Here is a 144,179-nt window from a genome sequence, read left to right on the forward strand (position 1 = left end):
GACTCCCATTTTGATGCCCTCCCCCCAAAATACAAAAGTTTAATGCTCCTAACATAATTAACATAATTACAGATGTAGTAAGTCAACTTGGCAGATGTTACACTACTTTGTAAACATAGCCAAGTAGTGTGCTTTGTGACAAATTAAAGATTACTACATTTGTACAGGATCAGAACCACCATCATGTACATGAATACAACACCAGAACCAGCAATGGAAAATTAATACAGGACCAGAACCATGTTCAGTGCACGAATACTACATCAAAACCAATATTAATATGTGTATATAGAACCAGAATAATCATCAGTACATGAATAGAAAACCAGAAGAAAAATGAATACAAGGATACATCACCAGAACCTCATCCAGCACATGAATGAAACATGCCTATCCATAATCACTATCTCTAGAGACAGTGAAGTCATCAGGTCTGGGACAATAAAACTTTCACACCATTTACCTCAGCTAATGAAGGATTCATTCTCTGTGCTCAGTGTTTGTTTTTTTAAATGTCCATTTTTTATGTCATGTCTCTCTTTTTGTACAAGTATTGGTGCTTCTTCAGATAGGTTTCTTCATCAGGCATGATATAACATAGTAAGTAGTCTTGAAAGCTTGATTTGTAACATCACTTATTTTATTTTCATTACACGTTAAAAGATGTCATAACTACAAGGTTATTATTATTATTATTTTGCTTCTCCCGCTGAGAACAATCTCTCTACACCACAAATCTTACTCCAGCATGGACTGTAGTAAGGTTTGTGGCAAGGTTAGGCACATGCCACTCATAAGACGCTCATAATGAATCTGGAGCCTCATATATTACAGTACACGTAGAATGGATGAAATTTTACCAAATCTTATCCACACAACATGTAATTGAAAGGTGTTGTGGTTTTTTTAATTTGCTGTAAATTGTCAATACAGATTTCACTTCTTGCAATGTATTAGGCAAGATTGTAAAATACCAAGGTTACTTACCGGTAGCCAGTTTTTCCAGAACCCATGACAGCACACCTGAGAGAAATCCACCCTGTTCTTGAGATCAAACATCGCATAGCACTCGGACCACTGCTAAATGTATGGGGCAGCTCCCATCACCCTTTTTTTTGTCACCCGTATTTTATGTGCGAGAAATCGCAGCATACTGCGATTGGCACCGAGACTCGGCCGAGTCTCGGCTCACTCGCACCCATATAAGTCTATGGGTGCGAGTGACACAGCGCACATCACTCTGATATCATCCGAGTGCTGTGCGATATAGGCTGATCCTGGCAATGGAGGAGATGGAGAAATTAGTTTCTCTGCCTCCTCCGCAGCTGTGCTCCGATCCGCTCTGTGCGAGAGGCTCGGAGCACAGATGCATGACACTCGGCTACAGCTTGCAGCAGAGCAGGAGCTGAGGTTCATTAGCATATCGCATCCGATGCCATACGCTAGTGTAACCCCGGCCTTACTCTGACTTTGCAGCAGATTATTACCCCTCAATTTACATCCCATGTCAACTTTGAACTAAATTTACCGATATCATGATTTGGTATAAGTGGGACAGTTACTGTAGCATGTGCTTTTATTGCAAAGATGTGGAAACAAGTAAATGCTTTTGATCCGTATTTGATGTTCAAGGATTTATGGATATAGTTTTGGAATTTATATTCAGAAACAGAAGGAAAAAAAAGACATTCAGAACAGTATTCCATTCCTTGTTTTCATAAGCAAAAAGCACTGGGTATAGAGCAGTAATGTTAAAGCTTTTTCTCTTATGCATATGTATGTATTTGAAATCCATGTTGTACACCATAGATTTATCACTGTCCATTTTTTAAATTCCACTTCTTATGGTGGACATAATGCACACACAAAGCCCAGTCTGTCCATTTGTGAATGAGGTTTGATCCCCACCCCCCACACCATAAAATGGCAATTTGCTTTTTTATTTTTTTACCATAAGCATTCACGGTTTTAGTTTTTTTTTTTACAGCTTAAAAACATATTTAAAGTGTGTCTTGTATTTTTTGCTGGTGTTTTTGGTTGTGTCTTTCAAATTACAAATTGTGTGATCCCAATTGTATCACAATCTATAAACTATATTTTTGGGGATGTAAAAAACACAATGAAAAACAAACATTGAATAAAATACAAGTACTGATACACAAAAATAAAGGAGTTAAAAAAACGCATTGATATTACCTTAGAAGAGAAACCTGCAAAAAAATTTTTGGATGGTTCATGTACAATTGAGCCTAATTTCGCCGACATATCTTCCAAGTATGTTATTGTATACCTTCCATAGACTCCTATTAAAAATAAAATACAGCGTTCTATACACTTTTTTTTACTGGATGCAAAAGGCAAGGTTATAGATGACTATGTATTTGTTTGACATATACCTTGGGAACTTTCCTGATGCAATACTGTGGCCAGATGTTTGCTGGATGTCAATAGGGAAATGTCAGACGCAATGCTTAAGCCCCCGTTACACACTGCGATATCGCTAGCAATATTGCTGTAAAGTCACCGATTTTGTGACGTTGCAGCGATATTGCTAGCGATATCACTGCATGTGATACTTACCTCCGACCGGCTCCCCTGCTGGTTATTGTTGATCGCGCAAGAAGCTGCTGGATCATTTCTCGTCGGTAACTACCTGCGGCGCTTCCTGCTGTGACAACGAGCGACGCGTGGACGCGGGCGGGAGGACGCAGGATCGCCTCGTCTGACAGGTAAGTAGCGACCCCTGTCCCCAGCGATGTCGCTGGTGAGATCTGCCTGAGTGGCAGCTCACTAGCGACCACCCAGCGATGCACCAGCGATCCTGACTGCGTCATATCGCTAGTCGGGATCGCTGGTGCATCGCTAGGTGTAACGGTACCCTTACACTGAGTTTGTGGGCCTATGTGGCTTATTTTTCAGAATCACAACATGCTCTAGGACAGGCAGTATGTGGTGTTTTCTCACAAACACGTCCAATATATTTTTTTTAATTTTTATGTTAAACAGGTTAAGGTTTATTGCAATTTTTTTGTTATTACAAATCACATGATTCTAAGTGGATTCTGGGAATCACATGATCTATAAATCACGACTTGTAATGTTAAAAATGCAACCAAAATATGCAGATACTACAAATAGAAAATAAAAGTTGCTGAAATAAAACTGCAAGAAAAAAAGGCTCAAGTTCTATTGGCCAAAAAATGAAGGTACCATTATGATAACAGTTCTTATATTTTCAGATTATAAGACGCACTTTTTTCCACCAAAATTTGGGGGGGAAATGAGGGTGCGCCTTATAATGCGCATATACCTTATCGGTGCGCCGTTGCCCTGTGTTCAGCAGTGCTGCGGGGGGCTCTGCAGACATTTTATGAAAGGCCAGAGCCACCGGCAGTTCCATGGCATGCTCCTGTGCGGTGGACTCTGGGAAAATGGCCGCCGTCGGGCAGCGCAAGTGCAGATAGAGATCTCGGCACCAAGATCTCGGGAAATTATATTTCAGCGAGATCTCATCTCCCGAGATATTAGTGCCAAGATCTCCATCTGTGCATGCGCCGCTCCCCCATGCACCGGACACAGGGCAGCGGCACGCCGCACATCGGAACACCCCCTCATCCCAGCCTGCGGCCTGCAGAAACGCTCCACTCTTGCCTCCTCCAGCAGCAGCCCTGGGCTTCCACTTCACTGCAGCCACCACCCCTGGTAAGCAATAAGATGCATGGATTATAAGAAGCACCACCATTAAAAAAAAAGTTTTCTTATTTTTCTGCTCAAAATTTGGGGTGCGTCTTATAATCCAAAAAATACATTTCTTATTTTCACGTGGACTTTTTTGTCCAAAAAATGTGCAGTGGAAACTTGGAAGTGTCGTCTGCTTTTTTTAAGCTGTATTTGTGCAATTTTGGGAGATTTTAATATAGAGACACTGATCTATTTGCTATTTTTTCCCACTGTAAAAAAACAGAAAAAGTTTGTGCAATATGGGAGCATTTTCTCAAGAATTCAACAGCAAGCTTAGTAGAAGAGTATTTAAGGGTATGTTCAGACTGCGTCTTTTTTGGACAGATTTCGCCTGGAAGAGCATGTTGAAAATAATGACACATGCATTGTCACAAAGACTGACTGTCCATGATGTTTTTCAACTTCATTTAACGGCTTCAGGATTTGAAAACTTTGATGCACTTGAAGAGGTAGTCCCATCTCCAGGATTGTATGCCAACATGTAGAAGGTGTAATAATAATATTAGCAAATACCTCCTATTAGAAATGCAGAATAATTCTTCTGATTCGCTATGCCTTTCCTCATGTGCAGGCATTGCAAGACCTTAGGCATCCACGGTTACGACCACTAGCAACTAGCTGTCTCTATATCAGTGGTCACAACCATGGATACTTAAAAGGTCCTGCAATGCCTGTACATGAGGAAAGAGACGTGGTGAATCAGAAGAACTATACTACATTTCTAAATGGAAGCATTTACTAATATTATTATACCTACTACATATTGGGATAAGGGTCTTTGTGATGGTAATACCCCGTTAAAAGGAAGTGACTCAACATTATAAAGTTGGCTCTTAAGCCAGTATGTGATGTAAAAAAAAAAAATTCTATATATGTTGCCACAAAAAGAACTGGAAAGATGCGAAGAAGATGCTTCAGGAAAAATACAACCGGCGTTTGTGAAATGTCTTCGGCTTGAAAAATTATGCAGACCCGCCAGCGTCTACAAGACATCATGTGCACATACCCCAAGTGTTGATGTAGAATTTGGAGCAGATCCTCATCAAAAAAACTATGTGAACATTCCTTAAAAGTATATTTAAAATAAAAATTTATTGTTTAACACTGGCCATATTGATTGGCACTTTTATCCCCATTGTCATCATCCACGGCAAATATTCTGCTTAGAAACTTCCCGGAGAAAAACTAGCCAACGGTGAGCTTGTGTTCATTATAAAATGTAAAACTCAATTTAACTATAGCATTTTAATCTTTTATTACTTAAATACACCATACTAGAGCAAGTCTCTGAAAATATCACAAATAAAAGTTTTTCTTCAATCAGCAAGTAGGTGAAAATTTCTACACAATAGCAGATTCTTTCCCCGCCCCTTCCCTTTTGCAATGGGAAGTAGCAACAATAGGACAAACAAAAATTTAAAAAATAAAAAAAAAATAAAATAAAATATCACATACATGCATACATACATTTTATTTTACAGAGAGATACAATAAAAGTGTTTGTGATAAAGTACCACAAAAGCTACAACTCCCCTTTATCATATGTTCACTTGATTGGAACATTCTTCCTCACATCACGTAAAATAGACAAAAGAGTAGAGTTGTCAAGGGAAAGGGTGCAAACTCTGGCCAGTGCCCTGCTAATCGGTAATGAGGGTGGTAAGCAGTTTCTGAATACATCATTTGTTTCATAAGTCATTTTCACCCTCGTCAAGAAGTCCTCTGGTGAATAGATCAAATTATTTTTTTTTTCAAAAAGTCTCCCAATTATCCCAGGTTCGTGGAGTTTATAATATGTGTCTTCAGTCCTTTTCATACACCAATAAATGTGGGGAGGGCAACCAAGAAGAGAAAAAAGGTGCAATGGCATGAAGCTGGCACTTATGCTAGCTACAAAGGTGACTTGTCTACTTGAGACATATGGGATCCATCTGCGATGAACAGAACTTGAGATGAAGGCACGCATTCTGTTTTATTCTGACCTTTTAACAAACCTAAAATGAGAAACAGAGAAACATTAGTCTGGTTTGCAGACAGTAAAAAAAAGAAATGATGACAACGTAACTGACAAACACTACCTTTCACATCCCATACACTAAAGGTCAATGCACATGGTAAAGCCAACAGTTCTGACCTTATTTGGTGGCATATGGAGACCTTCAGGTCTATATAATAGAGCACAAACTACTACAAGTACAGCAGTACAGTGTTGCACATGAGAATATCTGTAGAAAAGAGCATGCTTTTTCCCCATGCATGAGAAAAAAACACTTTGGATACCTTCTCAAAAAATGGTCATTCAAGGCTCATAAAGAAGTCGAAACTGGCAGAACTTTGATCAGTAATACAGTTGTGACCAATGGTTTAATGATCGGCAATCGCAGAGGGTGTGACCATAACAGGGCCTGCCAAAGCCCAGTTCAGTTGGATGTGTCTATCCGAGGGCATACGTTCAGCGGAAGTGTATTGAAGTGTAGGACAGAGCCCCTATGGCCTCCCTGCGCTGCAATACAATCTGCCAGCCAGTGACCAGCAGCTAAAGTCGGCGTGCCGGTCATGAGTGGTGCATGTCAGTGTCGTCAAGTGCTACCCATGACAGAACACTGTAGTGAGCTACATGCTACAGAACAATACACCACCGTATATCATGCGAGTGGAGAAAGGCAAGAAGAATAGTTTATTTTTTATGCTTGCAAAAGAGAATGGACATTATACCAAAAAGAAGCCCAGGATGGGGGTCATTATACAAGGAAGAGGCCTAGGATGTGGGGTCATTATATCAGGTTGGGGGGTCATTACACCAGAATGGGGGTGATTAAAAACAAATAAAGGGACCCATGAGATTTGTTATTACCAGGAAGAGGCAGGGGACAGGGGATGTTATAACAGGAAAGGGTTTATCATCAGAGATTATTACAGCAAGGAGACATTATACCAAGAAGGGGACCAGGATGGGAGACATTATATCAGCAAGGGGCCCAGGAGAGGGGATATTATAACAGGAAGGGGCTTAGAATGAAAGATTATTACAGGATGGGGCTAGGACAGGGGCCATTATTACAGTAGGGTACCATGAAGGGAACACTATTACACGCATGTCTTTATAGGGTCTAGAATGCTACAAAAGCCCTTACATCCAACCAACATGGAGATGGGGGCCCAAGTTCAAATTTTGTGCCATGATCCACGGGACTCCAGTTATGGCACCAGCTGTGACTAAAAGTAGCAAATTATCTTGAGCCTATACATATACATTAAATGTCAGTATTATACTCCTTCAAATATCTAAAAACAAAAATCTGCTTTATAGCAGTGGGCCTGAAAAAAGAAAATGGTTGCAAATTGATTCAAATGGAAATTTGCAGATTTAAATGGTTGAATGCACCTTAGCTATTTGCATGATTGATGCCAATAACTTCTGATCATGTGAGGTCAGCAGTAATGCAGGTTTTATTAGAAGCAGGATATCAAAATGTAAAAGAAGACCTGGCAACCTATTCATGCATTTCTAAAAGAGATATTAAATTTGGCACAATGAAAGAAAAGAATTTTCCTAAATTCTAATTTTAATGGAAAATACAAGTATTTACTTAAAGACTTGAGGTCCTCCTTAAGGTAATGTGCGCACACCATCTTTTTCAGGCCGACTCCCACTAAACCTCACCATTAGAAGAGATAAAAAATGCCAAAAATAATGTGTTTTTGTGGTTCTGCTGAATGAGTGAGTTGAAGCACAGTGAGAATAAACAGCAAACCTTTCCTGCAAACTACAGTTTTTTTGGACATTTTTATTCACGGATATGGACCAGCATTTTTATGCGCACATATCCTTAGTCTAAAGTTTACATTTCTCTACATGCCGCTATAATAGTGGAATAATTTCTCAAGTTTCATTAAAGAAGCACTCACATCATATTATGATGGCACTGTGTACTTAAAATTGCTCATTTTGCCTTTCTACCCAGCTAATGCTTTTCTTTTAACTGCTCTATGTAGAAACAGGAAGTCTCTTTTCCCTGCATGTATCATTTCCCTCCAACTCCTGAGTCCTGACCCAGCTGCTCCACTCTTCCCCATCAGGGACTTTTGCAGTGACTTATGACTCATACAGGGAAACTGACCTTCTGTTTCTACATAGACCTTAGGAAGATTCCACTAGTCCGTTTTTAATCACGTGATGTGATAGACCTAATGGAAAAGAGAAGAATTAGCTGGGTAGAAGTACAAAATGAGCAATTGTTAGTACACATTTCCATATAGTAGGATTACAATATATTAAGAAGAAAAAAATGTTGATGGGAGGAGTGCTTCTTTAATAAAAGGGCATAGAAATCAGAGGCAATGAAATAGGTACGGTAATTAGAATTTAGTCAACTATCAGTGAAAGGGAAAAAAATCCTTAAATAAAAATACTTTTAAGAGTGTGAAAAAGATCAATACTAATGAGTTTTCCTAAGTCTTTTAGTCCTACAAAATGTTCTAAAACTCACAAAAGAAATATATAAAATTCTAAGCAACACAATGTCAGATTTGTCTTAAAATACTCTTCTGAACCTAGGAGTGCACAGAGTTAGTGAGAACTTGAGGTCTCGGAGTAAGTTCAAGGTCCCCACCTCCTCCTTCAGGAGCACCATACTTTCAAGCTAATTAAAGTGGTGCGAGAGTGGAGGTTCAATTCCCATGAGTTGAAGCTCAGTGTGAGAAAGGTAATTTGGCTGTCCAGAACAAAGAGATTAGAGAGCAGCCTGTGAGCATATTTAATAAATGAGCATCAAATGTCCTCTACTACGGACACAGACAACTCCAATTATATAACAACGAGGGAATTGTTGAGTGATATGTAAACTAGAAGATTTTTTTTTTAATAACCAATAAAGTGAATGGTGCAGACCTTAGTTTAACGCAACCTAGAATAGATAACATAATACTCTACACGCTGATTGATTGTACAGGTGAGTTTGCTTGCCTTGCCATGCTCTCCCACCCCCTTGCCAAACATAACGTAACAAAGAACTTAATTAACAAGTAAGTAAATACTGAGGGGCACATCTACGTTCAACCACAGCTAGACCTGTAATTACAAAATGAAAACCAAATTAGAAACTCAGAGTCCTGTATAGAAGCTTCAAAGTAATCCAAACCGCTTCTCTCAATTACTTTTTCTTTTGCATGTAGACTGGCAGCCCTAAAAGTCTTCTGCCATTTTTTTCTTTTTTACATTTTCAATTATATTAAATTACAAGTAGTATTAGAAAGTTTTGACATTAAGCTGTATATTAATAAAACCGTTAGCTGGTATTTGTATGACCTTTTACATAGGTGATTGGGTTTTTAATTTTAATTTATATAATAAAGTTGGTTCTTCAGATAGAAATGAGTGTTGGGAATTTGACATTCAGTAGAAGTTTTAGAAAAACAGAGGACACATTTTAAGAACTGACAATCCTCAGAAATTAAAACTTGGATGGATAGCTTAATTGGTTGTCCGATTTATATCCAGGTAATCAAGAACATTGACCTCGGTAGTCTAGAAGATCAAACCTGAGGGTTTTAACCAAAGCTATTGTTTATAACGTAAAATACTACAAATGACCATTTTAGTCAACCGGCGACATTATCTGGAAAGAAATCACCTAAATTTTTGTCCGATAGCCATTAGTCTACATAAAATCTTTTTTGAGCGGGAACAGTGGCAGGAAGAATGGTGAAGCACTGAAGTCCTGAGTTCAAATCCCACCAAAGTCAACATCTACAAGGAGATTAAAGCCATGCACCTAAAGGCCCCGTTACAAACATCAATGTCCCAGCGGTCCCACCAATGGGATGGATGGGATCGCTGGGACATAGTTAGCTGATCGCTGGTGAGCTGTCACACAGACAGACCCACCAGTGATCAGGACCAGCGAGCAAGCTGGTATCCAATGTAAACAGAGGGTATCTAAGAGCTGCGCGGCTTAGATACACACAGCAAGATCGCTAGCAAGATCTCTGATGCGTCACAAAAGCAGTGATCTCGCTGTGTGTGACGGGGCCTTTAGACATACTGAAAGGGACTCGATTGTGAGCCCCAATGGGGAAAATGATTAAGTCTGTAAATTGTTGATGACTTATGTTACATAAGCCAGGAGGGTTGGCGAACATGTTGGAGATGTTGAACATAAAAGAGATACTGCCATCTCCCGCCACATAAACAATCAACACAATGGCCAAATTAGCCATCTTAAATTCATGGCTATAGAGTGTCCAGCCCAGTGAGAGGTGGTGACTCTGATGAGCTATTGTTGCAAAAGGAAGCCAGATGGATTTTTTATCTTAATACTACAATACCTAGTGGTCTTAATGAGCAAATTAATTATGGTTGTTTCATGTAACCCTCTTTTATGACCAATTCTTTACATCTTAACGGACGTGATTAATTTGATATATATATTTGCATAAATCCTCTTTTGTGCCATCTATAGACAGGATTAGCATGTATTTATGTTTATCTATGACCTTTTTGTCATCTCTAGGTCATTTTTGAGGGGTTACCTTTTTGCCCTGTAATGGAAATAATTTTTCATCCATTGGATTACTATTTATATGTTAGGCTTATATTTAAATCAAGGAGTTTTTTTTTGTATTATTAGCATATGACCTTACATGGTTATTTTTCGCTATTGATATTGTATCTTATCTGTGTTTTGGTCACGTGTGCGCATCTAATGCATTGATTTGGATATCAATTCTTGTGCCTGCCTGATATGCGCTGCCCTCTTTCTTTAACACAGTTATTCATTTATTTCTGGAGCCTGTGCACTAACTATCATAGTTGGGATTTCATGGTCATGCGCTCTTGATGCGTGCTGTTCCCCGCAGGTTCTGCCGGCAACTCATTGACTTCCGGTGTTTGCGTTCCAACTACCGGAAGTTGAGTAATCCCTGGTCACGTGTTCCAGATTGGTGCTTTGTCTGTCGACCAGCAGTAAGATGTTATAGCTTACTGGTCTGACATGCGCTGTCAGAGCCGGAAATACCATAGTGAATTGAGCGCCGCTTCTAGTATAACTGATTTCAGTAGCGCGTTCCAGCGACCCGGAAATCACCGTAACGTGCGTTCCTTTGACCGGAAATGCCATTAAACTAGCGTGTAAGCTCATCTAATCACATGGAGGACTGACATCTTTATTACCTTTCCAGATGACATTGCAGGATGTGGTAAGCGTTCTCTCTAATCCACCTCCTATATAAAGATAGCCATTAAAATCTTCATTCTCTGCAGGACAGCATAGATAGCAGAGGGCCTATATATGTCTATATTGTAGCACTTTATCAGTTCAAGCTAGTCCGCTGATGATTCAGCTTGGAAGAAACGCGTTGGAACAACATTCTAGGAAAAGCACAGGGCATGACTAGCACAGGGATAGCTGTGGACTGCCCTTGTTAGGGCGGGAGTTTTTGGGTATAGACTACTGTTAGCTCCATAAGGACTGACAGGGTAATGCCGGTCACATCCTCCACCTGATGTATTGTCTGCAATTCAGGATCATCTCCCCCCTTCTACATGGCTTATGGAATTAGTGAGATTGTTCCATATTTTTATATTCTCACAATTATATGCTGATACTCTCTGCCATAGATATCATTTATATGTGCAATCAGGGTTACAATGTTGCTCTATTCATGGCTGGTTTTCCGTTTCTGTGTAGCAGTTAACTATATGAAACAGAGCATAATATTGCAATTATAGATTTTCTAGCCACCGCAGTATAAATCTACTTTTATCTTAAGGTGTTTGTTGTTTCTAGTCTGACACAATATTTGACTTTTTTCAGACATAAACACAATCGCCTTTATTGTGTCTCACTAGGGTGGCACTGTTCTGTGTTATTTTAATGGCTACATTAAAAGTTAAATTTTAATTCTCACTTATGCTTTATATTATTACTGTTACCTAAGCCAGCAAAATAAATTATACATTTGTAAGAAAGATCGTTCATTGAACAGGTAAGGAACTAAAATTTGTGTAGAAGCATCAATAGAACCAATTAAACACTAACCTACTTTATTTTATGTGCCTATGGCCACTAGAGATATGACAAATCTCCGCAACATTTCAGGTCCCGGAAGTTTAAATTTACAAGAATCCAACAAAAAAAAAAAAGAGGAGACCAGCCGGCCATCAATCTGGAGAATTTGTTGAGAGACAGGAAGAAAATTAAATAAAAAAACACCACTATCTATTAGTCCTTGCCTGATTCCTTCTGCCACAGCTATCCTAGTGCTGATTCCTTCTGCCACAGCTATCCTAGTGCTAAGGCCCACACAGTTTTTCCGAGATCCAAAAGAGTTGGTTGAAAATGTGAGGATGAATCACTGCTGCAACAGGTAGGGACGCTGCTACCGAAGGAAGTCAGTTGACGTCTAGAAGGCGAGTATAATGCTTTTTTTTCCCCTTCATTATTTTGAACCCCTTTCAAGCCCTTTGTGGTATACAGAGCCCTCAGAGCATAATAAATGGCAATAAAGGAACTTTCAATTTGGAACAAATTGAATCTGCTGACCAATTTGAGCAAATCTGCCTTAAACGAAATTTGTGAGATTTGGAAATCTTAAATGCCAACCTAAAGTCATCTGTTGATCAGTGAAAATTGGCTTGATGCATAAACATTTGATGACTCAAGTTGGCAAAACATCTACGTGTTCCCAGTGCTTGGCAACGTGGTGGTCTTATCCTTTCCTATGAGGAAGGGCAAGGATCACACAATTGTAACTGTAGAGGCGTACATCAAAAAAATGCTCAATAATTCACACTTTTAGCTTAGTCACATTAAAATATCAGAACACACATGTCCAGCTCCAACCCCAATGCCTAAATCAGAGTGAAATCTGAACTATTTAGATAAGGCTTTAGTTAAATAAAGACCGATGAAAGGCTGCGAGCGGAGTACCTTGTGGTGCGTGTCTCTAGGATAGCAGTATTAATAGGGTAATTTCTAGACAAGAAAGTGGAAAGAGGTTGATGGGTGAAAAGACATCATATATCCAAAGATAGGCAAAAACCTTTATATCAGTGACTGTCTGTCCATTGGGACCCCCAAAGATTAGCAGAAAAGAGAACTTTTACTCACAGTTAAAATGGAACGCCAGAGTGCATGCTTGACTGCTGCTCGATTTATTCTTTATAGAGGCCACCGGACAACCAGAAAAAGTAGAAGGCATCACTCAGCAGTCCCACAGGAAATTAATGGAGCAGTGATGAAGCACAAGTACTGCCGATCCACTTTAATGGGGATAAAAGTATGTTGTGCCAATTTGTGGGAGTCCCACCAGCAGGGCTATAGTCAGGAGTCTGTTTATTTTAGTGCAATCTGTATAAAATGGACTGACTCAGACTCCTAAAGTATATAATAAATTGAGTACAGTAGTTCAGTGCAGGATGTGCTGTAAGTGTTTTCATAAGAATTTGGGAAAGTTATGAAATGTCCTAAAAATGTCTGTTCTGCTCCTGATCTCAGGATCTGGACTTTGAGATGAATCTGTGCTGCACTTTATGTACTTGCTCAGTAGTTGGGCAGCGCTGTGCAGTCAGGAGTCAGGGAAATTGAGGAGTCGGAGGTTTGGCTTACTGTCTCCACAGCCCTGCCCATCAGTCAGACAACCTTTCCATCTATAAAATATCCATCCCCTTTAGACCATTATGTTGTAAGACACAAAAAAGCCTGTGCAGACCACCTAGAAGTGATATATACTTTTTTTTTGTTACTATGGCGTCAAGTAACAAAGAAAGGTATAAGGTAATAGGACCAAAGTTGGTTTGGTTACATGTTACTGTTCAGTCTAAAATCTAATTGGTAGCATGTTTTAAGGGGCTTTAAAGGAAGAGTCAGGTGGCCGCATAGCTCGGGACAAGGATCGCATCGCAATGCTCAAAGTGGCCGTCGGCTCTCCCAACCAGAGCATAACAGCATGCATTTCTATGCAGCCGTCACACTTGGGTCTGGAGAGGTGCCAGTCAGTCCGAGCATTGCGATGCGATCCTTGTCCAGAGTTATATCGCCAACTCATTCTTCCTTTACACTCCGAGATAAGCAAGAATTGCTAAAAATGCTTGTTTCAAGATTAATCTTACCATGTCAACAGATTGCCAATCAACCTATGACAAAACAATTTCACCCGATAAACAAGCTTTTTATCTTTTGTACAGAATTAAAGTTTTTCGTTCCCAGTGGTGCATCGTCCTGTGTAAACAGGACTCCCACCCCACCCCCCCCCCCCCGAGAATAGCAGAAGCCCATGTGAACTGTGAAATCCACTACAGATCGCTTAAGGCCCCGTCTCACATAGCGAGATCGTTAGCGAGATCGCTGAAACGTCACAGATTTTGTGACGCAACAGCGACCTTGCCAGCGATCTCGCTACATGTGACACAATAGTGGGAATCGGGCCCCCACTGCGATCTCGCTGATCGTGCTCGAATGTCCTGGGCCATTTTTTGATAGCTGGTGTCCCGCTGGCCAGCATGCATTTTTGTGTTTGACGCCAAGGAGCGACCTCATTGGCGACTCAGAACTCAGGGACGCAGGCGGGAGTAGTCAGAATAGCTGCTCTGTGATAATGTCCCAACGACCGCCAAGGTCGTTACATGGATCGCCGGATCGTTGCTGCGTCGTTGAGTAGATCTGCCTGTTTGACAGCTTACTAGCAACCATTTAGCAACGTACCAGTGATCCTTACCAGTTCGTATCGTTGTCGGGATCGCTGGTGCGTCGCTTAGTGTAACGGTACCCTAAGTGTGCATTGTTTACTTTGGTCTGCCTTTGCAAACAAGCAGTTTGGTAAAAGTTTACCAATGGGCGGTTGTAGCAACAGGCTGTCAGTCTGTGTAAAAGGACCATTAGTCTGGCTTTTAAGTATTTAATGGTGCAGTTGGCAAATAAAAAAAACAAGGCCCATAGAGTTTTTGTAGTTTTACAAAATACCTCATCCACTTATAATTTCATATCAGCTGCAGCATGTTAATAAAAAAAAAGAAATATATTTCCAAACTTCCATCGCATAAGAAATAGCTTTGATCTCCTTTATAGGCTATTAAACTCATAATTGCAATATGCAATCAAAGCATTTGTGCCTATCAGCATGTACACACTCTTTCTACTTCATATGGTTAAATAGTAATTATGTGAAGTTTAACAGTCCAATCACATTATGAAGAATGTAATCGTTATCTGGACACTTTAGGCCAGAGTCACATACTGTGCAAAAGCAAGACTAGAAGTTCGTAGAAATAAATCTAAACTTTCAAAGGTAGGAAGCTGTAATGGGCCTCGCAAAACACCAATACAAGCAACATTCAGGAGCTATTCCCATCTTCTTAGATGGGTACTGTGGAATAGAGAGTGTGAAAACTAGCAATTTTTCATTTTAATGCTTATTAAATTTCTTAGCCGTTCTTGAGATATTAAAGGGAACCTGTCACCAGGTTTGGCCGGTACGAGTTTCGGCCACCACCTTTCAGAGCTAATATACGCATTCTATACTGCTGTAGATAAGTCTAATCCAACCCGCAAGAGAAGAAAATTAACTTTTATTATAATCGCCTGCAGGGCGGGGCAGTCCGGGGCGGTCTGTTCCAGGGGTTGTTGCTCTTTTGGCTCCTGCCTGCTTCATGTTGATGACGCGTCCCTGCGTTATCCACACAGGCTCCCCGGCATTATGCTCCTGCACAGGCGTACTTCTCTGCCCTGTTGAGAGCAGAGCAAAGTACTGCAGTGCACAGGCGCTGGGCCTCTCTGACCTTTTCCGGTGCCTGCGCACTGCAGTCTTTTTCTCTGCCCTCAACAGGGCAGATAAGTACGCATGTGCAGTAGCATAATGCCGGGGAGCCTGTGTGGATAACGCAGGGACGCGTGATCCATGTGAACCAAGCAGGAGGGCGGCATCGTGAGTAGATGGGAGGTGCTGGACCAAAACCTGCGACACCATCGGACCGGACAGCCCCGCAGGTGAGAATAATAAAAATTAATTTTCTTCTCTTGCAGGTCGGTTTGGGCTTATCTATAGCATTCTATAATGCTGTAGATAGGCCCTGAAAGGGGGTGGCCGCAACTCGTACCGGGCATCACCTGGTGACAGGTTCCCTTTAACACTTTTTTCCATTACCTAGGTGACTGACCACCACTGTTGCCCGAACAAGCAGTGCTTATAAGTGTTTACAAGTACTGCTTAGAAGCTGGCTGGGATCACTGAAGCACACTGTCATCTCCTAATCCTAGCCAGCTTCAGTGCAGCGCTTACAAGCTAGACAACAGTGGTGGTCGGTCTCCTAGGCAACAAACCGGCTGCAAATTTAAATAAACCGCAAATTGCAAAAAATAATATCCAACACCACTCATCTAGGAGGATGGGAATAACCTTTTAAACTAAATATTTTATTGATTTCAGATAACTAAAAATACATAAAGGATGAGATACAGTGACAGCTATTTTTTGCGAGTATTTTATAACATCTTTCAAAGGAGGGGAAAAAAAAAAAACTGAACCAAAACACTAATTCATAGCATAAGTGCCTAGAAAGTAATAGCATGCAAATATTACCTCTTACTTTTGTCATTATATACATTAATGAAAATACTGTGCCGCTAAGATATTGGGTCAATAGTTCTATAAATGATACATAGCGCATGTATTAAAATACTGGTCCCTCTAAACCAAATAATTTACAAAATCCGAAGTTATTATTTTATTTGCCTATGCCGAGGAGAGAATAAAAGCTTTTTTTCCCCCTTTAATTTTCACCGCATTAATGAAGTTTCTATTGCAAATCCATATAGTAGCAGCAACTGAAGTATGCATTTTTTGTTTCACTGCAATAACTCAGTGCAGCGTGATTGCCTGGGTTAATGATGAAAAAGTCAAATACGCTATCAGAGCTGATGGAAAAATCTATCACCAATTTGAAATTAAAATTCATATGTGGTCAATAAGATTTACTACCCGTGCAAGTGAAGCTGTAAAGAGTAAATGAATCAATGTCATCAATACATAATCAGTATGAAATATGATGTGAATACAATTATGTGCAGGAGTCGGGCATTCCTTCTTTTTTCCCTGAACCAGCGCGGAATGAACAGACTTAGTGAGGACTGACAGTAATTGGTACAAATTAGACACACACAGTTATCAAAATGCACTCACTAGAATAGCAAGGAGACTTATTAGGAAAATGAAGCTAGATCTTTAACAGTCTCCTTCTCGGAGATCTTGTACAACTGTTGATCTGAACTGCCGCACTCATACATTCATTTCAATCTGTCGGGAGGAACACATGTCGTTGTGGAAAATTGTATTTTTTTCTCATTATGTTGTGTTTTTGTAATAAAAAAAAACCCCAGACATAAAATGTTCATGAGAATAGGGCTTCATACATATAGCGGCGTTGTGTTGACAGGCGCATGGGGCCACTCTACAGTAAGAAGCTTGAGCCACTCTGTTGCCATTGGGTCCTCGATAAAGAGCCACATTACAAAAATAGGATTTCTGTAACTCCGCTCCAGATGCTTATGTACTCCACGTGAATACAGTAGATTATTGCGCTAGGTGTGCAAGTGTGGTTGCAAGTTTTCCCCTTTGACTTTATATAGGAAAAATTGCATTGTACATTCCTGTAGATCTAGTTTCTACAGAATACGTGGGCCTACCTGGGTAGCGTGGGTGGGACACAGGGTACAGTTGCCCTGGGTGCATAATGTTTAGGGCTACGCAAAATTTATTTATCTTTGCTGGGGGTGTCAAAGAAGTTCCATGTCACACAATTTTTTTAAGGGACTCCAGGGCCTTTTTTTTAAAGGGGGGGGGGGGGGCTCTAGGGCATTATTAAGGGGTTAGACAATGTAATTCTTGCCCTACTCAAGACACTGACAACCTACATTATGCCACTGCGTGAGGAAGCCAACTGCAGAGATTTAGCGATAATGAAAAAACTTTAACTCCCAGAATATTAGAGTCTTGGAGGTGGCAGATCCCTGAACAAAGATTATTATATTTACATACACACATTATAACTACATATACATACACACACATACACACAAACACATTATAACACACACATTATAACTAAATATATACACACACATTATGACTACATATACATACATACACACATACTATAACTACATATACAGTACATACACACACCATTATAACTACATATACACACACTATAACTACATATACATACACACACATTATAACTACATAAACATACACACACACACACTATAACTACATACTGTATACACACACACTAACTACATATAAATACACACATTATAACTACATATACATACATAGACACACTACAACCACACACACATACATATAAACACATAGATACATTATATAAGGTGTGTGCACATAAAACCAGAATTAAAGATGGAAAACACTAGAATTAGACATAGGAAGTTAACGGTGATATTACATGATCTGAGAAGGGCTCAGTGTGAGCCGAAACACTACCCAGACATGTGAGTCTGAATAACCTTACCACGTTTTCACTTTGAAGATTATGGAGTGCTGCCTTCATTCTCGCATCTTTATTTAATTTTGGGCAAGTATTGGACTTTTTTTTTGCCTGGGAGGCCTGGCACCCACTAGTGATCATTGTGCTGTTCCTATTTTTTGTATAATACATTATATGTGCAGACACTAATATATATATATATATATATATATATACACACACACATACACACACACAATAGAAAAATGGAACAGCACAATACCATATGGCGGGTGCCCAGGCCTCCTCAGCAATATCCAATACTTGCCCAATCCAGGCAAAAACAAAAAAGAAGGCAGCATTCCAGTGTTCAAAGGTGAAAGAGAGTGGAATTTATTCAGACCCATATAACATGGCGACGTTTCAGCTCATACTGAGCATATATATTATATATAATCTTTATTACACACATTACCTACAAACTTTCTAAGATCACGTAATATCACCATTGACTTCCTATGTCTAATTCTAGTGTTTTCCTTGTGTAATTTAACTTCCAATATGTAATAACATGGACCTGGATACCAGGTCACAGATTTCATGAGAGGAGCAGTATTCGATAATACAAGCTGCATCGGGTGGCGTGTATAACGTAACCACATGTGGCGGGCCAGTAGACATATAGTCTGGATCTATAAAGTACTCCAACTTGCAATTATGTGTTTGTTGTTTTAAGCAGATAAATAAAATTGCTCTGGATAATTATGTCGGATCAAATAGAGACACAAAAGGAAGTGAAATGACAAGTTAAATGTTGACAAAACAGTTATTCTGCTAGACAGGAAGGCTGGAAATGACATTTACTGAGCTCAGCCCGATGCAAAGACGTGAGATCACGTCCTATCAGGAACCACATGCAGGAAATAAACAGAGGCTACACATAGGATTAATAAATAATGGACAGCACTTGATTTGGTTTCCTTAAATATGGAGATCTGGTTCCTAGATATCATAGGGAAGGCGTTATTACTAAGATTATCCAGGGTGATGATGGGACTGTCAGCAAAGTGATCTCTTTACATTAAGCCATCTATAGGATAAGGTGAGGGGGGAGAAATTACAATGACAACATATCATGGTCCTTTATACAGTGGGGAAAAAAAGTATTTAGTCAGTCAGCAATAGTGCAAGTTCCACCACTTAAAAAGATGAGAGGCGTCTGTAATTTACATCATAGGTAGACCTCAACTATGGGAGACAAACTGAGAAAAAAAATCCAGAAAATCACATTGTCTGTTTTTTTTTCATTTTATTTGCATATTATGGTGGAAAATAAGTATTTGGTCAGAAACAAGCAATCAAGATTTCTGGCTCTCACAGACCTGTAACTTCTTCTTTAAGAGTCTCCTCTTTCCTCCACTCATTACCTGTAGTAATGGCACCTGTTTAAACTTGTTATCAGTATAAAAAGACACCTGTGCACACCCTCAAACAGTCTGACTCCAAACTCCACTATGGTGAAGACCAAAGTGCTGTCAAAGGACACCAGAAACAAAATTGTAGCCCTGCACCAGGCTGGGAAGACTGAATCTGCAATAGCCAACCAGCTTGGAGTGAAGAAATCAACTGTGGGAGCAATAATTAGAAAATGGAAGACATACAAGACCACTGATAATCTCCCTCGATCTGGTGCTCCACGCAAAATCCCACCCCGTGGGGTCAGAATGATCACAAGAACGGTGAGCAAAAATCCGAGAACCACGCGGGGGGACCTAGTGAATGAACTGCAGAGAGCTGGGACCAATGTAACAAGGCCTACCATAAGTAACAAAACTACGCCGCCATGGACTCAGATCCTGCAGTGCCAGACGTGTCCCACTGCTTAAGCCTGTACATGTCCGGGCCCGTCTGAAGTTTGCTAGAGAGCATTTGGATGATCCAGAGGAGTTTTGGGAGAATGTCCTATGGTCTGATGAAACCAAACTGGAACTGTTTGGTAGAAACACAACTTGTCGTGTTTGGAGGAAAAAGAATACTGAGTTGCATCCATCAAACACCATACCTACTGTAAAGCATGGTGGTGGAAACATCATGCTTTGGGGCTGTTTCTCTGCAAAGGGGCCAGGACGACTGATCCGGGTACATGAAAGAATGAATGGGGCCATGTATCGTGAGATTTTGAGTGCAAACCTCCTTCCATCAGCAAGGGCATTGAAGATGAAACGTGGCTGGGTCTTTCAACATGACAATGATCCAAAGCACACCGCCAGGGCAATGAAGGAGTGGCTTCGTAAGAAGCATTTCAAGGTCCTGGAGTGGCCTAGCCAGTCTCCAGATCTCAACCCTATAGAAAACCTTTGGAGGGAGTTGAAAGTCCGTGTTGCCAAGCGAAAAGCCAAAAACATCACTGCTCTAGAGGAGATCTGCATGGAGGACTGGGCCAACATACCAACAACAGTGTGTGGCAACCTTGTGAAGACTTACAGAAAACGTTTGACCTCTGTCATTGCCAACAAAGGATATATCACAAAGTATTGAGATGAAATTTTGTTTCTGACCTAAAACTTGTTTTCCACCATAATATGCAAATAAAAGGAAAAAAAAACAGACAATGTGATTTTCTGGATTTTTTTTTCTCAGTTTGTCTCCCATAGTTGAGGTCTACCTATGATGTAAATTACAGACGCCTCTCATCTTTTTAAGTGGTGGAACTTGCACTATTGCTGACTGACTAAATACTTTTTTTCCCCACTGTATGTGTAGAGGGTTCATATACTTATATAATACGTTAGTAAAACACCGTAAAAAAGCCAACAGTGACAGACCGGTAAGCGAGGAGAGGACCCTGCCCTTATAGACGGTTACATAAAGGCGCCTGTCTGGCGACGGTCTCGGAGGTCACAGCTTATTTTTCCTGGACTTTAATTACCAGTAAACAGACATAAAAAGGCGCATTAATTATTTCATCTGGAATTATAATTAAAAGTCTCTTGTGGCTAAAAGTCCTTGTGATGTTCTCTCGTGTAAATGCTTCATATTCTACTCAGCAGTTTCTTAGTTACATCTGTTTCTAAAAAACCCAAACAAATGAAAAACCTGATGACAAATATGGCCACCATTACAAATCTGAAGGGTCATCGCCTCTGCGTAGGCATGTGCAAATACATCTTCTGCTGTCCACAAGGATCGCGACAAAGATTATCCATTCAGGCGTCTAAAGGAGCCGAGTGACTACCAGTCTAAGAGCTATAATGGTGGCCATATTATCAGTCGATACATTGTGGCATGTAAACTCCGGTACAAACCTACAGATCACCTCCAACTTGTCCAACTTAATGGATTAATCAGAGGCCGATATTCCTCCTCACCTGGGGTCCGTCACCTCAGCATGCACATTCTGATTGACGTTAATGTATTAAATGCCACAATTATCTGTGAGGGTCTGAGCAGCAGACCTGTACCCTCACCAGTAAGGATGGGTGTAGGACATCCTACGCTCCACTACATCTACTGTCCTGCAATCACATACTCGTAAACCTAAACTTTGCAAATAGTACAAAATTATGTAGTCCTTGTAGTTACCTCTCAATCCAGCAATGAAGAACAATGGCCCTGAATTTCTGTAGCATTAGGTCCTAAGCAGTAATGTAGACTACTGGAGGTGCACAATGTGCTGTTCATGGGTAAAAATAAAATAAATAAGGAATATATGTATAACTCAAATACCCTTCGTTCCCCGGTCTGAAACCGGCAAATCCACACTGGGGGGTTTCATACATCTGCAATCACACAGTGACTGCAGACTTATCGGTTTCGGCAGGACAACCCCTTTAAGTAGGTTAAAAATATTCTGCTTTCAGTTTGCCACTACTTTTAGGGCGCAAGGTCAAGCTGCTCTACACCCTTTAAATTTTATAATCTTCTTCATAACTGACATGGCTGAACACAATTCATATCTGGCACTAACAAGGTCATTAAAAAAAATGAAGTGAAATAAAGTGAACCTGTCAGCAGGATTTTGCTCAGCAAACTACAGACACTGTCAGGTTGGTACCATTACACTCATTAAGATACCCTGGTTGATGACATCCGTCTTGTGGTTGTTGTTTAATCTGTATTTGTATTTTTCAATTAATAAGGTTCTCGTGCTTCGGGGCGGGGCTGTGTGTGAGAGGGTGGGGTTGGCAGGGCTTTATTTCATGCTCTGTTCTCATAGTCATCCTTATGGTCTTAACGGACAGGTCACTGATCCTTTAGTTACGGTACCTGCCCCCTATCTTACATACTACATAAAAAAAATTTGGCTGCAGCAAAATAGTGCTGGCAGCGGCACCTGCGCAGTAGCATCTATCCCTTACAGCTGCCGCCATACTGCTGGAGTCAAATTTTTTTTTTCTCCAACAAAATGGTGGCAGTGCATGAGCAGTATCATCTGTTGCTTGCAGATAGATGCTACGGCGCAAGCATTGACGCCATTTTGCTGCAGCTAATTTTTTTTTCCCTACAACAAAATGTCAATGGCAGCGCATTCGCAGTAGCATTTATCATCAAGCAATGCTCTTAATCTGTGCAAGCCCCATCCACTGGTGGGCAGTGCTTGCGCAGATTGAGAGCATCACTTGCCAATGGATGCTACTGCACATGCGCCATTTTGTTGGGATGAACAAATATTTCCACGCCAGCAACATGGCGGCAGCGCAAGCACAATAACATCTACTGTTAAGAGATAGATGCTACTGCGTAGGTGCCGCTACCGGCGCCATTTTTACGGAGGTTTTTTTTTCAAAGCTAAGACTTCTAATAATACAGTAAGTGTTTTGAGGCAACCACCCAAAATTGAAAATGGTATTTTAAAGTGTTGGGTCTTCTCAAAGAACATGTCTTGTGCATAGATCAGTTGGAAATAAAATCTGTATTTAAAAAAAAAAATGTGGGCTAGATAAAGTGGTGGTCTTGGGGTAAGATGAAATGGTGATTTTTTTTGCAGCTTTTTTCTGCACTAGTATGCAGAGTATAGGTAGGTGGTTTTAATGCATTCATTAGAATAGGTAAAAAGTGCAGTGATAAAAAAAGGCATTGCAGCTCAAAAAAAAAAGCTGTAAAAATGCCACGTGTGAACAAGCCAAATGTAGTTCCTTATTATTTACTTTACCATAATCATAAAATAAATCAGATCTGTTCTGCATCTGATGGCTGTAATCATGTAAGAAATGCAAATAAGGACAGGAAAAATAATTGTGACAATTAGCCTCCTGGAGAAAAAAAAAAAAGCTTGTTAATAAAGAGTCAAGTATTCACCTTCTGGTCTGGCAGTAGTGGATTGCTCTGAAGTGAATTCAAATGACCATTGATAAGAGCTGTAGGTCTATCATGTTCGCAGAATAAACTGCCATTGATGTAGTGAAACCGGTCCCCTGGGACGAGGCGATTCCGACAGGTTGAGCACGTAAAACACTGCACGGCAGAAGAAGAGGGAAGGTAACAGAAACAAATTAATCAACGAGGGAAGAAAAAAAATAATAAAAAAAAGGTTGATAAAATAATACTACAGATCATAGCTTCAATCAAGTGATTAAGCAAACTCTAATGGGGATTTGGTTTAACTCCTTTGATGCCAGACACAGTTAAATACCCCATGTTCATGATAATAAAAAAAAACAAAAAAAACCCACAATACTTAAAACTAATCAGATAGCATCGATAAGTACCTTGAGATGATAGACGTTTCCTTGTGCCCTCATGACCAGTTCGCTGGCTGGAATTGACTGCCCACAAGCACTGCAAGCGCCACTATTTCCAAATAACCTATGACAAGAAAATGAGGATTGATCATTGTTAACGATACATTGTAGCTCCAAAATGGTTATGGATTATAGGTACAGTGCCGGACAGAGGACATGGGAGGAGGAAATAATAAAATAAAAACTTTTGATATATCTTATATTAATAAAATGATATATATATTTTATTTTCTTATTTTTTTTTTTTTAATATCTAAAAAATAATTGATTTCTTATTTATTTTACAACCCTTCTTTGATTTGCAAGGAGTCACGGGATTTAATAAAAAAAAAAAACGAAGTCTTACACCTCAAGGAAATGCAGACCCACATTTTTATCAGATTTCCAGGCTGATCATAAAACAAAAATCTAAACTAGATACAATTCATGACTGGAGTTTAAATGCATTGTGTCCTTGAAATTATTTGAAGAACTCTCTTTTTTTTGTGGTTTAATCATATCAAGAGATATGAGTCATCAAAGGGGTTAAGGGGATTTGATTGTATATCTAAGAAGACATCATGCTCGGTGTATTGAAACTCTAGCAAACCGCCATCAGAGCAGAGTTTCCATTAGGAAGTCACTGCTATCCAGGTTGATATATAATGTGGATGGGTTAACCTTTTCAATCATAGTGTCAACACTTTAGATTTGCCTCCGCTCATCTCTTTCATTCTAACCTTCTCTCTCTCTCTCTTGATAATGAAATGCTTGCTCCGACTTCCCTCTATCTGCTCCTGAGTCCACAATTTAGATTACTTCATCTCTGCTAGCAACAAACTGAATGAAATTTCGATTTGAGCAGAAAGTAATTTACCGGGATCTGGACCCATTTGTCATCATATCTCTCTGGGTGTTTGTTGTATCACTGCAGTTTTCCTATGCAATCAAATGAGACCACAACATCTGCCATAAGGATAGGGGGGGGAGTAGTGTTGAAAGGGGGAGGAAATGGGAAATTAAAAAAAAAAAAAATTATGTACATAATTTCTTAATACATTTAAGCACTCGCCAAAACAGTGCACACGCTAGTTAATGAAGATTGCATTTTACCTCTCCGTCAAGCGAGCGAAAAGTTAATTTCATTTGACATTTTGCCTTTCAGGAGGCACTAGTGGCTGGCTCATAATATCTACAACCCAAGGATAAGTCTTTACTAAATGGACAGATGTTAATTACTGAACTTTTTTCCCCCTTAATTTAAAGGGAAAGCTTATGTGGCTCCCAAATTGAATCTTAAGATTGGCTTGCCTATTATTTCTAGTGGATTAGAGCGCTGACTGCTTGACAATGTAAAGGACAATGGTCTTACATTTCCTTCTCTAATAGAACTTTTAATAGACATTGGGGTCCAAAAAATAAAAAATGAACACCTGTGCATAAAAGCGGAGAAGTTGACCCTGGCAGCCAGTCTAATTATATACAACTAAAGTAGAATTCCTATGACTTGGCATCAAATGTTTCCGTTTTATTTCAGTACTAGGCCTAATGTTTAGCGATTTCTCAGAGAGTATGAGGCCATAAAACTATTTCAAGGGCCTTGCTACCCATAGCAACACTTCAGCTGTGTGAACTGGTTTGGACTGGTTGCTATGGGCAACAAGGATATGAAGAAAAGTCATCTGTCACTGCCCAGAGCAACCAATCACAATGCAACTCGTGTTTTCTTTATTGAAACTTAAGATGCACTGCAATTGGTCAATTTAAGAAATAAATATAAAAAATGTGGTCCCGTTGTATCCAACTGCTGGAGTCTATTGGTGGCTCAGTAAATAGTATAGTTGCCTTAAAGGGGGTATTCTCCAGATAATAAGCTTTATTATGCTTTAAATTACTCAGATAGCAAGACAATAAGTTTACAGTTGAAATGCTTTTATCCCCCATCTGCTTTTATTCTCCTGCAATGAGAGCTTTTATCTCACATAGTGTATAGTTGGTTTCCATGGAGCTAATGCTTGCCCAGACCCTAGTTGAGCGCAAGCAGCAGCTAAATCCCAAAATAGTGGTTAACTCCCAATATCCCAGCCACCTTTGTCCAGCCCATTGATTTATATACACCAGTTAGCTGCTCACCATGCTCCTCCTACCTCTCAGCTCCTGATAAGCTGTTAAACTCTAACAGTGTAGACTTGTAAAAAAACAATGATAGCTGAATGTGTTACAGCAGAATGTGTGCTGAGCTTTACAGTTCCACTAATACTACAGCTGTGTTCCTCTCCGTTACAGAGGAACTGTAACTCAATGAGGAGAGCCCGCTCTGCCGGAAACCAGGAAGTGAAGAGACTGGAAATCTATGGGCAGCTCAAGAGACACCTTGAGAAAGCCCTCCTTTAAAAAGGTATGTACACATGACATCTTTTTTCAGGTGGATTCTGTCTGGACCCGCTTGAAAAAACAGAAAGAAAAAAAAAAACCACCATGCACACACAAATTCGTAAAGAAGCACCATTAGCATTTTCCAAAAACATGTTCTGCATCAAAAAGTGATGCTGGTACGCTGGCGTTTAAAATATGCAGTGTGAACATACTATTAAAGCACTGGGATCCTGGGTTTAAGTCAGAGAACCATCTGCATGAACTAGTTCTCCGCTTGTTTATATGGTTTGCGGGTCCTCTCGTTTCCTCTCAATACATTCTTACATTCTCATCGGTTAATGAATCTCCGCACAGTGCCGAGTATTAGGTTTAGGTTAGTGCTATATAAAGTAAATACAGGTAAGTTCTTTCCTTGTAGACTGGAGTTGTATTCTTGATCAGCCTTTGAAATATATTATATTGATTTTATACAAAACTGGGATTTGGCCAGTCTTTGAAACCATACAAATTAGGACCACTTTATTCAATAATTTTTGAAGATAACTTTTTCTGTTGTCAAAGTAGAATAAATTTGTCTTACAGCAGTTCTACTAAAAGTAGATCTCAACCCTCTAGCAGGTCTTGCATAATACAATACTAAGGATCAGTGGGAATCGTCTTCAGAAATGGCCATGCTGGTGGCATTGCAGAAAACTGAAGACAACCACTCTGTTGCCTACTAGTGTTTTCTACTGCTCTAGTTGCCATCTAAACCCTATTTGTTGCCTAGCTAACACATTGACTGCAGAGATTTCTCACCTTATCTGAATGAACTCCCAAAAAGGGAAATGACACTAAAAAAACACTCCACTTTACAGAGTTTAAAAAAAAAAAAAAGTGGACAATGTCTCGGTAATGTCATACCCTATGATCATCAACATGTACATGGGCACAGCAATTGGTGAAATCGTCTAAATAGGGAATAACACATTTCAAGTAGTGATGAGAGAATGTACTGGGATAAGGTGCTATCCGAGCATGCTCAGGTGCTAACCGAGTGACTTCGGTGTGCTCGAATAATATGTTTGAGTCTCACGGCTGTTCAACAGCTGCAACACTTCAGAGATTGCATGTCACTCGGTTAGCACCTGAGCTTGGTCGGATAACACCTTAACAGAGCACAATCGCTCATCACTAATTTCAAAGTTATCACTCGGACATAACCAAATCATCCACACCACTCCGGTTAACTATTTATACAGATGATCTTAAAGGGATTGTCCTCTTACCTTTTATTACTCCATAGCCCAAGATGTGTAAAATAAGTTTTTACTTTCCTTGGAATAGCACCAACTCTCTGCAGCTGCTCTGGTCTTTGTTGATCAGCTGTAGCAATGATATGTTTACAAAGCTCATAACCACTGCAGCTAATCACTGGGTTCAACTGATGTAGACAGCAAAAGCCACTAAGCCCACTTATTAGCTGCAGTATTGTAGACTTGATGTCACCACTGAAGCCAATCAAAATAGACCCGGAGAGTAATGTAAAGGTAGTGATTAGTGAAAAGCGAGTACACTCATTACTCGGGTTTCCCCAAGCATGCTCGGGTGGTCTCCAAGTATCTTGGCATGCTCGGAGATTTTGTTTGTGTCTCCCCAGCTGCATGATTTATGGCTGCTAGCCAGCCTGAATACATGTGAGGAATGCCTGTTTGTTAGGGAACCCCCACATATATTCAGACTGTCCAGCAGCCGTAAATCATGCAGCTGCGGTGATGACACAAACAAAATCTCAGAGCATGCCAAGATTCTCAGAGACCACCTGAGTATACTCGGAAATCTCGAGTAACGAGTATACTCGCTCATCACTAGTAGTGATGGATCCATGGAGGCTGAGTAAAAGCTTAGCTTGTTACTTTTTTTGTCTCTGACAAGAGAATTTTATTTATGAAGTCATGTCACCATACACAGGCAGCAAGCACGGTGGCTCAGTGGTTAGCACTGCAGCCTTGCAGTGCTGGAGTCCTGGATTCAAATCCCACCAAGGACAACATCTTAAAGAAGTATGCATGTTCTCCTTGTGTTTCTGTGGGTTTCCTCCGGGTTCTCCGGTTTCCTCCAACACTCCAAAGACATACTGATAGGGAATTTAGATTGTTAGGCACATCGGGAACAGCGATGATAATGTGTGCAAACTGTAAAGCGCTGCGGAATATGTTAGCGCTATATAAAAATTATTATTACTCTGTCATTGATTGTCAATCTCTATAGTGCATGGAACAATATAGGCTGTGTAAGTAGCAGCCTGTATTCTGCTAACTTTTGTCCACTTCAAGGGAGTTACACAAGAGCGGATGTACTCTCTTTCTGCAAGAAAAGGATGACTCTTTTCCAGGTTGTGTTTGGTATTACACACTTAAATTCACTTTTTAGGTGTGGAGATGCAACACCAGACACAGTTAATAGTTATAAGTGGTGCTGACTGTAAAGCTGCCCATACACATAGGGCTAGGTTCATATTTTTACAGAGCATCATGTTGGTGTATGTTGTAATCCTCAAAATAAATATTCTGATGGGAACCCCGAATGAGGCCGACAGTCAATGTGGGCATGGTCTGGCCTCCACCCTAGCAGTATTTTTTCTAGACATGGAAAATAAAATATAGACTTTTTTCACTCAAAATTTTTGTGCATATCTGAAACAGGAGACTATATTGCCAGGGTAGAGGCCAGACTGTGCCCACAGAAAAGTTTGGGGATTCGAACAAAACTTCAGAACGCCTAGCCTATGACAAGTATTGCTTTAAAACTATTCTCTCTCCCATACATGTAGAATTTGGCTATTTTAGCCAAAGTGTATGGGTGCCTAAACATCCGTGCCAGCTTTGTTTGTGTCATGCCGATAGCCAGATAGTTCAACTACCTTTCCTACTTACAACTGACCAGCCAGAATTCCTTCTGATACTTGTGTATGGTCAGCATAAATCTTGTATAATTGCATGCTTTCTCACTTCTTTATGCTGCTACCCATTATCTCCATTAGGTATTCCAACTGACCACTAAATGAGGTCATGGACAGGATTAAGATCTGTAATAATTCCCATCCTTATGATACGTTTTACAATATCAATTAGGATGTAATGTGAAAATGATATTTCATCATCTCTTGTACCCTCAGGAATTAAGTTTAGCAAATATGTTGATCTAAAGTAGAGTACATTTTTCTAACAGTTATAAAACAGTCTGTGCTCTAATTTGGATTCAACCACTTTGTATCACAGAATTGACCAGTTTTAAAAAAAAAAAGTTTTTAAAGTTTCATGATACTTTTTATATGGTCCACCAATATCTAACATATTGCACACTTCAAAATCTATCCAAGAAACCCTCAAACTGAAGGTTGATAAAACAGGTATAAATAGGTCTACATGGAGTTGGTTATCCCTGTGTGCCACCGTACAGAGGACCATATGGAGACACGAAGCAGTAAGAGGTCACTGGAACCCTGTCCGTGAGTTGCAAGGTGCACAATGCCTTCAGCTGCCCCATTGATTAAAGAACCTCCCTTGAATTTCAAACACGTTAAACCAAGCTTATATAAAATATTTTTTCTAAGAGCCAAGACAAAAAAAAACAAAAAAACAACCATTCCTAGAAAATAAATTGAAGGCCGAGCTACAAAGGCTGCCCACCTACAACTTTCCAAACTATGTCCTTCTTTCAATAATCGCTTGGAAAGCCTTGTTCAAGTATGATTACCCCTAGGATATCTCTGAAATAAACTGAGGAATGCCCAGTGTGCTTTTAAAGAGGTTCTGCAATTGAATTGTCCCGCAGTTGAAGAGACAGCCTTCAAGATAATTAATGGCGGTCTTCAAAACACAATAGCAAGACTGCAACTGTCCCTCTGCCACCCAGTTGGAATGTACCGCTTTGCCTGGCAGCACAGCAGGGGTTAATAAAGAGTCTTCGCCACTACCAGTGCTTCTCATTACAGCAACATGCTTCCTCCTTAGGAAAGGAAAAAAAAAAACTAATTGCCCAGAGTTTTCTGAATCTGATCTTGCAGGAGGCTTGTCATGTTCAAACTACTAATTTGCTGTCGCCACTTTATTGAAAATAGCCTGTAAGTTGTTATTAAATGTATCGACTGAACGACAGGGAGAGTAGTAAAAACTGCCCCTTAAGATGGCTTTTAATAGGAAGCCCGAGAAACAAATTTTGCAGCAGCATCGATTTGGAGAGTTCAATCAAAACTCCATTTCAAAACTAATTAGTCTGAGGCCCGGGATCGCACGCTGACACGTTCCTGCAGAATGCTCAGGGTGGTGGGAGAGGGGGGGGAAGGGGGCCCAGAACACGAGGTACTTCCGGACACAGGAGCCTTTGGCTGGCAGGCCCCTTATACAGGCACTACACAGAGGAGAGCTGAGGCAGGGCGGATTTAGGAAGTTAATGCATCCGAAATACCTAAAACAAACCTTGCTTTCACTGCTTGAGGGCCCTTGCAACATTCAGCTGCTAGTTACATTCTTTTTTTTTTAACTCTTTGTTAAGATTGCACTACCAGCAGTCTCAGTTGTGGAAATACCATTGGTGCAACCTGTGCAGCTGCACAGGACCCAAGAGGTAAGGGAACAACGACTACAACCTTCAAAGAAGCCAGTAGTGTTTACCACAGCCGTATGATCGAGGACCACTACTACAGCTTTCAAAGAAGCAAGCAGCGTCTAGCTTAGAGGTAGGATAGGGGACCACTACTACAACCTTCAAAGATGCCAGCAGTATGTACCACAGCCATATGATCGAGGACCACTACTACAACCTTCAAAGAAGCAAGCAGCATCTAGAGGTAGGATAGGGGACCACTACTACAACCTTCAAAGATGCCAGCAGCATCTAGCATAGAGGTAGGATAGGGGACCACTACTACAACCTTCAAAGATGCCAGCAGTATGTACCACAGCCGTATGATCGAGGACCACTACTACAACCTTCAAAGAAGCAAGCAGCATCTAGAGGTAGGATAGGGGACCACTACTACAACCTTCAAAGATGCCAGCAGCATCTAGCATAGAGGTAGGATAGGGGACCACTACTACAACCTTCAAAGATGCCAGCAGTATCTACCACAGCCTTATGATCGAGGACCACTACTACAACCTTCAAAGAAGCAAGCAGCATCTAGCATAGAGGTAGGATAGGGGACCACTACTACAACCTTCAAAGAAGCAAGCAGCATCTAGCATAGAGGTAGGATAGGGGACCACTACTACAACCTTCAAAGAAGCAAGCAGCATCTAGCATAGAGGTAGGATAGGGGACCACTACTACAACCTTCAAAGAAGCAAGCAGCATCTAGCATAGAGGTAGGATAGGGGACCACTACTACAACCTTCAAAGATGCCAGCAGTGTCTACCACAGCCGTAGATTGAGGACCACTACAACAACCTTCAAAGAAGCAAGCAGCATCTAGCATAGAGGTAGTATAGGGGACCACTACTACAACCTTCAAAGAAGCACGCAGCGTCTAGCATAGAGGTAGGATAGGGGACCACAACTACAAGCTTCAAAGAAGCCAGCAGAGTCTAGCATAGAAGTAGGATAGGGGACCACTACCACAACCTTCAAAGAAGCCAGCAGAGTCTAGCATAGAAGTAGGATAGGGGACCACTACTACAACCTTCAAAGAAGCCAGCAGAGTATAGCATAAAAGTAGGATAGGGGACCACTACTACTAGCTTCAAAGAAGCAAGCAGCGTCTATCAGATGTATAAAAAGTGCATTATGATGAGCTATTGGACGATAAAGCTCAATACTTTTGTTGTGCAGTGTCCCTTTTCTGTTTGTGTCCATCCTTAAGCAGACAGACCTGTTTAAGTATCAGCTGCTACTATGAGCCTAAATCAGGGTTCTCAAACACACGGTCCATGGGCCACATGTGGCCAGAGTCTGCATCATGTAGCCTCAGAGCACCTGAGATGATCTCGTCCCGGTCGAGGGGGCACATGCCCACTGATTCCAGTGTTTCTCTTCAGTTGAATGTGCATCCTCTGATGCACATTCAATTGAAATTTATTGCAGAGCCCGACTCTCTGCACCACGATATTAGCCACCAGCAATCAGAGGCCGGCAGCTGACGTCAGTGTGCCAGTTTCGGGCAGTGTAGGGAGTCACTGCCAAGCATAACCACAGATGTAGAGAAGAGGACGCTGTTTGCCGAGTATGTGGGGACAGGAGTAGGATTTTTCTTGTTTTTTATTAAAGTGTATGTAAAAAAAGGACAGAATTGGGGACATTACTAGAAGATGGGGACCAGAACGGGGGACAGTACTGCAGGAAGAGAACATTAGGACATTACTAATATAGGCAAAAAAGTAAGTTTCTTATTGTCGCATCCGTAAATATACAAACTATAGAATCATACCATAACCCACATGATGAATGCCATTAAAAAATTAATGCCATGCGAAAATGTTGAAAAAAAAAAAAAAGGCACAACTGAAAAGGTCATCTCATCCTGCAAAGGAATGCAGCCCGTGAAATTCAAATATTTTCTATGTCCGGCCCATATACCCAGCCACGTTTGAGACCCCTGACCTAAACGATCTTGTGTTAGATATTACCTCATTATGTAACCTGTGTTTCCGAGTTGTACTGAAACTAAAAGTCCCAGCAGAAACTTTAAAGTGAGGATGCAGAGCATTCTGGGTCTCATGGTTCAGATAGACCACACAGATATAACTATTTTACTTGTGCATAGACATCAGGTGACCATCTGTCAAACTCTATCAAGTCTGGAAAGATGACCTTATGAAATGTAAAGGGCTCTCCCGACCAGCATGTACAAGTTACCTTTTAATTGCATTTATTTTTTTGCCTCTTTGTTAAACACACATACACACTCATCTGAGCAGAGTATGCATGTGTAAGGGAAGCTGTAACCAAAGGAATAGCTGGTAACATATGGTAATCCCAACTGTGTCTAATTAGTCAGCTGAACCCACTGATATCGATGTCGGCCAGATTTTCTCCCGCCAGCTGATGTTGGGGATGAAAGGATCCAGTCTGTTGAATTTGAAAGTTGATTCTTTTGTTCTACCTTGATATAAGCCACTGTTCATGGAGTCTGGAAGAGTCTCTCTCAGAGTACACCGAAGTGGTCAGCCAAGTCAAGGGTTTCCATGTATGGGGGAGTCGGGAGAGATAGCCATCAGCCAAATGATCGTTTGGGCAACATCTATTTAGTGCATATAAGGAGCTGTAAAGGAATTTTCCCACAAATAAAGTACATTTTAATCAATAGATCCTGGGATAATAATAGTTTCCACAATTGGATGCGAAAAAATAAATGTTTCTGTACTGAGATAATCTTATAAATGTGCCCCTGCTGTGTACTGTGTAATGCCTGTGTCTGACCGTACAGGAACATGGTCTGATCGCATCTCCTGGACAGGAGAAGATGGAAAAGAGTTTACAGACAGGACATCACGGGATCACAGATGTCGGTTTCTATGAGGCAAGACCGTTAAAAAAAAAAAACAACTTACCTCGCAGAAACAGAGGCTGTCTTGTCTGTATTGTCTCCTTTGCTTCCTCCCCTGCCCAGGAGCTGTGGTATGATCAGACTATGTCTCTGCATGGTCAGACACAGACATTAAACAGTACACAGCAGGGGCACATTTATACGATACATATATTTTTTTTTAACTCATCCAGTGGTGGAACTTATTACTATTCCAAGACTTAAAGTGTACTCTGTTCGTTCGACAACCCCTTTAGGCCCTCTTCACAAGTCTGTGGTTGCAGTACATGTGGCATCTGTTTTTCATGGATACCACACCTTATGATCTATGGTGCTGTATACATGTCCACTTTTAACCAGCAGCAGAGATGACAAGGGCCAATACAAGTCTATGGGTTCGTGGAAAACATACAGATGGATGTACATGTTTAACATTGCAAAGCATAAGAAGTTTTGGAATTGATTTTTCTTAATCCATACGGGGTGAGGAAAAAAAAAAAAAACACAGATAGCAAACTGACCAAAAAAAAACATTTTTTTCCAGTACCGGTATTATGGTATTACCTATGTGTGAGGCGGGCCTAAATGTGAATGTCCAGCTTTAAGTCAGCCCTTATCTTTAGACCTGAATATGAAATGCTCATGTATGGGATTTCATTTCATAAAACGTTTTCTGTTTTACTGCAGTCGGGCTGTATAACTTTTTTTTAACCAAAAAAAAATTATATCTATCGAATAGCAACAAATTATTTTTAAATATTGAAATCTATAGGAAACAGATCATAATGGATGGCATGAGAGGTACTCAAAAAAGGAAAAACAAATGCAAAAAAAATGGAAACTAGAGTCCATTTATAATCAGATGTGTGTTTTGGTTTCTTTAAACATGGATCGATTAAAAAGAAAAACTTTGCTTTCCATATAGTATTGGTTTATTGTGCTTTTTTTTTTTTTAATCAAAAAAGACTGGATCTCTTAGGCTATGTGCACACGTGTGGAATTCCATTTCGCGGGAAATATGCGAGAAAACTGCATTTTAAATTCCTGCCTTTTTCCCGCGGAAAAACTAGCAATTTGCAAGCGAAATTAGCTTGCAAAATACTAGCGTTTTCCAAGCGATCTGTAGCATCGCTTGAAAAACTGACTGACAGGTTGGTCACACTCGTCAAACATAGTGTTTGACGAGTGTGACCAACTTTTTACTATTGAGGCCGCCTAAGCAGCCGCAATGGTAAAAAGATATAAAGTTTAAAATAATAAAAAAAATAAAAAATCGTGATATTCTCACCTTCCGATGTCCCGCGCAGCGTCCCCGATCATCGCGATGCTGCCGGCAGGTCCCTTTCCCAGGGATGCCTTGCGACAATGACCTTTGATGACGTCGCGGTCTCGAAGGTCATTATCGCAAGGCATCCCTGGGAACGGGAGTTGGCGGGAGCATCGCCGAGGCCTGGTGACACTGCAGGGGCCGTCGGAAGGTGAGAAGAACACGATTTTTTATTTTAATTCTATTTTTAACAGGGATATGGTACCCAGGGCCTGGAGGAGAATCTCCTCCCCTCCAGACCGTGGGTACCATACGCAAATGTTCTGCTTACTTTTCGCATGGTGGGCTCAGCAGAACAATGCATTACTATGTGTGCGGATTTTCCCGCGATTTCGCACGAAGAATGAACATGCTGCGTATTTCTCCGAGATGCAATTCCGCCGCGGAAAAATACGCAGCATTAGCACAGCTTGTGCGGAATGCCATAGGAATGCAAGGGATTTTTTTTCTTGCGTTTTCGCGGCAAAATCGCGCGTTTAAAAACGCAGCGAATTTGCAAAAAAAAGCTACGTGTGAACACAGCCTTACAAATGGATGACAACTTGACATGTGAATGGAGACTTAAGCCAAGGTCAGTATTTTACCTCAGTATTTGTAAGCCAAAACCAGGAGTGGGCGATAAATACAGAAGTGGTGACGTGTTTCTATTATACTTCTCTTGATTGTTCCTCTCTTGATTCTGGCTTACAAATACTGAACATGGACATATCCAAGGGTGTCCAAATAGAAAATGGCTGGCACTTCAAATCAATACAACAACACAAATTCGAACTGAGTAATAATAATAAGTGGCTGGAATGAAGCGAACCAGAGTATAAACTAAAATGAATAATTTCTATTAAGTCATCTATTTATATAATTGCCTTGTAATGTTTTCATTTCCTGTCCTGTCCAGATGTCACCGTATCCCAGAATTCCAAGCGGAGGAAGTTCACCAACCGCCATATTGGGACACCCAAGTGATGGGTGCCTCAATATGGAAACTGCTGATGGTACCAACCTATTGCGCGGTACCACCAGCGGATCACCGTCGCGAATTCCGCGCAGGCACAGTAAATAATTCGGCTGATCCTGGCGGCAGATGCGTGACGTGTCTACAGGCAGAGGAAGCCGGTCACATTAAAGGGGTTTTCCCATGAACGAACGTTCATTGTCTGTCTGACCGTGTTCGGAGCATACCACATCTCCTGGGAAGGGGGAGGAAGCAAAAGACAATACTGACATTACAGCAGGGGATCACAGAGGATTCATTTTGTGAGGTAAAATATTTCACTGACAGTTTTTAAACAATATTTTACCTCACAAAATGTATCCTCTGCGATCTCCTGCTCTGATGTCAGTATTGTCTTTTGCTTCCTCCCCTGCCCAGGAGCTGTAGTATGTTCTGTACACGGTCAGACACAGGGGTGAGAGAGACAGAGCACAGAGGGGAGACAGCTCAAACAGGACAGCACATGAGTGGAGAACACAGCACAAGAAGGAGAGAGACAGCAGACAAGGGGGATAGCATATGGGGTAGACAGGTCAAAGAAGAGCGAACAGATGGGAGAAGAAAGCACATGGGGAGAGAGAGAGTGGATTGGTTGGTGAGCGCATGGTGGGGGGAGAGATTCTCAATGCTGCAAAGCCTGCCCCCATCGTGACATTACCGCCCTCCCGATGAGATAGCATCGGGCCTCCATCTAATTTGTTAAAAACATAGAATACAATACGAAAATAGTATAACAAAAAACAGAGTGCCCCCGGACGAAGTTGGACGCGAAACGTACGTTGGGGTGAGGAGGGCCACTGAGTTCTATCTACACAGCTGTGCTCCATCTGGCTACCCTGGTAACATTTTAGTTACCATACTTATGCTATTTCAGATAATGTTCTGCAGAGTAGTCTTCATACAGCTTGTATTATTTTCACAGACCTTGATGTATACATTGTGTTTATCCTACTACTATGGTTTTAAGTGCAGCTCTTTTCTCCACATGTGACTTATAAGATAGCAGCACAGCACAGTCCCCCCTTTTTTGGGTGCTCTGTTTTTGTTTTATTATTTTTGCATTTTATTCTATGTTTTTAAACAAACGACTTAATAAAAATTATTTCGTTTATACTCTGGCTCGCTTCATTCGGCTACTTATTACGTCAGTCCGAATTTGTGTTGAAATACTGAACATGGCCTAAAAGTTCGTTCTGTGCGAATAGACTGTCATAGTCCTGAACAGCACATTCTGTTTACACAGAACAATGATTTTTAAGCAAGCTTTTTGCTTGATTCTTGGTATTGGGATCCTGTTTACTTTGGAAGATTATAGAGAAAGGAGCTTCCTTGAAAATATTCGGTCACGATACGTGCCCTGCATAAATTAACCTTTAGGGTGCATTTAGGCATCAGTTTTTCCCATACCTATTGTAGTCTATGTGGCTGTTTACACGTCAGATTTTGATCACGGCTCAAACTCGTAAGTAAGGGTATGTGCACAAAATGTCTGTTATCCAGTTCAATATGTACTATAACCCATAAGAGACGCTTCAGGAAAAAACACCACCATTTTTTCCTGAAGTCTATTCTGCTTGAAAACGTATGTGGGTTTACCGGTATCTAGACGTATGTGCACAATGAGACTTCAAGTGGATTCTGCCTGACAAAGTGCTGCAAAATCATCCCATAAAATGAACATATTGCTGTGCACTTGATCCTTCGATCACTTCTTTTAACCGCTTCAGGTTTCTGGAAACCCTCAAGTGATTAAAGGGGTATTCCCATCTCCAAGATCCCATCCCAATAAGTAGTAGGTGTAAGAAGCAATATTAGCAAATACCTCCAATTACAAATGCAGTATAGTTCTTCTGATTTGCTATATTGCTTTCCCATTATAGGGCATTGCAGTAGCTTAGGCATCCATGGTTATGAGTCTATGACCACTAACAGGTAACTGTCTCTATATCAGTGGTCATAACCAAGGTTACATAAGGTCCTGCAATGCCTGCACATGAGAAGATGTAGCAAATCAGAAAAACTATACTACATTTCTAACTGGACAATAAATAAAGAATAAATTATTATTACTCCATCTACTACATATTGGGATAGGATTTTGGATATGGAAATACCCCTTTAAATGAAGTGACTTGCACATTCTTACCAGTATACAGTGATATATGCCGGTAGCGGAGCAGCCGCAAGAATGACGGCAATGCCGCTTTGGAAAAGTGATTGCCATCATTTTCCTGAAAAAAAATTGGCAGCCGCGTGTAAATTATGCTGTGTGCACGTAGTGATTAGACAGTCTATAGGCCATGTTGGGATTACCAGTCAGGTTGCGAGATCACGAGAAAGAGGAAGGATTAAAAAACAAAACAAAACTCAACTTCTGTAACTCATTTCTACTGACTTGAATGTCAAATTGACGGGACAAGGGATCATTATTTCAGTGAGTGGCGCCATGCAAATTCGTCCTGCCCGTACCGGTTCTTGACGGCGCATCTAGAACTGCTGGTGTTGATGGGAAGCCCCAAAACTATGAAATGTATATTCAATGGGGGAGTTTGTGTTTAAGTGAAGAAATCAGCGCTGAATGTAACTCAATGAAGAGCAGGAATGCAATAGGATTCTGCAGCGGAGGAGACACAGGTTACAAATCTCTGCTCAGTAATGAAACTACTCCCATCATGTACTGGCAGCACGATGGGATTTCCGGCTGCAGATTACAGCTATAGATCAGATATTGGAAGTAAATATCGGAGATTAGATCAATATTTTAGGAGCAGATGGCAATAGGATACATGTTAATAAACAGTTATAAGTCTAGTGTTACACTGTAAACAAACCGAGCTGTCAGAGGGCGTTACGTCTGCTGCCATCTTCATTAGAAGTCATTAAAATGTCATCTTTTGTTCCTCCGTTAACAGTTTGTCACTTAAGTGAGTCACTGGACCTTTATACAAGTTTGTAAGCCACATTAAACTTCTGCAGTCTGCTGTTCTGCATGTGGACACAGTCAATTTACTTTATGTTAATGTACCCGGCATCGGGCTCTAGAACTTTTCATCAGGACGCCGGAGCGATGCACAAAGAGAATGAAAACGTATACTTGGAATAGAAGGGAGTTGCATCCATACGCAGGTTCAGGACCAGCACTAGAACTTGTGCACCTGTTGCTCCTGGATTTTATCTGTTGATTTGTAGGGGGGGGGGTCCGACTCTCAGCACACTCACTGATCAGCCGTATGAAGGGGCCGTGGCACTTGTATACATGCTTCATCTTTTTTACAAATGGAACCTGTCGTGTCCTCAAACACTACTAACCTGCAGATATAGGGTTAATCTGTAGGACAATATTGTCCCAAAGCTGTGAGGCTGCTGCACTGAAATTAACTTTATTCCCTGGGGCTTTCAGTCAAAGAGGCGTGTTGATGAGATTTCAGTCACCGCTCAGTATATAGTGAGAGGCGGCTGTAACCCAGCGCCATCACTGACTGACAGCCGTCTCTTCACTGACCTGCTGTAGAGCCGGCTGTCTGTCAGTTTACAAGGGCGTGATTGTATCCGCCTCTCACTATGTACCAAACAGTGACTGGTGACAGCGGCACGGCTCTATGACTGAAATCTAGAGGCTGCCGGCAAAAATAAGTGTTCGCTCCCCCGATGACGGAACTTTCAGTGTGGCGGTCTCACAACTTTAGAATCCTATTAACCCACAAATTAACCTGCAGATATGAGGTTAATCGCATTTGGGGACATGATAGGTTCCCTTTAAAGGTTTAAATCACCAGGCTAGGTAGGACTTGGTTACACCATACTTCTGAGATGCAAGGCATTGCGGCGTTGTGTCATGAAGCGATGGGCCATAAATTTTACAAGGCTGCAGAACCCCTTTAAATTATACTTTAGCTTGTATGCACTGAAAGTGTCACCTGCTAAGTAAACTCTGCTACGTGTATATTGTTCTAATATGCGATAACTCATGCTCATCATAGGGACCGCGTCTAAAATAGTTTTCTTTTCTTGGATTTAGGATCCAAACAACCTGTGTGTTAAACCAACTTACTTACTAGCAGTAAACTCCTGACATACTAGACACCTATGGCAAAAAAAAAAATTTAATGTGATCATTAAAAGGTAAAATAAAATATAGTTTCTTTCTACATACAGAAAATCTACAAATTTCCATAATTATTCTACTTGCATCCCATAATAGTCTGGTATTAAAGCTCATCTCCATTCATTGGGGACGCTCAGACAGGAATGAGTCTCAAAACGTTGAGCCACTCCTCTGTTTTCATTTAACAAAAGTATCAGCCATTGCTCTACTTTGTCAATCAGATCTTTACTAAATTATGTAATAGTCCTTAAGCCACTGGTTCAGAGTGTAATAGACTGAAATAAAATGGAGAGCAATCTCTCAGCATTTCAGACCATAATTAACTTAGTGTGAGGTAGCGCTGTCATTTACATAGGGGGATCACTCGCTTGCAGCCACAAAACCAGATCCGGCACGGGTTTTTTCCATAAACCAGTCAAAGCAACATGAAACAGCATATAGTCAGCATAGCTTCCATTACAGAGTTCAGCTCTGTTATCCTGTAGTCATACAAGTTATGAACTGTTCAATGCGCAGGCTTTCTAGCCACCAAGTTATCTCAACCTCGTCAGGGTTTCCTCATACTGTTTCACCATGCTGCACACGTTCATTCCCTCCAGGGAACTAACAGGCACACGTCGCCATTACTCACAGCCACTTCACAGGCTGTTAGCCAGGAAGCCCCATCTCAGCGGGACCTTCCACACTGGACCAACCGGGTCCCAGAATCCACCACATGTGACCTACCCTGGCCACCATATATGGTCCGTAGCCACGCCCACCGGATCACATGGCTATGACCTCATCACAGGTCCTTCACACTCTCTTACACACTCTACCATAGTGTTCTAAGCACACCCCCTGGGTGGGTTTGCAGGTAACTAGGTCCACCAGTCTCCCTAGTTACCTGGAGACTTCTCCCTGACACATTGAAACAACACCTCAGCAATATCATTGCTGATCAACACACACACACACAAGTCTCCATCTCAAGGCCACCCACCTTGAGATACATAATGGTCATTCAAGATTCTGCCACTCATCCTCTCTCTTGGGACATCCCCACACAGCGCCCCCTAGTGGACACAGTGGTCATTACACCACATACCTCCCCCCTTTGTTCAAACCTGTGGGGCTGAACACGCAGCATCACCCCAGGATCTCAAGAGCTGGCACTCACTACACCTTGCCCCCCAGGTCGAGAGAACCGTCTCCATCTGTCATACGGCCTCATCTCTGCGTTAGGCCTCCCCCGCCCCCAGCGGTCAGCAAATTGGCCTTGATCCTTGGCCCTCCAGTCACAGTCTGTCTGCGTCATCAGACACTGTTTAGTCACCACCCTCCTACAGTGCGCTTCGTCGCCTGACCTTTCTCCCACTGACCGGCTCTCCCGGTTAGTACAGTCATCAGTCTTAATCGGGCCTAGTGTCTGGCCTGAGTCTGACCCATTCAGTGTCCCACAGGAACTAATGTCTCTCAGCCTCGCCCGGCCCATAGAACTGCCACTTGTTGACATTCTTCGGTCACCTGCCATGTCACTACTTGGAGGAACCCTTCGGGTCCTTACATCTTGGGTTGGAGGCGGCCGCCACCTGGTATTCCGTACTTCTTTATTAATTCGCCGACGGTCCAGCCTCAACTGCTCAATTTCTTGCAGGTACCACACTCGATCCTCCATGAGCATCCGAAAGTCTCTCAGGCTCTTCACGGAGCCAACCACAATGATGGAAATCCTACCCATTTCACTGGATACCTGGTCTTCATCATCCGGAGGGATCCTCACCCTCACCACACCGGAGTTATTGACAAGGTCTTGCATCACCTTCCCGGATCTTCCAATGATTCTCCCAATCAGAGCTTTGGGTACCAGAACCACATCTTTCTGCAAACCCAGCCGATCCATAGCCTCCCTTGCTAACTTTAGGCGCCGAGCAGCCTTCACATTACTCCACCTGACAAGCTGTTTGGCGTGGAGACATTGTAGATGCATCTCTTTCAGGACAGCTACTCGGTTTGATGTATCTTCTCTGGCTGATACTATCACCAACTACCGAGGCTCAGGTGCCCAGTGCACCTTACACGCTTTGACCGCCTCTTTGAAAGCCTCATGCACACCTTCCTCAGCACAGGCTTCTTGCATGTCTTCGGGTACATCAATCACAGACTGGAAGGTCGTGGTCTTGCTCTCTTCCTGGACCGAAGGCTCTGGCTTTACCACGGACACTTCCCTCACTACAGTTGACCCGACCGGGTGACTGTCGCCTTCAGTTCTTAACTCACAAACTTCACACGATTTGATCTCTTCATGACCCTTGGCCACGATGGATACTGGCAGTTCTGTCTTGTTATCACTCGTGCTCACCCGCGGTATGTCCTCGTCCAACTTCTTCTCCCACAGAAGACCTTTTACTACTTATCTAAGTTATTCCATCTCTTCCTTAAGGCCCTTGTTCACACTTTGCCAGGTGGACAGGTGATCTCTGAGCTCCAAGACTTCTTTCTCGAGCCCCTCCACCTTGTGCTCGGCCAGTTATCTCAAGATTCTATCTCGTTTTGACATGTTCTTCCACTGTCTCTTTAATTAACTGTATCTCATGATCTTGTTCTCTTTTGGCAAGCACATCTTTCACCACTATCTCTTTAATTATATTGTCAAAGGGTACTACTGGGTCAGTCCTATCAGTCGAGTGAACCCTCCAGTTACCGTCCACCAATGTGTCTCATCCAGTCGTCTCATCTCCCAGCCCACCATCCGTCATGTCACGAGACGCCAGGTCCGTGCTTTCAGGGAGCCGACCCTCCTCCCAGGGTCTCCCAACACACCGGCCTCACCAGGTCCAGGGGCTCAGTGGGTGCTATTCAGGACATCCGTCTCCGCCTGAGACTGCCCAACACTCACACCTCAACAGGTCCAAGGTCATACCACGTGCTCCAGGGATCAGATTCTTCTCTCAGAACCTCCCAACACTGACCCTCCCGGACCTTGCTCACTGACCCAGGTCATTACAACACGAACACCTGTCCGTTACCTGTGTCGGCCAAACAGATCCTCGGGTACCTCTTCTCCGCAGAGGCACCCTAGCAATCACCAGTCTCTTTCTCCAGGGGAAGCGGCCGCACTGGGCTCACCGATCCGGACAGTGCCTTACTCACTAGGCCGCCCCATGGTTCCAGAACCACAGTCGGACAGTGGCTTCCCCAATTGCAGGCAGTCACAGGCTCTGCTTACACACGTGGCCGGTCAGCAGCACATCACACAGCTTCCACAACCGTCAGCCCTCCTGGCTCGGCGTTGCCCTTAGCCACCGAACTTTGCAGTCCTCTTCCGTTGTTCCCAGCAACAAGGCTACAATATTGCCCTTTGCAATTCTCCACCAATTGTGAGGTAGCACTGACATTTACATAGGGGATCACTCGCTTGCAGCCACAAAACCAGATCCGGCACGGGTTTTTTCCATAAACCAGTATAGTCCATGCGGTTTATTTCAGCATCATAAACCGTCAAAGTAACAGGAAGCAGCATATAGTCAGCATAGTGTCCATTACAGAGTTCAGTTCTGTTATCCTGTAGTCATACAAGTTATGAACTGTTCAATGCGCAGGCTTTCTAGCCACCAAGTTATCTCACCCACGTCAGGGTTTCCTCATGCTGTTTCACCATGCTGCACACGTTCATTCCCTCCAGGGAACTAACAGACACACGTCACCATTACTCACAGCCACTTCACAGGCTGTTAGCCAGGAAGCCCCATCTCAGCGGGACCTTCCACACTGGACCAACAGGGTCCCAGCATTCACCACATGTGACCTACCCTGGCCACCATGTATGGTCCGTAGCCACGCCCACCGGATCACATGGCTATGACCTCCTCACAGGTCCTTCACACTCTCATACACACTCTACCATAGTGTTCTAAACACACCCCCTGGGTGGGTTTGAAGTTAACTAGGCCCGCCCGTCTCCCTAGTTACCTGGAGACTTCTCCCTGACACATTGAAACAACACCTCAGCAATATCATTGCTGATCAACACACACACATAAGTCTCCATCTCAAGGCCACCCACCTTGAGATACATAATGGTCTTTCAGAATTCTGCCACTCATCCTCTCTCTTGGGACGACCACACAGCGCCCCCTAGCGGACACGGTGGTCATTACACCACATTAGATAGATAAGCTCTCCATTTAGTAACTCTTACACGTTTTGTTGGATATCATAGATGCGCCACACCTGACATTTTTTTACATACGTCAAAACCTGGTTACTAACCTAATTATATAAACTGAAGGGTGTAATGTATCTAGTTGGGAAATAATTAGTAATCAGCGTTAGCCCATAGTCTCCAGTGGGCAACCACTAGCCAAAAGGAAGAAAGGGTTCACATGACAGTATTTGTGGTCTGAGTGCTGTATGAAAAAAGAAAGACTGTCCTCACACGGACAGAATTCGCAGCAACGTTATTCATTTGAGCTGTGCAGATGACAATGCCAGTTAAAAAAATAAAATAATAATATTATGTTTTTCTTGCAGCATGCACTGTTGTCTTGCATATTTGGAAGAGACTTCTATATCCGATTTTTACAGATACATTGCAATTCTTCACATAGGAAACTGTATCGGGTCTTGAAAATTTTATTAACTTCCGATTAATAAAAACAAATGCCATACAGATGTCACACGGATGAAAGTAAAGATGAAGAATCGTCCATCTTTTCTGGATGAAAATGAGTTTTTTTTTATGCTCATGTTAACTTATCTAAAGAGGGGTTGAAGACTCTCCTGTGTTCCATCGAAAGTCTTACTCGCACTAGTGATAGCCGATGTAATATCGGCACTAGGACCAATGTTATACTATGGGGCAGTGCAGATCTGCGTTTGTTTGTTTTTATTACATCGAATCGGTCTGTGGTGACAAAAAATAAAAAAAAATTACAGCATACTGCAAGTGGATCCGCAAATCAGATCACACACATCCATTCAAGACTATTGGTGTATGTAGAACATTGGACTGCGCTCAGATGTCATCCGAGTGCAGTCTGATTTACGAGGACACAGACAATGGAGATAATGGGAGAAATTAAATTCTCCATACATGTGATAACATTCTCTCATCCAAGAGAATCACAGTAAACTGACTTTGAGCAAACTCAGATCAGTGAGTAAGTAGAGTGTCATTACCATTATTGAGTCCTCACGTGTGCGAGTGATCCTTAACATATAGATGACTTCTGCTTATTTAATAAATTATAACATGCAGTGACATACGAAACACATAGTCAGAGGGGGAAGCTTGCAGATTCTCATATTTTGCCAAGACTCCAATTAAAAGAAAGAAAAAAAAAATTTGAAGATCTGTAACAAATTTTATTATAACACTTAGGCCGGGATCACACATGCGAGGAATACGGCCGAGTCTCGCATGTTAATACCGTCACTGCTGCCGGCAATCAGGAGCGGAGTGTGCAGCCGCATAGCAATACATGGAGCCGCACGCTCCGCTCCCAAGTCCCGGCGGCAGTGTCGGGTATTAACATGCGAGTCTCGGCCGTGTTTCTTGCATGTGTGATCCCGGCGTTATGAAAACTCAGTCCCCAAGAGCCGATCTCCAAATCCCCTGCTATGGTAGAAGCAACAGTCTGTACTGTAGGGCAATGCCAGAATAAACAGGTCCTGAGAAGTCTCAGGTGACTTCTTCTATACTCGGACATTTGGTCGTCCATTCATAACACCTTTGGATTTCGTTCTTCTAAAAGGATCGCGGCTCGACTATCAGCTATGTAGGACACATGTCATCTTGCCATGGTGTGCCATATAATTGACAGGCGAGGCAAATAACAGGGTGTGACTGCTTTATTATTTGAGACATTTATCATGAGATATTTTGAAGAACAAGTCTCAGGCGTTGCCATTATGTAGAAAATATATATATATCAATAACTTTAGCAAAACTTATCAACGGCTAGAGGTGTAAGCAGTATATGCAACCATGGGCCTGCTAATCTATGACTCTACTTATATTATTACCCTTTGGCCAAGTTCACACGTTCAGTAGTCGGTCAGTATTTTACATCAGTATTAGCAAGATAAAACCAGGAGTTTGGTGATAATACAGAAGTGGGGACGTGTTTCTATTAGACTTTTCCTCCGACTGTTCCGGTCCTAATTTTGGCTTACAAATACTGACCGAATCCTGAACGCGGCCTTTCCCTGAGGATATCACGACCCCACATCACTTGTGTTTAGTTACGGAGCGGCAAGAATAATTTGTCAGGTACATGCTACACCTGTAACAAAATGAACGATCACTGAAGAAGATGGCGGGCTACCCAATTAAAGTTGTATTCGGTAACGAGTACAGTCAATGGACCAGAGAAGCCCTTAGTGCTTTTTAAACAAGGCCCTCCATTGTAAGCCCCATGTTGTCTTCACTCCTTTGTATGAAATAACCACCCAAGACCATATTCCCTACACAATACAATACTATCTATTGTCCTCCTTTAATTGCCTGGATGTTAGTTATCAGTCTTGGTGCATGAAGGTCATTTGTAGGTCAAACCCAATTTCCCTAACGTTGTCCAGTACGATACATTTGTATTTCCCCTTTTCTCACGCTCCCTTACGTAAGATTGGCCAAAATTTTTTCTTTCTTCCCTCTTTCATGGGAAATGTTCAAATCACGTCTGTATAGGCCCGAATATTTAATTATATCATTTTCTGGAAATTGAAAAATCTCAGTTGAACGTAAACCCTTGTAAATGACGAGAAGTAATTGCTTTTCACTTTGAGCCAAGAATGAAGGCAACTATGTAACTGTAGCCTTTTCTAAAAACTTGTTTTCACAGGGTTTCTGTGAGGCAGGAGAGTTAATTATCTAACCAGGGGATTGTGCAGGACAGTGTTTGATTTAAAAGGCTGGAGGCTTTAGGTGCTCAATTAAGTAGCTATCAGTCTCAGTCTGGACATTAATGGGCTTTTTTCTTCCCCTCCTCTCCAACTCCAGCTATGGTAGAGGGGGAGATACACCCCAGGTCAGGCTAATTAAAGCCAGGGGACTCCTTAATTGTGATGACAGAAATGGTTTCAGTTTCCTCTGGTAAGGTCTTCAGACTGGAGGAGATCGTTAATATTTTAGCATTTGGGGAACACAATCAATCTCAAAAACAGCAAGATGTGCCTAATACAGCGAGACCATTTACAATTACAGGCAGATCATTGTTCTGAAGGCTAGATCTGACATAAGAGATTGCCTACATGTAAATATTTTATTTAATGATCTCCGCTGCTTGGTGTCACTGGATCTCATCTAATCTACAGATGTCGCCGGAGTTAAAGCACAAAAAAAAAACAAAAAAACACAGGGGTGAAGTATTTTAAAGTGCTCAGTCTGAACGGGAGGGAGAAAGGAGATATATCATCGATGAACATCTTAAGATTTTGCGTAAGAAAAGCAGCAACAATTCCAAAATATGAGAAAAATAAATATTTAAGTCAACAAAAGTAAATAGTAAAAGCACAACATGTCCCCTATAATAACGCCGGTAGGGAAGGCTGTTTAACCCTTGCCTACACTGCCGTTCCTACGTGATCTGACCATCTGGCGTGGTGAAGCACTCCAGCATATATTGGGAGGTACAATTTTTTTGTGGCATCCATACTAGGCCAGAAAATGTCATGCATGGGTCCAATTAATTAATAATACACCAGTGCACGATATTGCCCCTGGTGTCATACAGTTGCCACTTTCAACAGTTCCAACAACCATATAGGAGAATTGGATCATACCGGGTGGTTAAATCACGCTGGACAACGAGAGAGTAAGTATGCTTGAAGCAGGCTGATTGAGAACACTAGGTCAGGAGCAGATCTAACAATACAAAGAGTCTTTAAAGGGGTTGTCCACAACTGTAAAACACCCCTTTATTGCCCCAGTAATCCGCATAAATTACACACACACACACAAAAAAGTATATTTACCTCATGGATCAACACTACTTTTCCACTCTGAGATTTGTGCTCACTACCAGTTTCAAGACAAAAAATGTCACGTGACCACTGCAGCCAATCAGCGGCTGAATGGCTGCAGCTTTCACATCTGGGCAGAAGAACCGGACCGAGCAAAGGAGCAGTGCTGATCTGGGAGGTAACAATGCAGTTTTTCTTACGGATGCAGAACACCATGGAAATTAATAGGGGTTGTTGAGTAGTCAACAGCCCCTTTAAGGCCGGTTTCAGAGAAAAGTATGCAAAATCATGTTTTTTTTTAATTAAAAAAAACCAAACGATTTTTAATCTATATTGTCATTTTATATGCCGTGGGTCCGTCGTGTGTTTTTTTTCTACATCTGTATAGCACCGAAAAATTTAAAAGGTCAAATACAGTTTTCATTCCTAAATGTAATAAATCCATAAAAAGCATGAAATATGGATGGTAAACTGTATGCAAGCCTTTTTTTGGGGGCGAACCTACTGGTGTAGTGCGATCTCATCCCGATTTCCAGTTTTTTTTTTTGTTTTGTTTTATAACATGCAGACCTTTGATGTGGGGATAGAAACCACCACATTGACTTGCATTGGTCAGGGTGCTTGCATTGGTCAGGGTTCTGTCATTGACTTGCATTGGTCAGGGTGCTGTCATTGACTTGCATTGGTCAGGGCGCTTGCATTGGTCAGGGTGCTTGCATTGACTTGCATTGGTCAGGGTGCTGTCATTGACTTGCATTGATCAGGGCGCTTGCATTGGTCAGGGTGCTTGCATTGGTCAGGGTGCTTGCATTGACTTGCCTTGGTCAGGGTGCTGTCATTGACTTACATTGGTCAGGGTGCTTGTATTGGTCAGGGTGCTTGCATTGGTCAGGGTGCTTGCATTGGTAAGGGTGCTTGCATTGGTCAGGGTGCTTGCATTGACTTGCATTGGTCAGGGTTCTGTCCGTACGCTAATAGTTTTGCTTACATGCAGAACATGGGACTAATTACAGGCTCCCCACAATGAGCCCTAAAACTCACGAGGCTGGTCCTTAAAAAAAAACAAAAATGTAAGACCGGCTTGGCCATATTTGTTAAACTTGCCTACCCTGCCGGAGTGAAATATGGCCCCTTAAATGGATGTCACAGTTAAGCCTTATAACTATTAGGACTCTTCATGTATTTTACATTATCCAAGTTGTGTTTGACGCCGGAACCCATTTTTCCTATGTGCACATCAAAAAAAAAAAAAAACCCGAAACTTGAGCTTATACATGAAGTTCAGCGTCCAGCTATACAAGTAAAGAACGTATGATAGATCGACAGTGCCTATTTTATAACAGGCTACAGAACGAGAGACATTTATCAGGAGCCATGGGACACTTGTCACAGACGTCACTCAAATGACACCGATTTACATAGCGCCCAAGTCGGGCCCTGTGAGATTATTAAGAATATTGATTTTGGCTAAATACATAATAAAGTAAGGCAAATATTTATGAAGGCCAAATTATTCAATAATAATGTTAATAATAATGATATGGCCTCACATGAATGAGAAGTCCCACATATTTAATCAATGCTATTTAATTACATGCTTAAGAACGGCCCTGCAGATAATGCCTGTGAGCAAAGGCCATCTTATAGCTATAGTACACTATATATACCAATTACACTTTAAAAAGTATCATTAAAAACAATAATCAGCCTGACAAACCCAACACATATACTAATGGTAGAAAAAAAAATACATTGATCTTCCGGTAGCGCTTCGCAGCCACTCCTAAAAAAAATGGCAAAATTTCACTGACTTCAGGGTAATTTATGGTCCTCAAGGTCATATGCATTATTTCATTTTTCATCTGAAACACTGTTCTTCAGCGTTAACCGGTTTTATAAGCAATTATATAAGCCTTGCTTTTTTTTTTTTTCTCATTTATGTCCCTTCTGCAGAGGAGTGCAATGCATTAACCTCCAGCTCTCCAGGGGTTAATGGGAGGTGTATTAAACGCTACAAAGTGATGCCAAGAGCCAAGTCCATTAAAGGTACTTCATACTAACTGGATACTAAGGCACCTTAAAAGCTCTAGGAGCTATTGATACTTAGGGAAAAAAAAAGAAAAGAAAAGAAAAGAAGGGCTGTGCATAATGGCTGCAGCTACATTAGAGAAGGGAAGGAGGAAGAAGGAAAAAAAAAGAAAAAAAAACTTGCCAAATTACGCTTGGTTAATTCAGAGTAACAGATCTGCCCCCAAGTGAATTGGAGGCCTTGAATTAATTCTGTTATGACAAATCAAGATAAACGTTCCCCCTAAATTGCATGCGATTTAATTAATTTTTGAGATCCAGGTTTTTTTTTTTCCGGTTTTTTTTTCTCCCCCTCTCTCTCCCAGCAGCTAATAGTTCACATGCTCCTGTGCTGTCATTGTGCTTGAGTGGGCAGACTTCAAAGTGATATTAAATAACCAACTATTAGATTTACCTAGCACGTCCTATTGGAAAAATGCCATTTAATTACCTAGCCTGTTCAATTAAAGGGACAGCATTCCCTGAATATAGCAGCTTGCTGTTGATTACCAGGGAAATTAACTCTCTGCATGATGTCTCTTGGATTCCTTCTAAAGAAACGAGGAGGGGCTCAAAGGAAGGGGGGGCAGCTCCCAGACGTATTACTTCAGCAGTTACAGCGCGGACCTCTGTCTAAACTGGGATTTAGGACTGGTGGTGGTGATGGGGGGGGGGTACAAGACACTGCCATTATTAACGCCTGTTGGGTTTCACATGGAATCTGGTGTAAGGAAAAGACAGGAGAGTAAAATCATTTTGATCATGTTTTTAACATTAACTTTGGGTTGGGTTCAAGAATAGGGGGCAAGTTCAAGATTAGGTGGTGGGGTAAAAAAAAGTGTCACAAAACCTGGACCGCAAGGGGTTAAAATGTTACTTAGACAATAACAACACAACAGGCATTAACAGACTGTCATTCCCTATGTGACCCATCAGCCAAGGAGAATCGATGGCAAAGAACCATCGATAGGACCTCATTGTACTGGAAGATGTCGGTGAAGCACTCAAGCCCCCTCTTTGGCATTTTAATTCTTGCTGGCCCGATACAATGCCGCCGACAGGGCAAGAGATGCCCAGAATCGAAAAATTCTGTAATCACATCAACATCTCTCCAAATCCTTTTAATGTTTCCCCCCCTCTTCGGTCGTCAGACACTGGCCCTTTAACAGTCTGAATCCTCAGCCCTGGTTAATAATCCCCTCTCTTACAGGCCAATTTTGTTAATTAAATGTTTTGTTTGCAATGCAGCTCTCATTCATTTCGGACACGTCATTCGGAGCAGATCTAAGCCAGGGCCCCAGATCTCATTAGATAAAACCTATCAGGACTAAAAGAAAATGGAGGAGTCACTAATTAAAGCTTTTAATTGTGTGTATTCACTGTCAGCCTGTTTTATCTCGAATCTATGATTGTAAGCTACATGTCAGTCTCCCACCAAAAGCACTTTCATTAATGGAAGAGGTGGATTTCAAACCACCACCACTGCCCCCCCTTCCACCACCACCCCTTCTCGAAATGAAGGGTAGAGCTGGAGCACTTTGTTTGGCCTCAGTCGGAAGGTGCTTCTCAAAGACAACCATATCCTTACATCAAACTCTCAAGACGTTTCGCTTAGTCCCTTACCTTTGCGTTTGCCCATTTTGACAGGCATCTTAATTTCACCATTCAACGATTACGTGATCGTTCAGCATTTTTTTATGTACCTTTAATACTATAATCTCAAAAGTATAAGATAGGACACAGAAGTCCTTTTACTTGTATTCGAGCCTTATGTACTAAAACCGCTTCTAAAAAATAAAACAGGGTGCCAAAACTCAAAAGGGAGCCGTCTATAGAAGGTCATGAACACAGGTGGCTTCAGACAGAAGTCCACTGACATCTATCTGCACAGATCCCATGGCGTATGCTGAGAATTCACTGACATCTATCTGCACAGATCCCATGGCGTATGCTGAGAATTCACTGACATCTATCTGCACAGATCCCATGGCGTATGCTGAGAATTCGACATGCTCATATGGCCATAGCACCTTGGATCAGCATGCACATATCATTCTTAACACTATATATTAGAGCCCTTTAGATTCCCCGAAGCGTGTACCAAAAATTACCAAAAGCTACAGACCTCTCAAATGGTTTTCGATCAGGTTTTGTTGATCTATCGCAACACAAAAAGAACCAAGTGAAACTTGACCGAAATCAATTTGAGAGGTCTGTACCTTTTGGTCATTTCAGTACCAGACTGAAAATACAACCGTGTGAAGGAGCCTTTATTGTTACACTAAACACGCATATACAATAAAACTAATGATGGGACCCAGAAGATAACACCAACTCTGTAATTAGTACCCAGAAGTTAGATTTTACAGAAAGCTGTTTATTACTGGATACATCTGTAACATACTGTAGGAAGCAGTCAAGACAGTGGTGTCAATTTTTCCACTTGAAACAAATGGCTCTTTTCTCCCATGTTCTGCTCCATTTAATTAAAATTCTGTCGAGCCCACAGCAGCCACAGAGAAGTCTAGAATGGTCACCGGTTTGTTAAAGCATGTGCTGATTTCCTAACATTTAAGTCTAAAAAAAACCCACTTAGCGAAATTAATGTTGCAATCCCTCAAATGGCCTTTTCAGCGAGCATTTTACTTCTATTTAGCTGATTGAGGACGGTGGGATTCGGCAGGACATAGGCTACAGCGTTTGGACTTCATCATTTTAACACTAAACGAGGTCTTCAGCGTTATTAAATCCAAGGGATGGTGTAACCGGATCCTACTTTACCCCCAGTACATTCCATACTTCAAGAGCAAAAGTTGAGCCAGTATCTTAAGGAATATGTTACTGATTTTGTTTGATGTCTAAATTGGCAATTTATGGACGACTTAACAGAAATCTTGCAGGGGACAAGACTAAAAAGTGCAGGGCATCCAGGTGCATCGGTGTATTAAAGCGTTGACTTAAATTAAATATGTAATCTTTCAAAATGCCTTTCAGTTTAATGACTTAAGAAGCTTGGTTTCACCTGGAAAGATCGCATGGGCACACGATCCGTATTGATTCCCATCTTTAAAATGACATTAGGAAGCATGATGGACATCTAATTAATCTGTGCTCACATCTTGCGCAATTAATGGGTTATTACTTAGGATGATTACATCCAGAAGTCAGGAAATGGATCATTTTCTAAAAGGAAGGGAATGCAAAGATGCCCAAACCAGTTTAGTAATTAGGATACTCAACATGTTCCATCATGTGCGGAGTGGAAACTATGTGCAGATAAAAATCCACCAACATTTCACTTATTTGTAAAGAAGCATGAGCTTCAGACTTCGGATGTCATCGTCGTGCGATTTGGCTCAGACAACATTTCCAGCAACATTAGGACTAAATGTTGGGTACACAAGATAAAATAAAAGTAGGGACACACATACCTGATGTAGTCATTCCTGCAGAGAATCATTCCACTCTTTGTATAGCACGAGGTGCCAATTTCCCCAAGTTGAGCCTGACAGCAAGAGCACTTGAGACATCTACTATGCCAGTAGCTGTCCATGGCATAGAGCAGGAACCGATCTGCAATCTTTCCCCCACAACCTGCGCACCTTTTCCACGAGAGGGTGCTAGCGGTCACAGGGGGAGGCTGGGCACTACTACCTGGGTTCACCATGGTCTAAAAGAGTAGAACAAAAAATAAAAAAAAGGGAATAGAAATTAAAAAAAAAGTTATTGAGGATGCTCTTCAATCTTCATATGGTTTTCTAAAAACAGTAGCAAATCAGTGGATCCAGCTAATTAATGAAGACTGGAAGAGCCTATTTATTTTGTTTGGGGTCAGTGATCTGTCAAGAGGTTCCACCCACCAGATCACTTTTACTGATAGTCCTCCTCCCAACTGTCTGAAGTTGTGCCAGAACTTCAGGAGGACAACTTTACCAGATATCCTTCAGAAACAAGAAGGAGCAGTTGTCAACAGAAGGCATAGTTGGGTAGTAGGGTTTGCATTGAAACCATATTAATCAGCAATAACTTCACTGAAGATGATAACAGTTCAATAATTTGATCATTCAGGGCTCGAATTATGAGCCACCAGCAACAAACCTATGTTGCCATAGTCATCTCAAAAGTGAGGGGTAAAAACTTATTGGACTATTTTAGTTGCTTTTTTCCCCATGTAATCAATGTCTTATTATTGTTGGATGAGCTGAAATTTCATTTCAAAGGCAATCAATGAATGTTATTTTGGAATTAGGAGCCAATAAACCTGGGTTGAACTTTAGGAAGCCCTGCTATGCTAACTTGTTACACAAACAAATAACACTTTTGTATCACTAATCTGTCCTTGATCAGCAATTTAAATGCAATGAATGGACACCTTCAAAAGGCTTCCATTTACAGATAAGTCAGGACAGACACAATTGAACCTATAGAACTGAATCCAACATCTGTCAACACCATTTCAGAAGCAAAGAACCACTTTATCTCAGGACCATAAACCAAGCTTGCCATTTAAAACCCCCTTTTCCTGGTCTAAATGAGCATAAAGTGTCTACACTAGGCTCATCTAAACTGCGCCACCATCTCTAAAAGGAGATCTAGGTAAGACAATAGTATCTAAACTTCACAGCTGGCATTAAAAACCAAACATGAATGCTAGTCTGGGTTTGTAACCCTCTATACGTAAGTACTTCCTCCCAAAACACCATATTTCAAGAGTGACCTAATTGTGTCTTCTAATCAATGGTTTGTGAAATGCCATAATGACTTTATAGCAAGCCAATAATGATTTATGACTACACTATGTGAATTAGATACATGATGTTACATATTTGATTACAAATATACATAAGAAACACTGTCATGGGAAAAAGGAAAAGAAAAAAGTTTGGAGCCAGTGAAGTTGATGGCAATATTTGAAGACATTTTGCTAAGGACAGTAAATAAACCACATAATCTGCTATAATCAGAACTGTACCTTTTAAGCTGTAACAAAACACTAGGACTTGGGAAACAGAACCACTCTAAAAGCCATTATCTTTGTGTACCCAAATGCATCATACCTTTATGTAAATTGATTTATCCGATGCATTACTCAACGAATGGCTTTTGGTAACAATTTCATCTCCAACCCCTAAATGAATCTGCATTTCCTGCCCAGAATCCACCAAGTGTTTTCGTGTCCTTTTCTTTTTTTTTTTCCCCTCTCTTAGTTTCGAATTTCTTTTAGAACGACAGCCTATGACCGACCTCGAGCCTTGTCAAAAGGTAAAAAAAATAAATAAATAAAAAAAAAATAAAAGAAACGTGACACCGCGCCAGGCATCCGGTAACCACATTAAGTAAAGCTCTTAAAGACAAGCAATACCTTAATGCTGATTAAATCTACTAGAGATGAATCCTTCTTTACTGACCAGAAAGGACTCTCGAGATAACTTATAAGGGAGGGCGCTCATCGAGTTTCATTGCAGTTGAGGAAATAAAAACCTTTTAACTTTAATAGAACTGCTACATAAATTATATAGCCAGGCAATTTAGGGAACGTAGAGGGGAAGCCGGCAGTGGCAGCTACAGGCAACAGCAACGACTCCTGTTTAATGGAGATCTCTTGAAGAAGAAGAAGGGAGAAAGAGGAGGAGGGTAATTTGTAACACACACAAAAAACCCCCAAAACTATAAGGTGGGTTTTAATTAGGCTAGTCAGTGGATTACCGGTTCAGAGACCTATGGCCACTTTGATCCTTGTGCCACTGGGTTTCGTAGAAATAAAAGGCTTCCCAGTTCTCTCCCGTGAAGAAGGCGGGTGGCGATTGCCCAATTTACAATTAGGCTAGGGAATCCTTTCCACACAAAAGGGGTGGAGAGGACCCAAACATCTTAGTAAGAGCTCTGCATCTATATCAAGGGGGGGGGGGGGGCAGATCTGCTTCTGTCAGGGACTAGTGAGCCAAAGGAGCGGGAATAGGGGGCCACACGATGCTAGGCTAGCCTAATGGGAAGCCCACTTAGTGCGCAGACACTAAAGGAACCCTACACCTAAAGTCTAGCTCCTCTCCGTTGAATACAATCTATTGTTATGTCTGTAAGCAGCCATTTGAGCTTTCGGAGAAGGAAGGCTGACCGTAATGTTCTTCAATGAGATTACTGACAGGACGTCCAGACAAATATGTGCCCCCCATAATCATTACTTTCTGTGCCACCACTCCAGTTGGGGGGAATCCTCTAGGGGCACTTACATTAGAGACTTTTTCTCAGCTTTGCACTTTATGCTTCCATTAACCCTCGCAAGTCACAAATCTATAGGATTGTTGCTGCTTACCTTCCCCTGCTTCCCAGAATCACAGTTGTGGCAATGTGAATACTGCACAGCTCCAGTGATAGGTAAAGCAGCTTCCCGATCCAAGGTGCTGCCAGCTCAGCCCCACACAGGCGCAGATCCTGCCTGCTAGAACCCGCAAGTTTGCTCCTGATCGCTGATCAACTCCTGGGATCTGCTCCTGGTGTGACACAAGGGAGGAGGGCGAGGAGTCCTGAGAGCGGCTGCAGAGGAGCGCTGCCTGCTGCCTGCACTGGAGGCCCCGGCTCTCTGCTGCTCTCTAGGAGCTCTCTGCTCTCTCTCCAGCCTGACATGTGTTACTGACGGAGCTAAGCCCAGCACTGCTGCCTGCTGGCTCCTCCCAGCCCAATCCCCTTTTCTGATTGTTCAGGCGGAATAATAAAATGAGCCAAGGGAAGGCCAGTGCCTGAGACTGGGGGCAGTGCACAGGATGATGGATAGATCAGGTGGAAGAAGCCTTTTTAATTTTTTTTTTTTTTTTACATTTTTTTCATGTTTGCCCCCCCCTTTATAGAAGTCATTTAATGGAGAGATCCAGTCCCCAAGCTGACTCTGACTACGACAATCAGGGACGTGTCGCAAATTAACCCTTGCAGGCGTCTCACCAGCAGCTACATGGTTAAACCAGAAGTTTTCAGAGGGTCTCTTTTCATAGGAACGCGCGCCCCCTCCGCTGCGTCTGCAGCACGTCGGAGGCTTTTTTTTGGCAGCACTGATGCCCACATGCAAAATCGGGGCGCTTCATCCTTTTTATCCGTTTTTCTTTTCTCCTATTTTATTGCACCGGAATTGGATGAAAAACGAATGATCGGTGAACGTTCATGCGATTTTAGCGCCACTAAGAGCTCGTGCACGCAACCGTAATAATCAGACAAGCGCTCCTGCCGTGGTTTTCAGGGATAGTTCTCATCCCCATGTTATTCATTGAGGCATGTCCGATTTTTTGCTGAGACCAAGTGGTACTAGGGAAAAATCGCAGCCTGCCCAATTTGACTCCGATATTCCGCTCGCACTCGGCATTTAAGTCTATGGGTCCGTTGAAATGGAGAAGGTGGAGAAACTTTTATTTTTCTCTCCATCTCCGAGAAAACCGGATCACACTCTGATCAAAGTCTGAACACACTGATCGGCGTCATCGGACAGATTTTCTGGAATGAGACCCGTGTGACGCCAGACTTATCGGATTTCTATGGACCTGGACATGCTACAACAAGTCCGGGTGCATTCATAGAAGTCAGCAGAAACTGGAACTGCCATGCAACAGTGCCCGATAGGGATACTAATCTTTGAATTTCTTCGAATGTTATTGCTTTACGTTTTTACGTGATCCGACGTTGTCAATTGTAGCGACGGGAAAGCAGATAAATCTTGTCAACATTTTTATTTTACTAGTTTGAATCCAGGTCAGGTGTTATAATATCGAAGAATGTTTTGCAAGGATCATTAGAAACCAGCAGGATACATTACAGTGGTAGTCGGGGACTTTAACATTGATGGCTTATCCCCAGGATAAGACACCCGGGACCTCCACCGATCAGCTGTTCCCAGTGTCAGCAGAGGCCGGAACTGCTCAGATACGGAGCTGCACAGCACAGCTTCATCGACTGTATAGTGGCCACGGCCGGGTACAGCACTTCCACTCTCTATTCAATTAAATAGGGGGTGGATGTGCAGTTCCTGGCCATAGCAACTAGTCCGTTGATGGAGCTGTGCTGTGCAGATCCATGACTGAGCAATTCCGACCGACATTGGGAACAGCTGATCGGTGGGGGGGGGAGTGATGAGCACCCCCACCAATCAGACATTGATAATCTATCCTAAAGATAGGCCATTAATGTTAAAGTCCCAGATAACCCCTTTAATGGGAACATACTAGATTCATGCTGCCCGAACCACAGTTTGAATTGCAAAAGTATTTACTCCTTAACATTTTTCGTGTTTTGCTAGCTCACAACTTGGAATTTCACTGTTTTGTTTCAGGGCTATCATCAGTTCATGTAATGAACATGCTTACAACTGTGAACATTTGGTTTTCTTTTTATTGTGAAGCAAACAACAAATAGGACAAAATAACTGAAAACTTCTGTGTGCAAAACTCTTCACCCTCCCCCCTAAAGTCAGTACTTTGTAGAGCCTCCTTTTGTGGCAATTACAACTGCAAGTTGCTTTGGATAAGTCTCTATGAGCTTTCTACATCTGGCCACTTCGAAGTTTTGCCCATTCCTCAAGGCAAAACTGCTCCAGCTCCTTCAAGTTAGATGGTTTCCTCTGTTAACAGCAATCTTCAAGTCTGACCTCAGATTCAAAATGGATTAAGGTCTGTGCTTTGACTAGGCCACCCCAATACAAATACATGTTTCTCCTTAATCCCCTCAAGTGTTGCTTTAGCACTATGCTTTGGGTCATTGTCTTGTTGGAAAGTGAACCTGCGTCCCATTCTCAAATCACTGACAGACTGAAACAGGTTTTGGTTAAGAATATCCCTTTATTTCACACTATCCAGCTTCACCTCGACTCAGACCATTACCCCTGTCCTTGCTGCAAAAAAACATCCCCACAGCATAATACTGCCACCACCATGTTTTACTGTGGGGATGGTATTCTTGGCGAGATGAGCTGTTTTGGCTTGCAGCCAAACATAGTGTTTACCTTGGTGGCTAAAACGTTCAATTTTGGTCTCATCTGACCACAGCACCTTCCTCTGTACATTTGGGGAGTTTCCCACGTCTTTTGGCAAATTCAAATTCGAGGCTTACAATTTTTGTGTGTAAGTAAAGGCTTTTTTCTGCCTACTCTTTCATAAAGGCCACCTCTATGGAATGTAGGACTTATTTTGGTTGTATAGACAGATACTCCAGTCTCTGCTTGGGAATTCTGCAGCTCCTTCAGGGTTACCTTTGGTCTCTGTGTTGCCTCTTTTATTAATGCCCTCCTTGCCCGAGCTGGGAGTTTTGGTGGGTGTCCCTCTCTTGGCAGGTTTGTGGTGGTATAATATTCTTTCCATTTGATGATAAACAATTTGATGGTGCTTCGGGAGATCACCAGAGAATAGGATAGTTTTTTTTATAACCCAACCCTGACTTATACTTCTCAATAACTTTGTCCCTGACTTGTTTGGAGATCTCCTTGGTCTTCATGGTGTTGTTTAGTTAGTGGTGCCTCTTGCTTAATGGTGTTGCAGCCTTGGATTGCACACAAGTGGACGTCCTTTCACTAAGCATGTGACATATGAAGGTAATTGCTTGCACCAGACATTTTTAGGGGTTTCACAGCATAAGGGTTGAATGCATCCAATTTTTAGTTATTTGATCTCATAAATTTAATATATGCCTATATTTTTCTCACTTCATTTCACCATCTCAGACTCTTTAGTTCTGATTCATCACACACAAATTGGATTACAAAAATATTTAAACGCAGGTAATAACGTAATAAAATGGATAAAAAGCAAAGGGGGAATAATATTTTCTCAAGACACCGTATATATTGCTATATTATGTATGCCCTCTAGAGGTAATAATTGTATAGGATAATATTCTTATAATGCAGCATGTTTTCCAGTAGGAGCGGTCATTGATCAATGCAACGTGGATCTATAATACAGTCATGTATGGTTCCCTATCTTTCTCCATTCTTTTTCGTTTCAACCAAAGTGAACCTGTCAGCAGAAAATGTACCTACTTTTTTCTTGCTAAATGTGTTTTTTTTTATTACATTTTTTTTCATATCACAATCTGCATGAAAAATAAAAATTTTAAGTCATGCATTTTTCAGACCGACCACTAGGGCTACCTTAGATTCTAACTCCCTGTTGTTTCAGGAATCCGCATGTGCATTAACGGCAATAGACTGGTTCAGACCTTATCTTTTATTTTGAAGTGTCTACTGAGTGTGTGCAAAGGTCATTGTGAAGGGAGAGCAGAGTCAGCTGTGATTTCCCCTGTTGTGACTGGTGAACCCTTTGTCAACAGCCCTTTACACAACAGATGAAAACTTTTCCTGCAAGAACATGAAGTTAGAGTGTAAAATAGCCCCAGTGGCCAGTGTGAAAATTGCAAGATTGCTCTTTTTTTTTTTTTTTAATACAAATCGTGATATTGGAAAAAAAAAAGACTTTGGAAATTTATTTACAAAAAAAAGTACATAAAACACAAAGATTTTTTTGAAGGGTCTTTTAAAGCGGATTACCCCTTGCAGTGTTATACCTTTAAAGGGAATCTGTCAGCAAGTTTTTACTATGTAATCTGAAGGCAGCAAGAGATAGGGTCTGTGTCACTTATCAAGCTGTGTGCTGTTGTGTGGCTGTTGTGGGTTTCCTCCAGGTTCTTCGTTTCCTCCCACATTCCAAAGACATACTGATAGGGAATTTAGATTGTGAGCCCCATCGGGGACGGTGCCAATAATGTCTGTAAAGCGCTGTGGAATTAATGGTGCAATATAAATGAGTAAAATATAAATATATATACAATGAAAGTTTAATCACCTGGAGATTATCACTGCCTAGACTGCTGCTAGACCAACCACACCCCCTGCTCTGATTAGTAGCTCACTGTCAATAGATAATGTACACAGAAAGCTGTGGTGTGGGTGGGGTTAGCTTTCTGAGCTCTGCTTCATGCAATATCTAAAAACTCTGATTGGGTCACAGCTGCTGCACCCTGTAAACTAAGTGATACATCACTGGAAGCATGGTCTCTTTTCTTAAGGCCCCGTCACACATAGCAACTCACCAGCGATCCCGACAACGATATCAATGTGTCAGGATCGCTGTTGAGTCGCTACATGATCGCTGGTGAGCTGTCAAACAGACAGCTTCACCAGCGATCAGCACCAGTGACGCCGAGCGCGCGGCGTCACTGTGTACTTTAGTTACCAGCGCGCTGATGCAGGGAGCTGGTAACTAAGGTACACATCGGGTATCTAAGGGACGTGTGTCACTTAGAAACCTGATGTGTACCTTAGTTACCAGCTCCCTGCATCAGCGCGCTGGTAACTAATGTACACATCGGGTTTCTAAGTGACGCACGTCTGTTGGATACCCGATGTGTACATTAGTTACCAGCTGATCGCTGGTCTCCCGCCTGTCACACGCAGTGATGCGTGCTGGCCAGCGGGAGACCAGCAACCAAAAAAATGTCCAGGGCTTTCCTACAGCGATCAGCGGTACCGGCAGGGGGGGCGATCGCTGATCGCTGTCACACACAGCGATCTTGATGGTGAGATCGCTGTTACGTCACAAAACTTGTGACTCAGCAGCGATCTCGCTAGCGAGATTGCTATGTGTGACGGGGCCTTTACATCATGTTCGGATGAGGTAGAAAAAACCTGGTGACAAATTCCCTTTAAATGTTGCAGTTCTACTGAATCTGTGCCATTTTTTGCCATTTTTGCACCTCTCTGTTCCTGAAATTTGGCTTCTTCTATCTTTTACATGAATCTTTTTATCCAACTAGGTGTGGGACTCACGAAGATCTGACCACACCTAATTGGCTGAAAAAATAGATTGGCAAACAGAGGACAAAGGGCACACTTCAAGACTGGAGAGGTACAAGAGCAAAATAAAAACAATGCCAGATTCAGGAGATCAGCGGCCAATGCCAGATTCACCCTATTAAGTAGCACTTAATAGGGTGAATAGGGATAGCCTTTGTGGAGCGGGGGTGCCATTTGCGCTTCAAGAGGGTGCCAACCTCCGCTGTTAGGCAGGGGGAAGAAAAGGGCCTTCTAGGGGTAAAATAGGCCTGTGATTTCCCCTACCCTATTCTTGTATGTGACTGGGGTCACAACTTTGATCAGCAATTAAATTTGCGTGGTGTTCAAGCATGTCTATGGTTTTAGTATATTTCAATAAAGCAATTGTAATTTTAGAATTAGTTTTTGTTTATGAGCTGGTTTACGACTAATTCACTTTTTGATTCAAGTCTTTTGAGCAACCTCTAATAAGCACCACTTCAGCAGGGGGGGTCACCCCTGGAGTGGTGCTTTAAACAGAAGTTCCCTGCCCTCATTCTTATACTCACCCTCCAGCGTCTTCACTATTTTTTGGAGCTGCTGCAGTCCTGCAACGCCATCTTGTGAGCGCTGCTTCTGTCTGGCAAGAACTCAGAAGCTACATCACAAGCTCTCGATGCAAGTCTATGAGAGCCAGAACGAGGCAAGAAAGAGGATCTCATAGACTTACATTGATTAGTGACTTCCGCGCCGCTCCATGACACACTGGAGCAGCCATCAGGTCACAAATTGCAGGACAAGGACCAGAGCGGTAGCGAAAACAGATGGGGGGCAGGGGACTTGGATTTTACGCATCACTCCTACTGTGAAATTAAAAAAACCCGCTGGAGAGGTGCTTTAAACGTAAGCCCCCCTCCCCATTCTTATACTCGCTGTCCGGTGTCTTCTCAGTTTTTTGTCGCTGGTCCAGTCCCGCAGCGCCATCATGTGAGCGCAGCTTCTGACTGGCCAGAACTCAGAAGCTACATCACAAGCTCTCACTGCAAGTCTGTGAGACCCAGAGCAAGGCCAGAATGGGGCTCTCAGAGACTGACATTGATTACTGACCTCAGCCCCACTCCATGAAACACTGGAGCAGCCGGCAGGTCACAAACTGCAGGAGACAGACTGGAAAACAGAGGAAAATGCAGGAAGGTCAGTATCAGAAAAGGGCAAGAGACTTTGATTTAAAGCACCACTCCAGCTGTGAAATAAAATAACCTGCTGGAGTGGCGCTTTAAATGAGAGCTAAATCTTTCCATGGTTCCTACTGAAACAAGGTATCTCACCATGTAGATTCACGGCTTTGCACAGTCTTCTTGATAATATGTTATTGGAACTTCAGCTTTGATTGGGGCCATAATCTTAATGCATACACCGAGCCTTGAAGCTAAACATTCATCAGAATGCAATGTGTTTACAGCCATGGCATTTTATTTTTCATGTGAAAAGGTTACAGCAATCTCATATCCAAATAATCTGATTAGCATCATAAAACTAGCAAAATAATAATAATACGAAAATAAGTATATATATATGGTAGCTTAGTAGGCATCTGAAACACAAAAAGGAAAGAATGCCATGCGAAATGCCATCTTTACAAAAAAAAACCCCTAATGTTCTAGAAATAATGAACACGTTAGATAAATACAATGGTAACAACGTTTCAATCCATTCTGAGGACATAGGGTTATTAATTTAACAGTTATTCTAAGTCATGTTGGGTATATTGTGTTCACGCAGTTATTAATTGTTGGCAGAAGTAGCTCGCTAATGGAGGTGAAGGCCGCATTTCGCAGGTGGAACATGCCATTAAGTGATTATTGATTTTAGAAGGGGAAAAAAAGCAGAAAGTAAAAAAAAAAAATAAAATAAATAAGTTTTTCTTTTCTAGTCATAATAGTTTCTGAGTGCTCCTGTGGTGATATGATGTATTTATTCCTAATGTAAATGCATCAAGGTGATACATACGGTATATAACCAACCATTGTGATATTACCATCGGAAGCTGCTTTTAAAGCTGTGTGTGACACAGCTCATGAAATAATGTTGATGAGATATTCAACAGCAAGTAGGGTGAAGTAAGATCATCAATGGGCTAAACATATTTTCTTAGTGTACATTTTTTTGTCACTATAAACTTTTAGGGATATACTATTGTCATATATCACGGTTGTTGATTTGAGCTACATTAAAGTGTCACTTGCTCAAAAACATTTTGTTAAATACTGTGTAAAAAAATATGCTGAACTCCCCTGATTCTACATCTCTTTTCCATTTTGCATTGTGTCACTCCATTGCAGAGATATTCACATTTGATTATTTAGGAGCACAGTATGTGAAATCTCTTATTGCAGTCCAATTGGGCTTTTCTTTAGCGCTTTTGGTGGGGGGGCATTTTTTCCTCCCAGATTTTGCCAATCTTAGAATGTTAGGTCAGGTGCTGGGATGTTATTGGCAGTGTCTGGGCGGGAGATGTAAAAGCATATTCCCCTAAAGAAAACGCTGAAGAAACGCACAGTTGGATTGCAAGCAGAGATTTCACATGTTGCACTCCAAAAGCAACAGATGTGAATATATCTGCAATATAGTGAAGCAAAACAGAGCAAAAGAGACAGATCAAGGGAAGATCAGGGATTTTTACAAAGTATATTTCTCAACCGTGATATATATAACACGTGTATGTTTAAGGTTTTTTTATACTAACAATGGACCACATTCCACAAACTTTTTTTCTAAAAATAACACATCCATAGAAACTATAAAGTCAGTATTATATTTTTACTATTTAAAAATGTTTATGTTTTTGGCCTCATTTAGATATCAATGCTTATATGTGTTCTATTCAGCTTTCTCACCAATTATAGTCACCATTATAGTCTATAGTCGTGTTTACATGTTTGTTTTCTTCTGAACTGATTGCAAGGAAAAACAGACATATCCATATGTATCTGATTTGCTTAACAAGCTCACCCATTCAAGTGAATGGACATGTGATAAAAACTAATAGCACTTGGATGCTATCTTCGTGTCATCCGAGTGTTTTTAATTTTTAATGGCCAGAGTTTTTTATTTTATTTTTTTGCATACAAGATTAAGGGATGCCATAGATGAAGAATGGATGAAAATTGGATCCAGCACATGGTCCATTTTTGTCACATGCAGAAAAAAAACACAGACATGTAAAGAAGACCTTAGTATAAATCTTTTTGATCAGGGTCATTATTGCATTTGTGCCTTTTTTTTGTCTAGTTCTCTTGTTTTTTTGACTATTTTTCAGATGCACCATATTCCTCTTTTAATGTATGCCTTTTTTAAAGTATATTTTATATTTGTTCTATTTTTCTTTAGGTTTGCCATTTGGACAGATTCAGAAATTGTGACCTTTTCAAAAGTCACAAAATGATTGTACTCCTGTTTCCCACTTGAGCAGGGCTGTGGAGTCGGTAAGCCAAACCTCCGACTCCGACTCCGACTCCTCAATTTCCATGAGACCGACTTCAACTCCACCAAAATGGGCTCCAACTCCGACTCCACTGCCCTGCACTCGAGTGAATTTATGTACGCCTGAAATTTGTGCCCAAATATTAGCAGTAAAGATACAAAAATAAAGAGCATTTTTTGATTTTCTGGAAAATGCATCAACCATGTGCGCTGTTTGAAGTATTTGGTATAGAAAAGGCCAATGAAAACCACAACAAAAAAGAAAAAATACTTAAAAAAAAAAGCAAATAATGAATCGGACCCTTTGTTTTTTCTACTGTAACTTTATGTGCTGATTTACATTTTGACCAGAGTTCCTCCTATCCCATCGCTGCGTGTGACAGGTGGGAGACCAGCGATCAGCGCGCTGGTAACTGAGGTAAATGCAGGGCTTCTAAGCAGCTAGCTGTGCTTAGAAACCCTCTGGGTACCTTAGTTACCAGCGCACTGATGCAGGGAGCTGGTACCCAAGGTATACATCGGGTTTCTAAGTGACGCCCGCTGCTTAGAAACCTGATGTGTACCTTAGTTACCAGCTCCCTGCATCAATGCGCTGGTAACTAACGTACACAACAACGCGCCCGCTCGGCGTCGCTGGTGCTGATCGCTGGTGAAGCTGCCTGTTTGGCAGCTCACCAGCGATCATGTAGCGACACACCAGCGATCCTGACAAGTTGATATAGTCGGGATCGCTGGTGAGTCGCTATGTGTGACGGGGCCCTAAGATTATAAATATCCAGCCCTTTTCTTCTGACCAGATGTGGCTGAAGAGGTGGCATCTAATTATCAGTCCCTATAATAATTTGCAGTATTACAGCTCACAAAAAAGTCAGATACTGTAAGAATAAAGTTTCTTTTGTGTGAGAACCGCCTGGATTGTCCGAAGCTATAAGAAATCTCTGAGCAGTTTTTGTAATTGTCTCCACAGGATCATGTGTGGACTTGTCTGGAAATAGGCCTATCTCAGGGATGGTCTTTTATGAAACCCCTATAGTAATGTATATTTGGCAAGTATGCCTGACAATAAAGTGCAATACGTATCCAAAATATCCAGTAGGCCTTTCAACAGTTCATAGTCAGACATCGTTATACTTTCAGTGAAACCTTTACTTCATGTTGCTTTACACCATTCACCACCTATTTTCTGACTTGTACAGAAAGGCATTTACTTGGGCCAAAATGTCAGCTCAATTTGTTACCAATAGCAACCAATCACAGTACAGCTTTCATTTTGTATTCTGCTCTTGAAAAATGAAAGCTGTGCTGTGATTGGTTGCCATTGGCAGCAACACATGGTTTTCTTTTACACAGTTTCTGAAATCTGATAAAATGTGCAACTGATTTATTTATTTTTTTACAAAACATTATGGATGTGCAATTGGCCTGACCACCGTCTAAGGGTAGAAAATCTTATTGGGTCTCTCAAATAGGCACTAAACAGTCTAGAATGATAAATTGGCCATAACCTTGTATAGTAGCACCTGTCCTGGCTCCTCCACCAGTCTCCATATGTAACAAAATGAAAAATGAATGAATGGAAGAGAAATCTAAATCAAGTCAGTTTTTGATTTGTGACCACCATCTTCTAGGTACTTGCGCAAAGTAGTTGAAGGAATTTGAAATTTGAAAGGTAGGATGTTCCAAACATTTTGGAGAACTAACCACAGATCTTCTGTGGATGTCACTTGTGCAAATCCTTCTGTCTCTACATACACTCGATGATGCTGAAATCAGAGCTGCATGAGGGTCAAATTATCCATTCCATGTCTTCTTTACATTGAAGATGGTTCTTAATGACATTGGCTGTATCTTTGTGGTCATTGTCTTCCTCAGAATAAATTTTGAGCCAACCATGGTATTGCATGATGGATAAGTATCTGCCTGTATTTTTCAGCATTGAAGACACCATTAATCCTGACCAAATCCACAACTCCATTTGCCGAAGCACAGCCCCAAACTTGTAATTGCCCTCCACCATGCTTCTCTGTTGCATGCAGACTCTCATTATTGCTCCTCGCTCCAGCTGTTCAAGACATACTGTAAATTTCCTTCTATTACAGGCAACTATTTTACTATTTAACTCATTAATCCAAAACACCTGCTGCCATTATTCTGCACCCCAATTCCTATGTTAGAAAGAAGGTAAAGTGACTATGTCAAATCTATGGTCTTTGGAATCAATTCTTCCATGATGTCCACTTCTGGCCAGACAGTAGAACAGTAGATGAGTGTAACTGAATCCCACTGTTCGCTGCTAGTTCTGAAATGATGGCACTTTTGGACATCTTCTGAAGAAGCAAAGTAAGTATGATGTCTCTTTCATCTTCCTTGGATGACCACTGCATCTGTGGTCCTCAGTGTTGCCCAGTTCTTGATGCTTTTACAAAAGAGCTTCAACAGCACATCATCAAATCCTGGCCTAATTTTGATGTAATTGCCTAGGAGAGAACTTACTAATGCTGTTATGTTTTGTCGCTGCACTCCTTCTTGCCATCATGCATGACCTGTCACATGAAACTGTCTTCTGCAATCTCACCTCTCTAGCAAAGTTTGTCTGTTCCCCATGCATTTTTAAGCCTCATCCACAGCTCTTTCTACTTCACTTTTTCAAACTACATATGAAAATACTCATCATCACCTGTGTGATATAAGGACAAAGAAAAAAATATCACATCAGTTTGGGTCGCCCTCGCACACCCAGGGCAGCGGGGTACTCGGTACCGGGCTGGTGTCAAGGCGGGAATGTGTCACAGCAGCGGTGACCCGGTCCGTGGCCCTGGGCGCCCAATATCAATGGCGGTGATGTTAATGGTGTTAAAGTTTATATGAATAGTTTGTGACGCCACCCGTGGTGTTTGGCAAGTGAGACGTTGAGCCAACGCTGCATACAGATCCGCTGGGACTGATGGTGTGGTGCAGCAAAGATGGTGTAGCTCCCCACAGGTGGAGCCATAGTCCCAGGGTAGTGTAGGTGCAATGGATGAGGAGAGGCGCAGAATGGTATGGAGGCTGGTACCCAGGTGTAGTGGTGCTGGAATAACTGGAGGACACCAGAGTATGCGGTTCCAAAGCTTTACTCACTGTTTGCAGTTCACACAACTGCCTGCCTCCGTACCGTGTTCTCCAGGTCAGGGCTCCAGCCAACCTCCAGGCAGGATAGGATTCTCCCTTCCACACTCCGCCAACATGTACCTTACTGAACGACTCCTCCAATGCGCCTTTAGGTGCGAAGCACTCCAGTACTTTGTTACCCTGGAATGCCTCTCTCTAGGTGTTCCTAGTCTTTACTTGTATGACAGACAACTGTAGCCTGCTTCAGGGACTCCTCACTGCGTCCCGGCTCTCTATTCAGTTGCTGTTGTGTCCCAAGTCTATGATGGGAGCAAGGCTTTAGCGGCTCACTACTCCTCCGGTGTCTGTTGCCGGACATAAAGATCCAATCAACCTTGGGGACCGGGCCCCGGCCTTTGCGCTCTCTAGACTGGAAGGGTTCTCTATCTTTCTTCAACCAGCTTCCCACCGTCCTTCTATTCTCCTTCGTTCCGATCTGTTCTATCTCTCTTATGGAAGGTTAGGTTATCAATCTTATCAATCTCTTTCTCTGGTCTTTCTCGTGCCAGCAGCCCAGATCACTGGATCCTGCTGCAGCTCGTCCTTCAGACACCCATCTTCTCTCTTCTCTCACCTCTAACCAACTAACTTTCACTCTTCCCACTCTTTTGTATCATCTCTCTCCACCCGCCTCCCAGCACATCTCGTGTTACGAAGCAGGGTTCCACGAGGGGTGCTCTGCTAACCCCCAGCCTGAAGCTGTTAGGTGGCCCCACTGAACTATCCTGTGTGTGGAATGCAGGTGTGGAGTGTGGTCAGGAGTTCCCACCTTACCTGGATGGTGGGGCACTACACCTTAGGAGAAGGTGCAGTACCTCTGTGGCAACTGAAGCCTCAGGGGCGCCACAAGTTCACCTCGTTCAAGTATCATTTAATCTAATAAGGGTGCGATGCACGGACAGAGACCATGGGATGGCTCCCGGGTCTGAGTCTTAGAGTTCGACATAGTGTGTTTATTTTTATTTTTTTCCTTTTTATATTTTAATAGTTACTAATAGGATGATGTTTTTATAGTCCTTTTCATTGCGGTTTCTGAATGTCTTCCTGCCTTCAACTTAACCCATTTGGTATACTTGGTTACTCATAAACCTGACTATAATCTGACAAAATCCCTGACTTTGTGGAAATGTATCTAAAAGAATTAGTGCTGTTTTGAAGGCAAAGGGTGGGCACACGAGTGATTTGATTTTTTTTCATTAATTTGAATGTTGTTAATAGATAAATGTAAACTTTGAACACTCGTGTTTTTTTACAGAAACCTTACTTTACAACATTTATTCCATATCTGCCTAAAACCTCCTGTGGCGCACCTGTGGTCTCAGTCACCACAGGGTACTGCACTTCATCCAGAGGTGTGGTACTCTGCTCTCAGGTAAGGAAGGGGCACTGCCAGGACTCACACACTTACATCCAACACCAGACCTCTCAGGGCCCGGGAGGGACTAGGTAGAGGGTGTGAGTGAAGAAAGTAGAGAAGGGGCGGAGCTTAAGGGAGTGACAGTTGGTGAGAGGAGTTAGTGCTGAGGTAAAGAGATTGCTCTAGAAAGAGTCAGTCAGACAAGAGAGAGGAGGAGTTGCTTGTGGAGATTGAAGCTGAGTGCAGCTTGTCTTCAGTCTAAAGAGAGTGAGAGAGATGAAGTGAAGATAGAGAAGAAAGGAAGGAAAGCTCCAGGAGGAGAGGAAGAAGAGGTCTTAGGGGCACAGATAGTGAGCAATCCATCCGTGGGGCTCGCATTCACTGGCGTGGTCGATGGAGGGACCAGGTCGCAGTTAGAGGACCAGCCCCAAAACTAGTGGAGAAACTAAGGACTCAGCTAGGAAACCTGAGGCGGCAGTATCTTTAAGTGCTGCAGCCGACCCCACACTCATTTGCCAAAAAGGCAGACATATAGGATCCAGGGGTCTGACCAACGTCGCCCGACAAGATCCGAATCTGCTGGCTCGGGACATTGTGTGTGAAGACACAGGGCAGCAGAGGTGATAGCCAGCATAGTGAGATGGCCAGGAAAGGAACATCAAAGGGAGCTCTGACAACGTGCAGCCCAAGCTACCTGAAAGCTGTCTGGACCACAAGCCTGGAGGACACAGCACCCTGGCTGGGGACTGTAACAATTGAACTGTGAGTAAAAGTGTGAAGACTGCACCCTGCTGTGTCCTCAGAATCATTTACTGTGTCATCCACCCTGCACTGCACTACCACCACTACCACCATCTTAAATCATATCACTACAACTGCCCTGGGGAATAGCTCTGCCTGTGGAGAGCTGAACCAACTCTGCTGCATCAACAACGGCCCCAGCGGACTGAATCTGCAGAGTTGGCTAACACCTTATTTGCCGAATACCACAGGTGGCATCAAGAATTATCTCTTATAAACTATTATTTCCTCTTTCCATCATTTTTATTGGACGCCCAGGGCCACGGACCGGGTCATTGCTGCCGTGAAACATGCCTTTAAGAACCAGCCTGGTACCGAGTACCCCATGGCCCTGCAGGCGTCGCACTTCTATATAGCTGTTATGCATTTCAAAATTCATATATTCAATGCTTGCATATATTAAATATATATAAAATAAATAGTATTGTTTCTCCAGCGATCAGTCCAATCCGTTTTCCGTGAGCACTGCTACCACAGACTGGACTTATTCCTGGTTTTCTTCAAAGCGGTGAGCTGACTGTGCCAAACAATTATTTTGTTATTAAATATATATATATATACAGTATATATATATGTATATACACCTATAGGCAGAAAACGCCTGCAGTACTTGACCTGAGCATGTACACTCACTTCTTCATTGCTGCCTTGCAATTAATTAGAATAGTGTCATCCTCCATGTAAAAAAAAAAAATACAATAATATGCCTGAAGGTAAGTGTACACCCTGCTCTCCATCGCCGGTCTTGATACCATTCCTATTAACTTTATCCATAAAGTGTTCATACAGGAAGTGAACTCAATTTATAAAGAAATTGAAAAAAACATTTCTTGCATTTTTGCCTTTGGATACTAAAAGAAAGAAAAAAAAAGCATAAAACGATTCTATAGTTTTTGCATTGTCTTCTTACGTAGCTCAATAATATCTATGTTTATCGGAGCACAAACCCAATATCCCAGCGGAGTGAGAGAACAGCAAATGGTGACCCTTAGATTCCCCGAGGGGTGGCACCAAATCCTCCTTAATTAGATTTTAATGAAGGATACATGTATGACTATAGAGGAGACCAAGATTATCCTGGAGGCATACATCTACATAGATATAATACATAGACTGTATTAAATTCTATGCAGCCACTTGTTTTCTCTTGACAAATTGAATCTAACGAACAGTCAGAGCCTTACGAAGCCTAATAGTCACTGTCCTTTCCTCTCGCCTTAAATCTGTCCCCCTGCAACCGTTTCCCCTAACTAAATGCCCACTCCTAGGGCAAGTCACATTATGTTTAATTAATAGCACAGCACTGGCACCCTAAGAACATTAATGCGATGAGGCTTTAGGGAGATTTGTTTGCACATAAAAATGGAAAAGTCCCTTATCTAAATATTAAAATGAAAATGGATGTTGTTTAAATGAGACATAAATATATGAAGCGAATTCGTTAAAACACTTGCCGTATAGACAAATGTAATATTTATATCCTTATGATTACATTAGTAACGAGGAGAGTTACTTATGCAGAAAGGTGAGACGGGTTTCGTCACATTGGGATTGTGCCTTTACAAGAGCGCCATCTGTTGGATATTTTTGTAACTCACTGTATGTGGATGATTTCACAAACAAAAATGTCCCTAAAAATAATGACACTCAATAGTGTAAAACAATAAATAAATCAATCAAGTCTACAGAAAGTTTAAACGCCATTTCGATAAATATAGGAGAAAGGCATACCGGAATGCTAGATTTAAAAAAAGTGTTTGGACTAGATGAAAGATTCAGTATGGCAAGTACGGGCATTAAAGGGCAGAAAACTCAAATTAATAGAAGTGCAGTTTTGGATCTAAAATAATGTTAAACAGCATTTCTACAAAAATGAAATAAAAAATAACCATAAAAATCACTGTTTTTAAAATGAAAGGAATTTATGCAAAAGAAAAGAAAACTTCTCAATATGCTTACCTGTAAAATTCCTCACTGTACCATAAAAGCCACGGGGCCCTTAAGTGGGTGAGCAGTCCAATCATGGGCATGGAATTACAACCAACCCGCTTCTTAGACTCACTAGGTGAGTTGGATCCTCAAAGCCCTAGGTCTGGGAATACCACAGATGAGGCATTCAGGAAACAAGTAGAGTTACAGGAGAATGTAGACAGATGGGAGTCCAAAAACAGGTAGTAGAGATCAGGAGACCTCAGACAGGTAGCAGAGGTTCTGGGAGCCGCAGGCAGACAGGAGACCATGAATAGGTGGCAGAGGTTCATGGATATCCGCAGATAGGTAGCAGAGGTCCTAGAATATCGCAGACAGGTGGCAGAGGTTCTGGGAGCTGCAGGCGGACAGGACACCGTGTACAGGCAGCTGAGGTTCAGGGAGCCACAGGCAGACAGGAGACTATGAACAGGTAGCAGAGGTTCATGGATATCCGCAGATAGGTAGCAGAGGTCCTTGAATATCGCAGACAGGTGGCAGAGGTCCAGGAAGCCACAGGCAGACAGGAGATGTTTTGGAATCCACAGGCAGACACAGGTTTTTGTCTTGGGAGGTCTTATATAGGCCCAGGCATGGAGCACAACAGAGTTCAGTGGACTGGGTTGAGGGGAGTAAAGCCTGAATCCAAGACAGGTGCATAACACCGCTTACGTAAAAAACAGCGACAGGCAGAACATTCAGGTAGTTTACAACTGCCTGCCTGTAAGTTCTTAAAGGGGATATCCAGGACTTTAAAAAAGGAATATAGTTGCTAACAGAGGCAACTACTTGCCTGTTGTACCCAGTGCTGGCCATTAACAGCTCCTACCAGAAATTCAGCTACTTCCTGTCAACAGAGCAGGGAGCATCTTTTTCTCTTCCTGGTGACAGGTCGGGACTACTGGTGTCATTCCGATTGACAGCTGGCTCTCCGCTGCCTAATTGGGGGATGCCGACTGTCAATCAGCATGATAATAGTTGTCCCACCGTCTCAACAGGAGGAGAAACTGCTGCTCTGTTGATAGAGAGTAGCTAAATCTCTGGCCGAAGTGGTCAATGACCATCACCATGTACAACAAGCAGGTAGTTGCCTCTGTTGGCAACTACATGCCTTTTTTTAAAAGTTACGGATATCCTCATTGAGGAAAAAAATAAGCACAGTCCTGGATAACCCCTTTAGAAGGTGCTTGAGTGGACCAGCCAAGGCCTCCTTAAAACTGCAGAATACAAAGTTTCTAAGATAGGACTGAGAGCTGTGAACCTATCACTGACCGGATGATCTAACACAGTTTGGTCCCCTGTTCAAATTCCATCAGTCAGTGGTCTGTTTAACAGATAGTGAATTGTTTAGGTTTACAGCCCCTAAGATTTGTGCCTTTCAAGAAAAAGTAAAGTTTTCTTGTTTGCCACAGTTTCCTGTGGTCTGCAACATTTTTGGGGGGCTCTATACCCTGCACCCCACACTGCAGTATCAAGCTATGAAAGAGGAGTCCAAAAATGCAAGAAGCCAGAACCGGAAGTTCTTCATGCAATACTGAAACTAAAATATATGCAATGTATTAGGCAGTTTCATGTCAGGTTTTTGGGTACATATATCCATTTTTTTTCAGATAGATCACTATAAAACTCAGATGAAAAGCACTGATGACACTCACATCGTTTTATGCTTATGTGAAAAATGACGGACATATTTCTGATGGGTTAGAGGAGCTAAGATTTTTTTTTTCATATGTTAAAATTAGATGCTGAAAGGATTGTAAAAAATGACACACGGGCCAAAAAGGATCCGGAACACTGAAAAATGCGGACCATCTTTCATGTATGAAAAAAAGGGAATCTGACCTTGTGGATATAAAATCAGTAATACAGTGCCTTAATGTCAGTCAAAATGCAAATATCATGTTTCAGGGTTGCACTTGCAACTTTATCGGGTGAAGGAAGTATGATCCACTGGGGTTCTAGTTTCAAATCCCACCAATGACAACATCTGCAAGGAGTTTGTATGTTCTTCCCATGATTGCTTGGCTTTCCTCCGGGTTCTCTGATTTCCTCCCAGACTCCAAAGACAAAATGATAAGGAATTTAGATTGTGAGCCCCATTGGGGACACCGAAGATAATGTCTGCTAAGTGCTGCGGAATATGATGGCACCATATAAGCAATGCATAATAAAAAATAATATTGTCACGCTTAAATAAAGCTGCCATTGTTTGACGTGGTTCCCAAGCACTAGCCGTGGGAAACTCCTGGTTAAGAAGAGACATATGCTTCAGAAAATTCAAAAATATACAATTTTTGTTGAATGTTCATAAGTAAAATTTACCATTAAAAGTAAGCAAGGAAACCATGTTGAGAAGTACCATGTGGAGTGCCCCCTGGATCAAGTGTGGCGAAACGGCATAGTTGGGGTGCAGCTGCTAAACATGTGGACCTTAGCACACTGATCATTGGCTGTAAGTAGATCCTGCATTTATATACTGAATGCTTATATTTGAACATACATATTGATAATTATATCCATGGGCTCTCTGAATAGGTTCAACTTGAGGCGATTATACAGGTTTTAAGTGATACTCATGATTACACTTGATTCTGAACAGTGAACCTATTTCTTTTATATTCTCAGCGATTTATATAGTATGTATGTCTCCATATGGTTTCTTTTTAGCTCAGTGATTCTTTGCTTATTTGTAATGGTAAATTTTATGTATAAACTTACAATAAAAATTGTATATTTTTTAATTTTCCAAAGCAAACATCTCTTCTTAACCCGAGGTAATTTCCAGTGGGTAGTTTTAGGCTATGTGCACACGCTACGGTTTTTGCTGCGGTTCTGCTGCGGTTTTGGCCGCAGCAGAACTGCAGCAGTTCTGCAGACAGTGTACAGTAGCATGTTATCCTATGGGATCTACAATTTTCTGTGCACATGCTGCGGATTTTTAATTGCGGAAAAGCTGCGGTTTTGAATCCGCAGAAAGAAATGACATGTCACTTCTTTTCTGCGGATTCTGCTGCGGTTTACTATCTCCTCCATTGTAGAGGTGATAAACCGCAGGGAAAACCGCAGGCCAATCCGCAGATATTACCGCAGGTCATTTTACCTGTGGTTTTACCTGTGGTTCCGCAGATAAAAAATCTGCAGACCAATCCGCAGCGTGTGCACATAGCCTTTGGTATCATGACATAGATGTGACTATTGTGACAGGTGTGGGAATTTATTGTTTGAAGTGAGTCTGAACGGAAGACAATGCCGCACCTAGAACTGTTTCTGCCCTCTGCCTGTTTTCATGCCCTACATAATCACAGGAACCCATATTACACAGAGAATAGAAGCCAGGCAACCGAGCCATGTCACCATCAATAGCATTGTTGTTTTCTTCCAGAAAATGTGCTCATATTTAGGTACCTTAGTGTTGAGTCCCATGACGTGACTAGAGCTAAGCTGTAATACAAGGCATAGCCTACAGACTGCCACAGTGATCCAAATTGAAATAAGGCCATACTGCTTTTTCAGGGGTTATGGAAGTACAATATGATACCCACAAACTTGTTTTCTACATTGTACCATTGTATGCTTCCAATTTCTTATGGAGTTATATTGAGAGTTTTTCTAATGAGATATTCTATCAGACACTGTGTTACTGAGGTTTTAAAGTAGTTGGCCAGTTTATTTTAACAAATATATTGGGGGGGACATGATTTTTGCCACTTACTAATATATAAGCACTACAAGTTCTACTCTCACATTTGTTATCGCAGCTTTCATCAAAGATTGGAATTATCTCTTTTTCTTCAATTTGCTGACAGAGGAGCATTTGACCAGATCTGTCCATCAACCACCTCCAACTGAAGTACACTGCACATGGGAAAACTGTCTATAATTGGAGGAGGCAGAAGGAAAGGTCTGGGTCACATACTCCTCAATTTTATTGTTAGTACTAGCTGAAGAGCCCGGCGCTGCCCATGCAGAGTAACTAACTATGGTTAGTTATAACAAATTATAATTATTATATCTATATATATAAAGCTGAGTGAAGAGCCCCACCCATTCCGCATAGCCACATTCACTATAATATCCCACATCATCCTGTCAGCCAGAGCCACCAGACTACTACCCCTAATATCCCACATCATCCCATCAGCCAGAGCCACTGGACTACTCCCAATAATATCCCACATCATCCCATCAGCCTGGGGTCAGAACAAGAGTGCTGAGTGGAACAGTCCTAACTTCCATACTGGGGATCCCTTTAAGAGAGGCCTGGCATCAGAACCAGAGCGCTGAGTGGATTTGCCCTGACTTCCATACCAATGATCCCTTTAACCCCTTCCTGACATGAGACGTACTATCCCGTCCACGGTACCCGGGCCCGTATGACCGGGGACGGGATAGTACGTCTACCGCGATCAGCGGCGCCCACGTGGTGAGCGCCGCTGATCGCGGCCGGGTGTCAGCTGATTATCACAGCTGACACCCGGCACAATGTGTCAGGGGCGGTCACGGACCGCCCCCGACACATTAACCCCTTGCACACCGCGATCAAACGCGATCGCGGTGTACCGGGAGTTAAAGGGAAGCATCGGCAGGGAGGGGGCTCCCTCCGTGCTTCCCTGAGCCCCCCACGGCAGCGCAATGTGCAGCGCTGCTGCGGGGGACTCCTATCCCCCAGGCCCCCGAATCCAAGATGGCGACGGGGGCCTTCGGGGGCCTGGGGAAGCTGGCTTCCTCAGTGCCTGCAAAGCGCAGGCATGAGGAAGCCTTGTGCACTGCCTGTGACAGATTGCTGATCTGTCACAGTGATCTGTGATGTGACAGATCAGCGATCTGTCACAGGACAGTGATGTCCCACCTGGGACTATGTAATAAAGTAAAAAAAAATTAAAAAAAAAGTGTAAAAATAAATTAAAAAAAATCGCCAAATAAATTAGTAAAAAAAAAAAAAAATATTCCCCAATAAATTCATTTTTTTAAAATAATAAAAAAAAAAAACAATAAATGTACACATATTAGGTATCGCCGCGTCCGTAACGACCTGCCCTATAAAACTGTCCCATTAGTTAACCCCTTTAGCGAACCCCTTAAAAAATAAAAATAAAAAACGAAGCAAAAAATAATGATTTATTATCATACCGCCAAACAAAAAGTGCAATAACGCGAGATCAAAAAGACGCATATAAATATCCATGGTACCGCTGAAAACGTCATCTTGTCCCGCAAAAAACAAGCCGCCACACAGCATCATCAGCAAAAAAATAAAAAAGTTATAACTCGCAGAATAAAGCGATGCAAAAATAATTATTTTTTATATAAAATAGTTTTCATTGCATAAAACCGACAAAAACATAAAAAAAGACCTAAATGAGGTATCGCTGTAACCGTACTGACCCGAAGAATAAAAGCGCTTTATCAATTTTACCGCACGCGGAACGGTGTAAACGCACCCCCCCCAAAAGAAATTCATGAAACGCTGGTTTTTGTTCATTCTGCGTCCCAAAAATCGGAATAAAAAGCGATCAAAAAATTTCACGTGCCCGAAAATGGTACCAATAAAAACGTCAACTCGTCCCGCAAAAAATAAGACCTCACATGACTCGGTGGGTCAAAATACGGAAAAATTATAGCTCTCAATATGTGGTGAAGCAAAAACTATTTTTACAATAAAAAGCGTCTTTTAGCGTGCGACAGCCGCCAAACATAAAACCGCCATAAATAGTAAATCAAACCCCCCGTTATCACCCCTTTAGTTAGGGAAAAATAATAAAATAAAAAAAATGTATTTATTTCCATTTTTCCATTAGGGTTAGGGCTAGGGTTAGGGCTAGGGGTGTGTTGGGGTAGGGTTAGGGCTAGGGTTAGGGTTAGGGCTAGGGCTAGGGTTAGGGTTAGGGCTAGGGCTAGGGTTAGGGCTAGGGTTAGGGCTAGGGTTAGGGCTAGGGTTAGGGGCGTGTTGGGGTTCGGGTTGGAGTTAGAATTGGGGGTTTCCACTGTTTGGGCACATCAGGGGCTCTCCAAATGCAACATGGCGTCTGATCTCAATTCCAGCCAATTCTGAGTTGAAAAAGTCAAATGGTGCTCCTTCCCTTCCAAGCTCTGCTATGCGCCCAAACAGTGTTTTACCCCCTCATGTAGGGTATCAGCCTACTCAGGACAAATTGCAAAACAATTTTTGGGGTCCAATTTCTCCTGTTACCCTTAGGAAAATAAAAAATTGGGGGCAAAAATATCATTTTTGTGGAAAAAAAATGATTTTTTTATTTTCACGTCCGAGTGTTATAAACTTCTGTGAAGCACTTGGGGGTTCAAAGTGCTCACCACACATCTAGATAAGTTCCGTGGGGGGTCTACTGTCCAAAATGGGGTCACTTGTGGGGAGTTTCAATAGTTTAGGTACATCAGGGGCTCTCCAAACGCACATGACAACCGCAGACCATTCCATCAAAGTCTGCGTTCCAAAACGTCACTGCTTCCCTTCCGAGCCCCGACGTGTGTCCATACAGTAGTTTTCTCCCACATATGGGGTGTCAGCGTACTCAGGACAAATTGGACAACAACTTTTGGGGTCCAATTTCTCCTGGTACCCTTGGGAAAATAAAAAAAATGGTGACTAAAAGATCATGTTTGTGGAAAAAATACGAATTTTTTATTTTCACGCCCGGGCGTTGTAAACTTCTGTGAAGCACTGGGGGGGTCAAAGTGCTCACCACACATCTAGATAAGTTCCTTGGGGGGTCTAGTTTACAAAATGGTGTCATTTGTGGGGGGTTTCCACTGTTTAGATACATTAGGGGCTCTCCAAAGGCAACATGACACCCGCAGACCATTCCATCAAAGTCTGCATTCCAAAACGTCACTACTTCCCTTCCGAGCCCTGACGTGTGCCCATACAGTAGTTTTCTCCCACATATGGGGTAGCAGCGTACTCAGGACAAATTGGAAAACAACTTTTGGGGTCCAATTTCTCCTGGTACCCTTGGGAAAATAAAAAAAATGGTGACTAAAAGATCATGTTTGTGGAAAAAATACGAATTTTTTATTTTCACACCCGGGCGTTGTAAACTTCTGTGAAGCACTGGGGGGGTCAAAGTGCTCACCACACATCTAGATAAGTTCCTTGGGGGGTCTAGTTTACAAAATGGTGTCATTTGTGGGGGGTTTCCACTGTTTAGGTACATTAGGGGCTCTCCAAAGGCAACATGACACCCGCAGACCATTCCATCAAAGTCTGCATTCCAAAACGTCACTACTTCCCTTCCGAGCCCTGACGTGTGCCCATACAGTAGTTTTCTCCCACATATGGGGTAGCAGCGTACTCAGGACAAATTGGAAAACAACTTTTGGGGTCCAATTTCTCCTGGTACCCTTGGGAAAATAAAAAAATGGTGACTAAAAGATCATGTTTGTGGAAAAAATACAAATTTTTTATTTTCACGCCCGGGCGTTGTAAACTTCTGTGAAGCACTGGGGGGGTCAAAGTGCTCACCACACATCTAGATAAGTTCCTTGGGGGGTCTAGTTTACAAAATGGTGTCATTTGTGGGGGGTTTCCACTGTTTAGGTACATTAGGGGCTCTCCAAAGGCAATATCACACCCGCAGACCATTCCATCAAAGTCTGCATTCCAAAACGTCACTACTTCCCTTCCGAGCCCCGACGTGTGCCCATACAGTAGTTTTCTCCCACATATGGGGTATCAGCATACTCAGGACAAATTGGACAACAACTTTTGGGGTCCAATTTCTCCTGGTACCCTTGGGAAAATAAAAAAATGGTGACTAAAAGATCATGTTTGTGGAAAAAATACGATTTTTTTATTTTCACGCCCGGGCGTTGTAAACTTCTGTGAAGCACTGGGGGGGTCAAAGTGCTCACCACACATCTAGATAAGTTCCTTAGGGGGTCTAGTTTCCAAAATGGTGTCATTTGTGGGGGGTTCCACTGTTTTGGTACATCAGGAGTTTTCCAAACGCGACATGGTGTCCGATCTCAATTCCAGCCAAAAACGTCAAATGGCGCTGCTTCCCTTCCGAGCTCTGCCATGCCCCCAAATAGTGGTTTACCCCCACATGTGGGGTATCAGCGTACTCAGGACAAATTGCACAATAACTTTTAGGGTCCTGTTACCCTTGGAAAAATAAGAATTGAGGGTGAAAAGATCATTTTTGTGGAAAAAATATTATTTTTTAATTGTATGGCTTTATGTTATAAACTTCTGTGAAGCCCATGGGGGTTCAAAGTTCTCACCACACATCTAGATAAGTTCCTTAGGGTGTCTAGTTTCCAAAATGGTGTCATTTGTGGGGGGTTTCCACTGTTTTGGTACATCAGGGGTTTTCCAAACGAGACATGGTGTCCGATCTCAATTCCAGCCAAAAACGTCAAATGGCGCTGCTTCCCTTCCGAGCTCTGCCATGCGCCCAAATAGTGGTTTACCCCCACATGTGGGGTATCAGCGTACTCAGGACAAATTGCACAATAACTTTTAGGGTCCTGTTACCCTTGGAAAAATAAGAATTGAGGGTGAAAAGATCATTTTTGTTTAAAAAATATGATTTTTTAATAGTATGGCTTTATGTTATAAACTTCTGTGAAGCCCATGGGGGTTCAAAGTTCTCACCACACATCTAGATAAGTTCCTTAGGGGGTCTAGTTTCCAAAATGGTGTCATTTGTGGGGGGTTTCCACTGTTTTGGTACATCAGGGGTTTTCCAAACGCGACATGGTGTCCGATCTCAATTCCAGCCAAAAACGTCAAATGGCGCTGCTTCCCTTCCGAGCTCTGCCATGCGCCCAAATAGTGGTTTACCCCCACATGTGGGGTATCAGCGTACTCAGGACAAATTGCACAATAACTTTTAGGGTCCTGTTACCCTTGGGAAAATAAAAATTGGGGTGAAAAGATCATTTTTGTGGAAAAAATATGATTTTTTAATTGTACCGCTGTACGTTATAAACTTCTGTAAAGCCCTTGTGGGTTCAAAGTTCTCACCACATATCTAGATAAGTTCCTTGGGGGGTCTAGTTTCCAAAATGGGGTCACTTGTAGGGGGTTTCCACTGTTTAGGTACATCAGGGACTCTCCAAACGTGACATGGCGTCCAATCTGAATTCCAGCCAATTTTGCATTGAAAAAGTCAAACGGCGCTCCTTCCATTCTGAGCTCTGCCATGCGCCGAAACAGTCGTTCCCCCCCACATATCAGGTATCTGCGTACTCAGGACAAATTGCACAATAACTTTTGCAGTTCAATTTCTCCTGTTACCCTTGGTAAAATAAAAAAAATTGAACCTGAAGTATTTTTTTTATGAAAAAAAGTTAGATGTTCATTTTTTTTTAAATATTCAAAAAAATTCCTGTGACGCACCTAAAGGGTTAATAAACTTCTTGAATGTGGTTTTGAGCACCTTAAGGGGTGCAGTTTTTAGAATGGTGTCACTTTTGTGTATTTTCTATCATATAGACCCCTCAAAGTGGCTTCAAATGTGATGTGGTCCTAAAAATAAAATGGTGTTGTAAAAATGAGAAATCGCTGGTCAACTTTTAACCCTTATAACTTCCTAACAAAAAAAAATTTTGGTTCCAAAATTGTGCTGATGTAAAGTAAACATGTGGGAAATGTTAGTTATCAAGTTTTTTGTGTGCCTTATCTCTGTGATTTAAGGGCATAAAAATTCAAAGTTGGAAAATTGCGAAATTTTCAAAATTTTTGCCAAATTTCCGTTTTTCTCACAAATAAACGCAAGTTATTTGAATGAAATTTTACCACTAACATGAAGTACAATATGTCACGAGAAAACAATGTCAGAATCACCGGGATCCATGGAAGCGTTCGAGAGTTATGACCTCATAAAGGTACAGTGGTCAGAATTGTAAAAATTGGCCCGGTCATGAACGTGCAAACCACCCTTGGGGGTGAAGGGGTTAATAGAAGCCTGGGGTGAGAATCAGAGCGCTGAGGGATTTACCCTAACTTCCATACCAGAGATCCCTTTAAGAGAGGCCTGGGACAGTACCAAAGCACAGTTTCTAATTGCCCTCACTTCCATACCGGGGATCCCTTTAAGAGGGACCTGGGGTCAGAATCAGAGCGCAGAGTGGATTTTCCCTCACTACCATACCGGGGATCCCTTTAAGAGGGGCCTGGGGTGAGAACCAGAGCGCTGAGTGTAATTTCCCTAACTTCCATACCAATGATCCCTTTAAAAGAGACTGGGGTCAAAACAAGAGTGCTGAGTGGAATTGCCCTAACTCCCATACCGGGGATCCCTTTAAGAGAGCCTGGAATCAGGACCAGAGCGCTGAGTGGATTTGCCCTGACTTGCATACCAATGAACCCTTTAAGAGAATCATGGGGTCAGAATCAGAGCGCTGAGGGATTTGTCATGGGGTCAGAATCAGAGCGCTGAGGGATTTGTCCTAAATTCCATACAGGAGATCCCTTTAAGAGAGCATGGGGTCAGTACCAGAACGCTGAGTGGAATTTCCCCAACTTCCATACCGGGGATCGCTTTAAGAGAGGCCTGGGGTCAGAATCAGAGCGCCTAGGGATTTGCCCTGACTTCCATACCAATGATCCCTTTAATAGAAGACTGGGGTCAGAATCAGAGCACTGAGGGAGACTGGGGTCAGAACCAGAGCTCTTAGTGGAATTGCCCTAACTTCCATGCCAATGATCCTTTTAAGAGACCCTGGGGCCAGAACCACAGCGCTGAGTGGAACGGTCCTAACTTCTATACCGGGGATCCCCTTAAGAGAGGCCTGGGGTCAAAACCAAAGCGCTGGATGGATTTGCACTTACTTCCATACCAATTATCCCTTTAATAGAACCCTGGGGTCAGAACCAGAGCGCTGAGGGATTTGCCCTAACGTCCATACCGGAGATCCCCTTAAGATGGAAGATGTGCCTATGGGTTGGAGGATGTGAGATGGGTATATGGGTACGGGTGGGAGTGATTCATTTCTGTCATATGCTCTCTGCTCCTTTCTGGGTGGCAGACAATGGCTGGGAACTTATGTTCTCGGGATGCTAGATTTCTCCCACCTGGCCAGTGTCTGCTGAGGTGTTGTGGAGTGGGAAAACTGTTGCTCATAGCAACCAATCACAGCTCAGCTTTCATCTATTAAACAGCTCTGGTGAAATGAAAGATGCTTCGTTATTGGTTGGTGATACACACATACATTCAAATTTATATATATATAGATTTATTATTATAGTTCCATTTATTCCATTCCTTTACACGTGAGAAGGGGAATACATAACACAAACAAGGACAATAATCTTGAAAAAATGAGTCAACAAGTTGTACAGAAGGAGAGAAGACCCTGCCCGCCAGGACTCACAGTCTACATGGGAAGGGTGAGGACCCAAGAAGTGAGGGCAGAGCTAGTCATGCAGTGGTTTGGTCGATCGGTGGTTACCGCAGGTTGTAGGCTTGTCGGAAGAGGTAGGTCTTCAGGTTCCTTTGGAATGTTTCCACAGTAGGCGAGAGTCTGATATGTTGGGGTAGAGATTTCCAGTGTAGGGGGGATGCACGAGGACTGTGTTATCAGTGGTTTATAACATCTGTATCAGTTCCTGTCCCTCTTGTTTCTGCTTCGGCTGCTAGGAGGCACTGCACCTTTGTTGCGGGTGATGTGTGACAGTATTAGTCCTGTTTAATTTCTGGGACTTTTCATGCCAATAGATCAGAGAGCTATGGGGTTAATTGACTGTTTTTTATATTGCTCCTTTCTGAGAGTCATGAGTGGAGCTGCCTGCTATTTAAATTCCTGGACCTCTGACTTCCACGCCTAGTCAATTAGTTTTTGCAACCTGATTTGTGCTCTTGTCCTTGCTTTTGGTAGTTTCCTGATTCCTCCTGTTTCTTGACCTTAGCATGAATTTTGACCACCCTCTTGCTTTGATATTCTGTTCCTGACATGACCACTTGGATATGACTCGGCTTGGTGACTCTTCCTGCCTCTGCTTCGCTCCTCTCGACTGCAGCCATTCAATGGAAGCAATCAACAGGATCCCGTTGTTAGACCAGATCCTTGTAAAAGGGTGAAGATCAGGGTTCCTCTGGAATCTGCCACATGGATTGGCTAAGTCTGTCCTGGGTAGACTTTTTGAGCCTGTGACAGTTGTGACACGGTCATTGTGAGAACAGGAGTTATTCTGTGCAGTCTGTAAGGAAGACATCACTACCAAGCAGGGGGCCGCTTCACAAAGGTGGAGATCATTGCTGAACTTGTAATGCTTATATAATACCAAGTGCTGCAAAATCACATCCCCGAACTATTGGTAAAGCTAAAGTGGACAACCCCTTTAATGCATTACATATTACACACACAAAGCATTCTGAGCACACAAAACATGGTTTAACACCATTGGCACTTTTGTATACAAGAGACATTGGGGAGGGGGATACAAAATAATAGTCCTCAGTCTGTGTTTAATTCAGTAATAATGCTGTATATGAAATTTATCTAAATCCTCTGACAGTTTTAGAATAGGAAAACTTCAGTGCTATATAGAAATGTATGGTTAGGTCATCCAGCACTGTAATCACAGGGCTCCAACAGTGGAGCTATTAATAACAGTATTAATAAACATATTTTCTGCAATATGTAATCAGTGGTGAAAAATGAGCCTTTTGCAATTGGTCTGAATAGACTCCAGTCCTCCCTCCTTGCTCTTCCCATACACTCTTTTTCTTCTTAACACGTAACAGAAATGCCATGTCTGCCGGGAAAACAAACTGTCTTACAAGACTATAAAGGATTAGTTGAAAAAATGAGAATGTTATACATATATAATTATCTTTCTATTAAAGCAATTATTCTGAAGTACCCTCCTAGCATATGACTTTGCCTGTGAATAACCTTTCTATCATGATATTCATATCTCTGCCTCTGAAGCTTGTAATTAAACCAATACATTAGAAAGTGTCATTTTCTGAGTTCACTGGATATCCTTCATTTAGACTGAACCCGCTGAAGTGTTTTATTTTGACAGTTTAGTGCATTCACCTGTGTTCAGTTAAAAAGAGAAAATGCTTTCTGCAGAGTTGGGACAGTCTCTGACACTAGTCTTCAACAGATGTTGAAAAACTACAACTCCCAGCATGGCCTCACGACTTATGTAGTTGTAGTTTCGTGACAATTGGAGCCCGAAAGACTTGAGACCATAAAACAGCCATTGATGGGTCATCAAAAGGATTGTCCAGCCAATCAGTTTATTTACTTATTTTAGCTCTTGATGAAGCTTCTGTTTCATTCTCTATGCTTTCTTTTTTCCCACCTCACCTTTCAAGACCAATAATTGCTTTTTTATTTTTTTTCCGATGACATGCCCGTCTTAGGGTTTATTTTCTGCAGAATGAGTTGTTCTTCGGGTCAGTATGGCATGTATCACAACATCACAGTATGGCAGTGTGTTGCTGACAAATGTAAATAGTTTTTTATGTTTTACTTGTTTTAAAAAATATAAGGGCACGTTTCCACGTACCGTAATGGCGGCGCTTTGGATGGAGTGGAAACCCCTCTCCGCCAAAGGCCACACCTCATTCTGTCTTTGCGATGATTCCGGATGTGCTCATTGAACACATCCGGAATCGTCGCAGAGTAGCCATAGAGTAGGCTGTTTACCTTGCTGCGGAGACTAAGCATCTCCGCAAGGAAAACCAACATGCTGCGGTCTAAAAAGACGCGCCACATGTCTAGTTTAGCGGGTGTGTCACCCGCGTAATCGGATGCATAGTGGAGACGGGATTTCATAAAATCCCCTCCACTATGCAGGAACATCTGGCCACTGCGGATTAAACGCGGCGGCAGGAAGCAGCGTTCAATCCACAGCAAATACTAAATGTTTCCGGACCGTGGAAACATGCCCTAAGAATGTTAAAAAAAGGTTTGGTATTGCCATAGTCTAAGAGAGACATAACTTTTTTTCAGTTGGTAGGGTTGCCTGCTTGTTCTTTTGTTTTTGACAAATACATTGTTTTTATTGGTTTCCTTTTGGAGTCCATATCACTTTCTGATCTATTTTTATTCTCTTATTTTTTGGGAGGCAAAGTGACCAGAATGCAGTTGACTTTACCATTGTGATTTTTATTTCCTATGGCGTTCATCGTATTGTATAGATATTATGATATACATATAATTTGGACACTGTGATATAGAATATGATTCTCATTTCATAGAGTTTATTTGAGAATATTATATATATATATTTAGTTCACATGTTAATTCCGTCAGTTGTGTTTTAGATGTTTTTACATGTTTTATTAGCACCTCTAGACGATTTGAACTTGCAACTGCTTGTGCAATACATGCCAACAAATGTTTGTTCAATACACTGCAAGTACAGTGCTGTGCAAATCAATTGGGACAAAGCATTTTATTAAGTAAAATCATAAGTTGGTTACCAGTCAGTGATTCAAACCAGTTTTAACTGCTTTGAACAGGTGTGAGTGCCTGTTCAAAGCAGTTAAAACTGGTTTGAATCACTGACTGGCAACCAACTTACGATTTTACTTAAAAAAATGCTTTGTCCCAATTAATTTGCACAGCACTGTATGTAGTGTGACAAAGTCACTGGTAAGGTACTGTAAGGGAGATATGTTTCACTATGCCTAATGACATCAGTGATGAGACCCAGAGTTTTTCCTCCAGCACACTAAAGGTACTGTCACACTTAGCGATATCGCTAGCAATATCGCTATAACTTGTGACGTTATAGCAATATTACTAGCGATATCGCTGTGTCTGATAGTTACCTACGACCGCTCCCCCGCTGGTTATCGCTGAGCGCGAGAACGTCGTGGACAGTTTCTCGTTGTCAGCTTCCTGCGGCGCTTCCTGTGGAGAGACGAGCGACGAGCGTGGAGCCGGGCGGGAGGACGCAGGATCGCCTAGTGTGACAGGTAAGTAGCGACCCCCGTCCCCAGCGATGTCGCTGGTGAGGTCTGCCTGTGTGGCAGCTCACTAGCGACCACTTAGCGATGTACCAGCGATCCTGACCGCGTCATATCGCTGGTCGGGATCGCTGGTACATCGCTAAGTGTGACAGTACCTTAAGTGTTGTGAGGGTTTAGTTAAGTTGCATAATGGGCTGACTTTTATGTGGACATTCAGAGAGAGTAGGTGGGAGGATGTCCACCTCATCTCCACCTGCAGGGATGGCACCGCCATGTGCTGACAGGACCTTGTGTGATGTCACTGTCATGTGATCAGTCAGTGTGGGGTGCATGCATGCATGCCCTCAGCAAAGCATCGCAGAAGCTAAGCATCTAGAAAAAGCAGTTAATCCATGGCAAAGAATTAACATCCATCTTCTCTCTTCACACAGGTAAAACTCCCCACCACTGCTTGCTTTCTCATCTGCTGCAATATATTCTAATGGTACAACTCCCCACCTTTGCTTGCTGTCTCACCTGCTGAAATATACAGCTCAGGCAAAAATTAAGAGACCACCACGTCAAAACCCTGTCATGGGCAGCCCATTCGCCAGACCTCAACCCAACTGAAAACCTCTGGAATGTAATGAAAAGGATGATGGATAGTCACAAGCCATCAAAGAAAGAAGAACTGCTTAAATTTTTGCGTCAGAAGCAGTGTGAAAGACTGTTGGAAAGCATGCCAAGACGCATGAAAGCTGTTTTTAAAAATCATGGTCATTCCACAAAATATTGATTTCTGAACTCTTCCTGAGTTAAAACATTAGCATTGTTGTTTCTAAATGATTATAAACTTGTTTTCTTTGCATTATTTGAGGTCTGAAAGCACTGGGGTTTTCTTTATTTTGACCATTTCTCCTTTTCAGAAAAAAATATAAAATGTATTGCTTGGAAATTTGGAGACATGTTGTCAGAAGTTTATAGACTAAAAGAACAATTTACATTTTACTCAAAAATATGCCTATAAAGAGAAAAATCAGACAAACTAAACATTTGAAAGTGGTCTCTTAATTTTTGCCAGAGCTGTATTCTAATGGTACAGCTTCCCACCTCTGCTTGCTGTCTTATCTGCCGCAATATACAGTATTCTCATGGTACAACTCCCAACCTCTGCTTGCTGTCTCGTCTGCTGCAATATATTCTAGTGGTACAACTCCGCACCTCTGCTTGCTGTCTCATCTGCTGCAATATATTCTAATGGTACAACTCCCCACCTTAGCTTGCTGTCTTATCTGCAGCAATATATTCTAAAGCTATAACTCCCCAACTATGCTTGCTGTCTCATCTGCTGAAATATATTCTAATGGTACAACTCCCCACCTCTGCTTGCTGTCTCATCTGCTGCAATATATTCTAATGAACTCTGCGTATTGAATATTTGCTATAATTCACCTGTAGCATTGTACTCAGTACACTCTGTTGTATATTCATGGAATGGGGGTCACTGTAGATACTATCTTGGGAAAGGTGTTATAGCATAGAGATGGAGGCAGGACTATTGTCTTTGATAATCTATCTACATCTGGGTGTGTTAAGCAAATGCTGCTAATTTATCCCAAACCAACTCCCACAATCCCTCTCTCCTGACCCTGTATATTTAGAAGCATTCTAATGGGTGCACGCAGTGTGGGGTGCATGTACGCATCCCCTCAGCAAAGCATCCCAGAAGATAACCATCTAGAAAAAGCAGTTAATCCACAGCAGTTAGTCAGGGAAGGAAACAGGTAACCCACACTTTGCTCTCCCTTTTATCAATGTACTTTATTTCTATCCTCCTGTGTTCCCTTACCATCCACATTCACCACGACTAATACACTTCAGCCCCTCTATTCTTTCCTCTCCCATGTACAGCTCCCATGCACTTCTCACCTTCCTGAAAAACCTCAGCCCATCTTGCCCAAACACATTGCACAAAAAAACTTCTTACAATTCCAATAGCTACTTGCTCTTTATCTTTCCTACTCCTACTGATCTCAGAGGACATCTCCCCAACACCGGGCCACCATCCCCCAACCTCAACGCCTACCTTATCTCACATCATAACCTTACTAACCTTATTAACATTTGTTGCACTCCTTCATCTCCTTCTTTTAATTGTTCCCTCTGGAATTCATGGTCTGCATGTAACAAACTTCCTTCCCTGCAAAACTACTTTATGACAAACTCTCTTAATCTGTAGGCCCTCACTGAAACCTGGATTCAGGATTCTGACACTGCCTCCCCTGCTGCCGTTTGTCATGGTGGCTTACAATTCTCCCATTCCTCGAGACCCACAAACAGACCTGGTGGTGAAGTCAGCATACACTTGTCCACACAATGCACCTTCCAGGTCATCCTCCCAGTTCCATCACTCTCATTCCCTTCTTTTTAGGTCAACACCATCAGGCTCTTCCGCCCCCTCTCCCTCAGAGTAGCAGTCATACATCGGCCCCCAGTCTCACCTACCCAATTCCTTGACCATTTCTCAGCCTGGCTGCCGCACTTCATGTCTTCAGAACTACCAACCCTTATCCTTGGAGACTTCAACATCCCCATTACCAGCCCCACTTCCACATCTGCATCCCAGCTTCTGTCAATAACCACTTCTCTAGGCCTCTCACAGCTCTCAATCTCTGAAACACACAAAGACGATAACACCCTTGACCTGGTCTTTGTCCGGCTCTGTTCAATCTCCTACCTATATAACTCACCGCTTCCCCTCTCTGGCCACAACATTCTCTCCTTCATGCTCACAAATCCTCACCCACCCCAGCACACTCCTACCTACCACACATTCAGAAGTCTACATGCCATTAACCCTTATACACTTTCAGACTCCCTACACTCATCACTGTCCCCAATCTCCTCTCTTTCCTGTCCTGATCTGGCTGTACACCACTATAATAACACTTTCAAAAGCACCCTTGACCAAGTAGCTCCCCTCACCCTCAGAACCTCCAAGCACAGAGTAAAACAGCCCTGGCTCATATCGCAAACTCTATTTCTCCAGTGATGATCTAGGAGTGCTGAACGCTTATGGAGGAAAACTTGCACACCAGAAGACTTCATCCACTTCAAATTTATGTTAAAAACCTGTAACTCTGCCCTTCACCTCACCAAACAGGTCTACTACATCACCCTGATCTCCTCACTATCCAAAAATCACAAGAAACTTTGTGGCACCTTTCACTCCCTCCTCAGGCTGAAAGTACAAGCCCCTATCACAGACATTTGTGCCGATGACCTGGCCTCCCAGTTTATAGAGAAAATAGATAATATCCGTCAGGAAATCCACTCCCAGCCACCAAGTGAAGTGACTCCCATCCCACCCTGCATTTCCCCTGGTTCACTCTCCACATTTGATCCCATCAAAAAAGAAGAAATCTCCAGCCTCCTCTCTTCTTCTCATCCGACTACAAGCACTACCGACCCTATTCCCTCACATCTCCTCCAGTCTCTCTCTCCAGTCATCAGAATCTTTAATCTCTCACTCTCTTATGGCATTTTCCCATCCTCCTTCAAACACTCTATCATTACTCCATTATTAAAGAAACCCGCCTTCGATCCATCCTGCACAAACAACTACAGACCAGTCTCCAATCTTCCTTTCATTTCTAAACACTTGGAACGCCTTGTCTACTCCCGCCTTACTCGTTACCTCTCCACTCATTCCCTTCTAGACCCTTCACAGTCCGACTTCCGCCCACTACATTCGACAGAAACTGCACTCATCAAAGTGACCAATGACCTTCTAACAGCAAAATGTAACCCTGACCACTCTCTGTTCATTCTTCAAGACCTTTCTGCTGCTTTCGACAATGTTGACCACTGTCTCCTACTCTCTAGGCTCCAGTCACTAGGCATTAAGAACACTGTCCTCTCCTGGTTAGCTTCCTATCTTTCTGACTGCTCCTTCAGTGGTTTGTTCACTGGCTCTACTTCATTTCCTCTTACTCTCACTGTTGGGGTACCTCAGGGCTCATTCCTTGCCCTCTTCTCTTCTCTCTCTACATGGCCCCAATTGGACAGATCATCAGATTTGGCTTTCAGTATAATCTTTATGCTGAGGACACACAACTATACACGTCATCCCCTGACATTACCCCGGCTGTTCTACAGAACGCCAGTAACTGTCTGTCCGCAGTCTCCAACATCATGTCCGCCCTCTATCTGAAACTCAACCTCTCCAAAACTGGACTTCTTCTGCTCCCACCATCGACAAACCTCCCTAAATCTGACATTGCCCTCTCTGTGTGTGGCACCATAATAACACCCCGGCAGCAGGTGCGCTGTCTGGGTGTTATGTTTGACACCAATCTCTCCTTCACTTTCCATATACAATCTCTTGCCCGCTCTTGCGACTTACATCTAAAGAACATCTCTAGAATCCGCCCTTTTCTCACCATAGAAACAACAAAAGCCCTCACTGTTGCCTTGATCCACTCCTGCCTGGATTACTGTAACGCTACTGTAACGCTCTATTAATTAGCCTCCCTCTTACTCGACTTTCCCCTCTCTAGTTCATCCTTAATGCAGCAGCAAGGGTCATCCATCTGGCTAATCGGTATTCAGTCATGTCCTGCTGTCCGCTCTTTGCCAGTTGCTACACTAGTTGCCCATTCACTACAGGATCCAATTCAAAGTACTTGTTCTCACCCACAAAACCCTCCACAGTGCAGCACCCCCTTACATCTCTTCCCACATTTCTGTCTATTGGCATAGCCGATCACTGCTCTCTGCAAACGACTTTCAACTAACCTCTGAACTAATCCGTACCTCCCACTCCCGACTCCAAGACTTCTCCCATGCTGTGCCATTCCTCTGGAATGCTCCCCCAAGAAATTAGGACCATCCACAACTTGCACAGTTTTAGGCGCTCCCTCAAAACACATTTGCTCAGAGCGGCCTATCACATTCCCTAATCTAAGTCATTTTATGTGTAAGTTTGTGTGCGTAGCCCACTCACTATCTCTATCTATTCCCAACTCCCTCAAGATGGCTGGACCATCATTGTAAATACATCATTATAAATACACACCTGTACTTTGTATCTCCTCCACCTCATTGTAGATTGTAAGCTCTCACAAGCAGGGTCATCTTATTTTGCTTTATTGCATTGTTAACGTTGTTACTTATGACTGTTGTGTTTGAAACTGTTAAACTGTAAAGCACTGCGGAATATGTTGGCGCTATATAAATAAAGATTATTATTATTATTATTATTATTATTATTATTATCAGTCACATGAGGAAGGAGTCATATGGTCTGGTGCTTAAGTAGATGGCCTCCAAAGGCAGCAAGAGGAGTGTCTGGAGAGGAATACTACAGAGAAGTGGTTTGTGCTTTTGTTTATGCCTTACCCATGGGTCTTGCTAACCCTGAGTGAGCTGATCTCCACTAGTGCAAGGACTGTACGTAGTGCTACCATTTTGTTTTGCTGTTTTGCTCAGAGGGCCATGTTTATTCTGTGCTTAATCTTGGTTTATACTGTATCTAATAAACCAAATGCATGCTTAAAGCCACAGTGTTCCCGTGATTACCTCCGTGTGCATTCGAGTGAGCCCATCTTCCAAAGATGGTGTTATAAGTGCGGGCAACATTCCCAGCGAACACTTGTGATGACCACAAGTCAGCGTACGATGTCAGGCAAGATGCAGGACTTGCTCAAACATCTGCTACAAGCATAGCAGCAACAACACCAGAAGCAATTACAGCAGCAATAGATGATGCAACAAGAGACCAGTAAGTTTCTTAAACAGCAAGTGCAGCAGCAGCACCAGCAACAGACTGATTTACTTGCAGAGGTGGTTCGTGGAAGGCCAGCAGCTCCTCCCCCAAGTCCTGGTGATGACATGTATGTCTGGAAGGCGATAAGATGAGCCATGCAAAAAAATGACCCTGGGTGATGATGTGGAGGCATTTGTGACAAAGTTCAAGTGGGTGGCAGCAAGTGAGAAGTTACCGCCTGTATCCAAGGGGACTCCAAAGACTATCCCATTTCCAGAGTGTTGATCAAAACGAACAGGGGTACTGAGTACCATGAGGTCTGGGTAGTCAAAGATTTGCTACACCCTTGATAATCGGGCGGGACTTCAGCCTTTTATGAGACTTGTGGGGAAAGGCGGGGATACCAAGGGACACAGACAGGAGCCAGCTCAACCCTGATGAAACCCCATCGCAGTCAGAGATGGAGGAATTCCCCCTTGTGTATCCTGGCTGGTGACAAGGATGAGATGGTGATCAGTGAAGCCGAAATTCCTGAACTGGGGGTTTCTAATGGGAATTTTGGGACTGTCCAAATGCAGGATTTAACTTTAAAAAATTCACGTGAAAATGTGATTGTGTTAAATGGGGTTGCCCAAGAGCCGGGTGCTGACATCAGACTCCCATACTTTACAGTCAATGAGGAGTTGTTATATCGAGTCACTAAACAGCAAGGGGAAGTATTAGAGCAGCTGTTAGTCCCAGGACCCAATAGAAAAAGGGTACCATTGACATGTCTGTGTTAGGGTTAATTTTTTGCAGAATAAGTTGTTCTTCGGGTCAGTATGGCATGTATCACAGCATCACAGTATGGCAGTGTGTTGCTGACAAATGTAAATAATTTTTTTATGTTTTACTTGTTTAAAAAAATATAAGAACGTTAAAAAAAGTTTGCTATTGCCATAGTCTAAGAGTGACATAACTTTTTCTCAGTTGGTAAGGTTGCCTGCTTGTTCTTTTTTTTGCCAAATACATTGTTTTTCTTGGTGTCCTTTTGGAGTTCATACAACTTTCTGATCTCTTTTTATTCTCTTATTTTTCGGGAGGCAAAATGACCAGAATACAGTTGATTCTACCAGTGTGATTTTTATTTCCATATTGAATAGATATTATGATATACCGGTAGATATAATTTGGACATTTAGGTATACTGTGATATAAAATCTGATTCTCATTTCATAGTTTATTTGAGAATATTATATATACATTTCTTTATTTAGTTCACATGTTAATGCCGTCAATTGTGTTTTAGATGTCTTTTACATGTTTTATTAGCACCTCTAGATGATTTGAACTTGCAACTGCTTGTGCAATACATGCCAACAACTGTTTGTGTAATACATTGCAAGTATGTAGTGTGACAAAGTCACTGTTAAAGTACTGGAAGGAGATATGTTTCACTATGCCTAATGACATCACTGATAAGACCCAGAGTTTTTCCTCCAGCACTAGAGTTGAACGACTTTGGTTGGATCGGGTTTCATGAAATAAAATTTGTTTCAGATGAAACTGGTCCGACTAGGGCAAAAAAAGTCGGAGTTTCGTCTGAAACCTGACCCCAATGCAAGTCAATGGGAAATAAAAGTCGGCATTGAGCGGATGACTGACTGGCAACCAACTTACGATTTTACTTAAAAAAATGCTTTGTCCCAATTAATTTGCACAGCACTGTATGTAGTGTGACAAAGTCACTGGTAAAGTACTGTAAGGGAGATATGTTTCACTATGCCTAATGACGTCAGTGATAAGACCCAGAGTTTTTCCTCCAGCACACTAAGTGTTGTGAAGGTTTAGTTAAGTTGCATAATGGGCTGACTATTATGTGGACATTCAAAGAGTGGGTGGGAGGATGTCCACCTTATCTCCACCTGCAAAGCTTGCACTGCCATGTGCTGACAGGACCTGTGTGATGTTACAGTCATGTGATTAGTCACATGAGGGAATCACATGGTCTGGGGCTTAAGTAGCTGGGGTCCAAAGGAAGCAAGATGAGTGTCTGGAGAGGAACACTCCAGATAAGTGGTTTGTGCTTTTGTTTATGTCTGTACTATGGGTCTTACTATCTCTGAGTAGGCTGATCCCCACTAATGCAAGGACTGTTCTACCATTTTGTTTTGTTTTGCCCAGAGGGCAGTATTTATTTTGTGCTTAACCTTGGTTTATGCTGTATCTAATAAACCAGTGAGCAGCTGAGTGAGTCAGTCTGCCACAGTAGTATTTCAGTTTATTGCAAAATTACATTTTCACTGGGCTTCATGGGTATGCAGACACAGGGTCTTCACGAGGCAAGCAATTGTCTTGACCAGTATTAGTACTAAAATATAACATCATATATTAATTTATCATATTCATAATTTAACATTTTAATTTATTCACCCAACCTTGAGTCACATCAGGTAAATGTCAGGCAGGTCTTACATTACATATACTCAGAGACAATTAGTTATATGTCAAACTAGAGAAGTGTATGTTCTTGTGGCGCCCCCAGGGGTATGGTCGCCACAATGGCATTGCCTTCCTCCAGGGAGGGTGATGTCATGCTTGGAAGCAAGGAAGGGCCTTTCCAGCAGTTTATCTATACATGCAACACAGTTCCCACTCCAGGCCAACAGAGGGAGCTCTGAACCAGGATTGGGGGAGGAGTGCTCTCTGAGAGCCAGGAAGGGAACAGTTAGTTAGTGTGAGGAGGGTGAAATGTGCAGACGTGGAGAAGGAGCTGGGAGATAGAGCAGAGAGGAAAGGTTCTTCTCCAGCGACAGCGCATGACCTGGAGCCTGGTCTCCATGGATGTATGGATACTAATGGTCCTGCAGCAGACACCAGAGGAGCAGGAAGTTGTAAATACTCGACTCCCACCTAAGACTCGGAGGCACAACAGCACGGTGTGTGCCAAGAGAGAAATAGCGGCTACAGCTGTCTGCCATACGAGGAATTCTGAGAGACGATAATAAGGAGGAACTCCAGTGTAACTCAGTACTGGATGCACCTCAAGTGAGCGCTAAGAAGGAGACTGCACAACCTATCTGCTGAGGGAGAGAGCCCTGAATTGCTTCCAGGCTAGCTTGCCCTTGTACCATCTGTAATCAGGACCCTGGACTGAATTTGCCAAGTAAAGGTAAAGAAACTGCACCCTGTCATGTCCTTGCCTCCTTTCTGCTACTTCCCCGGCACCGCTACATCCCTGTGCCTACCACTGCACCCTTTCCGCAATGCACATCTACACTGCCCTGGGACTACAGCTCCACCTGTGGGGAGCTTTAACATCTTTGCTGCACCACAACATCAGTCCCAGAGGAGCTGCATGCAGGGTCGGCTTAACAACTCCCTTGCCGAACACCACAGGTGGCGTCACAAACTATTAATCTAATCAACTACATTCCACCACTCAATCCCCTTTTTACATTGGGCTCCCAGGGCCACGGACCAGGTCACCGCTGCTGTGACACCTTCCCCTCTGAGATACTGGCCCATTACCGAGTACCCCACATTTTTGGCGTCACGAACAGGATTACGGAGCCTGGTATCCCCGGGTCCTGTGTGCCAGTGACTGTGTTTGGTGCAAAAGACTGCTGGCGCGATTGCCACCATTATCCCGCTGCTTGGCGCGCGGGAACCAAAAGAGGCGGGCCTTTGTGGGCGGAGCCTGCCGCAGAGCACGAAGCAGTGAAGTACCGTGCGGGAAGAGGACAGCGTGCGAGAAGTGAGAGGCTGAGGCCTGCAGCTCCGGCGTCCCCTGATCAGCCGAGGAGCGGCCTCCGGTAAGGCAGCGCAACCCCGCGGCCTGGCTCACGTTAACTAGGGGGGAGAGAAAATGTCTGAGGACAACGCCAATGCAGCGGCGGGCGCTCCCTCAAACCCCTCAGCGCCAACCGCAGCGGTCCCCTTAATGCCGCTGTCCATGCCCTACATACCGGGAGCGGCCTGGCTACCGCAGTACTCGGGTGAGTCACATACACTGAGTGAATTTAAAGAGAGACTGTGAAGTTTGTTTGAGGTGTGTCCTCTATCTGAAAGCCAGAAGGTGAACATCTTTATTGGGCAGTTAACAGGTGCAGCACAGAGAGAAGTAAAAGCCTGGCAGGGCACTGACAAAGAGACTGTTAAAAAGATCCTGGCTAAGCTAAGAAGCACCTTTGACACTGCAGCTGAAATCAAGATGAAGTTCTTTGGATGTAAACAGAAAGTGCAGGACAGTATAAGGGACTATGCTCTTAACCTGCAGGAGGCGCTGCGAGCCGTCAAGCAAATTGATCCTGACAGAGTGAAAGAGGAAGACCAACTGTTAAAGGAGCAGTTTATTGAAGGACTCATATCCAGTACCCACAGAGCACAGCTGCACATCATAACCCTGCAAAACCCTGACCTGGACTTTGCTGATTTCAAGGACAGGGCTATGCGGGTACTGCAGGAACCAACTGTCAACCGTCCAGCGCCCCCTAGGCGCCCAGCGATCACCTACCACCAGGAAGCAACATCTTTCCCTTCCATCCCTGTGGAGGTTGATGCACAGACTCTGGATAAAGATCCAACGGAAGAACTGCGTCTTCAGGTCCAGGAGTTGACCAAAGGTATGGCTGCACTTACTAAAACCGTACAATCCCTGCAGGTGTCCTCCAAGGAGAAGATCCAGCTTGCTTCCACTCCAGAGGATGTCCCGTGGCTCCGGAAGAGGAGAACCCCGTCACTCCGAGGGAGGAACAACGACCGATATGACCAGGACGGACGTCACATCTGTCGTCGCTGCCACAAGGCAGGTCATCTTGCAAGATTCTGCCCTTTAAACGAGTAACCCCTGGGGCAGAGGGCCAACCCCCAGGAGTAGGACCACAAGGCCCAAGGAACTGGTGAGCCAAGTATGTTGGAGGGAGACCAGTCCTTCAAGTGGTGATTGACGGCATCCCCATGAACGCTTTGCTGGACACTGGCTCGCAGGTGACCACTATGCCCTATATCCTCTACAAGCGGCATTGGGCTGACTCTGAACTCACCCGTGGCCCAACTGATGAACTGACAGTAGTGGCCAGCAATGGTCAGTCTTTACCTCAAGTAGGGTGTAAAGAAATTACTGTTAAAGTGGGTCGGGTAGAGCTAAAATCTCAAGGTCTGATAGTTGTGGATATTGATTGACGAGAATGTAATCCCATGATGACTCTTGGTACAAATGTAATTGAAAATTGTCTTTCCGAGGTTATCGTCTTGTTGCAACAGGTGGCTGAGACTGCTGGTTCCAGTGAGCAAGCAGTCCTGCAGAAGGAAATCAAGGTCCTGATGCAAAGACAACAGGTAGAACTGTCTGTCGGAGAAATTGGCAGCGTCAGAGTGAGTGATGCTTTTCCCATTGCAATACCCCCAGATGTGAAATGTTGATTTGGTGTCGGGCAGCTATAGGTCTCAGAGGAAAGTATTACTAGGCATTGGTAGAGCCAGTATACTCTGATAGCAGGCCCACTGTCCTGACAGCCAGACGGGTAGTTGATGTACGAAAAGGGAGAGTACCTCTTGAATTGTGGGGAGGAGAAGGCCACAAAACCTCGGTACGCCACAGCTGCTAAGCTGCTCACTGTCAGTAATAATGCAATGCACGTAGCAGAGCCCTTGGTCTCATCTGGCCAGGTGGAGGATAATGGCTCTGTAAAGGAGCTGGAGGAGTGGTGCCAGCAACTGCAGGTGGGGACTGACTCTACACCTTCACACCAGGAGTATGATCAGGTATTCAGTAAACACCCCCTAGATTTTGGGAAGGCAAAAGGGGTTCAACATCATATCCCCACTGGAGATCATCCACCCATAAAATAAAGGTACCAGCCTATACCCCTAACACAATACCAATGTGCTAAAGGTATGTTGAGAGAGATGAAGGAAGCTGGGGTTATCAGAGAAAGTTGTAGCCCATGGGCAGCTCCCATAGTTTTTGTAAAGAAAAAGGATGGTACCATGAGAATGTGTGTTGATTACAGGAAAATTAACAGCATTACACATAAGGATGCCTACCCATTACCCAGAATTGAGGAGTCATTAGCCGCACTTAAAACTGCTAACTATTTTTCCACCTTGGATCTCACTAGTGGGTATTGGCAGGTTCCCGTGGCAGAGGCAGACAAGGAGAAAACAGCATTTACCACCCCAATGGGTCTCTGTGAGTTCAACTATATGCCTTTCGGGCTCTGCACCACCCCAGGAACATTTCAACGGCTGATGGAGTGCTGCCTGGGACACATGAACTTTGAGACAGTCCTGTTGTACCTTGATGATGTCATTGTTTTCTCCAAGACTTATGAAGACCATCTGGAACACCTGGCTGAGGTGTTTGAAGCCTTGTCCAACTTTGGCCTGAAGGTGAAGCCTTCCAAAAGCCACCTCCTGAAGCCCAAGGTACAGTACCTAGGTCACGTGGTGAGTGCAGAAGGTTTGGAACAAGATCCTGGCAAAGTCACAGTCATCCGGGACTGGCCGAAGCCCAGTAACCTCCATGAAGTACGCCAATTTCTTGGATTGGTAGGCTACTACCGAAGGTTCAACAAAAGCTTCACGGAGATAGCCACCCCCATGCAAAATCTTCTGGTGGGGCAGTCCAAGAAAGCCAAACAGAAAAGTTCCACCTTTGACTGGACTGAGGAGTTGGAGAGGTCCTTCACTCGACTGAAGATGGCTCTCACAGGGGATGAAGTTCTGGCCTACCCAGATTATGACAAACCATTTGTGTTGTACACTGATGCCAGCAACGTGGGACTTGGAGCAGTACTGTCGCAGGTACAGAATGGCAAGGAAAGAGTGATCTCCTACGCCAGCAGGAAGCTTCATCCCACTGAAAGGAACTCTGACAATTACAGTTCCTTCAAGCTGGAGTTCTTGGCCGTAGTCTGGGCGGTGACTTAAAGATTCAAGCATTACCTAGCTTCATCCAAGTTTACCATCTTCACGGACAATAACCCGTTGACTCACTTGGAAACTGCAAAACTAGGTGCACTGGAGCAGCGATGGATGGCTCGGCTATCTAACTATGAATTTACTATCAAGTACCGAGCAGGGCACAAGAATGCTGATGCGCTGTCCAGAATGCCTAATCTGCCAGATGCAGGAGAAGACCCTGAGGCTCTTGAAGAAATAGAGTTACCTACCTTCCACCGGCCAATTGCGGCCCAACGTGCTCAAGGAGTGAGAAACAGATGGTCTGGCTTGAAAGAGGTCACCCTAAATCCATTGCCCCATCATGACTGGGAAGAAACTCAGGATAATGACCCCGCAGTCCGCCTGGTGAAGGAGTTACTGTCACAAGATGACTCACGCCCAGAGTCGGATGCTCCTGAAGAAACCCAGCAGTTGTGGAAGGAAAGAGGCCGGCTGTTCATCTATGAAGGAAAACTGTGTCAGAGGAGTATCAATGCTCGCACTCATGAGCTGGTCTGGCAGGTGGTAGTCCCAAAGAGAGAGGCATCCATGGTCTTGGAAGCATACCACAATGGAGCTGGACACTTCGGATGGAAGAAGTTGGAAGTATTGCTCCGGGAGAGATTCTACTGGGCTGGTATGAGGAAAGCCATTGAAAAGTGGTGCCGGGAGTGTGGACAATGTAACCTGCGCAGAAAGGTTCAAAACAGCCAGAGAGCTCATCTGCAGCCAATAGTAACCAAACAGCCACTCAAGTTGGTCGCCCTGGACCAAGTGAAGCTGGTTCCAAGCCGGTCAGGCTACATCTATGCTCTTACCATCGTGGACCACTACTCAAGATTCCAGGTGGTTGTGCCTGTCAAAGATCAAACAGCCAGGACAGCAGCCTGAGCATTCCAACAGCACTTCTGTAGACCACATGGGTACCCTGAAAGAGTGCTTACAGACCAAGGTCCAGCTTTTGAGGCAGAAGTGTTCCAAGAATTCTGTAACTTGTATGGTTGTAAGAAGATCCGGACAACACCATACCATCCACAGACCAATGGCATGTGTGAAAAGATGAACCAGGTGGTGATCGACCTACTGAAGACCTTGCCTTTGGAGGAAAGGAATCTGTGGCCAGAAAAGTTGCCAGATCTGGTAGACCTCTACAACCACATTCCTGTGAATTCCACAAACTGTACTCCAGCCTACCTAATGAGAGCGAGGCCTGGTAAACTGCCTATTGATTTGGACATGGGAGTCCTTACACCTGAGGTGACAGCCCCAGATGCTGACTGGGATACAGAAAGGCAGCAGCAGTACAAAAGAGTACAAGAGTGTGTAGACAGGAGTCTAGCACAAGCAAGACAAAAACAAGAAAGGCACTACAATCAGCATGCATCTGCAGTTCCCTTGTCACCGGGAGAACAAGTCCTCAAGAGGAAAAGAAGACTGCATAAATTGGATGACCAATGGGAAGCTGAACCCTACACCATTCTACCCTCAAACTTTGACAATACCAAGGTGTGCCTTATTAGTAAAGATGGGGGAGAAACCTCTGCAGCAATATCGAGGGATCATTTGAAATTATGCCCTGACCAGTTAAAAGAAAGAATGGAAGAACAACATAACATCCAACCCATAGAAGAAGAAGCAAAGGTCATCACTATACTTGGAGAATTTCCTGCCAATTGGACTAAAGTAAATGATGCTATAGTGGTGCCAGTGTTGACATTTCCCCAACTGGTAGTACAAGAAGACGTGACTCAAGAGAACTCTGAGAATCAGGAAGTTCAGGTAGCAGATGCCATACCAGCAGTGGAGCCAGAGAACCCTCGCCCTGCCAGTGGTGAATCTGTCATACCCATGGTGAGACTAAGAGTTCGCAGACAATCTAGTATCCCTGTGTTACATAGAAAAATCAGTATTGTAGTCAGTTCAACACCAGTGGTTAGTACCAGACAACCAGTGAGTTCCACAACCACACCAGTATTAGGCAGATCTACTCGTACAACACAAGGTACACCACCCATTAGATTCCGCATATAATAAGTTCAAGTAATGTTAGCCTGTACATGTACATATGTAACTGTTCAAGTTTTGTGTCTATAGATAGTCTGTAAGAACTTTCCTTTCTTTTTGAACTTTTACCTTGTTTTCATGGACACTGAACCACAGGACTGTGTGTGGTCATCAATCTTGTAAATAGTTCACCATTTGCCCAGGAATGGACCATGGACGTTGATGCATGAACGTATCATCACAGGCCTATTTTTGGAGCTTTTGGTTTTTGTAAATTTTTCCCTTTTTCAAATCTTGTAACCTTTATAATTGTTCATATTGTTTGCATGTTTTATATGTTTTTCATCAGCCCAGGAGTGCTGACTTGCACTAGCGAGGAATGTGGCGCCTCCAGGGGTATGGTCGCCACAATGGCATTGCCTTCCTCCAGGGAGGGTGATGTCATGCTTGGAAGCAAGGAAGGGCCTCTCCAGCAATTTATCTACACATGCAACACAGTTCCCACTCCAGGCCAACAGAGGGAGCTCTGAACCAGGATTGGGGGAGGAGTGCTCTCTGAGGGCCAGGAGGGAACAATTAGTTAGTGTGAGGAGGGTGAAGTGTGTAGATGTGGAGAAGGAGCTGGGAGATCGAGCAGAGAGGAAAGGCTCATCTCCAGCGACAGCGCATGAACTGGAGCCTGGTCTCCATGGTTGTATGGATACTAATGGTCCTGCAGCAGACACCAGAGGAGTAGGAAGTTGTAAATACTCGACTCCCACCTAAGACTCGGAGGAACAACAGCATGGTGTGAGCCAAGAGAGAAATAGTGGCTACAGCTGTCTGCCATACGAGGAATTCTGAGAGACGATAATAAGGAGGAACTCCAGTGTAACTCAGTACTGTATGCACCTCAAGTGAGCGCTAAGAAGGAGACTGCACAACCTATCTGCTGAGGGAGAGAGCCCTGAATTGCTTCCAGGCTAGCCTGCCCTTGTACCATCTGTAATCAGGACCCTGAACTGCATTTGCAAAGTAAAGGTAAAGAAACTGCACCCTGTCATGTCCTTGCCTCCTTTCTGCTACTTCCCTGGCACCGCTACATCCCTGTGCCTACCACTGCACCCTTTCCGCAACGCACATCTACACTGCCCTGGGACTACAGCTTCACCTGTGGGGAGCTTTAACATCTTTGCTGCACCACACCATCAGTCCCAGAGGAGCTGCATGCAGCGTCGGCTTAACAACTCCCTTGCCGAACACCACAGGTGGCGTCACAAACTATTAATCTAATCAACTACATTCCACCATTCAATCCCCTTTTTACATTGGGCGCCCAGGGCCACGGACCCTGTCACCGCTGCTGTGACACCTTCCCCTCTGAGTTACCGGCCCGTTACCGAGTACCCCACAGCTCAGGGAGGGCAACCCATTCTCGGTTGGAGAGATCCCTTTCCTAGGATATGCATTATCGTCCACTGGTTTTCGCATGGATCCTGTGAAAGTCCTGGTGGTATTGGTTTGGGATCGTCCAGAGGATTGGAAGGCGTTACAAAGGTTTTCAGGTTTTGCCAACTACTACTGTAAGTTCATAAAAAACTTCTCGGCAGTAGCCAAACCTCTTATGGATATGACCAGGAAGGGCATGGACTTCTCCAAGTGATCCAGTCCCGCCAGGGCAGCATTTGATACTATGAAGAGGTGTTTTTCATCTGTGCTGATCCTTATTCAGCCTGACATTTCTCAGCCTTTTATCGTTGAGGTCGATGAGTCTGAGGTGGGAGTAGGGGCTGTATTGTCGCAGGGGGCATCTGCTGGTAAATGGCAACCATGTACTTTTTTTTCTAATAAACTGTCACCTGCTGAGAAAAATTATGACATTGGTAACAGGGAACATTTAGCAATTAAATGGGCTCTTGAAGAGCGGGGTAATTTTTTGGAGGGAGCGGTTCATCAGGTTATGGTATCACGAATCATGAGAATCTGGTATATTTGAAATCGGTGAAACAACTTAAGCATCAACAGGCAAGATGGGCATTGTTCTTTACCAGGCTTAACTTTTTTTGTCACATATAGGCCAGGAAACAAAAACATTAAGGCCGATGCCTTATCTCTTTGCTTTCCTGGGAGAGGATATACAGTAAGTGTGAACCGGTACCTATTGTTCAAAAGGGGTGGTTATGGCGTCTATATGCTCTGATCTGGAAAGAGAGGTTATTGACGCTCATGGGGACGCCCCTGTTGCCTGTCCACTTGGTAAACTCTTTGTTGTTGTTAATTTTTGTCTTAGAGTCCTTAGTGAACATCATGATTCGGTGTTAGCCGGACAGCCTGGGAATAAAGCCACCGCTGACCTTCTTACTCTCCGTTTTTGGTGGTCAGGTGCTCATTAGGATGTCCGGGAGTAAGTAGCCGCCCGCAGTGTCTGTGTGCATTCTAAGACCTCTCATACTCATCCTTCGGGGGCTCTCCAGCGAGGGGAGATTCCCAGTAGACCTTGGACTCACTTGTCGGTCGAGTTTATCTCGGATCTTCCCATGTCAGCAGGGAATATTGCAATTCTGGTGGTGGTAGACAGATTCAGTAAAATGCCACATTTTATTGCTTTACCAGCTTTCCCGTATGCCAAATCCTTGGCGCAAATTTTCATTTTCAGGGAAATAATTAGATTACATTGGATCCTGACCGTTATTGTTTCTGACCAAGGGGTGCAGCTTGTCTCCAAGTTTTGGAGGGCATTTTGCATCCATCTGGGGATTAATTTGTCATTTTTTTCTGCATTTCACCACAGTCGAATGGGCAGACCGAGCGGGTTAACCAGAACCTGGAGACATATCTCAGATGTGTTAGGAGTCAGGTTCCTGCATCTGCTCTGCAGAAATCCAGACCCATACATTCTGCAGTCACTTGCTCTTTATCTATAGTCAGCGCCAGTCAGTGACAAGCCGTACGCCACAGTGCATACCGCACCGCTACACTAGCGTCCGATAGTGTGAAGCCTCATGGCACTGTCATATAGCGGCAGTAGTTACTGCCGCGCTGCAGTTAGCAGCACTTACCGGCGTCCGCGGTAGCGACGCTGCATGCACGGTAGGTCAAGACGGACACCGACCTCTGTCTCGGGCCGTGTCCTGTGACCATATACCGTGTGTGCACGCCAGCTGAGACCTGTGAAGCTAACAGGCTCGGCATTTATGCTGTAGCGCCTCTGTGATTTTAACAGAGTCCGCTCTGCACACCTTGGGTGACGTTTAACCCGAGCGCAGTATACCGCCATATAGCGAGTCTGCCATTACTCAGCAGCGGTTGTTACACCTACTGCACGGTGGACCCCGGGCGGCGAACGCACTTCCTATTATTTATATTTAGTGCGTTCCGCCGTCCCTAACAAGATATTTTACTGTATCTGAGAATAAGAAGGACTGGGTTACCTATTTACCGTTAGCCGAATTTGCTGTAAATAATCGTTGTTGGGAATCGACCGGTAAGTCTCCGTTTTTCTGGGCATATGGGTTTCATCCTCAGTTTGGTACATTTAATAGAAATCGTCCTTCTGGATTATGAATGTTAAACAGATAGCAGATGTGTTAACTATAGCAGCTTGCTGATATGGATGCAGTTCCTCTCTAGACTGTACTGTATGACTTCTCAGTTCTGCTTCTGTCAGTTCTTTTCTTGTATTCTCCATGCTGTTGATGATGAAGATAATATGTCACACTATAACGGTCTTCGGTAAGGTAGGGGGGCCTCAAACTGTCCCTGGAATTGGCTATTCCTGTCCCAGTGGTACTTTTAAAGGTAGAGAGGCCCGAGTCTGCAACCTAAACTGTCCTCTTCCCCTCCCCAGGAGGCCTGGGACAGATATGTTAGTGTATAATCATGTAAGACAAACAGGGTTAGCAAAAATCAACTTACATACAAACACACTCACCAAGTGTAGAAAGGAATGAAGGGAAAGATAGGAATGTACACACCAAATGGGAAAAGGATAATGGTTTTAGCATACACCCAAAAACAGCAAACAACAATTTCCAGCAACAACTACGAACTCCAACTTTAGCACACCAACTCCATCATGTTACTATGAAAACTTTCACAGGCAGGGATGAGAAGGTCTGGCCAGGTTTTAGAGAAAGAAAATGAGCAGGTCAGGAGCAGCTGTGAGATGTAGCTGCATGTCTCTAACCAGCATACAAAGAGTCAATAAACTCTTCAGCGCTAAAGCAAACAAAGTCCATTTAATATGAGGAACAAAACACACAGGATAAATGGAAGACCTGTGATAATCAATACATAATGATCGCCTAACCCCAGATCTACCAGGAGGACGTGACACACTGGTGACATAATGGTTGCAGTATGTCCCAAGTAAAAACATTTGAATTCTTCGGCAATGTTTGAGTGCAGATGATTCTGATGACTATCCTCTGAGAAGCCATAGTGAGTATTTGGAATAGGATAATTTTTATTGCTTATGTTTTTAGGCCTTAGAATCATTTATAAATGTTGTGTGATGCCGCAATCACACAATATTAATTAGCAAAATTGCTGAAAGGGCATTGAGATGTTGATAACAAAAATCCCATGCCCTGTGACCTGGACTACTCTTAAGGCCCCGTCACACTAAGCGAGATCACTAGCGATATCACTTAAGCGTCACCGATTTTGTGACACAGCAGCGATATTGCTAGTGATATCGCTATGTGTGATACTTACCTCCGACCGGCTCCCCCACTGTCTATCGCTGATCGCGCGAGGACGTCCTGGGCCGTTTCTTGGCGGCGGCTTCCAGCTGGCGCCTACGAGTGACGCGTGGACTTGGGCGGGAGGACGTTTTCATCGCCGCATCTGACAGGTAAGTAACGACCGCCGACCGCTGCTACATCGCTGGTGAGATCTGCCTGTTGGCAGCTCACTAGCGACCATTTAGCGATGCACCAGCGATCCTGACCGGGTCGTATCGTGGTCGGGATCGCTGGTGCACCGCTAAATGTTACAGGACCCTTACTCTGCTGCCTTCCTCCCTAGAAACAGATGCTATGTTTTTACCTAGAAGGCCATCATGGGGATCACCACTTTGGATCCTCGGGAGGAAAGCAAAGCACTTGTTCCAGGAGCTAAATGGTGAAAAATTAATAATTAAATTGATTCCTCAACTTAGTTTTATAATATGCAATGTTGCCATTATGCAATGAATTGTTTTACAGATATAAATCACCATATTTTATCATAATAGGAAGCAGACTGGAGTATATGGGCGTCTCATCACATGGCTCATCTACTCCACTTTTAGCCAAAGATTTGATAACAATAACATTGACTCGGGTTGTAAAATGTAAGTGTTTACAAACTCGGTAAATATTGTATCTTTTTTGCTTCAGCAAAAGACAGACCAAATGAATGGCATACTTCATTTGGGAATAGAGTAACATGACCATCATTTCCAAAGATTGGTGATTTACATGAATAGAAAACCTCAACAATTCTCTTTTTTTCTAATATCAGTTTTGAATAACTGAACTTAATACAGAAATTGCCTAAAGTGGATTGAATATAAGGGTGCAGAAATTGCTAGCAGTTTTAAATGAGAGCACAAAATATATATCAATTTTAATCTGCAGAAGTATTTATCTAAAATCAGTTTTCTAGCTTCATGCACACTCTTGAAATCATTTTGGCTGATTGATCTGGGACTGGTTCACCCGTCTGTACATTCAGGTAAAATTATTACAGTTTATGGATAATCTGTGCATATAACATTAGATTCCTTTTAAAATAATAAGCAATCGAGTATTACTGTATTGGCCTAGGTAGAATGTGAAACCATTTACTAGTATGTGAATCAGTATTGCATCTAAAAGCACAGTTATATTGGTTATTTATTGCAGATGAGCACAACAAGATGCTGTATATTAAAGGGATTGTCCTCTTTCAGAAAATCTTGGTATTCAACTTCAGTTTGTTTTAAAAAATAAAACTCCTTTTTAATCACTGTCCCTGGGTCCAGCATTGAGTGTTGGACCCTGCTCCTGGGATCAGCAACAGCCATCCGTACACACAGACAGAGCCATAGAGCTCACTGATTGGCTGCCATGCTGTCAGATTGACATCAGCGCCAAAAGCATAACTGGTGCAAGAGACTCAGCGCTGGACCTGGTGACAGAGAGTCAAGCGTGGTTTGATTTTTTTTTGTCACGGGGATGCCGTGACAGAGAGGGGCCAGAAGATCGCAGCATCTGGTTAAACAAACTCCTGCACGTATTAGAACTGTTTCACCATCCTATTAAACAGTGCAGGTTTTTTTTTCCTCTTCCATTGCAACGGTTAATCAGTTCAGTTGTTCTCTTGGAGCTCTCCATCCTGAATTGTCTCAGCTGTTCTGTGTTGGCCACTCCCCTCTGGTATATATGCTCGCCGCCTCACCTCCCAGGGTGAGTAAGGGATCAGATAAGGGTTAAATTAGGAGCATAGCGTGCGAGACTCCGGTGTCTCCACCATCTGGGGTAATCTGGGTAACAGGGATTGACTAGGGTGCCCCTAGTCTGAGGAACTGGGTAGGTGCCCACAGTCCACTGCAGCTACGTGTCAAATTTTTATAACAAACTGAAGCCCAGGACCAAGATTTTCTGGTAGGGGATAACCCTTTAAATGTAATTATGTATTTAGTATTATAAAGCAAAAAATCGGTATTTTGACTATCCTTAAATTTTAACTTTCTTTTTCAAAAACATCCTTGGATTGGTATGACCATAACTTATTGTATGGTTGGCAACATGTGGTTTTATTCTTCTCTTCACAATAAAGAATACAGTAGGTCAAAACTGAGTCTGTTGTCTCGTAATGCCCCCTTCCTAAGTTGAGCAGGAGAAAAGTCATGATTATTTGGAAGAAAGAGTGGCAAAGTTGGTCAAACAGCTTTCATATTTATGGTACAATAAGGCAATGAGTAACTTATATTAAAAATTTGTCCTATTAAGAAGGTTTCTAATCCAAATTTAAGACTGAATATGATTTTATAACACGTGTAAACAATATTTTCCTAATCTAAAACTTGCTACTGAAATATATATGCAGCTTCTGCATGTGCTTTTCTATTTATATCCATAACTTCTGGGTCAAGAGCATTTATCCAACTGTAGAACCTAAAAAATTACATTTCCCCAAATTCCTAGCAGTTCTTACAGTAAAGTCTCCTTACAGCCCCCACAATGTAGTAACTCATTCTCTGCCTGTTATCTTGTATAACTCTACTCATCTCCAATCCACACCTATTATTAAGGCCCGTCTAACAGTGTACACTAAAATGACATTAATTCTTGGGTTGTGAGAACGTGCCGTCAGTCTCCAATGAAGACTGTCATTCATTGGGTGATTGGATCATTCAAGGTGGTATTAAAGGGAATCTATCACCCTATTTTTCGCCTATCAGCTGCTGGCACCGACATCAGGGGCTTATTTACAGCATTCTGTAATGCTGTAGATAAGCTCCAGATGTAACCTGAAAGATAAGAAAAAGGAGTTATATTATACTCACCCAGGGGAGGTCCGGGTCCGGTTCGGGTTCGATGGGTGTCACGGTCCGATCTGGCGCCTCCCTTCTTCTAACGGTGACATCTTCTTTCCTTCCCGTCACGGCTCCTGCGCAGGCACACTGCTCTGCCCTGTTGAGGGCAGAGCAGAGTCCGGCAGTGCGCAGGCATCGGGAGAGGTTCAGCGCCTGCGCACTGCAGTATTCTGCTCTGCCCTCAACAGGGCAGAGCAGTGCGCCTGCGCAGGAGCCACGACAGGCAGCAAAGAAGATGTCACCATTAGAAGAAGGGAGGCGCCGGACCGGACCGCAACACCCATCAGACCCGAACCGGACCAGGACCGCCCCTGGTTGAGTATAATCTAACTCTTTTTTCTTATCTTTCAGGTTACATCGGGGGCTTATTGACAGCATTACAGAATGCTGTAGATAAGCCCCTGATGTTGGTGCCTGCAGCTGATAGGCGAAAAATAGGGTGACAGATTCCCTTTAAAGTATTTATCAACAGAACAGGATCCAGTGTATTAACGATCATTTTCTTTACATAGAATTCTGGTTTCCCAGCCTAAACAGGGATTAACCACTGACTAGTTTGTATTTATCAACAATTATAAATTGGCCTTGAAGGGCTTGTCCAGTCCTTTATAATGATGGCCCATCCTTTTGATATATCATCTTTATCATATTACTGGGGGTGCGACACCTGGCTCCCCGCAATCAGTTAATTCCGATGCCATTGGCCAGATGTGCTTACTTGTGGAGCGAAACAACACAGGTCCATAAACTGTATAGTGGTTGCAGTGGGCTACTGCAGATCCATGCCTGTTCTTTTGTGAAGGGGCATATCTGCAGTGCTTGGCCATGTCCACTATGCAGTTTGTGGAGCTGTGCTCTGCAGCTCCACAACTGATCACATCTGGTCTCCAATGACACTAGAGACAGTTGATCAGCAGGGGCGTCAGATGTCACACTCCCACTGATCTGATATTGAAGACCTATCCTAAGGTTAGACCGGCAACATTATTGTACAGGACTATACCTTTAACTTAACAAATGCTCTGAAGCAGGGATAATGGATCTTGCACCCTGAAAGGGACATCAGTAATGATATTTCATTCACTGGGTCATTTCCATACAGACTATATACGGAATAACATGTGACCATGCCAAAATATACGTAAATGCAGCCAAAATTTTACTAATTTGAAAGATAATGCTTGTTACTATTGTAGAATGAAAGAGAGGAGAAACAAATTGGGCAACATCATAAAATTTTTACTGAGAAGTTGGTCGATCTATTGATAATTTTTAGGGCAAAATGACATTCATAGATCATGGAGTCAAGAGTTAGCAGATGTCTTATTTTCATTGACAAACAGTGAGACATCTACCTATAAGTTGGATCCCCTCTGCTGTACTATCAACATTGCAGAGATGTCATCTAAGACCTATGAACAGAAAAATGACTCCTCCACAGTTTTTGACAAAAGCACCATGATTTGCCACAATTTTGTCATATTTGACCATCTATGTCCATTTTTACTTTGTCAGTGCAAGAAAATGAGAAAGTGATCAAATAAGACTCGACAGCCTGAGTGTTGACATGTATATTGTGAATTGTCACCTTTTGGAATGAAATAACCATAACATTACCTTTCTTCCATTGCTAAATTCTCAAATGTACAGAATCTTCTTTTTAACTTTCTAGAAAGATAAAAGAAACCACAAAAGCGCGCCCATAGGGCTTTACCAGACATAATAAGTAAAATTTGAATTGTTCAGGGTACTCACCCTCAGAGGTTGTGTAACGCCACAACTACTAAATACACTCAATCCCATATAATGAAGCTGCAGCAGGGGGGTGTAGACAGACAGCGTCTGCTTCCATTACTCAAAGAGGAGATCCCAAAAGGGAAAAAAAAAACACCTGGTTCCCGCGCTGCTATACTTCGACCCTCAAATGGAGGAAATCCAGTCAATTCTAGGAGTAGGTTCCAATATCAATGCTTTATTTCATGGTACATACAAAGACAGCGCGTTTCGAGGTCCATTCCATGACCTCTTCCTCAGGTCGGATGTACATGGATGGAATGGACCTCAAAACGCGTTGTCTTTGTATGTACCATGAAATAAAGCATTGATATTGGAACCTACTCCTAGAATCGACTGGATTTCCTCCATTTGAGGGTTGAAGTATAGCAGCGCGGGAACCAGGTGTTTTCTTTTTTACTTTCTGCAATTTTATCCTATAAGTGTAGTTGCTATGTAAATCAATTGCACTTTGCCCAAATGTTGTAATAAAGTAAATACCACTTACAGAATGATGCCAGTGATACTGAGACACTCAAAACGGCATAAAAAAGCATCTAGATATGGAGAAGCCCTCTGTCCCAGGCTGCAGAGTCACACGCATGTCATCTATTGAAGTATAGAGGCTGACATTTGGGAATAATAAGCCTATAATGCACTGTAATGCACATTAGATCCTATATACTGTAGATCAAACACACAAAGTGCCCGGTTTGCTCATAATCTACTAAATGTTTAGCATGGCTATTCCTGTAAGTACATTTACTGCATTCTTCTTGGGCCAATGAACCCTACCTGAAGAGCCAGTTAAGCTGCATTTATAAGAGGATGAAAACCTCTTGTAAATACAAGTCCTGAGGGTGATGACAGCAAAATCTTTTAAATAGGAATAGTTCTATTCCAAAACACAAAGGGAACTGCAGGTATACATGTCAACAATTTTTTGAGAACTTGTATACAATCTAGTATATAAAAAAATAGAAAAACAGTGTATCTTTACAGAGTCACAATCAGACTGCCAGGATCTCTTTCCCCTTCGTTTGCGTCTGGATTTGTTCTTCTGTGAGATGTGAAGCGGTCTCTTTTACAAAAGGTTCATTCATTACACCATTAGATTATCCTTTAGAGACTAAGAAAACAATTGACGTAAAAACAAAAGTTTTTTCAAAACGGTGATTATTTTGAGATAGGGCCCTTTCACATAGCGTTTTCCCCTGTGTCAATGACTCCATCGGGGCTTACAGCAAATAGAAAAATAGCTGACAGCACTTACAGGATCAGAGGATGCACGCTCTAAGTCCAGGGACCCAGTTGGACATAGGAAGTCACAAAATGAAGAAGAGCAGCATCCGGTAGGGTGAAGAAGCATATAAAATTTATTATGCCATGAAAACTTATGTTTTCATGGCATAATAAATTTTTTATGCTTCTTCACCCGGACCGGATGCTGCTCTTCTTCATTTTGTCCATTGGGGCTTACGTCCAAACCCCCCTGCAAAATTGCATGCGCCAAGGGGACCATTGACGACACCGATACAGACGGAGTCACTGTGTGCTCTTACGTGCATCGTTTTCGGCCATATATGCCTAGGTGAGGCGAACAGCAAGACATAGTCTACTACATCTTGCTGTCCACCTCCAAAGGCATATATGACTGAAAATGATGCTCGTCAGAGCACATGGTAACTCCGTCTACATTATTTTAATTAATTGCCCCATTGGCGCACATGCCAGAATTCCGTTTGGCACGGTTGGTTCAGCCGTAAGCCCCGATCGGGCCACTGACATAGGATAAAATGCTGTGTGAAAGGGGCCTTAAAGAATTTATACAAACTTCAAGTGTGCAGTTTTCATTTCTGTACTTATTTTCAGATCCTTATGAAGTTTGCAACCTGATGCTAGCTTCAGGCTTTTCCCACCTGTTGATGTGTTCCATACAATAATACTTTCTGGATGATATTTCTATGAGGATACAGTTGCTTTCACTAGCTGCCATGTTCTGCCACAGCTTCATTCCTGTACTGAGTTCCCATGCTACAGCCTATGTGGCATCTCTTCTTCCTTGTCCGGAACATGTTATTCCCACGTCCCTCTGCCTGCTTTCTTCCTTATGGACACCTACTTTTCAACCTGCATGACTTGCCCTCACTGAAGACTTTGATGCTTTCCACGCTCTCCACAATGTGACCTACCTTGTACAACCTCCTCCTGCTTGCTGCTATCTATAACACTGAGTGAATGGAGAGAGAGCTGACAACCAGAAGTGGTGTGTTGTGTGATGTATGTTTGAATCAACATGACAATCAGCTCCTATTTACTCAATAGTTACTACCCAGAAGTTGCTGGTAGTTAATGTGGCCTTCCCATCTTGGATTTCCATGGCATATCAACAGAATATGACATAACCTGCCATAGATATGGGGGAGAGAGCTGTAAATGGAGAGATAATATAAAAAATTGGAGTCCGACTCAACAGGACTGGATTTTTCTTTACTTTTTATTGTTCAAAAGAAAATATAGTGCATACAAAAGAAAATATTCATGGTCGACATGACCCAGTCAACGTGTTTCGACTGTACTAAGCAGTCTTAGGCCGGCGTCACACTAGAGAGGAATACAGACAAATGCTATGCGAGAAAAAATCGCATTGCACTCGGACCAATATTAATCTATGGGGCAGCTCCTATCACCGTTTTTTTTCTCGGCCATATTATACATGCGAGTAAAATTGCAGCATGCTGCGATTTGCACCGTATATCGGCCGAGACTCGCCAATGCAAGTCTATGGGTGCGAGAAAAACTCACACATCACACGGACCATCAGTGTGACTGGCGAGAAATATGCACCGGTGTCCTTTGAAAAGCCAGCAATTCATGTGCGGTGTACAGTAAAATCACACTGACAGCTTACAATAGAATAGATAGAATAGATATATACACATAGTATAGGTATATATATATGTCAGTGACACACACATATATATAAATCTTTATATTTCATAGACAGATAGATAGCGGAATAGCCGATAATTCATTTGTCGGCTTCTGCAAAATCATTGCAGAAGCCGACAGGATAGAGTACATGGTTTATATACAGTAAAACATTGCAGAACATTTAGATTTATATATGTCAGTGACAAATACTGTTAATAGTATGTGTGTGTAAAATTTGGGACTTGTATGTATTTAATAAAAGAATGCATTCGCGGAAAAAAACTGTCGTGGGCTCCCGCACAAATTTTCTGCACCAGAGAGGGAAAGCCAGTGACTGAGGGCAGATATTAATAGCCTAGAAAGGGACCATAGTTATTACCCCCCCGGCTAAAAACATCTGCCTCCAGCCACCCCAGAAAAGGCGCATCTGTAAGTTACGCCAATTCCAGCACTTAGCCTCTCGCTTCCCACTGCCCTGTAGCTGTGGCATATGGGGTAATAAGGGGTTAATGTCACCTTTGTATTGTAAGGTGTGTAAGGTAGCGCTTGTTATTCAGGTTGGGGATTCTCGCTTTGCAGCCAAATAACCAGGTCCGGCACGGGTTTCTCATATAACACCAACAGTCCATGCGGTTTATTAGGCATCATAAACCATGAACAGCAACAGGCTTTTCACATCAAAACAGCATAACGTTCATTACAGAGCTATGCTCTGTTAACCCTGAGGTCACACAGGCTGTGTTATGTCCGGTATGCAGGCACTCACCTAAACACAGTTAGCTCACCCTCTCCGGGTTGCCTTCTTAGCTGCTTCAGACTGCAGACGTCCGTTCCCTCCAGGGAACTGTCAGAGACATGTCGCCATTACTCACAGCATCCATACATGCTCTCAGGAAGGCAGCCATATCTTCCAGCACATCGGCCTGACGAGATCTTCCATACGGACCAACCAGGTCCAGGCATTCACTCATGTGACCTACCCTGGTCACCTTATATGGTCCGTTGCCACGCCCACCGGATCACATGGCTATGACCTCATCGCAGGTCCTACAGCCATTCACACACATACTGTTCACTATAGGCGTTCTAGACACACACCCCTGGGTGGGTTTGTAGGTGGTTGGTACCACCCATCTCACCAACCACCTAAAGGCTTCCCTGACACAGTGTAACAGAACATCAGCAATACCTCTGCTGATCAACACATAATCAAGCATTCATCCCAAGGTCACCCACCTTGGGATATATAACGGTCCTTTAGCACCCTACTCCTGTTACCACACTGGATATGCCTGTACACCCATCCTGGGACACCCACACAGCGCCCCCTAGCGGACACAGTGGTCACTACACCACAGGTGACATTAAGCCTGGCTTAGTAATGTAGAGGTGTCAATAAGACACTTTTCCATTACTAATCCTAACGTTTGTAAAGGGTTAAATCAACATGCACACAGGCAGAAAAAAGTATTTTAATGAAATGAATGATCACATAGTTTTACCATCTTTATTCTTCTGCTAATCCAAATGATGCCTTCGATCTCCTGTAATAAAAAATAAAAAAAAGCTATATACCATACCTGTCCGGCGTTTATTCCCACGGCGTAATCCATATCTGGGGGCTAAATAGTTTACAACCGGGAGCGGTGCTAATGCTACCTCCCCGGCTGTACACCACTGAGGAATGAATGAGAAACTGTCGGCGGCAGCTAGTCACTGATGCTGCATAGCCTCCCAGCCTGACCTGTGATGAACTCGGCAGCATGGGAAAATGAAGTGTAATTTTCCCGCGCTCAAGAGTTCAACTCAGGTCAGGCTGGGAGGCTGCGCTGACGTCACTGATGCTGCTGGCAGATTCTCATTCATTCCTCAGTTTTTTACAGCCAGTGCAGTAGCATTAGCACCGCTCCCGGTTGTAAACTATTTATCCCCCACATATGGATTACGCCTTGAGACTAAACGCCGGACAGGTATGGTATATTGTTGGTTTTTTATTACAATACAATATTTACTATTGTCCTTGATTGGAGGCTAGGGCAAGGCTGGTGTCTGAGCTCCAGGTGGATGAGTATAGAGCAACTTGGTGAGCTGGGATCAAGTTTTGGAAATGGAGGGAAACGTACATACACAACCACTTCTTCATTACCAAGAATATAATATTGGGCCCCACTCTCATAATAAGTGCAGGTCCCAGTGTTGGGACATGCATCTATTCCAAACTTTTGTGATACTCTGTAGATATGCCATTAGTTCCAAGATAGTAAAATGTTTAGATAAGTGTAACTTTACAGGAACACTTTGAGATGCTCTAATACACTTGGTTATGTCTTCTACAGGACCTCAGGGGATGGCACATGAGAAAATTACTGTATATACTCGTGTATAAGCCGTCCCGAGTATAAGCCGAGACCCCTAATTTTGCCACAAAATTAGGAAACTTATTGACTCGCGTATAAGCCTAGGGTGGGAAATGCCAAAGCTACTGGCCCCATTATGTGCTCCTTAATAACATATGCTCCATATGCTGCACAGTAAATAATGGTGGCCCCATTACATGCTCCTTAATAACATATGCCCCATATGCTGCACAGTGAATAATGGTGGCCCCATTATGTGCTCTTAATAACATATGCCCCATATGCTGCACAGTGAATAATGGTGATAGGATTACTAGTAAATCCTATCATGTTGCTGCTGCCATTGCTGCAATTTAAAAAAAAAACAAAGAAACTATATGCTCACCTTCCACTGCTCCTCAGCGTTGCCGACTCTGCAGTGACTATTCAGGCAGAGGGCGCGCACTAACTACGTCATCGCATCCTCTGACCTGAACGTCACTGCCAGAGGACGGAAGACAGCAGAGCGGCGCCCAGCGGTAGAACGCGGACAGGTGAATATTGCAAGTGCCGGGGGCCTGAGCTAGCGGCGACACCGGCACCTGACCCCAGCTCAGGACACCGGCACTTGTCCCGCTGCCATTGCCGACAGCCGGCCCTATCAGCCATCGGGACACTGACAGAGGCTGCAGGGGACCGCGGACATGTACAGGAGAGGACGGGGGCCTCCTCCCTGCATCAGTAAAATGTAAGATATTATTATTATTATTATGCATTTATATAGTGCCATTTATTGGCACTTTACATGTGAAAAGGGGAAATATAGACAAGTATAATAAACATGTGTAAGACAAGGGGCACACAAGTACATAAGGAGAGGGGACCCTGCCCGTGAGGACTCACAGTCTACAGGGATGGGTGAGGATACAGTAGGAGAGGGTAGAGCAGGTCGGGCGGTGGTTCAGTAGACCGAGGATCATTGCAGGCTGTAGGCTTGTTGGAACAGGTGGGTCTTCAGGTTCTTCTTGAAGGTTTCCATTAATGGTGAGAGTCTGATGTGTTGCGGCAGAGAGTTCCAGAGTATGGGGGAAGCACGGGAGAAGTCTTGTATGTGGTTGTGGGAAGAAGAGATAAGGGGAGAGTAGAGAAGGATATCTTGAGATGATCGAAGGTTGCGTGCGGGTAGGTACCTGGAGACCATGTCACAGATGTATGGAGGAGACAGGTTGTGGATGGCTTTGTATGTCATGGTTAGGGTTTGAATTGGAGCCTCTGGGCCATAGGAAGCCAGTGAAGGGCCTGGCATAGGGGGGAGGCTGGGGAATAGCGGGGAGACAGGTGGATTAGTCGGGCAGCTGAGTGTAGGATGGACTGGAGTGGTGCCAGAGTGCTAGAGGGGAGGCCAGAGAGTAGGAGGATGCAGTAGTCGAGACGAGAGATGATAAGAGCATGCACTAGTGTTTTTGTGATTTTGTTGTTGAGGAATGAGCTGATCCAGGAAATATTTTTGAGTTTGTGGCGGCAGGAGGAGGCGAGGGCTTGGATATGTGGTTTGAAAGAGAGCGCAAAGTCGAGTTGCTATCATGAATCATGTATAAGCCTGTAAAGCGCTGCGGAATATGTTAGCGCTATATAAAAATAAAGATTATTATTATTATTATAAGCCAAGGGGGGTATTTTTCAGCCAAAAAAGGGGCTGAAAAGCTCGGCTTATGCACAAGTATATACGGTAATTAAAAGAAAACAAGAGAGAGAATATTGGTAAAACCTTAAACTCTTCACCTTGCAAACTCTCCCAATATGCATCATCTTCCAGATCCATGTATGTTACATATGACTCTTCCTCTTAATTTCCTAAAAAATGTCCTCTAACAGCCCAGCTCTGACTTAGGGCTTAGGCCTCTCTGAGAAAAGCCTTTCATCTGATGGATTATAACAGCAGATCCATCTTAACCTGGCTAATGAAAACATAAGTATATGACAGTCACCTCTCATACTGCTTCCATGCAACAAATTCATTTTTTTTTTTAGCTGCGTTCAGCTCTTTCCTATTTGCAGAATGTAAAATCCATAGAAATAGTTGGCACTGACAGCCTATATAATAGTTGGAGTTAAGATTGGATATGTTCAATACGTAAACACATTAGCGTCCTTACATATAATCTTGGACATAAATCATATATCTCTTAAATTGTCTTTGATAAATAGCTGTCAGTCCATTTGAACACAGTAAGTCATTGTCCTTCTATTCCCCATGATGGAAAAGTAACAGTGGCTTGTTACCAGCTACTGGATTCATCGGAAAGAGCTTTTTTAACTCTGAAGCCAAGATAACACATACTACATTTATTGTATTACTAAACAGCAAATGACTAGAGTGCTTTTATGTATCATAGGGAAAAAACATTGTTATCTACCTTTTACAAAAAAAAAATACAGTACAATTGAAAGACAAAAGATTGCAAAAAGGGTTGTGCATAAAATATGTTCTGTCTTAGAAAATGCTAAGTTTACCGCTAATAGCTACTATTAGCTCTTGTGTACAGTGAATGCTGAGTACAGTCTTGTATGTCTACAAGAATAGATAAGTAGATTAGCTATAATCACCACATAGATGAAATACAAGCTTAGGAACCCTTTCATTATTTCCATTATTGATAGAGATGGAAAGTCTTGGAAATTTTACAAAAAAAATTGTTATAATGTGAGCATAAAAAAAGCTATCTCTTATGAAAATGTAAAAAAAGTGGCCATGTTGCTCGAGGCAACCACTCCATCAGATCTTCTATGCTATATCTTGGAGGTGTTAAATCTCAGCTCTCAAATAACTATCTTCATTATACATGCCTCTAAATTTAAATTGCAATAACAGGGAGAAATTGTCGTGGAATTATGGAAATCACAAGATTGATAGACATGTTAATGATATGCAATTGATGAAACAATTTAAACAAAGTTTCCATGCGCTTACATGCCTTGACTGCTATCAATGTGGTCACTAATGGCTTTCTGAGAAATTTTCTGCCATTCTGAATGCACTTGGACATGCAAATCATCAAGATCAACTGCTGGCAGCTCACTTTGCAATTGCCGATCAATGATATAACAGATGTGCTTGATGGGAGATAAGTATGAATACCATGCACGATGACATGGTAGCATGCTTAGGCCACATAAGCTGCTTACGAGTACCATGTGGCCAGGAATTGCCATGTTAAAAATTATTTTAGAGACACTTTGGAGAAATGGCCGTTCCACATATTTTGTAACAGACAGGGTGGCCATGATCAAGGCTCACATCTGTGTCCCACCTTGCTACAGAAAAATGGGGTTCCTAGCTGGGTATGTGTGCTTTTACCTTAGTGATGCCATATGCTGTGACATTTCAAGCCAGGATGCAATGAAGTAGAGATGAATAAGGAAGACCAGAGTCCAAAAATACACTTTACTGAACAAACTAATGAGACGTATATACATCAGACAGCAGGCATAACACTTAAAGAATCATAGAATCATAGAATCATAGAATCGTAGAGTTGGAAGGGACCTCCTGGGCCATCTGGTCCAACCCCCTGCTCAAAGCAGGATTTGCTAAATCATCCCAGTCAGATGTCTGTCCAGCCTCTGTTTGAAGACTTCCATTGGAGGAGAACTCACCACTTCTCGTGGCAGCCTGTTCCACTCATTGATCGCTCTAACTGTCAAAAAGTTTTTTCTAATATCTAATCTGTGTCTCCTCCCATTCAGTTTCATCCCATTGCTTCTAGTCTTTCCTTGTGCAAATGAGAATAAAGTTGATCCTTCTACAATGTGACAGCCCTTTAGATATTTGTAGACAGCTATTAAGTCTCCTCTCAGTCTTCTCTTTTGCAAACTAAACATTCCCAAATCCTGCAACCTTTCCTCATAAGACAGGGTTTGCAGACCGGTCACCATTCTGGTCGCTCTTTTCTGAACTTGCTCCAGTTTGTTGATGTCTTTTTTAAAATGTGGTGCCCAAAACTGGACACAATATTCCAGATGAGGTCTGACCAAAGAGGAGTAGAAGGAAATAATGACTTCACGTGATCTAGACTGTATGCTTCTGTTAATACATCCTAGAATTGCATTGGCCTTTTTTGCTGCTGCATCACACTGTTGACTCATATTCAGTCTGTGATCTATTAGTATACCCAAGTCTTTTTCACATGTGCTATCACTTAGCCCTATTCCTCCCATTCTATATATGCTTTTTTCATTTTTATTGCCCAGATGTAGTACTTTGCATTTCTCCCTGTTAAAAACCATTCTGTTAGTTGCTGCCCACTTCTCCAGTTTATTTAAATCTTTTTGAATCCTCTCTCTCTCTTCTCTAGTATTAGCTATCCCTCCTAGCTTTGTGTCATCAGCAAATTTAATCAGTTTACCCTCAATTCCTTCATCTAAATCGTTGATAAAGATGTTGAACAATACAGGGCCCAGGACAGAGCCCTGTGGTACCCCACTTGAGACATTCTTCCAACTGGATGTGCAGCCATTTACGACTACTCTTTGGGTCCGATCACTAAGCCAGTTATGAATCCACCTAACAGTTGCCTTGTCCATTCCATACTTAGTCATTTTTTCAATAAGGATTGTATGAGAGACTTTGTCAAATGCTTTGCTGAAGTCAAGATATACTATATCTACAGCATTACCTTGATCCACCCAATCAGTGATACCGTCATAGAAGGAAATTAAGTTAGTCTGACATGACTTATTAGTTACAAACCCATGCTGACTCTGTTTAATCACTTCATTCTTATCCAGGTATTGACATACATGTTGTTTAATAATTTGTTCAAAGATCTTTCCTGGTATAGAAGTCAGACTCACCGGCCTATAGTTGCCTGGGTCCACCTTCTTCCCCTTTTTGAAGATAGGAACAACATTTGCTCTTCTCCAGTCTTCTGGCACTTCTCCTGTTCTCCAAGAATTTTCAAAGATTATGGAGAGGGGTTTAGAAATTTCTTCTGCTATCTCCTTCAGTTCTCTGGGGTGTAATTCATCTGGACCTGGAGACTTGAATTCATTTAGGTTAGCTAAGTGTTTCCTCACTATCTTTCTGTTTATAGATATCCTGGATTCTTCTATTCCCTTAATAGGACAGTGAATAACAGTTGATGTTACATTTCCTTTCTGAGAGAAAACAGATGCAAAATAGGAATTTAAAAGTTCAGCCTTCTCAACATCCTGTCTTACCATTTCATCATTTTCATCCTGTAAAAATCCTATAGCATTTTTGACTTTTTTTTTACTTTTGACATATCACCAAAATCCTTTATTATTGCTTTTGACATCTCTTGCAAGCCTCAATTCATTTTCAGCTTTAGTAATCTGATTTGTGCCCTGCAGGTTCTGCAGACCGCATTATATTCTTCTTTAGATATGCCTCCCTCTTTCCATTTTATAAACATTTTTTTCTTCCTTTTTAGCATGTGCTTAAGTTCTGTGTTCATCCATCCTGGTTTCCTTAAATGCTTCCTATTCTTCCCTCTTTTCGGAATTGTTAACAACTGTGCTTTGAGAATTTCATTTTTCAAGATTTCCCATCCTTCCTGGACATTTTTGTCTTTAAGGATATCCAGCCATTGGATCCCTCCAATTCTCTTTCTGAATCCCTTAAAATCTGCCTTTCTGAAATCTAACCTTGATGTCTGAGTCTTCACAGGTCTTCCGCCTCTAGTTATCCAAAATTCTAAAATAGCATGGTCGCTACCTCCTAGGGTCCCAGTCACTTTTACCTCCTCAACCATTTCCTCCCTGTTTATAAGAATTGGATCCAAGGTAGCAGTTCCCCTTGTTTTCTCCCTTACCTTTTGGAAGATAAAGTTGTCAGCAAGAGAGGATAAGAATTTCCTTGACCTGTTAGTTTTGCCTGAGAGAGATTCCCAACAAATGTCTGGATAGTTGAAATCTCCCATGACAACTATGTCATATTTTTTGGAGAACTTGGCCATTTGATGCATAAAGAGTTCATCCATATCTTCAGCTTGCACAGGCGGCCTGTAGTAAATGCCTACAATGGTGTCCTTTCCATTGTTCTGTCCTTGTATTCTTACCCAAACAGTTTCCACAGAACTCCCAGTCTCTGAAGCTTCAATCTCTGTGCAGATATACGCGTTTCTAACATACAATGCGACACCCCCTCCTCGTTTATCAAGTCTGTTTCTTGCAAATAAGTTGTATCCTTCTAGTCTTGTATTCCAATCATGTGTATTGTCCCACCAAGTTTCAGTGATTCCAATGACATCATATTTCTTTTCCTGTGTTAGTAGTTCCAATTCTCCATGTTTGTTGCCCATGCTTTGTGCATTAGTATAGAAACATTTTAGTTTGTGATTGGTTTCTCTTTCTCTAATATTTTTATTAATTAGATTCTTTCGTCTTTGTTCTTCCTTTCCACTTCTAATAGCAGAGTTCTCAATAGCATTTGTCAGGTGTATGGCTTTTTCTGGTCTTTTGCTTCCCTTCCCATGTTGTTCTAGTTTAAAGCTCTCCTTACAAGTGTAGCAAGGCGACTTCCAAATACATGCTTTCCAGTCTTCGTAAGGTACACCCCATCTCTAGCAAGTAGTTCATCGTATAAGTAGTTCACTCCGTGATCCAGAAATCCAAATCGTTGCTGACGGCACCATCGACGCAGCCAGTTGTTCACCTGCAGAATCTTATTCCACCTCCTTGTTCCATGGCCATCCACTGGGAGGATGGAAGAGAAGACCACCTGCGCTCCCAGTTCTTTCACTTTCTTGCCTAAGTCTTCAAAGTCTCTGCAGATGGTTTCCAGGTCGTTTCTTGCGGTGTCATTTGTCCCCACATGTAGTAGCAGGAATGGGTAGTCATCTGTAGGTCTGAAGAGTCCTGATATCCTGTCAGACACATCTTTAATTTTTGCACCTGGAAGACAGCACATTTCTCTTGAAGTTATATCCGGTCTGCAGATAGCGGCCTCTGTTCCTCTCAACAGGGAATCCCCCATGACCACCACTCTCCGTTTCTTCTTCACAACATTTTTCTTTCTCCATCCAGGAGGACTCTGAAGGCGTACAAGGTTGCTGTTTGTTGGCAAAGTCTTATCCTGATGTATTTCTTCATCGTTTTCCTGCGTGAGAGCCTGGTACTGGTTTCTGAGCAGTATGGGTGCTGACTGCCTCCTGATCCTCCTGCTTCTCTGGGTCACATGTCTCCATTCCTCTGTTTCTTCAGGTGCACTTCGAATTTCTTCTCTTTCTGTAACATGAAGAGATAATTCTGCTCTGTCCAAGAACTCTTCACCTTCCTTAATGATCTTCAATGTAGCAAACCTCTCTTCGAGATTTTGCAACTTTTCCTCCAACAGGGACACAAGCTTGCATTTGTGGCATGTGAAGTTTGGCTTTTCCACTGGTAAATCTGTGAACATGTAGCAAGAAATGCAGCTCACCAAATGGCTCCTGGCCTCTTCCATCTTGAGATTTCTTAAAAACGATGAAAGATGAGCCAAAATTTTTTCCGATTTCCTCTTTTCAGCTGCAACGGCCAAAACCCAGTGATCGTTGAGCTCGCGGAGACTCTTCACTTATCCCAGAAGGCACTGGGAATATGCAAATTATCTCCTCAAGACTCTTCCCCTGGTTTTGTACATCTGCACAATCCACAGTCAGGAACTTCAGTTATATGTTGCAGTACTTTTCTTCTGTTGCATGTTGCACTAGACCAGCAAATCACTATGGGACCCTTCATCTTCTCTTCATGTGAGCACCTCACCAGCTGAGGTGCACCACTATGAATTCTTACTACTATTTTCAAAGTCCATTTAATGTGGGCCACACACCCCTTGATGTGTCACTGTATCTTCAATTCCCTGTAGGAGAACACAAATACCAGCCTGGCCATCTTCCTCTCTATGACCCCAAGATTTACCTACACTTCCTGTCCCTATCTAGTATAGGTAACATTTGATGTAGGCCCCCACTTGCCTGAGATAAGGAATCCTTCTGCTACTGAATCCTTGTTTACCAAAACGTGTTACCGAGTATGGTCTCCCCTGTTCGCACACACCACCTTTTTCAATGCAGGTCTGCTAACATAAAGACCATAGATCCTTCTCTTCCCAACACTTTTTCCTATCAGTCTCTCAAACAGGAAACAAAATTTCCTATGCCCACTTAATTCATCCCTTCATCAGCTGTCCTCAGTAGTTAACCCCGTCTCCTGGTTAGCTAAGTTCTGCCAGCCACAAAACAGACAATACATTATTCAAAACACGACACTGCATAATATCACTATAAGCTATTCAAGCGGGTGTTGACAGCTTCTCTATTCCTTTACAGTTTCATGACTAAATTAATGTAAAAACAGAGCTTTTAGTGTACCTGAAATGAAGACTAGAAATGTCCCGTTCCAGCACATTATGCCACCCCAAACAACAATACTGGGAGTATGATTGGTGTGACTTTTCCTTTCTGAAGGCCTCTTCATGGCTTTGTCCTTGTAGTCTCCAGACCAATCTACAGCTATCACTGCTTTCAAGACAAAAGCAGGACTCATCACTGAAGAGGATCCATTAGCCTTTGAGAGGAGTGCCGTGAGGTTAACACTGGTAACTAGACATCTGGTTCGTATCTGAATGCTGTGCACATGCCTTTGAATGGTTTGTATCCATTTTTCCATCATTTGCATATAGCATGCCTATTCATCCTGTGATATCCATAATCCCACAATTTTCCTTCTTGGTGTTGCAATTTCAATGTTGAAGGTATATTTTAATTTCACAATTACTTAATACTCAATGTTAGTTTTCATTACTCATAAATAAATATAAATTGTTTATTCTGTCTGGATCCATGTTATTGAAAATCTGTCTAAATCATCCTCCTTTGAACATTGAATGTTGCAAGTGTAGCAGTCTCAATGCCCACTATAGCTGAATAGTGTTTTTAATGCCAGATACAATTCCCCTTATGCCAGACACATTTCCCCGTAACAGACATAACGTCTGTCATTACAGCCAGATTATCCTTTCTGACTGTCATAATAACCTTATACATGTTACAAAGCACTCATGACACAATACATCCTCATTGTGTAAGTAAGTAGAGATGTTGCTCAGACTCTATCTTGAAGATACTGTGGCAGGTAAAAGAATGGGCAACTGTGGTCAAAATTACTGTTATTGTAAGCAAGTTAAGATAAGCACGTTGAAGATGAACTGATCTCTAAACAGCCTAAGACATTTCCTTTGTATTTTAGGTAAAAACAAAAAAAGTTTATCTTTTACATTTTAAAAATTACGAATCAAGTCACCCTGCATGATTAGTACCTAGTAGCACCCCTCTTTTGCAAGTATCACAGCTTGTAAATACTTTTTGTAGCCAACCAAGAGTCTTTCAATTCTTGTTTGAGGGATTTTCATCCATTCTTCCTTGGAAACTTCTTTAAGTTCTGTGAGATTCCTAGGTCATCTTGCATGCATTTTGAGTTCTAGGCACAGATTTTCAATGATGTTCAGATCAGGGGACTGTGAGGGCCATTGAAAAATTTTCAACTTGCTCCTTTTGAGGTAGTCTACAGTGGATTTTGATGTGTGTTTAGGATTATTATCCATATTTAGAAACCATACTCTTTTCAACTTCAGCTTTTTTACAGATGGTGTTATGTTTACATCAACAATTTATTGAAAATTCATTGAATCCATTCTTCCTTCTACCCTTTAAATGTTCCCCGTGTCATTGGCTGCAACACAACCCCAGAGCATGATTGATCAACCCCCAATGCTTAATGGTTGGACAGATTTTTTTTTCTTAAATTCTGTGTCCTTTCTTCTCTTCTCCACACATACCTTTGATCTTTGCGATCAAAGGGTTCTATTTTAACCTCATCAGTCCACATGACTGTTTCTAAGATGTATCAGGCTTGTTTAGATGTACTTTGGCATACTTCTGATGCTGAATTTTATGGTGAGGATGCAGGAGAGGTTTTCTTCTGATGACTCGTCCATGAAGGCCACATTTGTGCAGGTCTCTATAAAAAGTAGAACATTGTACCGCAACTCCAGAGTCTACTAAATCTTTCTAAAGGTCTTTTGCAGTCAAGCGGGTGTTTTAATTTGCCACTCTAGCAATCCTATGAGCAGCTGTCACTGAAATTTGCTTGGTTTTCCAGACCTTATCTTGACTTCCATTGTTCTTGTTAAATGCCATTTCTTAGTTACATTTCAAACTGAGGAAAGGGCAACTTGAAAATGCTTTACTATCTTTCTATAGCCTTCTCCTGCTTTGTGGGCCTCCACCATTTTCATTTTCAGAGTACTAAGCAGCTCCTTAGAAGAAACGATGGCTTCTGCTTTATGGCACGAGATTTGAGGAGGCTGGGTTTTTATAAAGCTGGGAAATTTGCATCACTTGGCCTTTCCTAACGATGATAGTGAACCAGCCATAACCCTAACAGGCTAATTAAGGTCTGAAACCATGGTCAAAGTTGCCTGAGCACACAAATCTCCAAGAGTGCACAAAATTTTGAATTGGCACATTTTCCTTTTTGTAATTTTTAAAATGTAAAAGATTATTTTTTGTTTTGTTTTTGCCTAAAATACAAAGGAAATGTGTCATATTTACCTTTAGGCATTTTAGAGATTATTTCATCTTCAACTTCCTTAATTGTTCACAATAACAGTAATTTTTACTAGGGGTGCCCAAACTTTTACATTCCACTTGCAAGGTAGCGCTTGTTATTAAGGTAGGGGACACTCGCTAGGCAGCCAAATAACCAGGTCTGGCACAGGTTTCTCATATAACTCCAGCAGTCCATGCGGTTTATTAAGCATCATAAACAATGAATCAGCAACACAAATTTCATATCAACAGCATAGCGTCCATGACAGAGCTCCACTCTGTTAACCCTGTAGTCACACAGCTAATGCAATGTCCAATACGCAGGCTCTCTAGCCCCACAGTTATCTCACCCCGTCAGGGTTACCTCGTGGTTGCTTCACCACACTGCAGCCGTCCATTTCCTCCTCTGGGAACTCTCAGACACGTGCAGCTATTACACACAGGCACTTCAGGAAGGCAGACACATCTTCCAGCGAGACCTTCCAAATGGACCAACCGGGTCCAAGCATTCACTCATGTGACCTACCCTGGCCACCTTATATGGTCCATAGCCACGCCCACCAGATCACATGGCTATGACCTCATCACAGGTCCTTCAATCATTCACACACATATACGTTACTATGGCATTCTAGATACCCGCTCCTAGGTGGGTTTGTAGGTAGCTGGTTACGCCCATCTCACAAGCTACCTGGAAAGCTCTCCCTGACACAGTGTAATGAAAGCTCAGCAGTACCTCTGCCAATCAACACACATATTCAAGCTTCCATCCCAAGGCCACCTACCTTGGGATACATAACGATCATTCAGCATCCTGCCACTCATCCTCTCTCCTGCGACACCCACACAGCGCCCCCTAGCGGACACAGTGGTTACTACACCACACACTGTATGTGTGATATATTATGATGTGTTGTATGTTTAAGTATTTTCTTTGTAAGGAAGATGCATTCTGGCCAGTCACAAGTAGTGGACATGGAGAGATGAAGTTAATAGTTGGGACTAGCCCAGAGAGAGAGAGGCTAAGTGAAGGGACAGCAGAGGGTTTCCTGTCAGGAGATCAGATAGGGATGAGCCTGCAGTAGTAGCAGACCTCAGGTCTGGCTGAGTAGCAGAACCTCATGCAGCAGGTGCTTTTGTGGCTAGAGGGAGACAACCAAGCAAAGAAGGAGAAAGGAAGACATATCTGGGTCAGGGAGCCTAGCAGGATGGTACGCAGTCGTCTGTCAGTCGGGTATCGTAACGAAAGAGGAAGGATATGCGATAAGAGAAAATGCTCCATGAGGTGGTTCAGAGGTGTTAGTAAAGCTGAAAGGTAAGTAGCGGACATATTATCATAGAAAACTTCCTTAAGGGGAGAAGGACACGGAACTGTAGATGGATGTATAGGACTCTTATTTACTGTACTGTTGTGCTGTTATTGGGGACAAGGAGGCTCCTGGAATAGAGTGTGCTGGGCTGTATTGAGGCAGAAGAGCTAAACAAAGTAGGAAGCAAGAGTGATTCCAATAAAGAGAGGAAAAAGTGCATGATAATGTTCCATGTAATAACAGAAATGTTTCTAATATCTGCTGTATAGAATTACGCATAAGATATTGTTCAGTAAAAATATGTCTATTTATAAACTATGGTCTCCCTCAGTGAACTTTGTAACATCTGGTACTGGATCGCTGAATATAACAGCACTAGGCGGTCTACAAGGGTGTATCGCCACCACAGCTATAGTCCACACACCCAACCAGGACCACCATTTTCATATAACGTGCTAGAGCATGGAAGTGAAGTGTCTTGTCCAAGGCTTCCACCTCGCTTCATGTTACAATTGTGTCAGACACAACGCCCTCCATGCAAGTACAATTGCCTCCATAGCAAGCACAGTTTCCTCCATAGCCACCACAATCTCCTCCATGACGGTCAAAATGTTCTTTATAACAACCACAAAGTTCCCATGACAGCCATAACCTCTTATGCTAGCCGCAACGTCTTCAATGACCATCGCAATACCCTTATGACAGTCATCATGCTTGTCATGAAAGCCACGATAATTTCATGATAGCTACAATGCCCCCAATGGCACACACAATTCACTCCCTTGAAACTTATGTAAAACTTCGGATTTTGAAGTTGGTCTGAGCTTCTTCCCTTCTACTTGATAATATCGAATGGTTTTTCCATAGTCAAGATTAGCCACCTTCAAAAACTCCAGCTGTTATGAAACTACAACTTCTAGAATTCCTTGGCAGCAACGGTCCTGTGAGCCAGCTGTCAGGCCATTTTGGGAGTTGTAGTTTCATAGTGCCTGAAGTGCCAAATGTTGCGGAGACGTGGCCTAAAGAAACTGATTATACAAAATAAAATATGACCTTTATAGCTGCTATGAACAGCCCTTTTAGAATCTAATGCCTCATACCTACTGGCTTATTACACTTCCATACAATCTGGAAGCTTTTCATCTGGAGTACAATAAAGCTTTATTGTAGTGGCTACAGATATAGCAGCTACAAATACTGTATGATGCTCAACACAGCAATTCTAATTTACGTTGCGCTATATTGAAATAGTGCATGGCAGCAATTACCGTAATATTTTGTCAGTAAAATTGGTGCAAATCAAATCTCAGGATCTGGTCCATCAACCAAGTCAGTAATCTCTGAGTCCTGAAAGTTGCTTCCTACCTGACGACATCCAAGGTTCTTCTTTTGATTAGCCGACCTCGCGATGGATAGATAGACAGACAGACAGTGAGATAAATAGATAGATAGAGCAAAACAATTGAGGCAGCACTCCAATGCAATAAGATTAGATATAAATTGATTTTTTAATGACCTTTAATAGCAACGTTTTAGTCCACATGAGGAACTTTGTCAAGCCCTTGAGAAAGAATCGTCATGTGGACCCAACGTCGCCATTATGAGCCTTTAAAATTCCACTTTATTTCTAACCTTATCGGATTGGAGTGCTGCACCATATTTGGAGGATTGGTTCTTGCCTAGAAGGCTTGGCACCCAACAATTTTTGCTGGTGCTGTACCGATCTAACCACAGATAGATAGATAGATAGATAGATAGATAGATAGATAGATACATATGATATTTTTTATTTTGTGCATGACAGTTTTTGTAAAAAAAAAGCAAAAAAAATACTCATTTCATCTGTCGAACAAGAAAAACACTTCTTATGACTCCATAAGCAAATCCCATTCTAGTAAGAACTTAATTTTACAATTTATCGCCTTCTGGTTTAAACCATCCAGCTTCTTTGCCAAATCTTGGAGGTGTTAAGTCTCAGCTCTCAAATAACTTCCTCCATTACATTTTGACTTCGCTATTATTTAATACTAAATGTTAATTTTCATTATTCCTTAATAATAGATAGAAATTGCGTATTCTTTCTGGATCCATGTTAATGAACATCTGCCTGAATCCTCCTCCTTTGAGCATGGTGTGTAGCAATTGTGCATTATTATATCCTCTGCTTCTCTATTCTGTGCATTATTAAAAAAAAAAAAAAAAATTGTGAAGCTAATTTGCACATAGATAATACATCCTCTAACATGGTTCCAGTGTTTGCCAGCATATAAAATATATAGGGATACATGAAGCAAGGCAGCTAATTGCTACATTAACCAATACTTGCTCGGATCCTGTTGTCACTTGTTCCCAGACTTGGCCTAATTGCTTTGCAAAAGCTGAAGGAGTGCAAATCTTTTCCATACGTTGCACTTGGTAATTGAGGGATAAAATGGTTTCCAAATGTATCCTCCGTCCAGTTGGAGTCAACGAGGAATCTCTCCTGGGACTCCTTAAAGTGCAATGGAAAGGTGGTGTCAAGAGCAATCTTGTATTGGTACATAACTGAGGTTGGATTCATTAAGGAAGATGAAAGGGTGAGCCGGACCCGTCCAATGATACGAGCTTCTAGACCTAGCCCTGAGCGTGTACAGCAGTTTAACCCGTCTGCAAACAAACTATATATTTTGTTATCCTATTGATTGTGACCCAAATGCCAGCCAAAGGGTTATGAGAACACCTCAAATGCCAAGACCACCCAGAGGAAAGCAAATACAGTAATAAAGATAAAAAAAAGGTAAAGAAGACAAATATAACTGGCAGAGTCATGATGATGCTTATTGTATAAATACATTTCCACCATGTGTACATGCTCGTACTCTCTGGAGAGCTATCCGCCCTGCAGTGTATTGTATTTTAGAGAACACAAATTAATTCCTCCTCAGTTCTTAGAGATGGGGATTTGAGTTCTGGCTTTTTTACTATCACAAGACTGGAGTTAATTGCAGGTCTACACAAGCTGCTGCTTCTACCCCCTGGGTTTGTTGATAAGGAGATTGCATAGGAGTTACATTGCTGATCTAGAAGAAAACAATATCAATAATAATGAGCGGCAATGAAAATACATATTTGTCTAATTTCCCCTTCTGCATTGATAGGTATTCGGTGACATGCAATCACCCCCTCATTCACCCGGCAAAAAAACGGAGAGAAGGAATTGTATCCTTTTCACTAAGGAATAATTAATTTGTCTCAAGTAGTAGAACAGAGAGACGTAGAGTGCCTTTGAATGGTAGCCTCAGAGGGCTGGCATTGTTTGTTCTTTCCAATCTTTAATGAGCATTAGTAAATGGCCAGGAAAAATTACCTTCTTTCAGTAACTTGAGAGATGTGAAGAATGAAGAGAAGCTATTAAATCTTGAAGAGAAAAGGGACCCAAGTGTCTTCATTTCCCTGTGCTCATTTGCTACCTCCTGAAAAATCCTTGGTGCTAATTTGGTAGTAAGCGACGTCTTAGTGCACACAGATGTTATGGGCTTTACATGTCTGTGGCCACGTGCTAAAACTATATATTAATAATTTATGATCATACGAACAAGTCGTGTTTGGAGGTTCAGTCCTCACAGTTGGCTTATTATGTTCAACTAGTAAGACGACCTTTAAAGAGCAATATTCGTTTTAATTTTTATTTCTTACAACAATATACACATGTAAATAAGCAACGTTGTAATATATCTGTTACGCCCACGGGGCGTGAAGGTGTATAGTGGACTCACTGGACCACTGATGGTGCAGTGGTAGCTGTATACCCGATACACAAGAGACAGGAGAATGAGCTTCCAAACCAAGGATGTTTATTAAAGGAAGCAAAGAAACAGAAAAGGTGCCTGAGGGAAGAATCCTCTGGACCATGACACAGAACCATGAGGATATAAGGTCCTGTGCATCGACTAACCACACTTCCCCTCGAGAAAGCTACCTGAGAGTAGCGAAACACGCGTCGGGGTGTCCCGGGCAGGCGCCGCTGTGCCATCATGTGAGGATTCACTCGCTCTCTATCTTCCTGCATGTGGGGTTTATCATTACAGTCCTGTGTGACCATGGATGAGACATATGGTATATAGTAAGGTCATATGGTTGGCCGAGTCCCAGTTTACGGTTATGGGACTTTGTACTAGTAATGAATGAGATTTAACCCCTTTTTGACATGGGAAGTGTACTATCCAGGGAGAGGTTTTTTGGCTTTACCTGATAGTTTGGCGCTATAAATATATTTGGACTCTCTGGACCACTGATGGTGCAGTGGTAGCTGTATACCCGATACACAAGAGACAGAAGAATGAGCTTCCAAACCAAGGATGTTTATTAAAGGAAGCAAACCAACAGAAAAGGTGCCTGAGGGAAGAACCCTCTGGACCATGACACAGAACCACGTAGTGGAGCACTGGGCAAGGTGTACCCCTATACAGGGGCTCCTCCGTCGCAACACCAGGTGACCTTAATGCCGCCATACCCGGACCTGAGGGACGACCCATACAGACCGAATAGAGGAGGTGGCAGGAATCCTGGAAGGTCTGTGAGAACTTCTAGCCGGCAATGGTAACTGGCTGATTCCAAGATGAGAGCCTTGGTCAGTCTGGGGTAGAAACCGAAGTGTCCAGAAGGATCCAGGAGAGGGTACTGCCAGCAGAGGATTCTGAGGAGACAGAGAGATTAGGATATTGCAACAGCCTTCAGTATGCAGAGCAAAGCAGAGTGTGGCCTGAGTGGAAGGCAGAGATCCCACAGAATGAACACGTTGTTCAGGTACCTCCCTCAAAGGGAGGATGCCTTTTATACACAGAGCATCATAGCCCTAATAGAGAACAGGTGCCCTACTGTTTTAGGTATGTGCAGGAAGCGGGGCGCGTCTCCTAAGAGCATTACCAGGAGACCTGCCAAGAGCATGCAGGTTCTTAGCAGAGAAAGGGGCCGCTGATTGTCTGGAGACACGGACAGGGTGAGTAGTACCAGTAGAGCTGTGAGATAGGCGCCGGTCTCCCTGAGCAGCAGAGACCGGGCCTGCAGCTGAGGGCATGGCAACATCTTATCATAGAAATCCGCTTCTTTCTCCCCCTGGATTGACGGATTAATTCTGAATTCGTGGGAAAAATCTGTATTCAGGGAATACAAAATGTTCCCATTACTGAGATAGAGGACAGCTGAAAGGAGACAGACATTCCGCTGCAAGTTCTACTGAAACAAGTTACACCTAATGAGAATATGAATATTATCAGGTCTTTGAGCCAAGATAGCTCTAAAAGACCTGCAGAATTAATCATTGAAATCCTCTTGTAAATTCACATTTGTTAACATGCTTTAACATAGAAGTTTTGCTGTAAAATTTATTTATCACATTAAAATTAATTTGCAGACTTCCACAAAACTCTGCAACAGTTGAAGAGTTGAGTGGATTCCTACATTCAGCATGACATGATTCACACTGATTTTTCTTACTGTGTCGCTTACTACTCTACTCTGTCCCAATTAGCTCCACTGCACTCCTCTCAACGACTGGTGGTGCTCTCCTATAGTCTGTGGTGGTTCGCTCCTCTTCCTATAGACCCTGCCAGATCTTCCTTCTAACAAGTCTTCTGACTACTGAGCATTCTTAAAACACTCTTCTCCCCTCATTTCTTGCCTGGCAATAAGGTTCTAAAAGTTCCTGTTATGTTCATGTCATGACTAACCTGGCTAGTTTCCTGACTGATACCTAGTCTGCCGCCTGCCCTGATCTAACCACCTATATTAGAAGTATTCCCCAGTCTTGACTTCCAGCCTGTTTGACTATGAACTTTGTCTACTGTCTCAACACTATGAATAAGTCTACCACTGAAAATATAGATGGCTCCTAGAGTCAGTCAGAAGCTTAGTAACATGAATAATCCACTTTTTCAGGTAGACCTAGTGTCAAGATTCATTATGGGATTCGTGGCAGCTCTCGATCTGCTATAATTTAAATGTTGCTTTTTCCTTTTGGTCCAGCAAGGGTTATCGTCAGTATCCTTGCTGGCAGCTGCTTTTTGGCTGATCAGCTGATGTTGGTTGGTAACCACTCCCACCATGCTTTAGATAGTCACATGACTCATTAGCTGACTGTTGTTAATAGAGTTATTCTTTTCAGACCAGCTTGGAGTTAGGAGCTCTCTGGTGTCAGTGGTGTTGCTGCTGCTGTGGGAGTTTGGATTCTTGGTGCCATATCCTCTGCTGCATGGAGCTTAAAAAACTGGAGTCTGAACTGAGAAAGTAAGTTAATGTGTATGCACAATGTAAGTGCATATTAACACATGACCATTACACAGAGAAAACAAAGACAAAAAACACAAATATCCTAAAATAACAAAATTAAAAAATAAACTGCAAATAATGCATAAAGGTAATAATTAGAGTTGAGCGAAACGGGTCGAAAAAATTCAAAAGTCGCCGACTTTTGGCAAAGTCGGGTTTCATGAAACGAAACCCGACCCTAGGATGAGGTCGGCCACGAGGTCGGCAACTTACGTGCCAAAGTCGCGTTTCAAAAGTTTGTTTTGCGCTCTTTTTCAGCCAATCAGGATCCACGGACACTGTGGGCAACGTGATGACATAGGCATGGGTCACCACCATCTTTCAGAAGGGCATGCAAGTGATTGGCTTGCTTTGGTGGGCGTCACAGGGGGTATAAAAGGGCGTGCACGCCGACCGCCATCTTACTTCTGCCGATCTCAGTATAGGGAGAGGTTGCTGCTGATTCTGTAGGGAGAGCGTTAGGCAGGGAAGAAGACAAAAAAACTGCTTCTGCTGCTAGCGATTTGGCCTGCACAACACACCAGTCACTGTGTGTGCAGTGCAAGGGGAGGCTATATAGTGGTCTATCAGTGGTGATGGTTGTTGAGCTGCCTTCTAAGGCTTCCTGACATTCCTGCATTGCTGTTTACCCACTGCTCCGCAAACTGCTTTTTTAAAAGCAATCCCAATTTTTTTTTTTTGTCCTGCTGAGAAGACAAAAAAACTGCTTCTGCTGCTAGCAATTTGGCCTGCACAACACACCAGTCACTGTGTGTGCAGTGCAAGGGGAGGCTATATAGTGGTGTATCAGTGGTGTTGGTTGTTGGGCTGCCTTCTAAGGCTTCCTGACATTCCTGCATTGCTGTTTACCCACTGCTCCGCAAACTGCTTTTTTAAAAGCAATCCAATCTCCCTTATCCTCTAGTCACTTTTGTCACAGCTGTGCCATCGAGCCTGTCACATAGCGCTCAGATATTCATTGGGCCTCACACAATCCAAAAGTGTCCAGTGTCCAAAAGTGTGTGCAGAGATTCAAAATCTCCCTTATCCTCTAGTCACTTTGGTCACAGCTGTGCCATCGAGCCTGTCACATAGCGCTCAGATATCAGTGGGCCTCACACAATCCAAAAGTGTCCATCCAGTGTCCAAAAGTGTGTGCAGAGATTCAAAATCTCCCTTATCCTCTAGTCACTTTGGTCACAGCTGTGCCATCGAGCCTGTCACATAGCGCTCAGATATCAGTGGGCCTCACACAATCCAAAAGTGTCCAGTGTCCAAAAGTGTGTGCAGAGATTCAAAATCTCCCTTACCCTTATTAGATTAACCTAATCTATCCCTGTGTGGCAGAGCCAAAAGTTTTACCATAACCAGGTTCCCCGCATCATGTTCCCACATGCTTTATGCCTCCATTAGCCCTCTGTGTCTGTACTGTTACACACTTAACATTATGACTGGTCCATACAATTCAGGGTAACTGTTACCACCCACCTTTCGTGTCTCCCTCTTTCCTCATAGACTGTAAGCTTGCGAGCAGGGCCCTCTTTCCTCTTGGTATGTGTTATAATCTACTGTATGTGATTATTGTTATGCTGTAATGTCTATTGTCTGTACAAATCCCCTCTGAAATGTAAAGTGCTGCGGAATATGTCGGCGCTATAAAAATAAAATTTATTATTATTATTATCCTCTAGTCACTTTGGTCACAGCTGTGCCATCGAGCCTGTCACATAGCGCTCAGATATCAGTGGGCCTCACACAATCCAAAAGTGTCCATCCAGTGTCCAAAAGTGTGTGCAGAGATTCAAAATCTCCCTTATCCTCTAGTCACTTTTGTCACAGCTGTGCCATCGAGCCTGTCACATAGCGCTCAGATATTCATTGGGCCTCACACAATCCAAAAGTGTCCAGTGTCCAAAAGTGTGTGCAGAGATTCAAAATCTCCCTTATCCTCTAGTCACTTTGGTCACAGCTGTGCCATCGAGCCTGTCACATAGCGCTCAGATATCAGTGGGCCTCACACAATCCAAAAGTGTCCATCCAGTGTCCAAAAGTGTGTGCAGAGATTCAAAATCTCCCTTATCCTCTAGTCACTTTGGTCACAGCTGTGCCATCGAGCCTGTCACATAGCGCTCAGATATCAGTGGGCCTCACACAATCCAAAAGTGTCCATCCAGTGTCCAAAAGTGTGTGCAGAGATTCAAAATCTCCCTTATCCTCTAGTCACTTTTGTCACAGCTGTGCCATCGAGCCTGTCACATAGCGCTCAGATATTCATTGGGCCTCACACAATCCAAAAGTGTCCAGTGTCCAAAAGTGTGTGCAGAGATTCAAAATCTCCCTTATCCTCTAGTCACTTTGGTCACAGCTGTGCCATCGAGCCTGTCACATAGCGCTCAGATATCAGTGGGCCTCACACAATCCAAAAGTGTCCATCCAGTGTCCAAAAGTGTGTGCAGAGATTCAAAATCTCCCTTATCCTCTAGTCACTTTGGTCACAGCTGTGCCATCGAGCCTGTCACATAGCGCTCAGATATCAGTGGGCCTCACACAATCCAAAAGTGTCCAGTGTCCAAAAGTGTGTGCAGAGATTCAAAATCTCCCTTATCCTCTAGTCACTTTGGTCACAGCTGTGCCATCGAGCCTGTCACATAGCGCTCAGATATCAGTGGGCCTCACACAATCCAAAAGTGTCCATCCAGTGTCCAAAAGTGTGTGCAGAGATTCAAAATCTCCCTTATCCTCTAGTCACTTTGGTCACAGCTGTGCCATCGAGCCTGTCACATAGCGCTCAGATATCAGTGGGCCTCACACAATCCAAAAGTGTCCATCCAGTGTCCAAAAGTGTGTGCAGAGATTCAAAATCTCCCTTATCCTCTAGTCACTTTGGTCACAGCTGTGCCATCGAGCCTGTCACATAGCGCTCAGATATTCATTGGGCCTCACACAATCCAAAAGTGTCCAGTGTCCAAAAGTGTGTGCAGAGATTCAAAATCTCCCTTATCCTCTAGTCACTTTGGTCACAGCTGTGCCATCGAGCCTGTCACATAGCGCTCAGATATCAGTGGGCCTCACACAATCCAAAAGTGTCCATCCAGTGTCCAAAAGTGTGTGCAGAGATTCAAAATCTCCCTTATCCTCTAGTCACTTTGGTCACAGCTGTGCCATCGAGCCTGTCACATAGCGCTCAGATATCAGTGGGCCTCACACAATCAAAAAGTGTCCAGTGTCCACAAGTGTTTGCAGAAATTCAAAATCTCCCCTGTCCTATAGACACCTTGTACCTTGTTTTACATTACTATATAGTTTGTTGGATTTTGTCTACATTTCTACCAAAAATGAGGAAGGCTGGTGGAAGAGGCCGTGGAATTGGGCGGGGGTTGGCAGCTGGTAATGATGGTGTTGGTGGTGGATCTGATGGTAGTGGCAAGAGCAAAATAGGACCGAATGCAGGAGGTGCTGACCCTGCGTCATCGTCTGGCTACATAAGGCCTCGAACGCTTAGTTTTCTAGGAGTTGGCAAACCGCTTTTAAAGCCAGAGCATCAGGAAAAAGTTTTGTCTTACATTGCTGACTCAGCCTCCAGCTCTATCGCCTCCTCTTCTTCAGTTGTAAAAAGTAAAAGCACTGAGTCGTCATTGGAGGCTCATGTTCATGAACCACACCTTTCCTTGTGTCCTTCACCCCAACCAAGATTGAAGGATGACGCAGGCCATACTACTGATTACTCCATGGAGCTGTTTTCACATACCATGCCTGGATTATCAAGTGAAATGGTGAATTACCCAGGCCAAGATGAATCTGACATGGAGTGCACTGATGCACAGCCGCTGATGGATGATTCTGCTGGTACATTCACTCAGAGCACTACATTGTCCTCGCAGTGTACAGAGCCAGATTCTGACCCTGATGAGACTCCGGTGCCCCTTCCCGCACGCTATACCACCATACACGGTGACACAGAGGAAGGTGCACATGACATAGAAGAGGAGGTGATGGATGACCCAGTTGTTGACCCAGATTGGCATCCATTGGGGGAAGAGGGTGCTGCTTCCAATAGCTCAGATGAGGAGCATCCACAGCAGACATCGACATCGCAACAGCTGTTATCTGGCAGGCCCGGAGCACTCCAAAGACAGGTTCCAAACATCAAAAGAGTTGCTGGACAGCTTGTCCAGAGGGTCAAAAGATCACAGCGTGCTAGGCCGCAAAATGTCTGCCAAAGTAGGAAGAGTGCAGTGTGGCACTTTTTTGAACAAAATCCTCATGATCAGGCCAAGGTTATCTGTAAGAAGTGCGCAAAGACCTTTAGCCGAGGGAAAAATCTGAAAAATTTGAATACCAGTTGCATGCTTAGACATTTAACCAGCATGCACTTGCAAGCGTGGACACAACACCAAACCTCAAGTGCCACATGTGCAACTGATCACAACGAAGGTAGTCAGCAACGCTACATTGTTTCCCCCACTGTAAGCCCACCGGTTAGCACAGCAGCAAATGTTGAGGTGTCGTTGCAAGACCACAGCAGTCAGGGAATCCCACTGTTATATCAACGAAAGACTGATTCTAGGCCATCAGAAAGAACACCAACTCCATCACCATCATCAACCCTCTCTCAGTCCGCCCTGTCCACCGCTACTTCCACCATATGCAGCTCTCAAGTCCAGCTCACCCTCCCAGACACTATGAGTAGGTCAAGAAAGTACTCAGTCTCTCATCCGCGTACACTGGGTTTGAACGCCCACATTGCCAAACTAATCTCGTTTGAGATGATGCCCTTTCGGTTGGTGGAAAGCACAGCTTTCCGCGAACTCATGGCCTATGCAGTACCACGCTATGACCTACCCAGTCGCCACTTCTTCTCTCGCAAAGCCATCCCAGCCCTCCACCATCATGTGAAAGACCGCATTGTCCATGCACTCAAGCAGTCAGTGAGCGGAAAGGTGCACCTCACAACTGATGCATGGTCCAGTCGGCATGGCCAGGGCCGTTACGTGTCCATCACTGCGCACTGGGTTAATGTGGTGGATGCAGGGTCCACAGGGGACAGCGGTGGTGGGACAGTGCTGCCTAGCCCACGGTATAGGAAACAGTTGGCTGTAGGCGTTCGACCCTCCTCCTCCTCCTCCAGAAGCGAAAGCTCGTCCACAGAGCGCAGTCGTACGAGCACTCCATCTGCAGCTGCCACTGTTGCACACGATGTGTCCCCCTATCGAGCAGCTAGTGGAAAGCATCAGCAGGCTGTGTTGCAGATGATGTGTTTGGGCGACAGACACACCGCCGAGGTGCTGGCCGAGTACTTGAAGCGACAAACTGAGTCATGGCTGGGCAGTGTACATCTTGAGGCAGGCAAGGTAGTTAGTGATAACGGCCGTAACTTTGTGGCAGCCATAGCCCTTTCAAAACTCAGCCACATACCTTGCTTGGCTCACACCTTGAACCTGGTGGTGCAGTGCTTCCTCAAAAATTATCCGGAGTTAACAGCCCTGCTCCAGAAGGTGCGAAGACTGTGCGCGCACATCCGCCGGTCGCCTGTACACTCCGTTTGTATGCAGAAGCTGCAGCGATTGCTCCACCTTCCCAACCACCGCCTCATTATCGACATTGCAACAAGGTGGAACTCCACCCTGCACATGGTGCTGTGCGAGCAGAGGCAGGCCATAATGCATTTGTGGGAGGATACACGGCCAGGCACTTTGAGAGCAGACATGGAGTGGACAGGTGTGCAGTGGTCGAAGCTGAAAGACCTTTGTAAAGTCCTTCAGTGTTTTGAGGAATGCACACCGCTGGTAAGCGCAGACGACGCCATCCTAAGCATGAGCATCCCACTTATGCGTCTGCTCATGCAAACTTTGACGCACCTTAAGGAGCAGGCGTCTGCAGCCAATGTTGATGAGGAGGAAGAGGAGGAGGGAATCCTTGATGACATTCAGCCATTGTCTGCTCAGGGACCTCTCCTGGACGAGGTGGAGGAAGAAGAGGAGGAGGAGGATGATGATGGGGATGATTACTTAGGGGAGGAGGATGCATCTCGTGGGGCAAGTGAAAATGTTGGCGTGGCAAGGTCTGGTACAGGGTTTGTGCGTGACTGGAGGGATGTGGATTTGCCAGAAAGTGCTCCTCCACCCAGCACTCGCAGTGCATCATTGACACCGGGAACATTGGCCCACATGTCAGATTATGCCTTGCGGATCCTAAAAAGGGACCCCCGCATTGCCAAAATGATGAACGATGACGACTACTGGTTGGCCAGCATCCTGGATCCACGCTATAAAGGCAAATTACAAAACATCATGCCACAGGAGAACCTTGACCTAATATTGGCTAATAAACAAGCAACTCTGGTAAATCGGTTGCTTGAGGCATTCCCAGCACACAGCAGCGGTGATGGTTCTCACACGAGACGTACGGGCCGGGGGCAGCTTGGCAGAGGTGTTCGTGGTGCACACAGCAGAAGTGGCGTTGGAGACAGGGGTTTCATGACAATGTTGTGGACTGATTTTTCAAATACCGCTCACACAACTGGTAATACTGCATCGATGGAAAGTGACAGAAGACAGCAGTTGTCAACTATGGTTACAAACTACTTTTCCTCCCATATCGATGTTCTCCCACACAGGTCATTCCCCTTTGACTATTGGGCCGCTAAACTGGACACCTGGCCTGAATTGGCCCAATATGCCTTACAGGAGCTCGCTTGCCCAGCTGCAAGTGTGCTATCGGAAAGAGTCTTCAGTGCAGCTGGATCAATCCTGACAGAAAAAAGGACCCGTCTGTCAACCCAAAATGTGGATGATCTAACCTTCATTAAAATGAACCACGCATTGGTTTCCAAGGATTTTGTCCCACCTTCCCCTGATGACACATAGGGTGACAGAAAAATGGCTTGCTTTGGTCCACCTCTTCCTGGTACTTCACCTATTTCGCCTTTTGCATCAGCTGAATGTCCAACATCAACATATGCCACTTTCTAAAACTCCCTAACTGTGCTGCCTCCCCCCCCATGGCCGGGGTCACCACCTAGCGCACGACACCGTGCGAGTGCCGTTGCCCTGGACAGGTGGGTAGGCCGACTCTTGGGCGCGGGCACTGGCACAGGGTCCCTCATAGTGCAATCAAGTGTCTCTGACGGTGGTGGTGCACACCCGCCATCAGACACACCGCTGTACTATGAGGGGCCCAGTGCCAGTACCGACGCCCACGAGTGGGCCCCCCTTGCTTGGGCAGGGCCCCAGCATTTGCAATCTTTACCTCTCCCTGCTCCTCCGCTGTGTAATCTGGGCCGTCAAATCTATACTGTGCCTGACACCGTCTGAGCCTGCCTCCTGATGTATAGACATATATTTTGAATGTGTACGCTATCCATACATGTTATCCGGGGATACGGTACCCTTTCTAACCTTTGTGCAATCACGTGCAATCCATACTGGGCCTAACACCGTCTGAGCCTGCCTCCTGATGTATAGACATATATTTTGAATGTGTACGCTATCCATACATGTTATCTGGGGATACGGTACCCTTTCTAACCTTTGTGCAATCACGTGCAATCCATACTGGGCCTAACACCGTCTGAGCCTGCCTCCTGAGACATATATTTTGAATGTGTACGCTATCCATACATGTTATCCGGGGATACGGTACCCTTTCTAACCTTTGTGCAATCACGTGCAATCCATACTGGGCCTAACACCGTCTGAGCCTGCCTCCTGAGACATATATTTTGAATGTGTACGCTATCCATACATGTTATCCGGGGATACGGTACCCTTTCTAACCTTTGTGCAATCACGTGCAATCCATACTGGGCCTAACACCGTCTGAGCCTGCCTCCTGAGACATATATTTTGAATGTGTACGCTATCCATACATGTTATCCGGGGATACGGTACCCTTTCTAACCTTTGTGCAATCACGTGCAATCCATACTGGGCCTAACACCGTCTGAGCCTGCCTCCTGAGACATATATTTTGAATGTGTACGCTATCCATACATGTTATCTGGGGATACGGTACCCTTTCTAACCTTTGTGCAATCACGTGCAATCCATACTGGGCCTAACACCGTCTGAGCCTGCCTCCTGAGACATATATTTTGAATGTGTACGCTATCCATACATGTTATCTGGGGATACGGTACCCTTTCTAACCTTTGTGCAATCACGTGCAATCCATACTGGGCCTAACACCGTCTGAGAATGATAGATGGGGCCCATTATTGGAGCATTATTTGGGCCCATAAGACAGTAGAGCTTCATCCATGGGGACCAACATATACTGTAGCATTATGTGGAGCTCATCATATACTGTTTCAAACATTATATGGGACCAATGATTCTGTATGGAGAAATAGATGGGCCTCGTCATGAGATGTAAAAAGTGAGGTATTTTTCATTGTACTATACCGCTATTTCTCTGCCGTATCGGAGCATGATGAGTTGTGGTATGTGTTAAAGGGGCACTCTTTCGCCCAGGGCACATGAAAACCTGGAGCCAGCCCTCCCCCCCCACAGTCTGTAGCCAAATAACCCCCATTTTTCAGTGCGTAACTTGTATTATGAAGTTAATTAAGGTTGACAAGCTTAAGTAAGAAGAATTGATGCTTTTGGCATTCAAATGGGCACTGTTGGTGTGTTTCCTGTCCTCCTCTCACTGCCGACTTTTATTCCCCATTGACTTACATTGGGTTTCGTGTTTCGGGACGACCCCGACTTTTCCCTATAATCGGACGATCTTGCTCGACCCGACTTTTGGAAAAGTCGGGTTTCACGAAACGAAACGCGACCCTAAAAACCAAAAGTCGCTCAACTCTAGTAATAATAATAATAAGGGTATTTAGTAAACATGATTTTGATCAAAATAATGTACAAGCCATCCCATCACGTCAAGGCAACCCTTGTGGGACAGATCATGTTTACTAAATACCATTATTATTATTATTATTATTATTATTATTATTACCTTTATGCATTATTTGCAGTTTATTTTTTATTTTTTTATTTTAGGATATTTGTGTCTTTT

The 144,179-nt window shown here is 42.9% G+C and overlaps 1 protein-coding gene across 2 annotated transcripts; it reads right to left on the minus strand.

The window, feature by feature from the left end:
* Nucleotides 1-4,971: 4,971 nt before the first annotated feature.
* LMO4 (LIM domain only 4) lies at nt 4,972-56,905 on the minus strand. Of its 2 annotated transcripts, XM_073571497.1 has the most exons (6): nt 56,572-56,905; nt 53,690-53,928; nt 23,932-24,028; nt 23,522-23,677; nt 7,863-7,929; nt 4,972-5,735 (listed from the first exon to the last, which is right to left on the minus strand). In XM_073571497.1, exons 2-5 carry the CDS (start codon nt 53,923-53,925, stop codon nt 7,912-7,914), a joined length of 507 nt encoding a protein of 168 aa, XP_073427598.1. In that variant the 5' UTR covers nt 53,926-53,928; nt 56,572-56,905; the 3' UTR covers nt 4,972-5,735; nt 7,863-7,911. The 2 variants fall into 2 exon arrangements, with proteins under 2 accessions (XP_073427598.1, XP_073427599.1); XM_073571498.1 differs by lacking the exon at nt 7,863-7,929 and having other exon boundaries at nt 56,572-56,903.
* Nucleotides 56,906-144,179: the final 87,274 nt, after the last annotated feature.

The sequence above is a fragment of the Dendrobates tinctorius genome, unplaced genomic scaffold (assembly GCF_039654945.1).
Source record: "Dendrobates tinctorius isolate UK_male_01 unplaced genomic scaffold, ASM3965494v1 ptg000029l, whole genome shotgun sequence".
Lineage (NCBI taxonomy): Eukaryota > Metazoa > Chordata > Amphibia > Anura > Dendrobatidae > Dendrobates > Dendrobates tinctorius.

What these genes read in the sequence shown, in the direction of transcription:
- LMO4 (XM_073571497.1), bottom strand. Translation starts at nt 53,925, where the DNA reads ATGGTGAACCCAGGTAGTAGTGCCCAGCCTCCCCCTGTGACCGCTAGC. An exon ending in TGCAGGAATGACTACATCAG is followed by an intron (nt 24,029 to 53,689) that starts GTATGTGTGTCC and finishes TTCTTGTCATAG; the next exon opens with GTTATTTGGAAATAGTGGCG. An exon ending in GAAACGTCTATCATCTCAAG is followed by an intron (nt 23,678 to 23,931) that starts GTACTTATCGAT and finishes TCTGCCGTGCAG; the next exon opens with TGTTTTACGTGCTCAACCTG.